This window comes from Lytechinus pictus, chromosome 8, assembly GCF_037042905.1.
Source record: "Lytechinus pictus isolate F3 Inbred chromosome 8, Lp3.0, whole genome shotgun sequence".
NCBI classification, from domain to species: Eukaryota; Metazoa; Echinodermata; class Echinoidea; order Temnopleuroida; family Toxopneustidae; genus Lytechinus; species Lytechinus pictus.
The window spans coordinates 35,316,013-35,460,191 of record NC_087252.1 but is presented as its reverse complement, the minus strand read 5'-3'; the positions used below and the strand labels follow the sequence as shown (position 1 = coordinate 35,460,191).

General features: G+C 37.1%; 4 protein-coding genes and 1 long non-coding RNA gene across 6 annotated transcripts; 3 read left to right on the top strand and 2 right to left on the bottom strand.

The window, feature by feature from the left end:
* The first annotated feature begins 56,294 nt into the window (after positions 1 to 56,294).
* On the top strand, positions 56,295 to 65,918 carry LOC135155289 (hormone-sensitive lipase-like). The gene is made up of 4 exons (XM_064104237.1): positions 56,295 to 56,417; positions 58,432 to 58,576; positions 59,617 to 60,560; positions 61,112 to 65,918. The coding sequence occupies exons 1-4, from the start codon at positions 56,295 to 56,297 to the stop codon at positions 61,337 to 61,339; spliced, it is 1,440 nt and encodes a 479-aa protein (XP_063960307.1). The 3' UTR covers positions 61,340 to 65,918.
* Positions 65,919 to 76,209: 10,291 nt separating this feature from the next.
* On the bottom strand, positions 76,210 to 88,118 carry LOC129266526 (26S proteasome regulatory subunit 6B). Its single transcript, XM_064104236.1, has 10 exons — positions 88,107 to 88,118; positions 85,246 to 85,338; positions 84,609 to 84,795; positions 83,728 to 83,874; positions 82,487 to 82,690; positions 81,515 to 81,682; positions 80,553 to 80,629; positions 79,933 to 80,101; positions 78,250 to 78,305; positions 76,210 to 77,767 (listed from the first exon to the last, which is right to left on the bottom strand). Exons 1-10 carry the CDS (start codon positions 88,116 to 88,118, stop codon positions 77,654 to 77,656), a joined length of 1,227 nt encoding a protein of 408 aa, XP_063960306.1. The 3' UTR covers positions 76,210 to 77,653.
* A 1,647-nt stretch (positions 88,119 to 89,765) lies between these two features.
* Positions 89,766 to 91,938, top strand: LOC135155165 (uncharacterized). Its single transcript, XR_010294510.1, has 2 exons — positions 89,766 to 89,949; positions 90,779 to 91,938. It is a non-coding gene; the product is annotated as an uncharacterized LOC135155165 (long non-coding RNA).
* Positions 91,939 to 99,170: 7,232 nt separating this feature from the next.
* On the bottom strand, positions 99,171 to 118,472 carry LOC135153110 (histone-lysine N-methyltransferase PRDM9-like). 2 transcript variants are annotated; one of them, XM_064103985.1, is made up of 5 exons: positions 118,192 to 118,472; positions 115,541 to 115,809; positions 107,889 to 108,526; positions 106,915 to 107,167; positions 99,171 to 102,948 (listed from the first exon to the last, which is right to left on the bottom strand). In XM_064103985.1, exons 2-5 carry the CDS (start codon positions 115,773 to 115,775, stop codon positions 101,537 to 101,539), a joined length of 2,538 nt encoding a protein of 845 aa, XP_063960055.1. In that variant the 5' UTR covers positions 115,776 to 115,809; positions 118,192 to 118,472; the 3' UTR covers positions 99,171 to 101,536. The 2 variants fall into 2 exon arrangements, with proteins under 2 accessions (XP_063960055.1, XP_063960056.1); XM_064103986.1 differs by having other exon boundaries at positions 118,101 to 118,260.
* On the top strand, positions 118,465 to 140,179 carry LOC129266523 (uncharacterized). Its single transcript, XM_064103984.1, has 5 exons — positions 118,465 to 118,643; positions 130,211 to 131,052; positions 131,614 to 132,294; positions 133,785 to 134,025; positions 134,764 to 140,179. The coding sequence occupies exons 2-5, from the start codon at positions 130,267 to 130,269 to the stop codon at positions 136,866 to 136,868; spliced, it is 3,813 nt and encodes a 1,270-aa protein (XP_063960054.1). The 5' UTR covers positions 118,465 to 118,643; positions 130,211 to 130,266; the 3' UTR covers positions 136,869 to 140,179.
* Positions 140,180 to 144,179: the final 4,000 nt, after the last annotated feature.

Genomic DNA, 144,179 nt, shown 5'->3' with positions numbered 1-144,179 from the left:
TGCAAAAATGGGTCATGGAAAATCACGGAATCCAACAACTCCAGTAAACAAATGCTTCAAAAGAAATTTACTTAGTAAAATCTGATTTGCGATAATTTTGTATAGTGAAGTGGGCAGAAGTGTGCAGGGGAAAACCTTACTGCGGATGACCTACATATACAGTACTTGTAGATCCAGATCTGTATCATCTGAAATTCAACAGAATTCTCTCAGGGGGAAAACAAGTCGGATGGGTGGGCAAAGAAATAATGCAACTTAAGGCGACCGCACACCTTACGATTGGTCTGCGACCCGATTTCAGAATAAAATGTGGTAGAATTTGATGCTAACATTGAGACTTGGAATATCTTACTGTGTAATGTTCTAAATCATCCTACGAAGACCTATGTTGAAATCTGTGACTATGCTATCATCCTTCTTAGAATAAAAGTGAATTTTAATATCTAGTCGTAATGACGTCATAGCAGTCGTACGATTGGCTACGATTTGAAACTAATTTGGCCTTTACTCCAAAATAAAGGCTTGCAATCTTTCAAAATGGTTATATTAGTATTCTTTCAATTAATCTGAACCTCAAATAAAATGACATATTATATACAATTCACATTTTTAGAAAATGAGCAAAATGCGATTTATTCCAAAATCGGATCGCGAACAGTCGTAAGGTGTGCGGTGGCCTTTAGATTGAGTTTGGAAGTCCAGGTAATGAGCTTGTGCTATAGCCTTTGCCACATGTGGTTTTGAGTCCTGGACCATTATAGTCTATAATATGTTCGCCCATCATTACTGTAGTTCATTCAGATTGTACCGCCCCCCCCCCAAAAAAAAAAAAAAAAAAATCTCTCCCTTTTGGGTGCAAATGTGAATGCATCCATGAACGTTTGCTCTATTATACTACAAACAATTTTTTTCTCCCCTCAGGTACTAATGCGATGCATCTTTAGGAGGTTTCAAACCGCCTCGATCACAAGAATCCCCGTTAAATTACGAGAACATTTTTAGGCTAAAAAATACCCATTAATTATTCCTGCATTCACACCGCCCTGAAACATACCCTTCGGGATAAATTCCTGAAGTTAGGAGCATGTGCAGTATATGGTCTAATAAGCAGGCAAGGCGCAAAATGCGCCCCACGACTATGGAACAAACTTCCCCTCGACATTAGGAATTCAACAAATTTACATAATTTCAAGTTAGAATTATTAAAAAACCTGTCTATTCCAATAGTGTGTACAGCACCTAGGAAGCACTTGCAGTACAATAGAATATATAAACAGTTTTGTGCTATATAAATGCATATTATTTATTTTTATTTATTTCATTTTACAAATGTGAATGCATCCATAAAGTTGTGCCCTATTATACTCCCCCCAAAAATTATCTCCCCTCAGGTAACAAAGTGAATGCATCCCTGAACTTCTGCTCAGTTATACTACAAAAACAAAAACATCTCTATCCTCAGGTACCAATGTGAAAGCAGCCCTGCACTTATGTTCTAAAAATTGTACTGCCAAAGAAATAACAAAATTCATCTTCTCTTCGATACCAATCTGAATGCATCCCTTACGTTCTACTCAACTATACTACCAAAGAAAATATATTTCCCCTTGGGTACCAATGTGAATGCATCCCTGAACTCTGTACTGCCAAAGAAATAAACAAAATTCATCTTCTCTTCATTACCAATCTGAATGCATCCCTGACGTTCTACTACTATACTATCAAAGAAAATATATTTCCCCTTGGGTTCAGATGGGAATGCTTCCATGAAGTTTTGCTCTGTACTGCCAAAGAAAGAACAAAATTCATCTCCTCTTCGATACCAATCTGAATGCATCCCTGACGTTCTATACTCTACTGTACTATCAAGGAAAATATCTTTCCCTTTGGGTTCCAATGTGAATGCATCCCTGAACTTTTACTCTGTACTACCAAAGAAATAACAAAATTCATCTCCTCTTCGAAACCAAACTGAATGCATCCCTGACGTTCTACTACTATATATACTATCAAAGAAAATATATTTCCCCTTGGGTTCAGATGGGAATGCTTCCATGAAGTTTTGCTCTGTACTGCCAAAGAAATACCAAAATTCATCTCCTCTTCGATACCAATCTGAATGCATCCCTGACGTTCTATACTCTACTATACTATCAAGGAAAATATCTTTCCCCTTGGGTTCCAATGTGAATGCATCCCTGAACTTTTACTCTGTACTGCCAAAGAAATAACAAAATTAATCTCCTCTTCGAAACCAAACTGAATGCATCCCTGACGTTCTACTACTATATATACTATCAAAGAAAATATCTTTCCCCTTGGGTTCCAATGTGAATGCATCCCTGAACTTTTGCTCTGTACTGCCAAAGAAATAACAAAATTCATCTCCACTTCGATACCAATCTGAATGCATCCCTGACGTTCTACTCTAGTGTAGTACCAAATAAAATTTCTCTCCCCTCAGGTACCAATGTCAAAGCAGCCCTGCACTTGTATGTTCTAAAAATTGTACTGCCAAAGTAATAACAAAATTCATCTTCTCTTCGCTATCAATCTGAATGCATCCCCTACGTTCTACTCTACTATACTACCAAAGAAAATATATTTTTCCTTGGGTACCAATGTGAATACATCCCTGAACTTCTGCTCTGTGCTGCCAAAGAAATAAACAAAACTCATCTTCTCTTAAGGTGGTTTCAAACCGCCTCGATCACAAGAATCCCCGTTAAATTACGAGAACTTTTTAAGGCTGAAAAATACCCATTAATTATTCCTGCATTCACACCGCCCTGAAACATACCCTTCGGGATAAGTTCCTGAAGTTACGAGCATGCGCAGTATGGTCTGATAAGCAGCAAGGCGCGAAATTCAAAATCACTAGCCCAGCAGCAACCCATGCACGGCGCCGCACCCAACGACACGCTGGGCTAAAAGTTCCCGTAATTTGCTTTCAGACCGCCAAAATACCCACGACCTTGGAAAAATCCCCGCGAAAGTTCTCGTAATTTCGCCAAGTACCTACTATTTATCGGGTATTTTCTTTCGGGGATATTACGTGTAGTTTGCTTTCACACCGCCAAAATACCTGGTATTTTCTGATCGGGGTAAATTTCCCGATCAGAGAATACCTGGAACTGGCGAACTTCGAGGCGGTCTGAAACCACCTTTAGATACCAATCTGACCAAAGAAAATTTCTTTCCCCTTGGGTTCCAATGTGAATGCATCCATGAACTTCTGCTCTATAAACCATACCTCCAATTCCAAAGGAAAAACAATCGATGGAACCTTTACGCCTGGGAGCATGCATTCTGGATAGAATGTGATCTTGGGAGTAATTTTACCAGGTTAGCTTCCGTGCTTTGACCCTGAATACTTCACAGAAAAACCACCTACAGTACGATACTGCCAGTGCCTCTGAGAGAAGTCCAAGTTATATATTTTTAATATATAAATCACCTATTATTGATAAAAAGGGAAACAATTACAGTAAGCCTAGGTTATCTGTTCCAGACGAAAAGTATACAGGGCAACATAAAATGAATATACATAAACTAATCATATACAGTATATACCTGGGTGCAGGACATACATATAACACAAAAAGGGGCATTAGTGTTGCGTGAAGTAATTTGCAATGTCCGCATAGCGGTAAAAATCATTAAGATTCAATAGCGGTTGATTGTGGTGCTGCTTTTACAAATAATTATCCACAATCATCTACGCAATTAATCTTATACCCCTTTCATATTGCGCTTTTCCCCGGCGAACTTCGCCGGCGAAAGTGTCCAGTATGAAAGGTACACTGGAGAACTTCGCCGGTGAAACTGCTTCCCCGGCGAAGTTCGCCGGTGAAACAGCCAGTATGAAAGCAAACCGGAGAACTTCTCCTCCTTAATGACGTCAGATGTCATTTTTTCCCTCCACGAAATCCCCTGAACCGAGATTCCGCGCGCTAGCTAGCTAGATTACGATTAAAATTCAAATAAAAAAAGCGCGCTTTCATTGACACCGCGTTTGCACTTCCGCCCGAGCAAATCACCTGTTGACTTTTGCCGGGGAAGAGATGTCAGTGCGAAAGGGTACATTTTTTTCTTCGCCGGGGAAGTGAGGAATGCGTGCCGGAGAAGTTCGCCGGGGAAAAATGAAGAGGCCAGTCTGAAAGGGGTATTAGAAGGTATCCCCACATTGTCATCAATCACAACGCTTTTTTTTCTACAGACTCAATCCTTTTTAACCCAAAACTAAAATCTGATTTTTACCCTTGAATTTGATAATTGCGGGATTAATTTAGAGCAGACCCCAATGATAATCACAGCTGGAGGAGAGACACATTACCCACCGAGCCAGACATTGATCTTCGCGCTCTTCCTCATCTATCCGTGACTATATGTTACCATGGTAACAGAATGCATACAGACAAGCTGTAACTCTATCCATTGCTGATTGGAAGATATCAGTTGAATCGATGCAATATAGTGTCTTTGTCATTGTCATTAAAAAGGCATGGCATGCAAGTGTATGTAGCACTCAGGCTCTATTTTTCATCTGTAACAATATTGGATTGAAATGGCATACATTTATTAAGTTCTTTTATTAGGCTCGGTGAACGAGTGGCTAATATAAGTGCATTCTTGCATTACAGAGAATATAGCAACCTTTACTGTTGGGCTCACATATATGTATAATCACATAAAAGGAGTGTTCGGACCGACTCAAAGTTAGAGAATACCAAGTATTCTCAGATTGTGATATTTACATAAACCCTGATCTACCTTGATAAAAAAATACCAGGTTTCTTTGCCAAATATTGTGAAAGCAATACGAATATTCCTGAAAGAAAATAGTCCTACATGCAAGTTGGCTCAGTTGGTAGAGCGTCCGTCTCACAACTGGGAGGTAGGGAGTTGAAACCCTGGCTGCGTCAGACCAAAAGACGTTAATAAATGATGGGAGTTGCTGCTACTCTGTTCGGCGTTCAACGAATAAAGGGATAGAGCCTCGTCGATCTGGCGCTGCACAGGGGCTTGCCGGGCCCACGATCAATTGAGCAAAACAAATTTTCAGAGTATTTTATTCCTGATGTCTATTTCGAACGATGAAAATAAAGATAAAAAATGTTCCTGCTTCATGTATATAGGCTACATGTAGTAGGCACTTTTTCTTAAATTGTAAACATGAACTTTCGTAGGGATTTTTCCAAGGTCACAAGTATTCTTGCAGTGTGAAAGCACGTATGGGAACTTTCTTACAGCGAGTAGTTGAGCGTGGGCGCCGTGGCCTCGCCTGCTAATGAGTCCATGCTTGTAAGTTAAAGAACTTACATACCGTACCGGTACCCTGAAACGGTTTGCTTTGGGTCGATGGGATTGCTGAAAATTATTTCTCGTAAATTTACATGTATTCTGATGATCTAGTCAGTCTGAGTATGCCGTCTCTAGGTGGTTTCAAACCGCGTCGATTACAAGAATCCCCGAGAATTACGAGAAATTTTTCAGGCTAAAAAATACCTGTTAATTATTTTTGCACACCGCCCCGAAACATACCCTTCAGGATAAGTTCCTGTAGTTACAAGCACGGGCAGTATGGCCTGATAAAGCAAGCAAGGTGCGAGACTCAAAATCACTAGCTCAGCAGCCACCCATGGCGCCCAAGCCCAACTACACGCTGGGCTAAATGTTCCCGTAATTTAATACCTACGACCTTGGAAAAATCTCCGTGAAAGTTCTCATAATATTTAGCGAGTATTTTCTTTCAGGAAGATTATGCGCAATTTGCTTTCACACTGCCACAATTACCTGGTAAATTTTCTGATCAGGGTAGATCAGGGAAAATTTCCCGATCAGAAAATTCCTGGAACTGATGAACTTTGAGGCGGTCTGAAACCACCATCTGTGTCAGAGCTAAATTTAGTCTGTGTTTGTTCAGAGGCATGCGTATTAAAATTCAGTACGATATTTGTTCTTTTTGTCCACAATCAATGAGATTAAATTTATAGAGCATGGTATGAATGTTCTTTATGTAGATTGAGATGAAAGAGCGCGAAAGAGAGAGGGGGTAGGGGATTTTTTATGAACGAAACAACTGTTTATACATATACGTGTATGTGTTAACACAGCAGCATATAAAAAAAAAATGATGGGGGCTTTGGTTGTGACCCCCCCCCCCAAAAAAAGAAAGTTTTCACAAGAAATGACTAAGGTCCTATAGCCTATAGAATTTGTTATCAGAGCAATACAGATTTTTTTTTAAATTGCTTGAAAAATCCTGATGTCATAAAAAAAAACGTGTCTGAAACTAAAAAAAACAACCTAAAAACATTTCTTAATTTCCTTCATAGTCATGTAGTGCTTGAATAATGTCTTTAGCACTCTGCAGTTTTGATTTGGCACTATACTGTATTACTATATATTACAGACAGTGTATTGTTATTATTATATAATGCCTTGATATGATGAACATTGTAAAATGCCTGTACCTGAGACATTCATAAATTTGAAGAATTCATTTGAGGTTCTTGTCCACAATGTGTGCAAACAGAAACTATTTCTCAATTTATTTTAAAACCTAGACTGTCTTTGATATGTGGAGGTATGTGGGCTGTTATGGCTCCAGACAAAATGAAAAGTAGAGAAAAATTGTTGGCAAACATTCCTCGCCCTCAAGAGGAGGGAATAATCACCATTAGTCAATAGCAGAATATTTAGGGTCATGCTGAGAGGCTTAAAGGTACACATCGTGTATTCAAGTTATTCTTATTAAAGCCAGTTCGTAGTTCCATTCTGCGCATGATCAGAAGATTCTGCGCATGATCAGAGAAAGGTCATTTGTACTAAAGTGGCATGGTGGTTTAAAATTTGATGAGATAAGCCCCAACTTTGGTGTCTTGATTATTCATATATTCTTTTCAATTGTGTTTTTCATTTGCATCCACAAAGAACAAAAATGCGTCCACGACTGGTATTTCACTGCAGTTTGCCAAGGACATTGTACAACATGCTATAATATGCATTCAAAGTAGAAATGCAACAAATACCTTCATGGAGTCTTCAATGGTGTGCTATTCTAGTCACCTGGTATAATTCAATTTCTTCATCCTGCTATGTAAGGCATGCATATGTTATATCCTGCTTTGAAATCTGCCTATCATAATGAAATAAATGAAAGGTCATTTGACCAAACTTGTCCCTGATGTAACTACGAACTGGTCTTTTGCGTTGTCATGGACTCTAATACCCCTTTCATAAACCCAATAAAACACAATTATGCGGCTAATAGCAGCATAATTTGGTCGTAAAATCAGAGGAGGACAAGAGTTATCCGCATTATTCTGATGCTGCTATTATCCGCATAATAGCGGCATCGGGACAAGATTTTGAGTTTATGAACGTATTTCCAAATAATGCGGATAATTGCCATGGTGAGGTCACAAGGTCACCCTTTTCCAACACAACCGCATTGGAGGGGGCGTGTCCAGTTGTCATGACGATTATCCGCCTTTTTCAGGACGGGCGCTCGTAAAAATATTTTATGGAGTTTGTGAACGCAATTTTTATTGAATTATCCGCATTACTCTTAGGCGGCTAATTGGAGGATATGTTTTATTGGGTTTATGAAAGGGGTATTAAAGGTATTGTTTAACTTTGTGAGCAGTCGATTTAAAAAATTCTCAAACCAAGATGAAACATGTGTACAAGTGCATGTATTAGAACTAATAAACCCTGAAAACGACCATTATTGAGAATGAAAAGCTAAAACTACAAGGCAAACCCCGATTTTGTAAATAGGCGTCTTATAGACGCCTAAATAGTACACATAAGTGTATGGGATGAAATTAAGATGGTGTTTTCGGTCACTTTATATTTCAATTTTTGAAGCACTAAATAATTATTTTCGAACGCAATTTTTTCTGGGCTTCATTTTTGTAACATATCACAGACACAGGTGACAAGTGTGACCTTCTAGCTCAGATTTTTTAAAAGTCAAACAATGTTAACCAATCACTTTAATAGTCATTATGTATACATGCAGATGTAGTTGTGAATAGGAGCATAAGATATCTAAAAAAAGAAACCTATCAAGCATTTCTTTTAGCTCCATTCCATTTCATAGATAATTGTTATAATTGCGCAGTTTCTATTTCTACAAGCGAATCAAATTGAGTGATTTCAGGATCTTTTAACTGATTACAAATTTGTAATATAGTCTCTAAGAAACGGGCCCCAGATTTGCCTTTTGAAACACACTTTACAACGTGTCCATGATCTAAATTTGAAACAATTGCATTTTGCTTATTTTTGAAAATATGAATGAAAGCATCTTTTTATAAGGATCAAATTTACTTTAAGAATAACAATTTTGAATGATGGCGAGACTTCATTTAGGAGCAAAGTCCAAATCTGTTTCAAATCGTAGCCTGATGTCCTTACGGCTAGGTTTTTTAATTTGCTTTTACTAATGTATATGGTGGTGCCCATGTCACAGATTTTAACATATATGTACAATGATTTAGAACTTTTAATACATACTATTGTTCCATGTCTGAATATTCGCATAAATATTTATGTTTTATTCCAAAATCGGGTCGCCGTCGCAGAGCAATCACGTGGTACATGTAGGACTGGTAGCCTTAAAGGGGAAGTTCACCCTGACAAAAAGTTTATTGTTAAAATAGTAGAAAAAATAATAAAAAATACTGCTGAAGGTTTGAGAAAAATTCATCAAAGAATTAAAAAGTTATTAGAATTTCAATTACTTGATTTGTGACGTCATATGCGAGCCGCATTATTACATAGCGAATGGTAAAAAATCAATGAAATGTCATTTTCTCAGAAAATTGAAAATGGTTTTCACTGTACCTTTTGTATATCAATAGACAAATCATTTCACACCCAATCATGAATAGAAAACAAAATTAAGTCATATTCAGGACCCATACAAAATTTGAAATTCATGCATTTTATATTACATAACATATGGGGCAGCTGCTCGTTTATGACGTCACAAATACAAAACTTTGAACTCTAATAACTTTCTTAAGATTTAACGGATTTTCCTCAAACCTTCACCAATATTTTTTCTGCTATTTTTACAACAAAATTTTCTTCAGGGTGAACTTCCCCTTTAACAAGCAAGTCCAATCAAAATAAAAACCACATTACCAGTTTGAAGCAGCCATGGTCACATGACGTGTCACCTGACATGAGGATTTCATCACTGGTTGTGGCATGAGGGTCCCGTAATCAAATCATTCTGGATTAATCTAATCGGCCCCATCTTATCAACTCCACAATCAATCTATATTGATTTTATTACTATGAAAGGTCAAACCACTGTCATATCAATATCAGTATGAATTTTGTTTGTTTAGGCTTGTTTAGTATGAAATTGGCGTGGTGATGTTCACACTGCTCAAAATTGTGTTTTAAAATGAAAGAAAAAAATAGGCCCTACATGTTTATTCTTTTAGGGGAGATGGATATCTGGGGCCCATCTTACATCTTGCGATTGATCTGATCAATTGCAACTATGGAAAGCCAGCTAAGTCAACATATATAATGCATGTTTGTTCAAAAAAAAATATCTAGATATGAATGCATATCCATAAATTCCTTGATTTCTTGACAATTTGGGGTGTTCTTCTTTGTTTACAAAGGACTTTTGCAAATTTCCTGTAAAAAAAATTATGACACAGATGGATTTCCACAGAGTTACGATTGATTGGATCAATCGTAACTCTTTGTAAGACAGGGCTCTGGAAGAGTGAGTATGTCTCACCTCCCCTTCTCTGTCGTAGGTATTCCTTCACTCTTTCTGCTCAAGTCAAAGTCTTCCTTGGTAGCAAGGCCTATTTGTAAAGAAGTGAAATCTAGTCATTTTTTGCCCCTCTCTTTTTTTTGGAGGGGGGGGGGGGGTGCAGTCGTAATATATATTCACTATAATGTCATAACTATGTATGTGGAGCATTGTTGCCCAGTGGATTAGTTCTCCAGACTTTGAAACAGAGGGCCGTGGGTTCAAATCCCAGCTATGGCGTAATTTCCTTTTGCAAGAAATTTAACTGCATTGTGCTGCACTCGACCCAGGTGAGGTACATGTGTATGTAAATGGGTTCCTGGTACTGTACGAATTGATTCCTTGAAATGCATGTGCTGTAAAGTAATTATGGCCACCAAGCTATTAAAAGCCGGGGTGATAATATCCAAGTCCTTTGGAAGTGCATAGAGACATCAAAGTGTGGTATGCGTTATACAAGAACTGTTCATTATTGTTATTATTATTTGGGTTTAATTCTCTGTCATTGCACCTGTTTCCTTGAGCAAGGCATTTCATCTTTTAATGCACTACATGTACATGTACTTCAATAAATGAACATACAGTAGTTTACCAAAAAAAATGTAGGTACTTATGGTACAAACATGTGCCAGTGTTATAAAAGATAAAGAAGAGAGTTTTGATTATGTCTATCAAAAAAAAAAAAGACCGGACATTTATATGTACCTGGCATGCATCGATACATCTACCAGTTTATCCACATACTGTTCATTCATTGCCATATCAGTGTGGTACTTGTAAACCAGGATCTATTATCACAAATTGCAAGACAAACATCAAGTGTTTCCATGCATGACCAGCAAAAAGCATTATTAAATGGTCAATATTGACACATGCCATTAAGCCATTTTCCACTGGTTTTGTTACAGTAATACCCCGTCCTCATTGACATCCTAAAAACTAGTGTAAGTACTAGAAACCAGTTTGGAAGATCGCTTTGCGAGCGTTAACATCTCATCACCCGAAAGTGGTTTTCAGAATAACTTCACGTAAAGTGGTCTTGTTGCTATGGGAACACTCTCAGTTTGATGACATGTTTCGCGAGTAATTTGAAACCGCAGCGTAGGCATTCTTCTCACAGTGTGTGGAGTAGCGCGCTCAAAATGTGCGAAGATCGCTTCTTGAAGAAGGGGTGTGTCCTCACTTGCGCTGAAACGGGTGTAACGAGGCAAAGCAATCTTGAAAACTGCATCGCAAGGTTAGTTTCCGATTGTGTCCTCACTTGCGATGGAACCAGTTTAATAAGGCAAAGCGATCTTGAAAACTACATCGCTAGTTGGTTTTCCGAACCAGTTTGGAAGATTGCTACTATTTAAAGACCGCTTCCAGTGTTCTCATTACACGTTTTTACTAGTTTCCACAGTTAGTTTCCGGTAAACTAGTTTTAGTAATGAGAACGGGGTCTTAAAATCCATGTAAATGATACAGCAAAACTTGGAATTTGAAGATGCTGCTTGTATGTAAATAGTCATTCATGAATTTTAAAGACACAACTTAGAATTGGAAGATGCTGCTTGTATGTAAATAGTCATTCATGAATCTTAAAGACAGACTCAAGTTGTCACATTGAGCAATAATTCAAGCGAAAGTGTGTGAAAACAAGCGTGAGTGATACCTGTTCTGAACTGAGAGGTTAAGCAACAAATTGTGTAGTATTGTTTAATGATGGGACATTACACATTTCTGTTTCTGTTTATTTATAATCCCATAGGAACTCGGCAGAACAGCTGGTATAGAACCAATTACCTAGAAAACGTTTTACGTCTAGTTTAATCAGTCATAGTGGCTGACCTTACAGACAACAGATATTACTCTCAGGCCTTTCTATCAAAGTGGACACAATGGCAGAGTGGGGAGTTGAACGCAAAACCTTGTGATTATTGTCCAGTTCTCTAAACCACTAGACCAGGCGACCTCATGTGTCATCACATTGGGTTGTCGCGTTGGGTCGGGCAATCGCAACCCAACCATTTGAGAAAATTTGCTATGATTTTTTATATTCGGGAATTTAAGGGTGCCCATTTCTCGAATTGTTTAGTAAATTGGACCTGACGTCTCATGAATTTTATAGGTGGCCCTTTTCTCGAATGTTCGGGTAAACTGGATCCAATGTTTCATGAATTTAGGCGGCCTTTTTCTCAAATTGTCGAGTAAACTAGACCCGATGTTCTATGAATTTAGGTGGTCCTTTTCTCGAATGGTTTGGTAAACCAGACCCAATGTTTCATGTATTTAGGCGGCCCTTTTCCCGAATGGTTGGGTAAACTGAACCCGATTTTTCATGAATTTAGGCGGCCCTTTCCTCGAATGGTTGGGTAAACTGGACCCGATGTTCATGAATTTAGGCGGCCCTTTTCTCCAATGGTCAGGTAAATTGGACCCAAGGTTTTGAGAATTAAGGTGTCCCTTTTCTCGAATGGTTGGGTATTCGTGATTGCCCGACCCCGACGACGTGACAACCTGATGTGATTCAACAAGCCACACATACCTACCAAGTGTTCCTAAACATTTCTATTTTGGGGAAAATAAAATTGATCATTTGAAAATTCTGTTTCTCATACTGTTGTACCATGCATTATGCTGGTTTTATCCATTGTTGTGGTCAACTGATCATCGTTGAGTTATTTATGCCTATTTTTCTTTTATTTTGAATTGTGTGGATTGGATTCCATAATGTTGTGTTTACTTTATATCCCATTGTGGTCATTAACTCTGTTTGTATTTGTTATGAATCATGTGTTTATTCACATATGATTCAGTTTAAAAAAAAAAACCAGCATCAGCCAAATTCATAAAATAGACCATTAGAGCTCCCAAGTCATGCTAATGAAACCAAGAGTAATTGAATAAGAAAAAATAGAAGAATAGATATTTTGACATATTTGATTTGTTTCTAATCCAGTGGGTTTCATGAGAGGTTATTTGATGTTATCGTATTCCTTATTGAATAAACATTGTGTGGGTTTCTTGTTATTATAAGAGACCTAGTCAGTGTTAGATCTGCTTAATTTGACAGCTGGGTGAGTCACCATGGCAACCGTGTGCATCAGTTCTGATTGTTATCCTCCGCCTCTCTGTCTGTCTGCTTGGATGTGTTCAAGCTATTTAACACATACACTGTAAAAAAATGTATGGTGTTAATAAACAGTGTTTAAATAAAATACCAGACAGTATTGTGAGAGGATTGCACCCTCATGTGTTAAAAATATACCATGAGGTGTAATACCAAATTGCATTGATTTAACAAGCAGAATGACACCAATGGGTGTTGAATCAATTCCATAAAGCCAGTGTTAAATGTTTATTTATTTATTTCATTTCCAGGCAAGAAAACATGACAGCAGTAGAAACATTACAAAAGAAATGTAAAATTGAGCACCAGTCAATGCCTGGGGATCACCTAAAAGAATTGAAAATTCTGTCGAGAGGTTCTCCACATTGGCTGGTGTCTACATGGAATAACACAAAATAGCAATGAATTCAAACATGTAATTACAATAATTCTATATAAATTAGCCTTCATCGTAATATGAATCGAAAAAAAACAAGGTTATCAAATTAATACTTAAAAAAAAAAAAAAAATGCAGATTGGGTCAAATCAGGAATTAGTCCTTTATCAAATTAGAGACAGAGATGGTAGGTCAATTTATTGAATTTTGACAGTCTGAAATGAAATGTTATTATTATTATTTGTTTGGTGTCACCTGTGCCTGGGAGGCGAAAAGTGAACTGAATCACTGAGACCCGCAGGTCTCTCCTCCCGATATATTCTTTGGGGGAGTGCAGGTGGACCACTACACCAGGGTTTGGTGTACATGTAGTCTTCTTAAACCACCTACTGGTGTAAAATAAACCATCTTATATTTTTCTCCCCTTTTTTTCAGTTTTGTGATTCATTATGGCAGCCTCTCCAAACTGTAGCAGTAGCCCTAGCGTCCTACGCCGAGGGATACCAGAAATATGAGGGACCCTTCTCCAGAGTTGCATCATCGTTCTTCCACAGGTAAAAGATTTACAATTCGCAACGTTAATAATGTAACATATTTTGCAGTGGAAGTTGTAATAAAACAATGATTTTTAAGATGTAGATGTATGTTTTTGATAACTTTGGGTGATTATGGAGTAATAATAATGGTTAATTATGATCTTGCACATATACATGTATCTATGATTTGAGTGACAAGATAACCATGGACTATTAATTAGATAGTGTAACATTGATTAATCACCATGAAAATTAAATTTTTATTGTCAGTTTTCCTTTAATATTAGCCTTAAAATGTATGTGTCCAAAATGATATTTCCTCAATTCGTGCACAAGTAAAACATTTTCAAATATTATATACACACAGATTACAGTACCTCCATATTACATTTATCATCGATTTCTCAATATCATATTTTGAGTTTCATCTATTGTATCCCAATTCACTTGTGGAAATAGAAATAACTCCTTTTTTCACCGACACCTCATGAGTGACATTTAGCCCTTTTTTAACCATATTTACATTCACAGTTATGTACCCGGTAGTGGTAACAGTGCGCATGTTACTCTTGTACATATTACGTTTCCACATTGCAGCAGTGAATGTAATATACACAGTGTATCCAGGTGAAAATCATAGTTATTTCACACCTTGTGCCAGTGAATATATCATACACTTTGTATTAGTGCTCATTTTACCATTTTAACTTGCAACATTATTTGCACATATGTTATTACACTTTGTAACAGTGCACATGCTCTTATTTACACCTTGTAATAGAGGCCGTTCTCATTACGCTTTCTAAAACTAGTTTACTGGAAACCGATTCAGGAAACCACTTTGGAAGATCGCTTTGCTAGCGTTCCCACTTGATCACACGAAAGTGGTTTTCAAAATCACTTCACGTAAAGCGCTCTTGTTGCTATGGAACGCTCTCAGTGGGGTGACACGTTTCGCGCGAAATTCGAAACTGCAGCATAGGCATTCTGCACGTGTCGTGTGGAGTAGCGCGCTCAAAATGTGCGAAGATCGCTTCCCGAAGAACGGTTGTGTCCTCACTTACGCTAAAACCAGTTTAACGAGGCAAAGCGATCTTGAAAACTACATCGCGAGGTGGTTTTCCAAACTGGTTTCGAAGATCGCTTCCAAGACCGCTTTGACCGTTCTCACTACACGTTAAACTAGTTTCCACTAAACTAGTTTCCAGTAAACTAGTTTTAGGAACGTAGTGAGAACAGCCTCATAGACTACATGTTCACTGTTAAAATATGGGTTACCTTTAATATAAAAGAGAATGTTTAATCTTACACCTTGGAAAAATATACATCCACCAACATGATACACTTTCTTATGTTCTTACCTTTTGCCTGATGAATAGATTCAGACCTGCCAACCAGTACGTTTTAGCCGTATTTAGTACGTTTTTGCAACCAAAATACGGCAGTACGTTTTTTCTTTGAAAAATATGTTTTTTGTATAAAAAACTAAATCGTAATTCATTGAGAAAAATAATCTCTATATGTCTCTATTTCATAAAACGTGCACAAATATGGTTATTAGATCAATGTAATTTAAGGTAACTTGTTTTTTTTTTCATTCATTTTGTTCAAACCAGGGTGAAGATATACACATGTTTTAATGTTTTTTATTCATCTGCAAGAGCAGTGCGCATTTTAGCTTGCATGCAGCTTGAGCGCCGCGATGAGCGAGTGCGCCAAGCATTTTATTATGAAATGCAGTTTTTTGGGGAAAAATACATTTTTTTTTATCACAGAATACAGTTTTTCATTCCCAGAGGTTGGCAGGTCTGTAGATTGTCCACAAAGGTCAAGTCCACTCCAGCAAAAAGTTCAAGTAAAAAGAGAAAAAAATTAAGCAGGCATTCTAAATATTCTTTAGATAGCCATATATTATTGAATGCCAAGTGAGCTGATAAAGTAAACCTTTAATTTTATGTATTTGTGTCACAATTGGCTTTCCATAGTTAACCACAACTTAAGACCAGAGTTCAAACCCGAGTTCAGAGTACAGTATGGGCCAAAGGGTCCAGCCAGTTTTAGCTTGTAGAAATTAGACCAAGAGGTTTCAACACCAAGTACATCTATTACAGTTAGGCAGTTTCTAGACAGAAATTAGCAAACCTCACCACAAAATGCACTCCTTCATGCTGAGTGTTGAATGTAGACAACAACACTATGATTGGAGAGCCCAGAGGAACAAACTTTGTTGTTTGTAATATTTCATCCCTTGACTTCACAATTAAATAAAATATAAAAAACCTGGCAGAACATGAAAACTTTAATTTTTTGGTGAGGTTCACTGAATTTTGAGCACCACTGTAATGTATCTACACCTAACAACAGTATACATTCACACCGTGTCAACAACATGTACATGTACAACTATTAAAAGGAAACCAAAACCCAAGAAGAGAAGCGATCTTTACAGTGTATATTGGAAAGAGTAAAATGAGAGGAACAATTTAAAACAAGTTTCATCAAAATCGGTATGAAGTAAGCAAGTTATGGACATTTAAAAAGTTTGGCTGTTTTTTCTGTGGAAATCCTCAAATTGGCAAACATGAAAAAAAATGACTGATTTTGTGGACACTGGACAACTCTCCATTTGTTTTGTTCTCAAATTTTCAGATTTTCCCCTTAATTTTGCATACTAGTATTTCACATTGTCTCCTGACCTTGACATATGACATAACATGTGTGAATTATATGTTTCCATGACACATGTTATGCTCAGAAGGAGGCAAGATGCAATTTGAATGATAATGGGGAAAATTTGTGTACAAAACAATTGGAGAGCTGTCCACAAAATCTGTGATTCTGAAGCACGGTTGCCAATTTGAGGAACCCCATTGAAAATACAACAAGACTTTAATAATAAAACCCATAACTTGCCTATTTTATAACCAATTTTGATGAAACTTGTTTTGAATTGTTCCTCTCATTTGACTCTTCTTGGGTTCATTTGACTCTTCTTGGGTTTTGGTTTCCTTTAATTTCTATTAAAGACTTGCGTTGTCATAGATACATTTAAACCATTTTACAATGGAGATATTGTATTCACATTGTATATGTATGCCTTGTTTTACCAGAATGAGACCACGAAGATCAAAAAGGTAAACCCTAAAAAAAAGATCATTGTAATGCTTATCATTTATCCAGTATTATAAAAATTATTCACTTATTATTTCGGAGGGCTCAACACTAACAACTTTTATAATCCCCTTTTTATTAACTGGGCGGAGAAAATTTGGATTCTTTTCATTTTTCTGAATGTTTGAATATTCTGAAACACACAAAGTGCGTCTGTATCAAGATGTTTGTTAATCTCAAAATGAAAAAGGGTTTGTTAATATGAACATTAGGGGCATAATATATTCTGGAGGTTCTTAATTCCAAAGATCCTTTTCTGACTCCTCATTGCAATTCTGATGGATTTCTTACATTTTATTCAGAGTTCAGTGCTGATAGGAAAACTATGCTGCCAGGCAGGAGTTGAACTTTTCCTATTTTGTAAATAGAAATTCCAAGGATGGCAAATTATGAAGCTGGGAAACTTTGAAAATTAAAAGGAATAAACAAAATGATATTGTTAAAATAGATCCAGGGAATTATTTTGCTTACCATATTTGATTAGTATTTTTGGTCATGATAGAAAAGTTTACAGCCCTACATTAAGATGTATAAATCTGCTTCACAAAGACCTTATTTTTGTAGTGATCAGCCTTTAAAAATGAGGAGGAAATTGCAATGCGATACCAGGAAAATTATTCCCTAATAATATAGAGCCCTCTATTTATTATACTTTACTTACTACATTGCACACAAATTGCATATGTATCAAGATGTTTGTTAATCTCAAAATGAAAAAGGGTTTGTTAATATGAACATTTGGGGCATAATATATTCTGGAGGTTCGTAATTCCAAAGATCCCTTTCTGACTCCTCATTGCAATTCTGATGGATTTCTTACATTTTATTCAGAGTTCAGGGCTGATAGGAAAACTATGCTGCCAGGCAGGAGTTGAACTTTTCCTATTTTGTAAATAGAAAATCCAAGGATAGCAAATTATGAAGCTGGAAAACTTTGAAAATTAAAAGGAATAAACAAAATGATTTTGTTAAAATAGATCAAGGGAATTATTTTGCTTACCAAATTTGATTAGTATTTTTGGTCATGAGAAAAAAGTTTTCAACTAAGTTGTGTACAGCCTTACATTAAAGATCTGTAAAAATCTGCTTCACAAAGACCTTTAATATTTTGTAGCAGCCTTTAAAAATGAGGAAGAAATGACAATGTGATACTAGGAAAATTATTCCCTAATATAGAGCCCTCTATTATACTTTCGTTACTAAATTGCATAGTTTGGATATTGTATTTATACTTTAGGTTTTATTATTAACCACTATATCTCTGAGACTATTATGGGATGTATTGGAAAATATTTAATGGGACAAACATAAACACTAATTGGTCACACATTTAGTTTTCTTTTCAACTTGTTAAAGCGCTTAAAGCCATACTGCACAGCACAATAATAACCCTGGAAATCAGAAGAGGCAATATTAAAGGTCAAGTCCACCTCAGAAATAAGATGATTTTAATAAATAGAGAAAAATCAAACTAGCCTAATGCTGAAAATTTCATCAAAATCGGATGTAAAATAAGAACGTTATGACATGTTTAAGTTTCGCTTATTTTTCACAAAACAGTGATATACACAACTCAGTGACATGCAAATGAGTCGATGATGTCCCTCACTCACTTTTTCTTTTGTTTTTATCGTTTGAATTATACAATATTTCATTTCTTACAGATTTGACAATAAGGACCAACTTGGCTGAACCATACAGTATTAAACAATACTAATTCCACACCACATGTTCAGAGAGGAATTAATCGTTGTTTCACTTGACAATGAGGAGAAAATTTGAATATTTCATATTTCATATAATAAAATACAATTAAGAAATAGTGAGTGGATGGCGTCATCAGTTTCCTTATTTACATACCGACTAGGATGTACATATATGATATTATACATGTATAAACTGTTTTGTGAGATCAAGCAAAACTTTAAAATATAACTTTCTTATTTTACATGCGATTTTGATGAAATTTTTAGTGTTGGGCTTGTAGGATTTTTCTCTTTTTATTCAAATAAAATTGTTGTTGGGGTGGACTTGTCCTTTAACTATGATATACCTCTGAGAGTAGTATGGGATGTACATTGTATCAGATTTATTTATATATTCAAAGTGAAACTTGGTGATACTCCCTGAGAGCAATATCCGCTAATTTGTAAAGAAACTGAAAGTATTGAATTTAATGGACAAATTTATCAGTTGCAGTTTTTTGTACATTTTTAGTTTATTTCAATTAATCCTGTATGATTTTCTGATCCACATTATGCAAAATATTATACAATGTAGAAAAACACTTGCTTTCGAAATCACATAGGCAATATAACCCACTATCCTCTATATCTCGCGAGACTATTATGGGATATAGAGGTATTAGATTATATATTTAGTCTGGAAAAATGAAAGTATTGCATCGGAGAAACTATATATCTACTGTAAATTGATCTCACGTCCAGTTTCATTTTGATCTATAATTCACAACACAAGTGTAAAACCCCAAATCCCCGAGATGCATCTCTATGGGAGTTTTGTATGAATATTTTGTTATGATTGGCCATTTTGACACATCAAAAGTTTAATATCGCCTTGATTTTCAATTAAGATGCCCTCATTAAATGAAGTCAAAGGTACTTATAACAAATTTATAATTAGTTTGTAATAAAAATAATGGTTAGCAGTTGGCCTTTTATACATGTACATGTACATGTGTAGATAAACTATGATTTTATACATTTGATCAATATTTTTAATGAATCTTGATTTCCATGAAATTCAACCTTCATGCACTAATGTTAGGTGTAATAGGATTAGTCTTTGATCATCATGATCAACATTTATTTATTAATTTTAATATTCATTTGTTCATCCATCCATTCATCCATTCATTTATTCATTCATTCATCCATACTTGTCATTTATATGTGATATTGCAATTACCTGACAAATTAATACAATATCACTCTGATTGTGCACTGTGAAAAGATATTCCTGTAATTAATATAGAAAATATGTAACTTTTCATTCTAATCTACAATTGTAAGATAGTACTCATATACCATGATGTATTTCATTCCTGCAATTAATGTTACTTTATATTTCAAATTTTCTTGTGAAGTTTTAAACCACATTCAAAATGAATACTAAAACACGTAAAAGCATGCTCTTACGTACACTCTGAATAAATATTTATTTTTGTTGATTATGTTCAATATTTGTTCGTGTTTTGACAACTAATACATGAAACCACATTATGCTGTATATTTTGCCTATTGTTTGTTCCATTAAATACTGAACTTGCACTAACTTGTTTCAACTAATAGGACAGTTTACCGTGGCTAGAGTACTATATTATTTCTTGTAATAAGTTAGGCCCTTATTGAGGGGATTGTCCCCGGGGGCTTATTGTTCCAAGTGCAGCGCGCGACACCGGCACTGGTCCGATGGTCCCAGACCAGTAAAAATTGCTGTCGGGCCAGTATCTGTCCAGAAAAAGCCAGATTTACTGGTCCGACATGACCAGTAAAAATATATCACACTGATGGAAATGATATTTCCTCCCTTTTGTAAATTATAAAAATGGCTCTCATGAATAATGTTTTGTGTGTGTGTACTGTTTCTTATTTGGGGGGGGGGGCAATAACACAAAGGTTATAGCGATTAATCTTACACTTTATTCTCACGATTTTTTTTTTAATTGTACAGCGTGTAGTTCATTCAATAAGGCACAAATCGTAAAATAAAAATGTTCTGCGATCATTGCTATTTACAGATTTGTGTGACAGGCCCCAGGGTGCCCTTATTTTAATGCTCCACTTATTGGTCATGTATATTTTTTGTGCCCCCCCCCTCATTTTGCCATGTCCCAAAGTATTTAAATTTTTATAAGCCTGTTGGTTATTGTACAAATGCATGTGAAGAGATGCACAGTTAGAATTATTTGTTATGAGCAAGCTTGATGAAACATGTACATGTGTACTTTTTATTGTTTTACTGTAGATAACAGGGTCCCGTCTTACCGTTCAAAGAGTTACGATTGATCCGATCATCCTCAATTCTATGGAAATCCACCATTGCCAACATATTTTCTACAAAAAAATTGTTTACAAAGTCCTTTATAAACAAACAGAAGCACACTGAATTTTTAAAGAAAACAATGAATGTATGAATCATAGTTGGAAAATATTTTGAACAAACATGCATTATAGAGGTTGACGTTGCTGGCTTTCCGTAGTTGTGGTTGATTGGATCAATCGCAACACTTTGTAAGACAGGGCCCAGATATTACAACTGTTCCCATTGACATCAATCCTAGATTTGCTCATGCCAGACAGAGTCGATTTCACTGACCACTATCCCTCTTCTTCTCGCAATAGCATAATTTGTACAATGGCATTTAAATCTAACACTTTACACTGGAATACACTGGCAAATTGCACATATGGAAATGTATTTCCTAACACCAATCACTAACACCCAACACTACACAATCCCCCTTCACTGTGTCAAATTGCACCACATTCTGGTGCTTATTTTTTCTGGTTTATAACGATAGTTACCTAACACCAATCACTAACACTAACACCCAACACTACACAAGCCCCCTTCACTGTGTCAAATCGCACCACTTTCTGGTGCTTATTTCTTTCTGGTTTTTAGCGGCAGGTACCTGACGAATCCCGAAGCCCGGGGGAAGCAGATCCTTGACATCACTAATAAGTCGGACATCAGATTCTGCAAAGCATTCTGGTCCATCACGGAAGGTGACGTCATTGCGGTAAGTAGAATTCATATATTCCCCAGGGTTACCAGTAAAGAATGTTGTTACTCCCCCCCCCCCTTGTTTTAAACACAGTTACTTCACATCAGCTTTAGATAGCATTGAAGATAGCCCGTTGCAGAAAGAGTCGCAATCAATTGCAACTCTAAAAATCATGCGCAACTTGATTTTCAACCAATCAACAGCGCGCATTTGGGACTTGCGATTGATTTTTTGGCTTGCGTTTAAACGCAACTCTAAAAATCACGCGCAACTTGATTTTCAACCAATCAACAGCGCGCATTTGGGACTTGCGATCGATTTTTTGGCTTGCGTTTAAACGCAACTTTTTCTGCAACGGGCCCCTGGAGACTCACTTTAAATTATATGAAAAAAATATATTAAAATAAAAACAAAAATGCCAAGATATTTGCGCACATTTCATATTTGCAATGACATTATGATGCAGAGATTAAAGGATGAATTACTAGTCAAAAGTAGAAAAATTTGTTTCAAAGGGAAGGAAAGGATTTTGATTTTGAGTCCTGGGTCCCTTTACACAAAGGATAGCAATTGATTGTACGATTGATTTTCACATAAGATTGTACATTCTGGGCCCCGTCTTACAAAGACTTACGACTGATCCAATCAATCGTAACTCTATGGAAATCCATCAGTGTCATAATTTTTTCTACAGGAAATTTGCACAATGTCCTTTGTAAACAAAGAGAAGCACACTGAATTTTCAAGAAAACAATGAATGCATGAATATACATCATAATTAGAAAATATTTTCAACAAACATGCATAATAGATGTTGACATTGCTGGCCGTCCATAGTTGTGATTGATCGGATCAATCATAACTCTTTGTAAGACGGGGCCCTGGTCAATGCAATTAATTGTATAGATATTTTTTTACTATGATTGCTAAAGCTTTGTGTTATGAGCCCCTTGACTTATTGTTTACAGTCAGTTGGACGTCAGCTTTCAAGGAGATTATTTGCGGACCCCAGACGTTATGAAAAGCATTGGAAATACCAATAACAGAGATATCCTTGGGGGACAGCAAATCGGGTCTACCGGTGTGAAATTCTTTAGCCAAGCTGAATTAGGGTCCACCTATTGTCGGGGCAGGGAAAGTGAGGTAGCGACTTTTATATCAGGCATTTTCCAGTGGCATTATGTAACGTCTGCTAGTCATAAATGTTAACTTCCGTCGTTCTACCGTGTTTTTATATCCAAATGGTGTAGACTTCCAAGTGAAAAGAGACAACTATTCCCCTTTAAGATGAAATGGCATTTTCATCTTTGAGCATTTTCATCTTTGAGATGATATGGCGTTTTCATCGTTTGAAGTAGCCTAGGAAGGGTAGTAGTGTTTGGATAGAAAATATTGTTTTTTTCCTCTGCAGTGCTCCCTGTCTATTTTAAATGCACCGAGCTTTCCAAACCAGGTCAACCAATGCGTGGAAGGGGTACGAAGGTATCTTGAGGTCACGTTCACGTTATCTATTAATCCTCAGAATCATGACAAAGCTGGGTTTCAGGTGCATACATGTACATGTATTTTGCATTGTAATGTGATAGGTGGTCACGTTCACATTGTTAATCCTCGGAAACGGAACAAAACGGCGATTCAGGTGCATATATTGCATTGTAATTTGAGAGGTGGTCGGGAGAAAGCGAGGCTTGACCGTCATTTGAAATGCGCAATTCAAATCACCATTATCTTCTATGGCTGTGTCCAAAGAGTATATAAACCCGGGATAAGGATTCGTGAAAGTTTACATGTATATAATTTGTCATTCCGGTCCAATTGCTTATCTCAAATTATAAACAGTAAGAAGCATTTCATACATTCAGATGTTAGAGAATCTGTGTTCGAAACTGCATGACAAAAACAGAATGCAAAATCAAATCTAGATTTGTTAGGTTTATTTTTACCATGAAGTCATGTCAGAGAATAATTTTCACTCAAATTTTCAATTTGAGATGTATCGTCATATGACTGCTGCACAAGATGAGCTCTGTTTTGCAGGTTTTTACGTAGGACTGTATTTAACAAGGATTCTGGAAAGTTTATGTTCAATTTGTCATTTAGGTCCGATTGCTTATCTTAAATTATAAACAATGAGAGGCATTTCATGCATTCAGATTTTTACAGAATCTGGGGCCCGTATTCTGAAGTCGGGTTTAACTTAAACTCAGGTTTAAAGTTGTGGTCTAAGTATGGGAAGCCAAGAGTATCAAAATTTTTATTAAGTTGTATGTTTCTTTTGTTTACTCTGCTCTTTCCTGATTCTTCGATGGTGAAGACAATCATCTATTTATACTTCCTACACAATTATGAATGATTTGAGAGCCAAATGAGCTGAAATATGATATCCCTACTGTTAGTGATTTATGTAACAATTGGCTGTCCATACTTAAACCACAACTTTAAACCTGAGTTTAAATTAAACCCGACTTCAGAATACGGGCATCTGTGTTTAAAACTGCATTAAACTGAATGCAAAACAAATCTAGATAACGTTTATAATGAAGACATTTCACTGGTGCCGCATTGCAATTTTAGATCTATTGTCATATGACTGCTAGACAAGATGTGTTCTGTTTTGCAGATTTTACATAGGACCATAAACAAGAAACTTTCCCAAATGATAAGAACTGCAAATCGAAGTTGAGAACAAGAGTAATTCCCTGCATATCGATCCACAGTTCCATGTTTAATACCGTTACCCATTGGAGATTGAGCCAGCAAAGGCTGAAATCCTCCTCAAAATTTGACATTTTGATCCTTATCTCGCTATCAAGATTCACACTCGTGCTTCGTCACCAATAATCGAGAGAAGGAAAACCTAATTTGATTTCACCCCGATTGACAAAATAGCTTCATTGATGTGCTGTCATTCAAAGTGCCTCACTGCCGCTGAGTCGGCTCGATGTGGTATTGGTTTGCAATGTGAAGTGGATCGAGGGAGACTTCAGGTCTATCCACATTCTACTCCTCGAGGGATGCCCATTATGTTGTAAATCATCATTGTGGTATGCAAGACGTATGTTGAAAGGCACCCGGTGTGTCCCATATACTGGATTTCATGTATGGTTCAGATTATGTTGATGCAATATGACATGACATCATGACGTGTATGAATTTGATTATTTTAGCTGCACGAATGTACACCCATAAGAGTCCAGCAGAGGAAGTAATGCAAGAAAGCGACTAGCGATTTCGCCTTCATGACGACCCAAGTTTGTCCTGACGTTCCCAAAACAGAATGCCCTAGGGCAAACGTCTTTTTGCTCTGCCACAAACAATATTCATGAACATTTAGAAAATCAATATACTACATACTGTACACCCTGTACACATTTGTTTTCACAGCGTGATTGCTCATAAAGGAAAGAGAGAGAGAAAGAGAGAAAAGCCTCTAAAATTCAGCATTTGCCCTAATTTGAAAAGAAAAGCCCCTCAAAATATAAATTATTTTATACCCAGGCAGAGACACAGAATGACACAGAGAGGGGGGGGGGGGGGTGATGAGATGAGGAAAAATAGAATTCCAGTGTATTGCAAGCTTCCCTTTAGGAACAAAATCAAATTCACTTCCAAATCTTAGTGAAGTCCTAGAATTCTTGTCATTGGGTACACTTTGAATTTGGACTTTACTCCGAACACAAAGGGAGTAGGATTTTAGTTTTTGAATCCCTACATGTACTTAAGCATTACTCCAAAAGTCAAATATAGTGTAAATTCATGTCACTTTTTTATCTTTCATATTTATGCAATATGATTTTTAAAAATAAACTTGGTTGGATTCAGATCATAAAAACACTCAAAGAGGTGAAAGTGTGGGGAGGGGTAAATCACCCTTTAAAAGAGTCAAGGTGTGACAGCATCTTTGAATAAAAGTGGAAACGTCACTCCTTGGCCTTTTTTTTGTTTTTTGTTAATAGAGTGTACTGTAGATTGCTGCTGGCTGTAGATGACTAGTCTGCATGCACAGACCCTGATTGAAACTTTGATCAACAAGTGTGTCTCTACGCAAAGACTAGCACATACAAAACTGGCTGTAAGGACCTTCAGTGTGTGTGTGTGTGTGTGTGTGTGTGTATTTGAGTTTTGTCAGACGTGTATCAATCAGATATGATTATTTACGTCTGGGACCGACCTTTAACGTCACCATCCGAAAGACGTGACCAGGGCTCGAACCTCTGCATCAATTTGTAACTTCCCCGTATAGCTTGGATTACAGGCGCACGCCACAACGCCCAGTACACAAAGCATGAGTAGGCTGCAATTCAGACCCTTTACTCGAGTGAAGGGTTTGCAAAGCAGACTAGTAGATGACACGGTTTGATTAGTGATTCTATTCTAGCTACAGTGTACAAAAGCCATACTGTATGAACCCAGTCTATCAGATCGCACAGTGTGCGGCTGACTTTCATGACAAGGTTTGATTTGTGATTCTAGCTGTACTTGTAATCAACAGAAACCATACTTTATGAACACAGTCTTTCAGAGTGTATACTATAGTGTGAGGCTTGCTTTAATGATGAGATATGATTCTAGCTATAGAAACCGCACTGTATGAACACAGCCTAGAAGTAATAAAGTGGAGGGGAGTGCGGCTGGCTTTAATGACACGGCTTAAGCCGGGGAAGTAATAACACTATCATGTTTAAGCAGGGCCCACTGGTAGAACAGTTTTTGGAACTAAAGTGGCTACCTTGGGTAAAATATGATGCTTTTATTTTTTTAAAAATTATTATTACTACTACTAGGGTTTGAATAGCGATTCTGGTTATCTTGCTACAGAAACCATACCGTATGAACGCAGCCTAGAAGTAATGAATTTGAGGAGAGTGAAAGTGATGCTGTAAATAAAGCCGTGCACCTGTTCAGCTGGTATATAAGTAGCTTCTCAGATTGATGTAATGTGAACAAACATTTAAGAGATCATCTCAAGGCAAGACTGGAAGGAGTCTTTATTTTCTCCCCCATTTTTTTAAAAATTTCATATGATGATTAAAGGAATAGGTAATAATTAATTAAAACATTTGTAAGACGCTTTATACTGGCGGGGAATAATGTTCCTGTTATTGCTCCACATTATTTTCAAGACCATGACACAAAAAGTCCTTTGTGTAACTTTTTTTTTTAAAGGAATGCACAGAACATTCATGTAGAGCTTTCTCTTTTTTTACCCAAAATTTATATAAATCGAATTTGGTATTAGAAGCACAATTATTCCCTGACTGACATTTTTAACCTCATAATTTTCTGACTATAGATGAATGGAATCACAAAAACATTTAAAAAAATAAACAAAGCAACCTGCAACTGATAGAGAGTGGGGAAAATTTAAGTATTAAAAGGTGCAAAGAACAAGCAAGATCTTTAATGTTTTTTGTTTTGTTTTCTCTTTGTTTGTTTGTTCTGGAGCTTGTTTCGACAAATGATGATTATGGAAATTTTGCCATACTGGCCAACCTCAAATTTGATTGGCTCTTGAACTCTGTTTCCATGGTAAAGTTAGCATAATTGTATGTTATGAAACCTACCCCTGAGATGGGAAGATAGCACTAGTATGATGATAAAAGTGGTAATGATATTTTGTTCAATTTCTCAAGTCCTTTTGCTATCTTTCTATTAGAAAATAATATTGTAGTTTTGCACATTAAATTAAGGAACAATTTTGTAGGCCTACAGTACATTGCCCCGGTAAAATGTAATAATAATGTAATGAAAATATAAAAAAATGTATACAGCACTTAATTCAAATGTAGGGGAGATCGGGGTTAGTTAAGTTGAAACATTGTAATTTTCTTTAACGCCTGTAAAATAAATTCATGCAATACTGCTTGCTCTCAATATATTAATAGCAATAAATTGAGGGCAGTATTGCATAAATTTATTTTACAGGCGTTAAAGAAAATTACCATACATGTTTCAACTTACCCCGCATTCCAACTAACCCCGATCTCCCCTATGTTTCTAAGCGCTGCATACTAGTATTACCCAACCTTTAGCATGGCTATCCTGATCAGACACCTGAGCATTCTAGGAATTCCTTCCTACTGGCTACCCATTTACTACACCTGGGTGGAGAGTGGCAAATGTAGATATATGCCTTGCCAAAGGACACGAGTGTTGCGGTGGGATTTGAACGCTGGACCTTGTGGTTCAATGTCTGGAGACTTATCCACTGAGCCACAACACCTCTACGTACCTAATGTACCTTAAGATGATCCCCAAGTAGTAAATCTTGAGAAAGATTTGTGGTTAAGATTATGAATAAACCATGACAGATGGCAGACAAGATTTGGTATGAGCGTATAATCTGACAGATCGTATTGCATAGCAAGTTCATGGATGGATGGAAATTCAATTGAATAAATTCATATCGGCAGGATCCCTTTCAATTTTTAACATGGTTTGGAATTTAATAAGGTAAGTCATATGGACAAGCCTCTTGCCTCATGGAATCATCTTTATATAATTTGATATTGATATAAACATTTTTATTATGGACATGATATTCATGTTAGTTAGCATCGCATGATCCTTTTTTTTTAATTTCTGTCTATTTTGGGCCAAAAATTTCCTTTTAATACCCATTATTTCTTCAATGCTTAGACAGTTTTTGAGTGGTTTAGGCCCTATAAAATGTTTTTGATATTTTTTAAATCTGTTATCATTCTTTGATAATTTTTTTTTTTTTTTTTTTTTGGGGGGGTCATATTTTGAATGCATTATGAGAGCATGGTATTCCATTATTCATTAAGATCCAAACAATATTGATAAAAACCTCTGGCCTTTTTTTCCCTCTCAGTTTGGCTCTCATAAAAAAACTTAATATGTACAAAGTGTTGATAATTTTGTCTATGATGAATAAATACCAAGGTTGCGGGCCTCGGCAGCAAATTACAATCCACATGGCATTTGAAATAAATGGTAAAACAACCATGATAGTTTTCTTCAGTGTATCACAGCCTTTGTCTGCACAAGGACATATATTCTCTATGTCGTATTGTATTTGGTATGGTATGGTATTTGGTATGGTATTCATTATGTCATGCATCGCAGTTACGAAGACTGAATTGCACATGGATATACAATATATTAAAAATGTACAGTCTCAAAACAGTGGAATTTTTTACATACCGGTATTAAAAAGTACACATATATCACAGACTGAATGCAATAAATAACATACTACTGCATATTAAACCATACATATTATTTACGATAAAAGAGTAATGTAAAACACATTTATAATGAAAACAAAGAATACAAAAATGAAGAAGAGGAGGAGGAGGAGGAAGAAGAATAAGAAAAAGAAGAAGAAAAAATAGAAGAAGAAAAAGAAGAAGAAAAGAAGAAGAAGAAGAAAAATAAGGAGAAGGTGAGAAGAAGGAGGAGGAGAAGAAGAAAAGAAGGAGAAGAAGAAGAAAAAGAAGATGGAGAAGAAGAAATGAAAAAAAAGAAAGTTAAAGAAGAATAACAAGAAAATAAAAGATCACATAATATATTGCAAAATGAGAATGCTTATTAAGCCCAAGATTAGACTGATGTATATATCTTTTGCGATGTTGAGGCTGTTGTGGGTGTGGTGGGGGCATGGCCGTTGTTTTTTAATTTGATTGGCCAAAAGAACTTCATATCTACCGAAGATGACATGCTAATTTTTTGTGTTCATATACATCGCTGCTTGGCTGATAAGTCCTTGTATTTTCAAAAAATATTTTGATAACAGCTCAGAATAAGCGAGATTTTAGAGTTATAACATGGGTAGCAACTTTCTTTTGTCTCAAAAGAGTTCATTACAGGTATCAGGAGACTGTTTTCGGACAATGTGAGATGGTCACCATTGCTATATTTGTAAAATACAGCCTTTTTTTAAAGCTGCCCTCAAATTTTGATGTGTAAAACATGGATTTTCAGCCCAAGCCACGACATGCTTCCCTAAACAAGAAATACATTGAAACGAATCAATTAATGCTTAACCTTATCTTTTTGGAGAAATAAAAAAATCATTTTAAGTCATTAATTAGGCTGTGAAGTCATGTGACCTTTGAAATCTAACGCTCTTAATTTGTAATTTTTCTGTAAATGAGACACCTTTGGGTGTGATCTATGTCAACTCAAGCTGAGCCCCGGTCACATTGATATTTTAATTTGATGAGCCAGAAGGACTTGATATCTTCCAAAGATGACATATGAGATCTTCTTATAGTTGGAAAACATGAATTTTAATCCCTTTCATGTTCTTGTTATTTAAAAAAAATTACATATTGTTGATTTTTGTACCAGAAAAAGATACATTGTGTGCCTCCCATCCTTGTCAAAAACAGTTTCCTATTTTTAAAAATTCCTTTATATGAGAAAACATTTTAACGCATTTTTGCTAGTAAAGCAGTGAAATGAAACACACAAATCTCCTATTATCAAGCGTGAAAATGGCAAATATATCACCGGTTTAGTGACTTGCATGTTCCTATTTTGAAATGGCATGACTATTAAGATTGTCTCTCTAGGTTGTGTCGTGATTGATATACATGATTTACATCCCACTTACCAAGGCATTTAATGGCTTTGAGGGAGAGAAACAAATCACTTGTGTTTTCGCGCCCATCGGAAAAGACATTCCCATTAGACACGACAGCGTAGAGCTATAAACATCAAGCATCCTTCACAGAAACAAGAATGTTTCATGAATTCAGTGATTAGACTGAAATTGGAGAAGCTACTAGACTTCTTGCAACTGTGGGCAAACTTTTTGGTAAAAATGTCTGGCAACCCATCCAATGAAATTTATCCAATGATCTCTTTAACTTGGTAGTCATCATCCCAGAAGAATTATCATGGCAATAACAATGCTATTTAAGGACGTTCCACAGTTAAAGTTAAATCCATGTCATTTTCACCAAACTTTGCACATAGATACTTTAGAACCTTAATATTCGAAATATGCAAAAATTAACATAGGTCCATGTGCTTGATTTTTTGCTATAGAGCTTCAAAGTTCACCTAAATTGATGTTCTTAAAAATTGCGCATTCAAAAGAATTTGGCATTTTTAGACCGCCCAAGATTACTACAATGAGTTTAAACCTCTATTACTCAGTCAAAATACATGAAAAAGTCATCAAATTTCGTAAGAGAGTTAATAATTGTATCGTTAGACTGGAGAATCTATTTATAGTGCTATTTGTTTGCAATTTTAAGTTTAACAGCACTGCCAGTTCTTAGAAATGGCATAAAAGATAACAAAATCCCAATCTAAAAAATGTGAAATTTCAGTAACAAATTTTAAACGTACAATAAATGCTGCACTTTATTCAAAATCCATGTCATTTTCACCAAAATTTGCAGAGTTGTAAAGGAAGGTATACCTAAGAGGTACAAACATTAAAAAATAGGGGTTCATGTGCTTGTTTTTAAACTATCAGCATTTTTATTAGGGCAAATGTGCTTTTTAAAACACCAAAAATGCGCCGAATACTTTGTATCTATGTGAAGAAAAAATCAAAACCACTCTACCATTTATTCAAACTCGGGGTAATATTCGTGATTCTTGGCAGCACTGCAGAGTAAAGTATTTTGAAATTGTAGATAATTTTTTTGTAATCGTCCATGGAATAATTCCACTTTTTAGCTTCATGAAATAACACATCGGATCTGCAGTTAAAGTGCAGAAGATGAGAAAAATCAGCTCATACCCGCAGCTAATTAATCACCTGTTCATCCATTGTGACGTCAGCGCGCAGAGTGTAAACTATGCGCAGATCATAATGCGCACAAACATAACTGTGGAACGTCCTTAAAGTATTTTATTTTATCTTGATTCAATTGAAAAAAAAAAGTTACTTTAAAAACATTTAGCTTGAAAATATATGGCCGATCAAATTGAAAAAAAACCCCAATTATTAAACAAACTTGACCAGTCGATATGAGGACTGTAATAAAGATGGACGGTTGATTGATCAATAGCTGAGACCAGGACTGGTCCAGGACCAAGACAGATAGGAGACCAAGACCTCACTGCCAAAACAGGAATGGATCTGTATTGTATAGAATGTGATATCTGGTTAGATTCGAGAATAAATCTTCATTGCCAACCGTTCCCTTTTTAGAGTATTTGTTTATCTTTTTTTGCTATGAATACACCAATACTCTTTTTGTGTGATTAGTTACTTCTTAAAAAAAAATTCCGATCATGGAGTATGTATTATACACAAAGTGTGACACTAGCGCCGGTCTCACAGTCCCAAACCGGTAAAAATCACTGTCGGGCCAGTATTAAACTTGTTGTGTGAAAAGAACTAGTTGACTAGTTAACTAGAATGGGAATGTATATATACCTTCAACATCAGACTTGCAAGGAGCAAATTGGTTGTGAAACAATGAAAATCGCTGTATAATACATATAGAACTCTACCATACAGATGAATCTCTTCATCGGTTAGAAGCACAATTTAGATTGCGTTCCCTAGCTCCAAAACCTAATCTGAGTTTATAAAAAATGACAGCTCAACTATCTAGTGAGCCTGTTTTGAGTTGGTGTTAACCTGATGTAAACATTGATGCATTAAACACGGACACGTCAAGGTCAACACCAAACCTGAATCCCTTACATGTATTTCCTTTTCCTGCCAGTCTTTCTAAAAATAGGGTCAACAAAACATGCGATGCGAAGCCAGTGGTAAGATGACGTGATTTTGCCTCAGAAAAATTAAGCATACATTCTGGAATGGCGTTTCAAAACGCTTATTCGGTCTATTCAGTGGAAGTTTAAACAAAGCCATATGTACTAGACAAGATGCATTCATTTCTGACTAGAAAGCAAACTGAAAAGATCAGACTTTAATAGTTGCACCTGGTCGATTACTGCATGTGATCTATTTAATTTGTCTACGTGTACTTTGTTTTAAAAGTCTTTAGATTCTCATCTACATTTATATCATGAATAGCCCTTCTAGGCATTCTAGCTTTGTCAAAATTTGTCAGTGAAAAAAGAAGGATAATCTATGCAGTTTTTCAGACCTTCCTTTTTGAGGAGCGCGATTGCGCCGGCGCTCCTACCGCGCTCCTAAAAAAATATGGAATAACAAAAAATCGCGCTCCAAAAAAAAAAAAAAATTGCTAAAATTTCACATTTTACATCTTTAAATCCATGAAATGGCCATCTATTTTTCATAATTCCTTGAAATTATTTTGATTTAGTTGAAAACTATCAGAGAAATGAAGAACATTCACCTCTTTCCCGACTCTGATTTGAATTTAAACTAGGTAAATATTGTCTACATGTGAGCAGGAGCGCGATATTTTGTAAACGTATTGACCCAGGCCTAGTTCCACCACAGATTAATTAATAGCTACACAGCTATTGCATATACGATGTTAAGAAAAATCTACAATTTATCATACATGTATTGTAATGAATTGATTTGAGCTCCTCAAGGAGAGCAATTCTGAGGAGCTCAATTGAGCTCCTCAAAAAAATAAGGAGAGCGATTTATTGAGCTCCACGAAATTATAAAGTGAAGGACTGTTTTTTTTTTAGCCAATTACAGTTGCGCTCAAAAGTTAGTGAACCCCAGTTACAATATTGATTCCTTCATGCTGAGTGTCCAATGTATGTAGACACCAATGCTACAATGTTCGGCAAGCAAAGAGAAACAAACTTTAAAGAATGTAATATCCTATCAACCTGACTTGACAATTGAATATCTAAAACATGGCAGAACTTAAACACCTTTATTATTCCTTTTCTGGCGGGGTTGACTTACTTTTGAGTACTGCTGTACATGGCTGCATAGTATTAAAATTTTCTTTATGGTATTATTGAAAGCGAGATCTTTACTGCTGCTTATTTATGTTTCCTTTATTATACACTTACGTAATTGCTCTTGTGTAACACTGGTGTTTGGGAAAAAATAGGCGGTTTCAGACCGCCTCGAAGTTTGTCAGTTCCAGGTATTCTCTGATCGGGAAATTTACCCCGATCAGAAAATACCAGATATTTTGGTAATGTGAAAGCAAACTACGCGTAATTTCCCCGAAAGAAAATACCCGCTAAATAGTCGGTACTTGGCGAAATTACGAGAACTTTCGTGGGGATTTTTCCAAGGTCGCAGGTATTTTGGCAATGTGAAAGCAATTTAAGGGAACTTTTAGCCCAGCGTGTCGTTGGGCGCGGGCGCCGTGGGTGGCTGCTGGGCTAGTGGTTTTGAATCTCACGCCTTGCCTGCTGATTAGACCATACTGCGCATGCTCCTATAACTTCAGGAATTTATTCCGAAGGGTATGTTTTGGGGCGGTGTGAATGCAGGAATAATTAATGGGTATTTTTTAGCCTAAAAATGTTCTCGTAATTTAACGGGGATTCTTATGATCGAGGCGGTTTGAAACCACCTAATGTTGCCAGTAACTTTTACTTTATCAGGCTTAATTGATAACATGCATGATGAAGCTGTATTGAATCGTCTTGAATCTCTGTGCTATTTTGAAATCTCTAGCTGATGAAGAGATACATACATGCCTTGGGGATGTAGGTAGAGATTTTGTTGTGATATCCGACTCCCACATACTGACATTTTAATAGTACGCCTTGGATTATGAATATTTAAAGCAGAATCTTAATAGACTGTTTCATTGTGGTGTACCTTGAATGTGGTTTACCAAAGTGTTGTTTTCAAATTGAGATGCAAACACGGGGAGACGGTGTTGAGTGGAGCTAATGTGAAGAACAACATGAGGTGTTAAAAATACACCATTGAACTTCCTCATCACACCAAATGGTGTTAAAAACAAGAGAAAGTGTTCTGACACCAATGGGTGTTGAAAGACATGCACATCTAACACCGTGAATTCAACGGTGTCTAATAATGTGTGTGATGCTCTTTAAACACTGGCGGTGTAAATTAACACTAATGTTTTGCAATGAACTTCATATTGAACGCATTATTCTGATATTGGGATCTGAACTAATGTTTGGAACAGGGAGAAAATATTGCACGGGGGCTTGGGGCTAATTCATCCCTGGAATGCTCCCAAGAGCACTGGAAAATTTATTTTAAAAAATAGCCCCTCAAATTCCTATAGGGTCCAATATAAACTGTAATGAAAAGTAGCAAATTTCGGCTGGTGAACTCAAAGAGGTACGTAGACCCAGAAAGTTTTTTAAATTCATATTTCTCTCCTGGTTTTGACTTTGGCAGCTACACGTAGGTCTATTTTGCAATACGAAGTATGAATATTTCATACTTGTTAATTATTCTGAAGGGATTTCAAATAGAGAAATCCTTGTACGGTACATGGAATTGTGGTGCAATTTTTCACTTGCAAATTTATGAAAGAAGGCACTGCACTTTGCGTATAAAGTAACAACTGATTAAAATTCCCCAATTCTTTTTTCAAAAATGTATAATCATTCAAGATTGAACAGACTATACATTGTAAGCTGGCCCTCATCAGTTATTCATGAAATTGATTAGAATCACTGAGTGGAAAGGAAATTCAGAAAAAGAAATTTGTGTTGATGGCAATTGTGAGAATTTTTTAGGATCATGACAGTCCACAAACTATGAAGGCTGTGTTCAAACTCAATTGCAGCACATATGCAATCCTTTATTAAAAGGCTGCATTCAAACTACTGTTTAGTTGAATAGTGCATGTAAATGCGATTATATCTCAGTTCACAAATAAGGCTACATTTAAGCTAATGCTAAGCTAGTGCTAGAATGTGATCATATCATCGTCCACCGATAAGGCTGCGTTCAAGCTAATGTTAGCAAGTGCATAATTGCAGTCTTGTCACAGTCCACTAAGAAGGCTGTGTTCAAACCATAATGTAGGTGATCACAATATATTTTCAACATCAAGTGCATGTAGTTAACAGAAAAGTAATTTACCCTGCAAAATCAAATCATTTATTTTGAACTGCCACCAATGGGTGTCTATTTAACATCAATAGAATTCAGCTTGGTGTTTGCCTACACTCCACATGCATGTATGTAACACCAAAGTTCTTGTAAGTTGCAGAAGAGTGTCGATCTGGAGACCGCTCATGGTTTCTGTGTAAAATGGAATTGGTAATATTAACAGAAATAAAGAAGCCATAACCACAGAGCAGATTATCCCTCTGTGTATATAGCTACCATAATGTGTTTTTGTTTCTTAAACCCACATAAACTAAAAGCACATTAAGAATAGGCTCCATTTACCACATAAAATCGACAAAACAGCCTATTCACTTTTGATAGTGGGTATAATCTTAAAGAAAGGTTTTAATTTGTTCATTTATTGTCTCAATTCCCATTAGAATGGTGGGTTTGTGGATGTTGCTATGGTGATGATGTAAGAGACCGCGGCTTTACAGTAAAAGCTGTGCATTTATTTTTCACACCCACTGCCATTATAAACCGCTAGAAATTGATGGATTGTATTGAAAACGAGATTGTGAAAAGAAAAGAGTTTGTCCTCTTAAAAGCGTGTAATTTATTATTGACTATTTTCTACAGCTCTGTTTTTACATAGAAGTCAAGATATTGACAGATAATAAGTTGCTGAGAATTATAAAGAAAAGAGTCTATAAGTATCCTTGTTCGAAGAGGATCATGTGATATCGATTGCATTGATGTTTGTTTTGTTCATTTTCTGTTTTTTTTTTAAGAAATGAAACTGCCTTTGACACACTCAATTTTGTGAAAATAGGAGTTTATCCTCTAAAAAAAGAACATTTTATACATGTATTATTGATATTTTGCCTGCAACTCATGTTAGAAAAGGGATGACTTTTATTGAAAATATTTAAGTTTTGTGAAGAAAAGAATGTATCCTCACCGTAATCATAACCACTACCAACTGTCTTCATCGTCATCATCATCTTCACCATCGCCACCATTATCTTCATCATTATCAGCAGCAGCATCATAAGCATCATCACCACCACCTCATCATCATAATCATCATCATCATCAACATCATCATCATTATCACCACCATCATCACCATCATCATCATAACCATCATCACTGTCACCATCATCATAATCATCATGATTATCATCTTCATCACCATCATCAACATCATCATCATTATCACCACCATCATCATCACCATCATCTTCATCAACATCACTAACATCATCATCTTCATCATCATCACCACCATCATCATCATCATCAACATCATCATCATTGTCATCATCATCATCATTACCATCATCATCACCATCATCGTCACCATCATCATAATCATCATAATTATCATCATCATCATTATCACCACCATCGTCATCATTACCATCATCATCATCATTATCACCATCATCATTGTCATCATCATCACCATCTCCATCATCATCACTACATTATCATCATCATCATTCATAGCATTATAATAAAATCATTTTGCTCATAGCATATTACATCGCTTTTTGTTGCTATTTGTCATCATCATCATTGTTACGTTTACATTGACAATCCTTTAATTTTTCTTTGCTTTTCCTTTTTTCTTGACAGGAGATGTGTAACCTGATGGCGGGGTCGGTAGCAGTCAATAAACTAATCCAGATTCAGCCTCATAACTTTGAGATGGAACGCAGCGACGGGGAGGGCGAGACGGCAACCATTACCCCACCCTGCGCTCATACGGGACCAGCACCGGTTCAGATCAGGTTACTGTGCTTTGTGGAGAGAGAAGGACAGGTATGTTACCCTACAAAAAATTCCCACTTTTCCACAATATGGAAAGCGAAAAGATCTTACATAATTTGCTAATAATAATGTAGTAAAAATATTAGCAATGGTATTCCAATCCAATCCAATCTAGTTATTTGATATAATCATATAGTGACTTTTCCTTTTGGTTACATCATTTTATTTTTTTTGCTTTTTTTAAATCCTTTATTCAGACACTATCACATTTTTCATACATACAAGGGTAATAAATCAAATACATGTATACAAATTAAAGTGAAGTACACGTATACAGCAATATAACAAATGAAATAATATACATTTTGATATACATGTAAATTTTTCGAACAAATATTATCATAACCCATAATACCAATAACAAAAACCTCGTAATTTTACATGTATTTACTGTATAATAATACCGTATTGTATGATGAAAAGTCAAAAGTAAAGACTTTTTTAAGTGAAGAGGTTATCCCATAAAAGAAAAAGTACTTATACATCTATATCCATGCCTCCAACTTTTGTAAGACAATACAACAAAAAAAGTCTCTATGTTTATTCTTAGAAAGTATACAATAATCTGAATAAAGATTTTATATATAAAGCACACACGAAAACAAAACAATACACAACATCAACAAAACAAAACAAACAAAACCTTTTCCACACCCCCAAACAAAATATTCTTTTTTTTTGGATCTACTCAAACATATCTTTTGCTAACCATGGAGATGGTTACATCATGCTTCACACACACACACACACACATACACACACACACACACACACACACACACACACACACACACACACACACACAACTCAATGTTTGGGCTTTTAAAGGAATAATGCAGTTCTTTTTATAGTAAAAATCACATGCTATTTAATGTCTCCTCCAAAGGGACTTGAATATCATTACCCTGGCTTTAGCCCAGCAAGCCCGTTAAACCTTACAGCACACAAGCATTTCAAGGAATAAATCGCTGGCAGAGTTCAAACTCTACCTAGGTACCCATTTACCTCTCCCGGGTTGGATAGAGTAAAATGTTGATCAATTCGTGTTGACGTGAATTACGCCATGGCTTAGATTTGAACCCACAACCCTCCAGGCAACCCTCTGTTTTAGAGGCTGATAATTCACGGGGCCACAGCTCTCCACAAAGAAAAAAGGAAAGAACGCGGAATTCTCAAAATTTCACAATTCAAACACAAAGATGTTTTTACATTTTCTGTGAAGAATCTAAGAAGTTTTACAACATTGGAGGATATCCTAGTGTCGGTGCAAGAACGCCTTAACCCCATATTTTTGCGCATCGCACCTGTGCAAAATTAATAAATTGTGCAATTAACTGTTAGTTTGGGTGAACTTCCCCTTTAACTTTGTCTGGTTAAGATGGTATTCCAAGATGATCAGGCAGAATTTTTTTTGCAAAATAGCTGGCAAGAGCAGATAATAAGCCTCAAATTTTCTCATCGGGTGAATCTAGAGTACCACCAATTATCGTTCTGATGAAGTCACCCTTATTTGAAACCAATACTTGACATCAATCACTCCCTTTGTTTGCGACTAATGACAGTTTAATTACCACTATTAATACGTCATTGCTTCGATGCAAGGATGATAATAATATATGTATGTAATTACCTTAGGTTTTAACCTTGGCTGTGGTAGCATATCTAGTTTAATTGAGCTACTTTAAAGGACAAGTCCACCCCAACCAAAAGTTGATTTGAATAAAAAGAAAAAAATCCAACAAACAAAACACTGAAAATTTCATTAAAATCGGATTTTAAAATAAGAAAGTTATAACATTTCAAAGTTTCGCTTAATTTCACAAAACTGTTATATGCACATCACGGTCGGTATGCAAATGAGGGAACTGATGACATCACTCACATTTCTTTTCTATTTTATTATATGAAATATGAAATATTCTAATTTTTTCCTTATTGTACTGTGAAACAAAGTTTTATTTCTCCCTGAGCTTTAATATGGAATTACCATTGTTTAACAGTTTATGGTGCAGTCAAGTTAGTCCTTATTGTAAAATCTGTGAAAATAGACATGTTGTATAATTCAAACAATAAAAACAAAAGAAATAGTGAGTGAGGGACATCATCGATTCTCTCATTTGCATGTGGCTAAATTGTGCATCTAACTATTTTGTGAAAAATTAGCAAAACTTTAAAATCTCATAACTTTCTTATTTTACCTCTGATTTTGATGAAATTTTGAGCATTTTGCTTGTCTGATTTTTCTCTATTGATTCAAATCAACATTTATCTGAGGTGGACTTGACCTTTAATCAAAAGATGAAGGACGGCACATTCATAAAAATTTTGTCTGTCTTTTTACATGTTTTGAGTTGCTTTTTGACAAGGATGGTGTCTGTCATGTAATGGGGTACGGGGGGGGGGGGGGGAATGGGAGATACCCATGGCTGTATGAAATCAGGGTTTTTGAAATACTGGTCGTTAATGCCTAGTCTGCAAGCACAGTCTCATATTTGGCTCTTTAACTATTAAAAGCCATGTCTAGAGTGTAGACTAGACTTCAAAGTCTGTGAGAGCCAGCCACAGCACATGTACATAGTGAACCTAGTCTTGATACTTCAGACTCTGTATTATGCACTATGCAAAATTGCAACAACAAAAAAAAACATGGGTCTGTGCCTACAGACTAGTGATTACCTAAAATACTGGTAAGTCCTGCCTCCGTCAGTTTTTTAGAGAAATGGGGAAATGGTTGGAAATATAGGGAAATACTACAAAAATATACTTCTTGAATATTTTCGGGTTTGCTGAGGTTTTCTCAAGCATATTCTAGCATTTCCTGGTACCTCCCCGTACATATCCAGTGCTTCCCAGCATTTGCAAGTTCCCTCCTTGGCAGGAATTTCCCGAGAAATATTGAAATGCAAGAAAATTCTGACAAATGTTCCATGTATAGTAACTATTAAAGCTGTGCTAAAAACAAACATACACTTAATGATAAGTTTTTGTCAACATTTTGAAGCCTACTCTTCATATTAAAGAGAGCGTCAGATACAGGCAGGAGTGCAAAAGATGTGCGTCCCCTCTTTTCTTTCCTCATTATTCATTGACTATACATGTATCTAGTTATATAGCTAAAATAAAGGAGCATTGTCGTCTGTGCCTCTATTTTTTTCCACATTCGCTCTTTGCGCCCCCTTTATTTACAAACCCTGTATCCGCCATAGGATAAGTTCACTGTCTAATGCACATCTCATGGACACGTTTCTCCTCAATCTGTTTCCACTTGAAGCTAAATCTTTCATTATTTTCACCATTTGCCTGCATTTCCTTAATAATGACTTTATATAGAATCAGTTTAAAATAGTTTCAACAATGGAGCCATTGAAGTTGATGAAATACAGGCACCCGAAAAGTAGCATCAGAGTTGGAAATCGAAGCGCATCAATCCTAGATGTCTATGCGTAAGATGCCACACGCTTTATTTCAATTAGGCAAATGAGACTCGGCGTGTGCATGCTTGGCTGGCTCTTTCCGTAATTTATTGCTGACTTGTCGCCATGGTAACCACTAACAATAACAGTCTCGGTGTACGTGCTAAATGAGCGTCAGAGCACTGGATTGTCTGGTGGTTTGAAGTTATGTACACTGTGAGAGAGATAGAGATAGAGCACATTTCTAGGACAATATTGACCATGATGGGGAAAAATAACAGTTTTATTGATAAGTTAAGAAGGAGAAGTGCTCATTCTTTTTTATCAGAAAGCATGACAAAGTAGAAAGCTCTTTATTAAATCATGGCTATCTATTTTTTTTGTTTAAAGCGGAGGTGCAAGGGAGCATTATATTTATGTATTGATAATAGTATCAATCCATGAAATCTGAAAGATGAAGTTGACCTGAATAAAACAAATGAGAATGGCTTATCAATAAATGGAAAAAGAACCCCCCTTCACCCATCATTCCTAATACAATAAAGTCATGATAATATGAAATGATGATGGTGGTGATGATGATGATGACAATGATGGTGATGATGGTGATGATGATGATGGTGATGATGATGATGATGATGGTGAGGATGATGAGGAGGAAGAGGAGGATAATCATGATGATGATGATAGTATAAATCCATGAAATCTGAAAGATGAAGTTGACCTAAATATAACAATGAGAAAAGCCGTTCTTTAAATGGAAAAAGAATCCCCTCCCCCTCCCCTTCCTTACAGGATAAAATCATAATGATGATGATGAGGAGGAGGAGGAGGATAATAATAGCAATAATAATGATGATGATGATGATGATTATGATGATGAGGAGGAGGAGGAGGATAATAATAATGATAATAATGATGATGATGGTGAGGAGGAGGAGGAGGAGGATAATAATGATGATGATGATGATGATGATGACGAGGAAGAGGAGGAGGAAAATTATAATAGTAATAGTAATAATAATGATGATGATGATGATAATGATAGAAACAAAATATTGAATAAACAGATAGAGAAGTTACGAATACATGTGTTACCAACTATTGAAATTGTTATTTTTATTACATATCTTTTTTATTGAATCCTATGATATTAATCATGAAACCCCCATTAATGTAATACAGTAATGTAGTTCTTTATGAGTGGAATATACAGTCCTCAATATGAATACCACAATTACTCTTTGCACAATATATTATTTTAAGCTGCATACGCTAGAGAAGTGTGAAGATGCAGTGATCACTGATTAGATAGACCTTCAGCGCCCTTTGGGCACAGGTGATGCCCAAACAATAACATCACACTGAATAGAGAGCCCCAAGCAAAGAAATTATCCAATTATTAACTCTAAGCCATCTGAGCAGGTCTGGTTTTAAGAGGTACTTTCTACTAGGCTTTGAAAAGGAGGCCAAATCAATCAAAAGCAAGCCATAAAAGCCTATGACTGTTTTTATATGCATGTCTACCATAGTCATAGGCTTACATGTACTTCAGACATGTGGGTGTCCTTGATTTATATAGTGAGAGAATTTCTTTTCATTACGTTCATCTTCTTTTAAGTTTAATAGTGAAGCTGGGAAACTGTGTTTTTTGTAATGATATTGACTGACCTTTAATAGAATAAGCAATAAGATATCGACCCCTCCCCCAAAAAATATATATATATTTTATTCACTATTGGCATTACTCTGGTGATTTGATATCTTTGTAAAATGGTTTTTTTTTAATGTTTTTCGAGGCAAGTATTACATTGCTCTATTCTAAATATTGAAGGGTAATAGTACAGCTAGTCAGCTACGCTGTATCATTGTATGTTAATTTTGTGCAGTGTTTAATTTCTCTTGCTCTTTCTTTCACCTCCTTTCTCTTTTCCTCTTTTCCCCATGCCTTCCTTTTTATTCTTCTCTTGCGCTCCCTTTCTTATTTCCTTCCTTCCCCCGTCTTCTTTTATTATCCTCATTCTCTTTCTCTCCCCTTTCTCCCTCTCCCCTCTGTCTTTCTATATCTCTTCCCCTCTCTCTCCTTCCTCACTGTCTGTCTCTCTCTTTTCTTTTTTCATTCCTTTCCCATTTTCTTTTATTATCCCCTTTCTATCTCCTTTCCTCATTCTCTCTCTCTCTCTTCCTTTCTATATCTCTTTCTGTACGTCTCTCTCTCTCCCTCTTTAAATATATCTTTTCCTCTCTGCTCTCTATCTCTTTATTCCTCTGTGCTTAATATCTGCCTGCCACTCTCTATCTCTCCTTCCTCTCTCTCTCTCTCTCCAGGGTTGGTTGAATGAAGCCGAAGAGATGGCATTCCAGCAGATGGGGAAGAACTCCAAGAAAACAAAACAGAAAATAGAGAAACCGCCCAGTCCAATGTCAAAGGGCCTTCTAATTCACATACATGGAGGCGGCTTCGTAGCACATACTTCAAAATCACACGAGGTATGTATTACATATAGTCTTATTTCCATTATAGTTTGTGGTGATCTGGTGGAACTATGCAGTTTCACCTTTAATCAAATATCTGGGCTCATCTTACAAAGAGTTGCGATTGATTCAATCAATCACAACTATGGAAAGCCATCTAAAATGCATGTTTGTTTAAAAAATTTAGATATGAATGTATATCCATAAACTCATTGATTTCTTGACAATATGGTGTGATCTCCTTTATTTACAAAGGACATTTTGCACATTACCTGTATAAGAAATTATGACACCATGGATTTCCATAGAGTTACGATTGATTGGATCGATCGTAACTCTTTGTAAGACAGGGCCCAGTTGTACATGTTCTGATGATGATGTTCGTCCTTCGCTAGCGAAGACGACCACAACTTCAAAAATTCCTGTGGGTTTGAAGATGGCTGGATAGACCAATCTTCGCCCCCAAAAGACTGCTGCAGTGTAGGCAAGCAAAAGGCTACAGTGGGGCAGGCACAGCAGTGGTGCTTGCTCTGTCTTTACGATGCTGGCGTGTTTGTTCTTGCTTGTCCGCAAGTCTTGACTCGTAGCCCGACACTCCAGCCCAAACCATGGTGCCTTAGGCAGAACAGAACGGTCCTCGGCTGATTCCTCCCAGGTGTTGGGGTTTATGCCACAGCACTTCACTCCGTACATAGAATAACACCAGCTCTTGCGTAAATGACTGTTGATTTTCCGAATTCTGCGATAAAGCCTTCAATGAATAATAATAATAATAATATAGGGTATTTATATTGCGCACATATCCACCTTGTTAGGTGCTCAAGACGCTCCTATATTACCCGGCTAAGCTAGGCGTTCATAGTGCACACAGCTTTTTAAGGAATTACTTCCTACTTCCTTAATGAAAGGACTTGTTGGTTGTTTTATCTGATGAGTCTGTCTTATCTGACAGTTTCTGCAGTACCAGTTCTTCTCGGCCAATGAAAATCAAGGAAAGTTGTCAAATCTGACAACTTGTCAGACAAAAATGTTGATAAAACTCTCCCCAGGTACCCTTGCTTATTTTTAGGCGGGCACCCAGGTGGGTGTTTCATAAAGCTGTTCGTAAAGTTACGAACGACTTTACGCGCGACTGGAACATGTTCTTAGGTCATAACTCAATTACATAGGGATATCACATAGCACAAGAAAGGATCACCAGTCGTGCGTAAAGTCATTCGTATCTTACGAACAGCTTTATGAAACACCCACCAGGTATCTGAAATCTATCAAATAATTATGGGCCTTTATTCAATCCACTGTTAACTGACTCACTCAAAATGAAAGATAAATACCAGTTGTGGTAACGATCTCAAAATGAGTCCCAACAGAATCCCTTGAAATTACCCTCAAAGTGTTTGCATATATATGAAAAATATATGTGCCAAATAGCTCTGGAAGAAAATGCGTAATTGCTGAGAAATGAGCAAAATAAGCACGGAATTCCATCAAATGTCAGGTATCTTACGCAGCAATATTAATACACTGTCCCACAGATGCTTTTCTGTGTTAGTGATCATCAGAATTAACAATTTTGAGCCAAGATTTCATGATTTTTACAAAGATAAGTTTACATTAATGTACAAGATCTAGATGTATGATAATATTTTGACAATTAACCTTGATTTAAAACGCTTTCTCAAGAATTAATTGTTTGCTGCAACTACAGTCTTTTACCTTTAAGCAAAAACTAGTCAGAAAGCTTCGGAATGTTTTATAGATATAAGGATACATGTATATAATAATAATAATATAGGGTATTTATATTGCGCACATATCCACCTTGTTAGGTGCTCAAGGCGCTCCTATATTACCCGCTTAGCTAGGCGTTCATAGCGCACACAGCTTTTTAAGGAATTACTTCCTACTGGTTTTCAGTGAATATCAGTGAAAAATATTGATAACTGCTTCATATTAATAACATCCCCTGGTATATTCACATCTTTAGTAGATAGTTAATTTGGGTTTACCGGTTCGTACCGGTTCTTACTGGTTGAAAGTGGTGTAAACTGGTTTTCTCTACTTCTTCAAACAGGCCAAGGATCTCATACGCCTACATGTATCCTAGATACCGTCAACTTATCAATTTATTAGGTTACTTTTAGTCAGGACGCTCCCCTTAAGCTTTAAATCCATTTATAAAATGTTCCATATTTTATCCTACAACATAAAAAAGTATAGAAACGGGTTAGATTTATATTGGGCCACTAGTTAGTATATCTCCATCCCACAAAATATAAGTGCAAAATTTTATTAATAGGAACGAAATTGACTGATCTTGGTTGTTGACTTGCATTGAGATATTATGAATACGAAATGCAACCCATAGAGTTTACAAAGAGTGTCGAATCAGATGAATAACATTCTCAAAGTGTTTGCAAATCTATATTATGCAGAATGATAAAGCCTACAATGGTTTAACCCTAAAAGGACTGGGCTAAGCTGAGGACCCCCCCCCCCCCTTCTGATTTCGGCCGCAGTTCGCGCGATCGCGCCAAAATTTGGCACGTACATTGACTACCACATAAACTACAAGCCAGTGTTAAAAAAAATTCCAAAATTATTATTTTTTTTTATTTATTATGAATAAAATATGCAAATTTATGCACATTATTTGCATATTTAACACCCAATGTCACTTATATATTTTTTTTTTTTTTCAGATGTCATCTTTTTAATCTAATTTTTAAGGTTTCCACAAAGAAAAATAGTAAAAGCCATTTTTTTCCGTATGTATTTCTTTGTTTTAGAATTTCTTATGTATTTCTTTTTTTTTTTTTATCTTTTGTTTTTCATTGTTTTTTTCATTGGAAATCATTACAGACCATTTAACAACTAAATCAAACCCAAAATTAATTAAGCAGACCAATTAGAACGAAAAATAATCACCCTTTTATGAATTTCATCTCCCATAGACTTTGCACACAAAGTATGAAAATGAGCCATTTCCGGCTTGACATTGTCTCGTAAAAAGTCACGTGGCGTTGCGATGCTATACCTGTATATAGCAAATTTGGTCTCAAAAGTTGCGCGAGACTTCAAAGAAAAAAGTCATAACATTTTGCAGTGCTATCTTCTTGCGTTTCAGAAATATCATGCGAAGTGTTGAAGGGGGGCCATGATGGCCCCCCCAGTCCTTTTAGGGTTAAGATACATACAGTATTGTGAGGGGAAAAGAGAGGGGGGGGGGGGGGGTTGCCTCGGGGAAGAGGGTGAGGGTTGCTAAGAGGACAACATGAAGTGGATGAATATGAAGACGAGCAGAAAGAAATTCTTGCAAGAATTCTTGAAGTCTATAATCCTTGTTTGTAATCCACTTGCCATTCCGCCAATGACAGGACAAGTACCTGAAACTCAAAGGGAATGTCAAATATAATTTGAACCAGTGCCATCTTTTGCCAAATCAAACTGGCTGATCCCTGTAAAAAGCCTATTGTGGCTGGTCTGATAAAACCTTGTATCTCAAATTTTGAATATTTTGATGACAGCTCAGAATAAGCTAGATTTTAGAGCTGTAACATGGGTAGCAACTTTCTTTTGCCTTGAAAGAGTTCTTCACAGGTATCAAGAGACTTTTCAGACAAAATGGTCCAATTTCGCAAAGGTGGTTTTTAAAACCATCGGTTAAACCCATGGTTTATGCAGATTTCCTGTATAAATTGTGCTTATTTACTGTGTATATTAAAAAAGTGTCCAATTCTGATGCACGCTTTTGTCACAATGCGCCAATTTGACGCTTGTTGCCATGGTTAAGTACGCTATTTTATTCATTAGTCCACTGTTTGAAGAGAGGACTCATGATAACCATGGAAACAGGCATCAATTTGGCACACTGTGACAAAAGCACGCATCAGCATTGGACATTTTTTAATATACGCGGTAAATAAGCGTTATTTATACAGGTAATCTGAATTAACCATGGGTTCAACTGAAGGATTTACAAACCACCTTTGTGAATTTGGGCCTATGAGACTGTCACCTTCACTTTATATTCAAAATACAGCCTTTTCTAAGCTTCCCTCAAAATTTTTTAATTTTGAAATACGAGGTTTTATCAGCCCAGCCTCGATATGGGAATCACAGAATTGTGTAATGAATGGGTTAGATTTCTTTGGTCTAGGATAGTCTGATTATATAGCCCCTCACCCCTTCTTCCTGTTTGATGACAGTTTCAGGAATGTTTACAGAAATTAATCCCCCGCCTCCCAGACTTCTCCCTTTAAGGCAAAGCTTCAATTTCCGTTCGAATTCAAGATTCAACCTGCCTGGCAAGATTTTTCTTTTTTCAATTATCTCCTGTGATTGCATTCCATTGCAGTTGAATTTATTTTGAATCAGAGACAAGTTGTTTTTTATAGGATCATCTTGGAAAGTTTTTTTGAATCCTTTTCCCCTTCATTTTAAAAGGGAAGGGGAGGGGGTCTGAAGGGGAAGGTTGTCATCTTTGGCTAGTCGTATTAAGGTGTGCAGTGGACTTAATGATCATATATCTCATTCTCTTTTAACATATAGGAAAACCTAATGCAGTTGAATTTACTCTTTTTACACAGGAACAAATATTCACTCTTAAATGTCTGACCATTAAAAAAAAGTTCAACAAAAAGTTGGGAATCATTTAAAATGTCCGAAGGCAGAGCGCGGAGTAATTATCAAACCCCCGCATGGAAACCAAGAAAACCTTCAAGTTTGCTTCTATTTTTATCAACTTCAAATCCCACAAAAATTCAACTAGATCTCGTTATTGATCCATTTATGTCAATATCTTAAGTTTCCATCTTGGTTTTCATCTGTTATACTCCTACACGCTGATTAAGATATAAACCATCTAATTTCTATCCTAATTCTGCATCCCACTACCCTAATATTATAAGAAAGATTTTCAAGTCCATTTCCAGTATTTAGAAAGAATATTATAGTAAAGAAATAGTTACAACTGCAAAGGATTGTTCTGCGGATTATCATCATCATCATCATCACTATCATCACCATCATTATCATCATCATAATCATCATCATCACCATCATTATCATCATCATTATCATCATCATCACCATCATCATCATCATCATCATCATCATTATTTTCATCATTATCATCATCATTATCGTCATCATCATCACCATCATCATCACCATCATTGTCATCATCACCATCATCATCGTCATCATCATCATCATCACAATCATCATCATTATTATCATCATCATCGCCATCAATGTTATCATCATCATAATCATCATCATCACGAACACTTCGCTAGGGTAGTTGTTGCATTTCTACTTTGAATGTTCATGTTGCTATATTACAATGCCTGTGCTTGACCAACTGTTTAATACCAGTCACTAATGGATGCGTTCTTGCTTTACAGTGGATCTGATGAAAAGCACAATGCAAAAGATTATATATGAAAAATAATCAAGACATAAAAAGTTGGGACTTATCTCATTGAATATTAAACCACCATGCCATTTGAGTTCAAATGACCTTCTGATCATGCACAGAATGGAACTACAAAATGATGGTATTTGGTATCACTGAAATCTTCATCATCATTATCATCGTAATTGTCTTCATCATCACCACCTCCATCATCATCATCATCACCACCATCATCATCATTATCATCATCATCACCATCATCACCATCATCATCACCATCACCAACTCATCATCATAATCATTACCATCATTATCATCATCATCACCATCATCATCATCGTCACCATTATCATCATCATCACCATCATCACCACCATCATCATGACCATGATCCTCAACATCATTATCACGTCCTTCTGATGATAATGCTCAGAACCACGAACTGCTTGTAACAATGGCATGTTAAGGGTTAACACACTCCTTGAGCCCGGAGCTATTCCGGTCCTATCATCCTCTTAAACTAGTATCATGTATCAAGACTCTTAAAGCACTTAACAACACTCTGTCAGACGTACTTAAGAGCCCTCCTCCTCCTGGGATACTCTCTGCATAATCCTGCCTGGCTGTGGTTGATGACCAGCGGAATATTGGATTGGGAGTTAACTTTAATCTTGAAAGATTTGATTGGTATTGTTTGAGATTGAAAATAAACCTTTTGGATTTAAATGACATCCAGAGTTTGGCTGGTCACTATGATACATGTATGTCCATCTGAGCCCAGGGGGCCGTTTCATAAAGCTGTTCGTAAGTTAAGAGCAACTTTAAGAACGACTGGTGATCCTTTCTTACGCACAAAACCATTGTTAATAATATACCATTTGCCATACGAAAGGATCACCAGTCGTTCGTAAAGTCGCTCTTAACTTACGAACAGCTTTATGAAACACCCTCCCGTTTTACAAAGAGCTACAATTGATCCAGTTGAGGCGGGACAGCTCCGTCGGTAGAGCGGGGTTTCGGATTTTGGTCATCCGGGTTCGATTCCCACTTGGTGCGCTAGTGCCTTTTGGTAAGGCATTAATCCTCATTACCAGATCCCTCGGAGAGGACCTTAAGCCGTCTGTCCCCTGGTTGCTTGCTAACAAGCCTTCATGCTTTCTTCGCAATCAGGTTAAATGTTACCACCATTTAACCAATCAGCAATAAGTATGGAAAGACAGCAGCATCAACATTTAAAAAGCATGTTCAATATATTTTATTGAAATGATTTACATATACATGTATATCCCCTTCATATATATACAATATTTTCTTGAAAATTCAGTGTGCTTCTCTTTGTTTACAATAGACATTGTGCAAATTTTCTGTAGACAAAATTATGACATTGATGGATTTCCATATACTTATGGTTGATCGGATCAATCATAGCCCTTTGTAAGATGAGGGCCTGGAAACCAGCAGTGGTCAGGGGTGTGAGAGTTCTGCCTTTTTTTGCTAATTTCAGCTAGTTTTTCTTTTGATTTTCAGCTGAATTTCAGCTCATTTTAACTTTCCTCTGTTCAAAATAATGGGAGCTCTTTTTATTTGTGGTCACTGACCCCCAAGTGGTGTTAAAAGTTTCCATCCGCTGTACACAGATGACTACACTAAGCATTTTACACCAGTGTTTAATTCACCCATTGGTGATATTGTAACATGCTGTGTTATTTTAAAAAAATATTTGGTGTCATATTCAAACCTAAACAGCTTCATCTGTCTCTTTCTCTCTTTTGACAAGAGATTCAACTTGATTTTACAGCAGCGACATATTTCTTCCTCTGCTGAAATGGGGTTGTTTATTCCAAATTTTGCTCTGCCGATACTTGAAAACATTTCATCCTCTGGGGCCGTTACAAGCATCACAACATCATGATGACAGCAACACTCTTTCCGGTCTTCTCCATGCTTTGCTCGAGGGCAGATTTTTTTTACTAACTTTATTTAGAATTTTAAAGGGAAAGCCTTTTATGATTTTCAGATCAAGATTAAGTCGGTTACAATGGGAGCAGGAGAGTTATCACCACTAATGGCTACTACATGAACTATTATTAAAAATAAAAATGAAAATCCTGAATTCATGTATTTTTCCTTAAGACACCGTGAATGATAATGACGATATTGAAATGTCTCGACATAAGACCTATTTGAATTATAGTGTATCTGATCAAGTAATTGAGAATGAATGCCTGAACATACTGAAAAAGAAATGATAATATTTTTTATTTCTATGTTATTTTGGCAGGTATCAATTACTAGTTCAGGCATTGAGAGAAAATCATTAATATCTCTTTTAAAGAATAGCCTTGTGGTACACCACCAGCCTAGTCTAATATTTCACACACTGTGACTTGGAATCTATAGGGGGGTTCATTCACCAATGTCTGAGTCAGATTGAAAATCACAATAACTTCCCAGGTTTGTATTATAGTGCATCACTGCATTAATTGGGGAGATCAATCTCAGAAAATGAACACTAGAGAATTATCATTCATGAGATTACACTTTAAATATGATATGCATCAATTGGTACTTAAAAACCAGAGCACACTATGCAATCAGATACGATGCGCGGGGGGGGGGGGGCACTCTCCACATGGACTGCTACCCACCTGTGTCCGACAACTTCAGAAATGCACCCAAAATGGCGTAACTACATTAACTAAATTTGCAACCCTAAATGGCGTAGCCCATGAGAAAAGCCACCCTAAGTGGCATGAACAGGGAAATCCCCTAATTTGATATCCTAAGTGGTGTAAACATCGAAATCGATTAATTTGATACGATACTGATGACTGATGTTAAATTGATGTTAAATTCAATTCTTTAATTGAATTGTTTAATTGTTATTGAAAGTAAGGCCAACATGATTACTCCTGGGACGACGCGATATTTTAATAAATCGCATTTTGCATCAAATGTGAAAATTATTATTTTATTTGAAGTTCGGCATAATATTAGGAATAATAAAATCATAATTTGACTTTGCGACAAGCCCTGTGGTCGGAGTAAAGTCTAAATAGGCTTCAAGTCGCAGCTGATGACGACGTCATTACGATTTAGAATTGATTTTGCTTTTATTCCTACAGGGAGGCTCAAACTAGAATGAATTTCGACTTCAGTAGTCCTACCACTATTCTGTTCTGAGATCGCTAAGATTTTATTGGTTGGAATGTTCATATCAAATGTTATTACAATTTCTTTGAAATTCTGATCGCAACGAATCGCATAGTGTGGGCTGGTCTTACAGACATGCCAACAGTTCCCTTCTTAGAGTATTTGTTCCTCTTTTTTGCTATAAATACACCAATACTTATTTTTAATGATTTGTTACTTTTAAAAAAAATTTCTGATCATGGAGTATGTTATATACACAGCGCGTGACACTAGCGCTGGTCCAACATTCCCAGACCGGTAAAAATCACTGTTGGGCCAGTAACTTGTTGCATAAAAAGAACAAGCAAATTCTTGCCTACGAGCACATGTTTAAAAGGGTGAAACATTTCACGTTTTTTCACCGATCTCACTACAACAGGCTGACGATTGTTACGTTGAGACAAATTTTTACAAATGCTCTTTTTTTTGTAAAAAAAACCCCTTTTTTTAGAAGGTTGGCAGGTCTGGTCTTAAGCCTGACTTTAAGTCATACTTAACTTTGTGTGAAACACCCCTTTGATAAGTACTTACACACCCCTACCTGCTCCTTGGCTACGTTAAATGGATGAGAGTGGGTGATCTACAATGCCTGAATGCCGTCTTGATGACCCAGGTTTTAAAAGGAAATTAAGATATCTTCTCGTCTCGATGCCATCTCATGATCTGTCTTCATTTCCTCCCTCTTCATCACCTCGTTGTAAGTGATGCGCGTGTTTTGTCCGTCCGAATGACCTCTCATGCTTCTAAGTGGCGCATTCACACCCATCTTCCTTTCACTCTTCTTCATCGACTTATTGTAAGTGATGCATGTGTTTTTTGGCCTCCAAATGACCTCTCATGCTTCTATTGTGGTGCATTTACACCAATTTTTATTTCAGTCCTCTTCATCAACTTATTGTAAGTGGTTTGAGCAGGACGGATTCTTGGGACGAGCGATCACTCACCCCCCGCATATTTTTTTTTTATCCGTATGTTTAATGAGTACAAGGTGCCAGGGGTGACTGCTGGGTGGGTGAGTTCAGTTGTTTTCATGACTTAGTGTCTTTATGGTTGTTGGATGAATGAGGAGCGTGGTATGAATGTGAGTGCGTTTTGTTTTGAAAGTGATTGTTTGTCGGCCCTATTAATGCATAGCTCAGGTGAAGTTAGCTGACCCTACAAAGTTCCACCTGAGCGATGGATTTGAATAACCAATTCCATTGCTCAGGTTGAATGGTGTTGTGGGATTAGCAATCCTTGGCTGGAGCTGTGCATTGGACTTGACTGCTCGCTCGTCCCCAGACACCCTCCTGTCTTTCGTTTTTGTTCCTGCTTAAAACTAAGTTTTTTATTGTTTGAATTAAGACGTTTATCAATAAGTATCCTTCCACCACCACATGTGTTTGTATTTTTTTATTACTTCATCTTTTCCTTTTAGTATACATAATATATTAAGTTGCATTATATTTTCGTCATCATTTCAAGTTTGATGTTTTTAAATCTGTACACTCTATGTATATATGCCTGTAAATTGTACGCAATTCAGCCTTTTGGCTGCAAAGTGCAATAATTTCAATAAAACCTTTTCAATTTCAATTTCAAAGTGATGCATGCGTTTTTTGCATCCGAATGACCTCCCATGCTTATAAGTGGTGCATTTACACCAATTTTTATTTCAGTCCTCTTCATCAACTTCTTGTAAGTGATGCATGTGTTTTTGGCATCCGAATGATGACCTCTCATGCTTAAGAGTGGTGATTTTACACCAATTTTTATTTCAGTTCTCTTCATCAACTTTTTATAAGTGATGCATGCGATTTTTGGCATCCAAATGACCTCTCATGCTTCTAAGTGGTGCATTTACACCAATTTTTATTTCAGTCCTCTCCATCAACTTCTTGTAAGTGATGCATGTGTTTTGGGGCCTCCAAATGACCTCTCATGTTTTTTAGTGGTGCATTTACACCAATCTTCATTTCATTTCTCTTCATCAACTTCTTGTAAGTGATGCGTGGTGTTTTTTTTGCATCCGAATGACTTCTCATGTTTTGGAGTGGTGCATTTACATCAATCTTCATTTCAGTCCTCTTAATCAACTTCTTGTAAGTGATGCGTTGGGTTTTGGGCATCCGAATGACCTCTCATGTTTTGGAGTGGTGCATTTACATCAATCTTCATTTCAGTCCTCTTAATCAACTTCTTGTAAGTGATGCGTTGGGTTTTGGGCATCCGAATGACCTCTCGTGTTTTTGAGTGGTACATTTACACCCATCTTCCTTTTAGTCTAGCACACAGAATATTTAACCCATTTTATAAGGTTGCCAAGATTGGTCTGCATGAGAGAAATATTCCTTTATGAGACTTTATCTTAATTACCATCAGTAGAAATTCATTTTGAGTTCATCTTAACATTAAAGCAAGATTTTAACACATCTTTTTAGGAATAGAAAGGCATTAGTGTTGACAACTCTAGTCTTATACTATGACTAACACTTTTTATTGGGGGGGTGGGGTTCTGAACCGAGGGGTTGATGACGGTGTTTTTCATAGGGGAGTGGCAAGATGCCTGCACAGGGGATGGAATTATTTCCTAGATAAATTAGGGTTTTGTTTTTTTTAATACTAAATTATGTATCTATCTTTGACACTCTTTCTCTCCTTGTTCTTTTGTCTGTCCTTTCTCCACAATACTTGTCTTTTTGTTTGTCCTCCTTTCTCTCCCCCATCACTTTTCTTTTTCCCCCCCTTTTTTGTCCTCCTTTCTCCTCTGCACTTTTTGTTTTGTCTATTCTCCTTTCATCACTTGTCTTATTGTCTGTTTATTTGTTCTTTCTCGCTCCTTTCACTGCATCACTTGTCCTTTTGTTTTCCCTCCTATCTCAACTTTCTCCCCATCACATTTCTTTTTGTCTTTATTTTTCCTCTCTCACTCTCCCCATCCCTTGAATCGTTGTGTAATGATTAAAATGCCACTGGCAGGATAGTAGTATGGATTACATGTACCAGTACATGTTTTGCTTTGACTGTAAGGGAACTAGTTTTTGAGTGAACTGCTTTGGTTGTCCTAGTTTCTGCTTACATATATACTGTAGCTTCCATTTTCTTGACACGCTTTCTTATGTCGGTGTCTCAATGCTACAGCCACAGCAATGAAACCAGCTCCAGATCGACCCATGATATGGTATTCAAATAACACACAGTAATAGCTTTAATTAATCTGGGGCCCCCCCGTAACATAAAGCTTAGCAACGATCGTTGAAGATTTTTGAACAATTGATTGCATCGACTACAATGGACAGTCAATCGTGGAAATCAAGTGTATGATTAATCACTAACTTTTGTGTTTAATACCGGTCGCAGGAATGCTGGAAAGAACAAGTCCTCTATTTGTCAAAACCGAAAAAGGGTCTGAATTTTAAAGCCTACCAGGAGCTACCTTGTAAATGGTGCTGTTTAATGTGCCATGCCAAACAAGCAATGTGTGACTCGTGCTTGATTTGTCTACAAAACCCCACTTGTTACTTGGAAGTGTCAATTTTGGTCTGATCGCTCAAACTAGTACATGTACTGTATGTAGAATGATATATGAAAACTATATTTTTTTAATCATTCATATAATGGTTTTGTAGTAATGGGTTTTTTCATAGATGACTCAGCAATACTGTATTTAGTTTTTGAGATTTGCTTGTTTGATTGCTGATTCTCTAAGACGATGTATGTGTTAGTATCATATTAACAATTTAATCGGTCATGTATTCTAGATGTTGGAATCACTGGCTTTCCATAGTTATGATCAACCGGGGCCCTGTCTTACAAAGAGTTATGATTAATCTAATCAATCGTAACTCTATGGAAATCCATCAGTGTCATAATTTTTTCTACAGGAAATTTGCCCAATGTCCTTTGTAAACACAGAGAAGCACAGTGACTTTTTAAGAAAACAATGAATGCATGAATATACATCATAGTTAGAAAATATTTTGAACAAACATGCTTTATAGATGTTGACATTGCTGGCCATCCATAGTTGCGATTGATCGGATCAATCGCAACTATTTGAAAGACAGGGCCTTGATCAAACAAAGTTCTTTGTGAAGTGAGGCCCAGCAAAATGAATTGTAATTCGATCTGTTATTCATCTCACTGTGTTGTAAAGTTGTAAAAAAAAAATTTAGTTTTACATTATATTACAGCTAGAAAGAAACCATTGTTTGCCTCAAGGTTGTCATGGCATTTTGATGATTGAAAATATGTTCATTGAATTACACAGGAGAATAGAGATAATACTTGTACACACTCTACTCTAGGTATCCCAAATCACCTTTTTATTAATTTAATCATTCTAATGACACAATGCATCATTTCCCATTCAGGGACACATCAATTATCAATGTCCTATATCGTAACGTGCCTCTAGGTATATTCCCTATGCACCAAGTCCCATATGGTAATGGGGTCTGTAGGGAGACACCCTATGTATGTACTTAGTGTACATGTAGTTCATTTAAATCTGCCTGAAGCGAACTCCCTCAATTACCATGTTCCAGATATTATTATCTGCCTGAAGGGACTTAACCCCTAGTTCATTGACTGGAGTCAATTTTCTTCAAGTTTTGTTCAACTCATACAGCCTAACGGTGACATCAAAAATCAATTGTGGTTGTAAAAGTAGTTGACCCCAAAAGCCACAATCTTATGATCCATGCAGTTTGAACTGAGGTGCAGATAGCATAAAAGCTCATGGTGCACAATTTGCTTAGTTCTAAAAAGGACTGCCACATGGTGGAGTTATAAAGATGATAGACTAGTCCTTTAAAGCATGTCATTGACGACGTCATATTTCACAAAAGCAGGGTGCTACATAAGCACTTGCCCGATTGCCCGGGGCAAGTAAAAGTTATAGTCGGGCAAGTGTTTTAAAGTGTAGAGTAGACCAGAAAGTACTTGCCCGAATTGGGCAAGCAAAATTCTCACAGTAGAATGACCAAAATTATGGTCGATATATGATATTGACCCTAATTTTGGTCATGGCAGGCAAGATAAAATCACTTTATAGAAAGAAATGCGTCAGTTCATGTTAAAAGAGAGAAAAAGTCAATGGTTTATAAAACCGCAGGTTTATAAAACCGCAAAACTTTCTTTTGAAGAGGTAAAACTATTTTTTCAAGGATTTTTTCGGGCAAGTGAAATAGATTTTTGGGCAAGTATATTTCAACTATTTAAAAATTTACTTGCGCGACTGGGCAAGTGCTTCTAAAAGTTATGTAGCACCCTGAAAAGATACTTTCATCTCTCTCTTTCTCGCCTTTCAATTTCTATCTCTATATCATTCCACCATCCAAGTGTCATAAATTCAGAACTAACCACTTATAAGTACTTTAGTAATTGGACATTGTAGCGTGTAACATCACAGATCTTGGTCGCATTGCCAATGGGAGAATCTCCATAGCATTAGTGATCTCAATATTCAAATGCTCACAACCTTCTTTATTATCCATTCAATCGTCTTCGAGCTTTCATTGATCACTTTCTTGGATTTTTCTCTTTTATATGAATTCAAATGGTTTCAAGGGTTCCATTCTTGAAGCTAAGTTTGAAATCTGGGCCACGTCTTACAAAGAGTTACAATTGATCCAATCAATTTGTAACTCTATAGAAATCCATCAGTGTCATAATGTTTTCTACAGGAAATGTGCACGATGTCCTTTGTAAACAAAGAGAAGCACAGTGAATTTTCAAGACAACGATGAATGCATGAATATAAATCATGCTAGAAAATATTTTGAACAAGCATGAATAATAGATGTTGACATTACTGGCCATCCACAGTTGCGATCGATCGGATCAATCGCAACTCTTTGTAAGACGGGGCCCAGGTATCTTAATTGATAGGAAATGGTTGGAAGCAATCCTGAAGTGTTTGTGTACCAGAATGCTTTATTTCGAATGAAAAAAATTAAAGTAATACAGGCTTGCTTGAAATTATATTAATTTCATTTACCATGTGCTTTTACAGGTGTAGATAACAAAAAAATAAAAAAGTTTGACCACACTATAAATGGATGGGCATTTTTTTGCAGTAACTTTTCAGACCTTCATTTTTACCCTGTAATTATGCATTTTCCTGAAAAATCGTTTGGCTGCTATCATTTACATATTTTCATATATTTTTGTATAATTCTGTGTAGGTTTTGAACATTTTATTTTTCTGTCGTAACCAGTACCAGACTTTTTCTTTAATCAAACATGTCCAAGAGGGGTGTACTCGCTTCCGTTGGATACTCTACTTTGGGGGACACGTCATTTGCTCCTGCGACATATTCTCCGTTCTTAATATCTCAGGGGGCATCGGGTTAGAGTTAGGATGTAATAGTTTTTGTTAGGTTTAATGTTATGCTTAACGTGCAGATTTTTCATCGGAGCAATTGTCGCCGGAGCAAATGTCATTGAACCGTAATTTGATGTGATTCTTTCCTGTCTTCCATAACAGATTTACCTAAGGTCATGGGCCAAGGATTTGGGTGTACCTATCGTCTCGATAGACTACTCATTGGCTCCTGAACAACCCTTCCCTCGAGCTTTTGAAGAGTGCTTCTTTGCCTACGCATGGGCGGTCAAGAACGCACCGTATCTAGGTAAGCCATTGACCAATGGTGGAAGTCGTTGAGGGTTTGTTTGTGCAAATCTTGAAGGATGCTTCCTCCCACTGGGATGGTGGTGACTATGATGATGTTGAGGATAGTAGTGGTGGTGGTGGTGATGGTAATGACGATGATGATGATGATGGGGATGATGGTGATGGTGATAATGGTGATGATGATGATGGTGATGATGATGGTGATGATGATGATGATGATGATGATGGTGATGGTGATGATGATGATGTCTGTGATGATGATGATGTTGATGATGATGGTGATGATGATGAGAATTATAACAATGTAGTTTGTGAATAAATTTGTGAATTCTATAGTAATACTGGATCTCTAGTCTTTCAGTTTCCTTGCAGAAATTCGAATCAGCTTTTTGTTATTTCCCTACATCTTTCGAAATATCCTTCTTGAGCTCTAAGAATATTGAGGGAAGGGGAGATCAGGAATACCATAGTATAATGCAAAAATATTAATGTTTGAGCAGGAATGTACCATGAAGCCTATTGTTCTTATTTTGGATGTATCACAGCTTTTAATCACAATTACTTTTTAATATAGGATCAACATGAGAGCAAAATGCATTGTACAAATTAAGCTTTATAAATCATCTTTCTAAGGAAAAACACAAACAGCCAATAAGCATTCACCACCTGTGCTGTGGTTTAAAAAAAAAATGACTACATCCAAACTTCACTTTCTGTCACAACTATCATTGTTATTCAAACCTTAAATCTGTGAAATTGAATGAAGCAAGATTTAAATGCTAGAATTCTTGATCAAGCATCCTTGTAGATGAAAACAGGTACATGTACCACTTCAATTGTAAGTTGTCCTCATCAAAGAGCACCCTTCATTGGTAAAATAATCCCATTGCAAAGCCTTACTTATTTCTCGAAGAGACCTTGTAAATACAAATTTATTCCAGTTGGGCTGCAGTTATGTTGATTAAAATAAGATTTATGGAGCAAGGCTCATACCTCGGATTAAATAAGTCTGCATCTCATACTACTTTTTGTTCATAGGATCCACAGGAGAGCATATCTGTCTAGCTGGGGACAGTTCTGGAGGTAACCTTTGTACAGCCGTAGCCATGAGAGCAGCATCCTACGGCATCCAGGTCCCTGACGGAATCGTCACCATGTATACACCTTTTGTTATTCATCACTCCCCTTCCCCTTCTAGACTACTGTGCCTTTTTGATCCGCTTTTGCCGTTTGGAGTCTTGATGCGATGTCTCTCCGCCTACGTCGGTCTTAAGGAGGAGTTCATGTCAGAAGAGAAGGTGTCGACCGTGGTTGACACCGCCAATGATCGCATCCTCGGTTCCCCTAAGAGGTCTTCCATCAAGTCAGAAGAAGGTTCACCTGTTGATGGAGAGATGGAGAAGAAACTTGAAGAGGAGGAAGAGGAGAATGGTAACAGTACTAAAGTGACCACACCAACGTCGAAGGAAGGCATCAACGGGGATATCATCGTTCCACCACCAACGGACACTGTCTCTTCGTTCATGGAGGAAGTCCCTCCAACAGACATTGAGAAGTTAGAGCAAGTCAGTGATGCCATTGACAACGCAACGATAGGTCAAGGTGACGGACAAACGGAAACCAATGGTGACCAGTCCAGCACCGAAGCCATCGCAATCTTTGACCCTTCTCACCCTCCAAACTCGGAGGATCTTTCAATCAGTCTTCCAGCGGATGTCGATGCCATCTCCTTGGACTCCAAACCTGAGGCAGACCGTGAGTCAGAGGACACCGTGCCGTTATCACCAAAGAGCAGAGAAGATCTTCACCTTGATTTGAAGGAGGAAGGACTAGTAACGGATGAAGACGTCCAGACTCCTACATCCTTTGTGAATTCACCCATCAGGGTTTTCAGGGATGCACCTATCATGAGGAATCCTTACGTCTCGCCTCTCTTCTCGGACGAAGAGCTTCTCAAGGGCCTTCCTCCTGTTCATATTATTGTAAGTTGATTGCTTTCCTGAAACATGTCACCTTCCTTCTTCTCTTCTCCCTGCTCCTCCATCATTTTCCTTCCTCCAACCAACCTATTCTATCCTCCTCTGGCTTCTAATAGTTATTGTGTATTCATGAGAGTGAGAAACATAAGCATAAAACTGCATTAAATTTGTATTATACAAATACTTTGGACGTACATGCATGTAGTTGTTCACTTATAAAAGTGTCTCTTCTAAATCTTTAATTTGATCGTAACAAGTATGCACTGTAGGAATTCTCTTATATTTAAAATAGCTAGTATTTGGTATTGTTGATATTTAATCACAGAAAATTATCACTTTTCTTAGATGTTTGTGGGGATTATATACAAAAGCACATTTCAACATATGTTCTTTATTGAAATCGAACAATAATGATATCTTGTTTGAATACAAAAGCATTTTCTTTTCCATATATTTTTGACCATTTGAAAAATAAGAACATTTTTCTGTTCTTACAAATGGAGTATTAGTTTGTTGTATTAATTCCTGTTTCTTTTATTTTGTGTGTTCCACAGGGTTGTGCGTTAGACCCATTATTGGATGACTCAATCAGCTTTGCTAGGAAGCTTCGTGGCATGGGTAAGCCCGTCTTCTTGGAGATAGTCGATCACCTTCCCCACGGCTTTCTAAACTTCTCAACGGTCGGCAAGGAATGTAAAGAGGCGTCCATGGTGTGTGTACGCCACATTATGCATGTGCTCTATGGTTTCCATGACGATGAGTTTGAAACGCTATCAGATTGAGCTGAATCCAACCCAGCGATAAACTGTCATCTAGTCATTTTAAGATGTTTGTTCATGTTGTGTCAACCTGTCAACTACTGAATACTCTTTATGTCCGTAGGCTTGATACATGGGCCACTAGGCTTCAGTCTGTTCAAAGTGTGGCGTTATCATCAGGTATGTGTATAGAAATTGACAAAACCTTGCTTATGATATCCAGAGTGTGGAATTACCAACACAGATATGCCCAAATGGGGCCATGTATTCTAATCCCAGGCACAAGTGAACAGAGTCACCCATCTTTCTTTGCTTATTATTCATTGATTCCTAGAAATACGATTAATTTATTTAATGGACTGATAAGAGATTTAAACTTGGCTCTACTGTGAGCATAGCTGTCGGTAAAATGGATGAAACTTGCTGTTTTTGTATCCTTTTCATGTACTGAAACCCTATGGATAAATCTTAATGGGCACAACTCACTGTTGTTTTTCAGTAGGGCTACAAAATGGCTCCAAAGCAGCTATAAAAAGGGGTGAAAACGGCTACAAAGCAAGTTGCTCAATGTGATCCATGCCTATCTCAGACCTGCCAACCAGTACGTTTTAGCCGTATTTAGTACGTTTTTGCAACCAAAATACGGCAGTACATTTTTTCTTTTAAAAATACGTTTTTTTTTTTTTTTTTTTTTTTAATCGTAATTTATTGAGAAAAATCATCTCTATATGTCTCTATATCATAAAACGTACACAAATATGGTTATTAGATCAATGTAATTTCAGGTAACTTTTTTTTTTTCAATCATTTTGTAAAAACCAGGGTGAGATATACACAAGTTTCAATGGGTTTTTTTTTTCATCTGCAAGAGCAGTGCGCATTTTAGCTTGCATGCAGCTTGAGCGCCGTGATGGGCGAGTGCGCCAAGCATTTTATTATGAAATACAGTTTTTTGTATCACAGAATACAGTTTTTCATTCCCAGAGGTTGGCAGGTCTGCTATCTATACTGTAAGAGTCTCAGAAATTTCTACATTGATGGGTTAAATACTTGAAAGTTAGTCAATATACACTGTATCCCAAATTTTGCCAAGCTTTCCTTCTCATTTGTCTTAAATATGCATATCTGATAATGTACTGTTGTTTGAACTTGAAAGTAAAATAGTGTTAGTAAAATCAAGGAGGGCATTCACAACTCCTAAAGATCGACTGAAATTGCCATAACCGTGGCAGGACAATGTTTGCTGTCACCATTTTTCACTTACGGATATCTTAGTCACAAATCTAGATATTTATATTTTTGTATTTTTCCAAAGAATAATAAGAAAGAGGATGAAGGAGTAGAGAAAGAACGGAAGAAGGGGTGAAAATAGAGGAGGGGAAGAGAAGAAAGAACAGAAAGAGAGAGAGAGGGAGACATTCTGGTTAGCCAATCATAACAATGCTTGCATTTGGTGTACATGATGAGTGTAACCAACCAGTGGCAATGGAGGTTTCATTAGAGATTGAATTTGTATTTTGATTTGATAAAATACATCCCATGCTATTTGTTTTCTCTTTACAGTATACAAAGAATGTATGTTGGAATCTTGTGGTTTCATATTATAAACATTTTACCAAGCCATGATGACTCAAGAGAACTTGATGAAGTGATTGAATGTCAATTTATTTCACATTTACAGCTGCCTTCATTATTATTTAATCTCAAATAAAGATGAATATTTTATATATTTATGCATGCATGGAAAATATATCAGAGTAGTACAATCTCATAAAATGTCATAATATATTCATACTTTTACATGATATTTTCTGTATAATTTGGTCTGTGATATTGAAGGAGTTTATTAATTATATTTGGTTTTGTAAATTTCATTTTCATTTATATTTAAAAGATGCAATCATCGTGTGTATTCTGTTGTAAATCTCTGGGGATAATTTGGAGCACGCTGCAATCTTGTGTCTTGCAAACGATTAAAATAAGCTCGCAGTCACGCCGACGAAAACGACTCTAGGGTCCCGTAACACAAAGTTTAGCGATTAAGGTGACAGGTGCCCTAATTTTTTTTTATTTTAATGATTTTATTTTTTTTGTCTCCTTTGCTAGTTTCATGTGTGTACTTCATCATGCAACTTGTTTTATCTCAATATTCTACCTCTTTTTTTAATAAGAGGGGGGTTAAAACATATTTTCATAAAATTCTCAAACCGGAAGTAGTATTTTACACACCGGAAGTGATTAAATCTGTCCCCAAAACCTTTGATACTGCCTTAAAAAAAATCAGAAAATCCCCAGATTTTTTTTGGCTGAAGCCCCAGATATTCCATGTAGCAAAGTGGACTACCACCCTCTGTTGGCCAAATAGGGAGAGCTACTGTATTGCACAATATGGCAGCGACTACAAGTTACATACACTATGTGACAGACATGGCGCGTTACAAATGTCCGTTATTATTAGTATTATAGCCCTTTCTTTATCGTGATATTATACAAAATTGAGGGTTTTTTAATGAAAAATGTAATAACTCGAGTTCTAATCATTGGATTTGCATAAAATTTTGTAGAATTGTGTATCTTGAAGAGTACAACAAAATAATGATAGTTTTTGTGCATGGTACCCCCACAGGTGGAGTTGTGTATAAAAGTCCTTTCTGAATTTCTCATTATCTGACTGCTAGTTTAATCCATAATTTTTACAATTCTACTCTGAATATTTCTTAAAGCCATCATAAATTCATCACAAAGAAGTCAGAGAATTAAATTAATCCATCAAAACTTAAATTACACTCTTTGTTGTGAAGTTATAACCATAGAAAGTTCATATAGAGAAAAATCATGATTTTTAAAGTCATGACTTTGAATGACCATATTTTGCTTATGCATAAAGCTAATATGCCACAGTGCAAATTTTTGTGTAGATCAGCTCATAAGCTTTCCAAAAATATATAGTTTGTTGGGGTACAGGTACTTAGTAAGAATCCTATGCTTGATTATATACCCGTAGTCGTTTCCGCACGGTAATAGGGCACCTGTCACCTTAATCGTACGCTTGATTTTTATGATCAATTGTACATGGTAGTCAGTGCAATCAATTGTAAAAAAAATATGTTCTACGATGATTGCTAAACTTTGTGTTACGGGCCCCACACCGATTAAAACTATTACATCATTTCAATTTGGTGGATTCACAATATGTTGCGCCACCTATTGGTTGCAGCGGACAGGCCGAAATTCGTGATGCCTCATGGGAAAAAGTCGACATCTGCTGAGCGCGCTAGTACATTATGCTGTATGACTCGGACGGTTTGCATAAAATTATTCTGTTATACCAGGGTCTAGGAGCTGGGAGAGAAATTCGCTGCAAATTTCTTTAGGAAATTTAGACCATTTTCGGTGAATTCTTCCTCCGTTTATCATATGGTTTTCATATTTGAAGCATCTTTACACCAGCGCTATTCGCTGGTTGGCCTGGCCTGCGCGTGATGTCGACCCAAAAGTTAGAAATTGGCCTGTCCGCTGCCTACCGATAGATGGCGCACCGTATTGTGAATCCCCCGAATTGTCACATCATTGGTCGGTTGGGAGTCGGGTTTCATCAGTGTGACTGTGACGTCATATTGTGTTCTATTTTCGAGATTTTCTTATTTATTGCCTTAAACTATGAGCATTTCTTGATGTACATATTTATAATTTTTATAAGCAGGTTTGTTTATTTTTCTCGAATGTTTGATTTTTATACTAGCAATATGATTGAATGTAAGAGGTGGATGGCCAATAGTCAGAATGTATTCAAACTGAAAGTTAGTGTGGCAAGATAAAACCAGTAGATTTCCCATACTCAAGAGCTTGCAGTATGAAGGGTTAGGATGAATTTGCTTGCCTGATACAGCACCTATAGGGCATGCAGATATCTTTTACTTCCATTTACATCTACATGTACTGTATTAAGTTATATATAGTTTCGCCATTCCAAATATTCTGAATGTCTGGATTTGCTATAATTATTAAAGATATTTTTTCTATTTACACAGGCCATGTTTGGAGCGTATTCCAATGACATGTATTAATGGTAACTCATTAGATTGATAGTAAATCATTTAAACATTACAATTATTCATTAAGTCCATGACAAATGCTTAAAAAACAAATTATTTATTGAAGAGACAAAACCCAGGGTTTCCTAGCATATTTAAAATACTCAATTCATTGAAATCAACCCATGCTTTGTGGAATGTAGATTATCGGTTTTCTGTAAATATTTCATGCACAACTACTAATTTAGATTGAACTCATCCTGAACATCAGGTGTTTATTATGATTTGTAATTTCTCACCCTATTTTTGTATATTATGTATTTTCTATTGGACACAGTTAATGCGGGAGAGGACAGTTGAGATATAAGTGATTGATCAGGGGGGGGGGGTTCATGTGATTCATGATGAACATTTTTTTTCATTTTGATTTTGTGTGTTGGTTGATTACTTTGTTGTATATTTTAAAGCACCTGTAATTTTGTTCTTGTGAAGAAATTACCATCAAGTATTCAGGAAACAAGCATTTAAGATGGTGTATTGATTTATTCTTTATTTTTTACTCTATTGAAGTGAATGATTAATCGCGAGTTTTATGTGACATAAACTTGGTTGAGAGGTTTTTTGTCTCACCTGCATAGCAGAGTGAGACTATAGGCGCCGCTTTTCCGACGGCGACGGCGGCGGCGTCAACACCAAATCTTAACCTGAGGTTAAGTTTTTGAAATGACAGCATAACTTAGAAAGTATATGGACCTAGTTCATGAAACTTGGCCATAAGGTTAATCAAGTATTACTGAACATCCTGCCTGAGTTTCATGTCACATGACCAAGGTCAAAGGTCATTTAGGGTCAATGAACTTAGACCATGTTGGGGGAATCAACATCAAAATCTTAACCTAAGGTTAAGTTTTTGAAATGTCATCATAACTTAGAAAATATATGGACCTAGTTCATGAAACTTATACATAAGGTTAATCAAGTATCAATGAACATCCTGCTTGAGTTTCACATCACATGACCAAGGTCAAAGGTCATTTAGGGTCAATGAACTTTGGCCGAATTGGGGGTATCTGTTGAATTACCATCATAACTTTGAAAGTTTATGGATCTGATTCATGAAACTTGGACATAATAGTAATCAAGTATTACTGAACATCCTGTGCAAGTTTCAGGTCACATGATCAAGGTCAAAGGTCATTTAGGGTCAATGAACTTTGGCCAAATTGGGGTATTTGTTGAATTACAGCCATAAATTTGAAAGTGTGTTGGTCTAGTTCATAAAACTTGGACATAATAGTAATCAAGTATCACTGAACATCCTGTGCAAGTTTCAGGTCACATGATCAAGGTCAAAGGTCATGTTAAGGTCAAAGAACTTTGGCCACGTTGGGGGTATTTGTTGAATTGCCATCATATCTCTATAAGTGTATTGGTCTAGTTCATAAAACGTGGAAATACAGTAAGAGTAACCAAGTATCACTGAACATCTTGTGCGAGTTATAGTAGTTTTCAAAATCAGCACTGCTGCTATATTGAATCGCGTGATGCAGGTGAGACGGCCAGAGGCATTCCACTTGTTTTTACTGACATCCTCCCAACTCTATCACAGACGATGTAATGCTCAAACAAACCACCTCGTCTCAAATCTATGTCCTAATAATAATAATAATAATAATAATAATAATATACAGCATTTATGAGCGCCATTTATCTAGTTTCTTATTCAATAGTGCACTATATGGCACCCCACCTGAAGCTCCAGCTGCTAAAGGCGCTTGATGCAAGGAATTAATCCTACCGGGTACCCATTCACCTCACCTGGGTTGAGTGCAGCACAATGTGGGTAAATATCTTGCTGAAGGGAAACATGCCATGGCTGAGATTTGAACCAACGTACCTCTGATTGAAAGACGAGATTCGTAACCACTAGACCACGACGCCCCACACCTAAATCCCTTTGCTATGAATTTGACCCCTCTCTTCTGTCAGATTTGATTGGAGTCTATCAGACATATGAACCGTGGTTGCAAGTATCAGTTATCAAAATTTTACTGTTAAATGCTGCCATGTTCCTGTTGCATAAAAGTACAAGTAACTAATACTTACTTTTCCATCCAATTACAACTACTGTAGTAACACTGCTCAGTATCCAATCAAAAGCAAGGATTTTGTGGACGAATGGCTAATTTACTCTGGTAGTTTCGTTTAATAATATGCAATTGGCCAGGTCAGTATCCAACAGGATACTTTTCGGTCAGGAAATCTGTTTCTTTTTTCCTTGAATTCTGTCCATTCCTAAAGTGTAAATTTATATCACAAGATTGGATTGCTGTGGGGTTTCACAAGAACCATTATAATTACAAGTTTGCCAAAAATAAAATTATATTGTGTAATAAGATATCAGAGAAGACAGTTATGAGACAAAAATAGTTCAATTCCATTTAATTCTCATACATTATTTATCAAATGTAAATGGCATACCTTGTATATGTACATGAATACATGATACATATTCAGACCTGCCAACCAGTACGTTTTAGCCGTATTTAGTACGTTTTTGCAACCAAAAAACGGCAGTACGTTTTTTCTTTGAATAATACGTTTTTTGTAAAAAAAAATTAAATAAAATAATTTTTTCTTTTCTTTTTTAACTGAATCGTAATTTATTGAGAAAAGTAATCTCTATATGTCTCTATTTCATAAAACGTGCACAAATATGGTTATTAGATCAATGTACTTTCAGGTAACTTGTTTTTTTTTCCAATCATTTTGTTCAAACCAGGGTGAAGATATACACATGTTTTAATGTTTTTTTTTCATCTGCAAGAGCAGTGCGCATTTTAGCTTGCATGCAGCTTGAGCGCCGCGATGAGCGAGTGCGCCAAGCATTTTATTATGAAATACACTTTTTTGGGGGGAAAAATACAGTTTTTTTAATCACAGAATACAGTTTTTCATTCCCAGAGGTTGGCAGGTCTGCATATACCAGGTAAGACCAAATATATTCCCTCAGATAGGACGTTCAATCGAGGTCCTTTGCACTTTAAGAAGCCACTGCACTATTCTTATAAGAGTAGGGGGAAACCATGGTGTAGTGGACCACCTGTACTCCCCCGATCAGTTATATCGGGAGGAGAGACCTGCGGGTCACAGCGATTCAGTTCGCTTATAGCCTTCCAGGCACAGGCGATGCCAAACAAATAATAATAATAATAATGATAATAAATGTATTCTCATGTGATGATGGCAAACTTGTCCTCGTTATGGTTTTGTGAAACCACTCCCTGGTGATAATCTCTTTGGTATTGAATATTTGGTTATTGAAAGTGTGGTGTGTTCATTGTGGTTCCTCTGTAAGTTGCAATTATGAATAATGATTCTCTCATGATTGTTGTTCATGAGAGTGTGAAACTGTCGTAAGCACTTCATCAATGGGCCGTTGAAACTACAAAATGCAGGTATTTGAGGACACACCTGGGCCCTGTTGCATAAATCTTATTGATTGATCTTAGGGCAGATTTCTGCGATTGATTGCATTGACTATAAGCCAGTTCGTAGTTCCTTTCTGCACATGATCAAAATATTCTACGCATGATCAGAGGAAGGTCATTTGTACTGAAGTGACATGGTGGTTTAAAATCTAATGAGATAAGCACCAACTTTGATGTCTTGATTATTCATATATTGTTTTGAATTGTGCTTTTCATTTACATCCACAAAAAAAAAAACTGCGTCCACGAGCGACTGGTATTTCACAGTTTGCCAAGTACATTGTGCAACACTCTATGATATGCATTCAAAGTAGGAATGCAACAAATACCTTCATAAAGTGTTCATTGGTGTGCTATTCTAGTCACCTGGTCTATTCAATTTCTTCATCCTGCTATGTAAGGCAAGCTTACGTAATATCTTGCTTTGAAATCTGCCTATCATATTGAAAGAAATGAAAGGTCATTTGACCAAAATTGTCCATAAGTAACTACGAACTGGTCTATAGTACATGATCAGTTTTAGATAGCAACCCCATGGTCGATCGCTAACCTTTGTGTTACAAAGCCCAGGTCACCGATTACTAGTAATATTTAATTATGTACAGTGTATATACCCATTTGTCTTTCTCTGATTGTGTTGTGATTTGCACACAAAGTAGGGTGATTCACCTACTTGTTCTTAATGAAATGCTCAATGTGAATGGGGCTTTAATTTGCTGAGCCACAAATGAGTGGGCTGTGTTCCCACTGGATGTAATGTAAGTGATTTGCGTCTGTCGATGATGTATCCATGGTGTTTATTATTATTTTATTTATTTTTTGTAAGAGTTACATTTTCTCTTATTTTGAATGAGTTATTTATTTTCTTACTCTCCATGTGTCATAAGAATGTCTGCATCTTTATAGCATTATCATTTTCATGCTGGGAATTATCTTTTTGAAGGATTTGATTGATTTGCTTGCAGTGGGAACACACCATTATTAATCAAGAAATACAAGCAAGCATAATCCTACTCTCCCTGCTTAAGATTATCATTGTGATAATTGAAACGTGTTTGTCATTTGATAGGGCCTGTTTCCATTGCTCCATGATTTTGATTCATTCAATTTGGTGGCAGTGCACAACTTCATGTTCAAGTACAGAGCAGCTTTGTAGTCTGTAAGCACAGACTCAAATTTAATACTTTAACCAATTATCCCTTTCTACAGTGAAGGCTAGATAGACTCCAGACTAACTGTGGGTATCACATGCCTAAATAATTTCCCATAGACCTGTGTGTTAAAGTGGCACTTTAAAAAAATTCATAAAAAATAAGGAAGAAATTTGATGGTTGAATGTTTACTACCAGTGGATAGGATATATATCTGACATTCCATATCTGACCAAAAAAGGGTACCTCGACCAGCTCATTTTAAAAATAAATCGGCATTTATGGAGACTACACCTGACAGGATCAAATTCATCACTTGAGAGAGTAAAATGGCCCTAATTCTTCCGCCAGTAAAAATATAGTTCCATAGTGGTGATATATCTTTCCAATTTTGAAAAAGGAAGTTCAGTAGGTACCTTCCCTAGAATCAGTGTTAGATTATCAATCATATTCATTCATTTTTGTCAATCAGCAATATCAAATTTAAAGATTGAGAATGGGTTGGCTTGAATGAATATCTTTTGCCTGCCAGTTGTAATTAGGCCCGTGTAACCTGTGTGTGTCAAGTAAGACTAGTAGAGGCAGGTCAAGTACATAGTGAATCTAGTCTTAGTTTTTCAGACTCTGCATTATGCACCATGCAAATTGCAAAAACCAAAGGTCTGTGCCTGCAGACTAGCAGCTTAGCACACTGGCAGGGCCAATTTCATTACAAAGTGAACACCATGTACATCCATGGATTATAAGCCAGTTCATAGTTCCTTTCTGCGCATGATCAAAAGATTCTACGCATGATCAGAGGAAGGTCATTTGTACTAAAGTGACATGATGGTTTAAAATCTAATGAGATAAGCACCAACTTTGATGTCTTGATTATTCATATATTCTTTTGAATTTTGGTTTACATTTACATCCACAAAAAACAACAATGCGTCCACGAATGACTGGTATTTCACAGTTTGCCAAGTACATTGTGCAACATGCTATGATATGCATTCAAATTAGGAATGCAACAAATACCTTCATAAGGTGTTCATTGGTGTGCTATTTTAGTCACCTGGTCTATTCAATTTCTTCATCCTGCTATGTAAGGCAAGCTTACGTAATATCTTGCTTTGAAATCTGCCTATCACAATGAAAGAAATGAAAGGTCATTTGACCAAAATTGTCCATGAAGTAACTACGAACTGGTCTATTATAAAAGGACCCCACAGATATCCATGCTCCGATGACAGAGTATACTGCAAACAAGTATTATGTCCCATTTTCCCACCTAAACAATGCCTCAAATATTAGATTTTCTTTTTGACGTGATCACCCTTTTCACTGATTCGATGGTGAAAAATTACCTTTTTATGTCCTTTTGTTGATGAACTCTGTGTCCACCTAGTCTGCTGTGTGAACCCCTGGCTTGAGTTAGGGGTCTGAATGCAAAGACTACAATGTCTTGTGTACTGAAGGCCCTCTTGCTGAGGCAAGTTTTACATGTGCTAGTCTTTGTGTGAAGACCCACTTGTTGATAGAAGTTTCAATCAGGGTCTGTGCATGCAGACTAGTGTCCATCTTGTACAGACTACAATCAGGGAGAGTAGTATAGCTTCATCTTATAGGGAAGTGGGGTTTTTGTTTTCACTTTTTGTTTTTATTTTCAATCCAGATGGAAATTATTGTCACTTGAATAAAAAGTCACTGAATAATTGAGATCCGTCTTTGTGTTTATTTTCATTGTCTTGTCTACTTTATATGTTTAAAATAAATTATAAGATATTGTGTGTAAAGCACAATAAGATTTTAAACAGATATTCATATTTATGGATAGTATTTATATTATTCATGTTGCTGATTGAAATTTTGTTGGAGAGGAAAATTTGGTTCTTATTTTGTTTAATAACCAAGTTGTTTTGATATAAAGTGCATATGATGGTGAATGAGTTAGGATGCGATAATATTTAGCTCAAAAGAAAGCGGCTTTGCTTGCCGTTTTATGGAAGGCAAGGACCGTGTTTGTATGAGAGTAGCGCCATGTTGTTATAGCTGCCTTACCTTTCCTCAGGCAATCGATAAACAGCAGAAAGAGAGAGAAATGGAGGAGATTTGTATTTTGAGGGATAGAGAAGAGAGAGGGTTAGCAATCAATAAACACCAGAAAGAGAGAGTGAGATGAAGGGAAGGGTTTATTTGAGGGAGAGAGAGGATAGATTTCTTTAAAGGTCAAGTCCACCCCAGGAAAATGTTGACTTGAATCAATAGAGAAAAATCAAACAAGCCTAACACTGAAAATTTCATCAAAATCGGATGCAAAATAAGAAAGTTATGACATTTTAAATTTTTGCTTATTTTTCACAAGACAGTTATATGCACAACTCAGTAATATGCAAATGAGAGTCAATGACGTATCTCACTCACTTTTTCTTTTGTTTTTTATTGTTTGCATTAAACAATATTTCATTTTTCACAGATTTGACAACCAACTTGACTGAACCACAAAATGTTAAAACGGTGATAATAGTGAGTGAGGGACATCATCGACTCTCACATTTGCATACAACTGAGTTGTGCATATAACTTACTTTTTTTGTGGAAAATAAGCGAAACTTTTAAAAGTAAACTTTCTTATTTTACATCCGATTAAAATGTAATTTTCAGTGTTTTGCTTGATTGATTTTTCTCTATTGATTCAAACCAGCATTTTCCCGGGGTGGACTTGACCTTTAAAGAAATCCATCCTCTCTCTCTCTCTATTCTGGGGTGGACTTGACCTTTAAGGGAAAGAGGGTGTGAGATTTATTATAGGAAAGAGAGTATGTGTGAGAGGGGGATTTGTTTAAGAGAGATAGAGAGGGTGAATTTGTTAGAAGGAAAGAGTGAGAAAGAGAGAGAGGGGGGAGGGAGAGGATTTGTTTGAGTGATAGAGAGCAAGAGACAAGGGGGTAGAGAGATAGATTTGTTTGATGGATAAAGAGCACAACACTTGGGAGTGTCCCATTCTTGTGCTCTTTATCCATCAACAAGTGAGAGATAATGAGGACGATTTGGTCGAGTGATAAAGAATAAGAGATAGAGGCAGTAATTGAGGGGTGAAGTGAGGGGTGAAGTGAGAGGGGATAGAGGGTGAGGGAGGCAGATGTAAAAGAGAAAATTGCATTAGAGGAAGGAGGGTGTGAGGGATGGAGAGAGAGAAATAGGAGAGGCCATGAGAGAGAGAGGGAGTGGTTATATGAAGGGGGAACAAGAGTGTCGCTAAGGCGAGCACATAATACACCCGCCTGTAAAGCGGAAGATGGAGCTATTGGTCAAGCAAGAAAAATGGAAGGTGGCGACTTCACCTTTGACTGTCTTGACCTCAAATCAATAGAATTCCTGGGAACTATGCTAGTATCATACACACCAAATTATATGAGCCTATAGGTTAAGTAAAACTTAAGTTATTGCTTTAACAAGGACTTCAGAAGGGTAAGATGAAAACATGTCACTGTGACCTTGACCTTTGAGTTCTAAATCAATAGGCCTCCTGGGATCCATGCTAGTATCATACACACCAAATTATATGAGCCTAGGTTAAGTAAAACTTAAGTTATCGCATTTACAAGGACTGCAGAAGGGTAAGATGAAAACATGTCACTGTGACCTTGACCTTTTGACCTCAAAATCAAAAGGCTTCCTGGGATCCATGCTGGTATCATACACACCTAATTATATGAGCCTAGGTTAAGTTAAACTGAAGTTATCGCATTTACAAGGACTGCAGAAGGGTAAGATGAAAACATGTCACTGTGACCTTGACCTTTGGACCTCAAAATCAACAGGCTTCCTGGGATCCATGCTAGTATCATACACATCTAATTATATGAGCCTAGGTTAAGTAAAACTGAAGTTATCGCATTTACAAGGACTGCAGAAGGGTAAGATGAAAACATGTCACTGTGACCTTGACCTTAAAATCGATAGGCTTCCTAGGATCCATGCTAGTATCATACACACCAAATTATGAGAGCCTGGGTGAAGTTATTGCGTTTAAAAGGAAAAGTTAACGGATGGACACCGAGCGTGATACCATAATGCGTCCCGTCAAACGGGCGTATAAAAAGATAAAGCTAATTGGGGGTAGAGAGAAAAAAGAGCGGCGGGGAGAGAAAAGAAGTGTATGCATAAAGGAGAGAGAGGGAAGAAAAGGGGAGTGTGTGAAGGGAATAGAGACAGAGTGAGTAGAAAGAAGTGTTTTCTGAGAGAGAGGGGGTGAGAAAAATGAGAGCTAGAGAGAGAAGTGGGAAAGAAAAAGAGAGTTGAGGAAGGAAAGAAGGTAACAAGTGGAACGCCTCTGGCAGTCTCGCCTGCATTACGCAATTTAATATAGCAGCAGTGCTAACTTTGAAAACTACTATAAAATAATCATTCACAAAAACATAATTCATATAATGACATAATACCACGTTCATTGACCATAAATGACATTTGAACGGAGACTTAAGACTGTCAACTACACCCATGTCCACATTTCATTCACTCTATCCATAAACTTTCAAAGTTATGATGGCACTTCAACAATTACCCCAACATGGCCTAAGTTTATTGACCTTAACTGACCTTTGACTTGGTTTTGTGACCTGAAACTCACAGGGGATGTTCAGTGATGCTTGATTACTCTTATATCCCAAGTTTTATGAACTAGATCCATAAACTTTCAGAGTTAGGATGGTAATTAAACAAATACCCCCAACACGGCCAAAGTTCATTGACCTTAAATGACCATTGACCATGGTCATGTGACCTGAAACTCGCACAGGATATTCAGTGGTACTTGATTAACCTAATGTCCAAGTTTCATAAACTAGATCCATAAATTTTCAAAGTTATGATGGTAATTCAACAAATACCCCCAACTTGGCCAAAGTTCATTGACCCTAAATGACCTTTGACCTTGGTCATGTGACCTGAAACTCAAGCAGGATGTTTACTAATACTTGATTAACCTTATGTCCAAGTTTCATGGACTAGATCCATATATTTTCAAAGTAATGATAGTAATTCAACAAATACCCCCAACTTGACCAAAGTTCATTGACCCTAAATGACCTTTGACCTTGGTCACGTGACCTGAAACTCGAGCAGGATGTTCAGTAATACTTGATTAAAGAGAAATTCCAGTAGTTGCAGTAAACACTGATTTCATGAGAAAGTCTGTAAAACAAGGCTTAATTGGCAGTATATCATCGAGGATCTAGATCTGGTACAGTTACATAAACTGAACTTTGTGAAATCCTGAAATCTACGCTGAAAAATGTTCACACTGAAGATCACCAACACAGATAGGCACACGTGGGACAGTGTATTATTATTGCTGGAATAAAGACCCGACGGAAGTGACCGAATCCGCGCTTATTTTGCTTATTTCTCAGCAATTACACAATTTCTTCCAGAATCCTTTGGCACATATTTTTTATTCATACAAACAAACACTTGGGTGGTCATTATATTAGATTCTGTAAAAAGTCATTTTGAGATCGTTACCAAAACTGGAATTTATCTTTAACCTTATGCCCAAGTTTCATGAACTAGGTCCATATACTTTCTAAGTTACGATGTCATTTCAAAAACTTAACCTTCGGTTAAGATTTTAAAAATAATTTTCCCAACATGGTCTAAGTTCATTGACCCTAAATGACCTTTGACCTTGGTCATGTGACCTGAAACTCAGGCAGGATGTTCAGTAATAATTGATTAACCTTATGTCCAAGTTTCATGATCTAGGTCCATATACTTTTTAAGTTATGATGTCATTTCAAAAACTTAACCTTAGGTTAAGATTTGATGTTGACGCCGCCGCCGCCGCCACCGTCGGAAAAGCGGCGCCTATAGTCTCGCTTTGCTATGCAGGCGAGACAAAAATGAGATTTGCATTCCACTGACCTTCATCACCATCACAACCATTATCACCATCAAGACCATGATCATCACCATCATCACCATCATCACTATCATCACCATCATCATCATCACCAGCACAATCACCATCATCATCACCATCATCACCAGCACAATCACCATCATCATCACCATCATCACCAGCACAATCACCATCGTCAAATAAAAAACATAAACATCATTTATTTGATTCTTGCAACATTTCTGTTTCATCTCTCTTTCCACTTCATCAGTGCCGATTTCAACCATACAAGCACACCACATATTAAATAAAAATATCACAGATAGTTCAAACATTCTTTTTTTTTTAACTTTAATACATCTTTACCTACTGAAAATTATCAATACACAATGAAACATAATACAAAATAAAGGAATTAATTACACGTTTTAAACATATCTAAAACTAATAATTCAATCTTGAAGCTCTTATGAGAGAAAAATAAGAAGACACCCTTCAATCCTTGGACATTAAGAGCTGCTCTTTTCTCCCGGGTGGAGAGTGGTAATTACTGATAAATGGCACGATAAACGACATTCTACTCAACCTGTAACCTTGAATAACTATGGGTGTGTTTATTCTTCGTTTGCTAAGGCAAAATGATCATTTTGTAACGTTCATTGCAAACACATTTTTCCAAGATGTCTTGAATGCTACTTTGACCCGATTTTGGATGCCCGCTTTTTCGAAAAGAGCAGGGACGTTAATTTCAATCAACCTTGCGTGTGTTTATAATGGTGTCATTTTAAACAAATTTAGAATTGATATCATGTTTATGTTTCTGCAAAAATGCTGATAGCCCACTTGTTTTCTGAGTTTACAATCAGCTTTTATAATCAGCGTTTCTATGATCACAGCTAATACCCCTTTCATAAACCCAATAAAACACAATTATGCGGCTAATAGCAGCATAATTTGGTCGTAAAATCAGAGGACAAGAGTTATCCGCATTATTCTGATGCTGCTATTATCCGCATAATAGCGGCATCGGGACAAGATTTTGAGTTTATGAACGTATTTCCAAATAATGCGGATAATTGCCATGGTGCGGTCACAAGGTCACCCTTTTCCAACACAACCACATTGGAGGGGGCGTGTCCAGTTGTCATGACGATTATCCGCCTTTTTCAGGACGGGCGCTCGTAAAAATAATTTATGGAGTTTGTGAACGCAATTTTTATTGAATTATCCGCACTACTCTAAGGCGGCTAATTGGAGGATATGTTTTATTGGGTTTATGAAAGGGGTATTAGACTATGGGGGTGAGGGTCTCAGTCTGGTCAGAGAAGTGTTAAACTAGCCAAGTATGGTAAGGAGTTAGGGTTAATCCTTTCAAGTCTAGACCACATGTGGACACAAAGGCCGTATTCTCAAAAGAGATTTCAATTGAAACATAGCACATGACCATGGTTTATGCAGATTTCTTGTACTATTGCGATTCATTCAAGCATGAATTTAGCGCCTTTTGCCAAAAGCGTACATTGATTTATCAGACTTTATTCATACAAAATCCGCATATACCATGGTACAATTGAAACCGCCTTGGTGAATATGAGCCTTAGGGAGTCTGCACATAGTTATTATGCTTAAATTAATCTCTGCCTAGGCCTTGTTCCACAAAACTGAACAATTGATTGTAGAACCATTTCTTTACAACTGATCGCATTGATGACTATGTACAATCAATCATAAGATGAATTGTTAAGTTTTGTGATATGGGGCCCCTATTCATTGATGGTTTATTTGTAGAATTCATGTTCAGTCTCGTCCTTCTTGATGTTGTTCCGGTAGCCTTTCTCGAAGTCCTTTGCCAGGATTACATACCGATTCTCACGCACAGCTTGCATGCCAGCCTGTGGATTAGACACACAAATATAATAAGAGAGAGTGTTGAATGAAGGCTAAGAGAGACAGATTGCAGGCTTTATATTTTTACTAAGACCATACATTTTACTGGGAATTTCATGCCATTTAGACTAATTATTTATGAAGCCATTGAGCAAAACAGTGTATACCTGTTACATGTACACAGTGTCCATGTTGCATCGGGATATTTACATTTGGTCTTAAAAGTCAAATTATGGCAATTAGGTTGAACCAAAACTTTAAACAATATGCACATTTACTTGTCAAGTCAGATAGCTAAATACCACAGATTTCCTATGCATGGATCTTATTTGAAAAGAAAATTTTAAAATTGTCACTTTGCTACTGTGTCCACCAAATGTCATAATTTGTGCCCCAATTTCACAGAAAGACCCTACTGAAAGCTAAAAAGAAAAAAAAAAGATAAAATCTGTTTATTAGATGAACTTGATGAATGAAGAATGCTTACCTCTTGGCAGATAGCATTGATATCAGCTCCTGATATCTTGTCCGGTCTTGCTACGTCTGATCAGAGAAACAACAGTCAAGGAAATAAATCATAAAATAATCTCGGCTAGAAACCTCATTTGCATCGGATTTGTACATAAAATCATATTTTTGGGTCTGTTGTGCACTTACAAAGTATTTGGTTATTTCGGAACCGCCAACTGGGGCCTTGCAAATTTGGTCTCAAATGTTGCTTGACACTTAAAAGGAAATATAGTCACAGAATAATGCAGTACAAGTGATATTGCAATTGCATATATTCATCGTCAAAAAATGTGTGTCGTATGGGACATTTTTAGAACAATTTCTAGTCTTTTAGCTGAATGCTTGAGCAATAGAACTTTCTTTTCTGTCAATGATAAAGAAATACTAGTAGTGGGTAGTGATGTGAAAAATAATAACCAACAAAAATGTTTGATTATTGGTGAATCAAAGGTTTTCGTGTTGTGTCGTACGGGACTAAAATATGTCCCATATGACATACAACATTTTCACCTCTAATTCACCCATGGACAACATATTTTTGTTGGTTGTCATTCTTTACACGTCTACCAAGTAGTACTTTATTATTTAAACAAGTGGAATGCCTCTGGCCGTCTCACCTGCATCACGCGATTCAATATAGCAGCAGTGCTGATTTTGAAAACTACTATAACTCGCACAAGATGTTCAGTGATACTTGGTTACTCTTATTTCCACATTTTATGAACTAGACCAATACACTTATAGAGATATGATGGCAATTCAACAAATACCCCCAACGTGGCCAAAGTTCTTTGACCTTACATGACCTTTGACCTTGATCATGTGACCTGAAACTCGCACAGGATGTTCAGTGATACTTGATTACTATTATGTCTAAGTTTTATGAACTAGACCAACACACTTTCAAATTTATGGCTGTAATTCAACAGATACCCCAATTTGGCCAAAGTTCATTGACCCTAAATGACCTTTGACCTTGATCATGTGACCTGAAACTTGCACAGGATGTTCAGTAATACTTGATTACTATTATGTCCAAGTTTCATGAATCAGATCCATAAACTTTCAAAGTTATGATGGTAATTCAACAGATACCCCCAATTCGGTCAAAGTTCATTGACCCTAAATGACCTTTGACCTTGGTCATGTGACGTGAAACTCATGCAGGATGTTCAGTGATACTTGATTAACCTTATGTATAAGTTTCATGAACTAGGTCCATATATTTTCTAAGTTATGATGACATTTCAAAAACTTAACCTTAGGTTAAGATTTTGATGTTGATTCCCCCAACATGGTCTAAGTTCATTGACCCTAAATGACCTTTGACCTTGGTCATGTGACATGAAACTCAGGCAGGATGTTCAGTAATACTTGATTAACCTTATGGCCAAGTTTCATGAACTAGGTCCATATACTTTCTAAGTTATGCTGTCATTTCAAAAACTTAACCTCAGGTTAAGATTTGGTGTTGACGCCGTCGCCGCCGCCGTCACCGTCGGAAAAGCGGCGCCTATAGTCTCACTCTGCTATGCAGGTGAGACAACAAAACAAATTGGAGTTCCTCGTTTGTTTGGACAGCAGGTTAGAAAATGTTGTGAAAATGGCAGATTTTTCTAGCATAGAATCGCCCAGGGTTATTAGGGTTTAAAAAGGATACAATCTTCTAGATCGACTTCATCGGATAGATTCATCTTAGCACAGATGGTACTGAAGATAAGACGCTTCTGACGTCTGTCCGGCAGTGGAAATTCAATCTTACGATCTAGACGGCCCGGTCTCAATAGGGCGGGGTCAAGGGTGTCGGCTCGATTCGTTGCCATGATAACCTGGAATCAAATGGACAAAATAAAATTAATGGTGATGCTAAGACTCCCGCATGTTTATGTTCAACTTCAATTAAAACTAAAAAAAACCTAAAATAACAAACATATTGGTTGTCTTATAAAGTGAATAGAATATATACTTTAGTGAATAGCATCTACGCTCTATAAATCTATATTATCATTATTATTATTAAAAACATATATGATAAGGTTGAAACAGCCTCCTAGGTTTGTAAAAATGTATGATAATACATTATGCTGAAAAATATTTGCTATACGTTAATAGAAAAAAAAAGGCCACATTTTACAATCTCAAAACTGTTAAAAGATGAACATACAGATTGAGCTCACTCAACTGTAAAATGTGATAAGTGTCATGACAGGTGTAAGGGGGTCAAATGATATTGAACTGAAGTATGTTTTAATTCAAACAAATGCTTTAAGAATACGATACCTTAACATTGACATTCTGATCAAAGCCATCCATCTGATTGAGTAACTCTAGAAGAATTCTTTGAACCTCTCGATCAGCTGAAGATGGAAAACATGAAAGAATTGAAAGAATGGAACGTTAAAGACTTGCTGGGGATGTTAGATCATTTGAACATATTGCTGACTTGCAACCAATGAATTAGATTGCACATTTGATTTTTAAAAAGGTCGGAAAAAATGGGAACCAGCAGGATTTGAACCTGATTGCCGGTCACAAACTATACCACAAAACCATCACTGATTCATTAATGGTTATGTGAATGACATGAAAGGAGGGACCAAGTTGGCAATTTTGACATATCGACAATTGCGTAGTCTTTTTATTGGATTCTGTTTGAACTAATTTTTAGATCATTATCATATCTGGAATCAATGTCATTAATTTTATTTTTACTTTATTTGGTTTAATTTCAGAGGAGCATTTCATGAAGCATCTCGTCTGTGATTTTCATTGCCTAATTTGATCTGAGCCAATCAGATGCAAGGATTTCAGTAGCTTATAACCATTATCAGTGACAAACACTGAGATAAAAAAAATCACCGAAAACATTACTGCCCAACATTGGCAAAAGGAAGCAAGTGACACATCAGTCAAATCTGAGATATTGTTGTTTCTGAAACACCCTTTGTATGTTGCATGTTCAGGCAAAGTTTTTGGGAAGAAATGATCGTTCTAGAAGGAGGATATTGAGGAAAATATGCTGTTGAATTGCATTGACGCCTATGTAAATGACAAACACACATTGCTCATTTACAACAAATTATACTTTTGTAACTTGCTTCCTTTAGCCAAAGTACGGCAGTTTTCTGGAAGTGTTTCGTGAAGCATCTTGCCAGTGACTAACTTGCTCTGAGCCAATCAGATGCAAGAATTTTAGTAGCTTATAACAGAGTGTTTATTTCATGAAATGCTCCCGTTCTCACCTCCGGTCTGAGCATCAAATCTCTTTGTAGCAATGGCATCAATCTCATCAATGAAGATGATTGCCGGGGCGTTCTCTTTAGCGAGTCTGAACACATCCCTCACCATACGAGGTCCTTCACCAAGGTACTTCTGAACAAACTCTGAACCAACAACTCGAATGAAAGCAGCTGAAATAGGAACCAAGTTGACCAAAATACAGTACAATATGCATTATAAACTTGTCCTTTTGATCATCAATTCTTCATCAAGAATCTTTTTGCATAAAAAGAACAAGGTAATTCCTTTATCTACTATCAGTGTCCATTTCATAACGACTAGCTAGAATTTAAAAAATGCACAATTTCTATAATAAGTTTACTATCAGCCAATCAGATTGAAGGATTTCAGTAATTTTTAACTGTTCTTGAAAATTTATTAACAAGTTTTATTAAACTGACTATTAATAAAATGTATTCATTATCATCTTTATCATCATTTGTATCATCATCATTACACCATATTTGATATATAAATCATGACAGCCTTAGCTCAAATGGTTTTACTGCACCCTACTTACATATGGAGCAATGTATGCATGATATAATTTTTATTGTATTAATGACCTTAATACCTCAGTCACATTTGCTGACCGGCGGCCATATGGCAATTGAAAGCAGCCGTTTTAACATTTATTGTACCAGCTACATAAAGGAGGTTTGAATAAAATTGAATAAAGCGGCTGATTTTGACTCGCCATGCGGCCGCCGGAGGGGGGGAATTGTGACTGTAGCATTAAAAGGGCTTTTGGGTCAAGATGTGTGGTTTAAGAGGGGACGGCCATAAACATGGAAGAAGCAAGGAGAGGAGATTTTGGTTAAGGATGGACAACGAACTGCATTGTGTCAAGCGGAAGGAGGGGGATTATTGATTAACAATGGATAATTGGACAAAACATGATCTTTAATCTCTTGACTACTGACTGGCAGACCTACCTGTTGTATGGTGTGCTACAGCCTTAGCTAACATGGTTTTACCGCAGCCCGGAGGACCGAACATAAGCACACCCCTCGGAGGATCAATACCAATCTGTTGGTAGAGGTCAAAGTGCGTTAGAGGGAGCTCGACGGCTTCACGTATCTCTTGCTTCTGCATGTCCATACCACCGATGTCTGAATACACCACGTCAGGCTTCTCATCTGCAAAGATTAAACATCTTGAATATGGTATTCCAATTTAAAGCAAAAATCAATTTAAGAAAAGGCTTGAAAATTAGGAGTACACAATCTGCAAAATTATGATGAGATGAATAAGTATACAAACTGGTATGCACTACTTCTAAATAAATGTTGGTGCTAATGTACTGGAGGTGATCACAGTGGAGACAGTGATTTTGATGGGGATGATGATGGTGATGATGACGAAAGTGATGATGGTGATGATTATGATGGGGATGATGGTGATGATGGTGATGATGGTGGTGATGATGAAGATGATGGTGATGATGATAATGATAATAATGATGATGATGATGATGGTAATGATGATGATGATTGATGATGATGATGACAATGATGATGATGACAATGATGATGATGTTAATGATGACAGTGATGATGATGATGATAGTGATGATGATGATGTGATGATGATGATGATTGATGATGATGATGATGATGATGACAATGATGATGATGTTAATGATGACAATGATGATGATGATGATAGTGATGATGATGATGTGATGATGATGATGATGATGGTAATGATGATGATGACAATGATGATGATGATGATAGTGATGATGATGATGTGATGATGATGATTATGATGTTAATGATGACAATGATGATGATGTTAATGATGACAATGATGATGATGTTAATGATGACAATGATGATGATGATGATAGTGGTAATGATGATGATGATGATGATGTGATGATGATAATGATGATGATAATAATGATAATGATGATGGTGATGATGATAATGATGATGATAATAATGATGATGATGATGATGGTAATGATGATGATGATGATGATGACAATGATGTTGGTGATGATGATGATGACAATGATGATGATGATTGATGATGGTCATAATATTGATGGTGATGATGATGGTGATGATGATGGTGGTGATGATGATAAATATGACTGGGACTCTGGTAATGATGATAGTGATCATGATAGTGACGATGATGATGACAATGATGTAGACAGTATACTAACCTGTACCCAGCATCATAATACTACTATCAGCCTCTGGTGGTAAGACGTCTACCAATGCATTACTGTGCTTGTGTAGGGCAACACTGGCACTTGGCTTCAACAACTCACGATCTATCGTACTCAGGATACGTACATAGGAGTTAGAACCTATACGAAATGAACAAGATAGTTGAAATAAAAAATGGAGAGTGTGTGGGCCGTTGTTAAAAAAACGATTTAAATGTGACTTAAAAATCATGATAATTGATATATCATTATCGCAGATGGACACACAGTATCACTGCTTCCTTGCATTGGTGACTGCACAGTTGCAAACATTCAAAGTTTATTCAAATGCCGTGATTTGTTAGGTAATGCGACTTTGGGTCACACTACATTATTAATGATCAGCTAAACGTTTAGAAGAATTTACAACTGGTAGTTACAAGAGCATTAATTATGTATGAAAGCTTCACTAAGTACCAGCTTTGCAGTTCAATCTGTCCGAATTTTACATCTAAAATTATCAATATCACGCACTAAACAAAGAGGAGATATTTGCTCTTTAGATTTTGGACAATAAAAACATTTTTACATTTAGCCTTGGGAAGTTGCCTGAATAAACTTTTCAAACAACTATTAGGAGAACATCATCATTCATCTCCTGCAACGATCTTTATTGGAAGTGTTACTGAAATGGAAGATATCAAGTTCAGTGTTTGATCTTTTTGTGTTAGTGACAACACTGTTTAGCCGGTTTTCTCATTAGCACAGCACCCGAATACAGATACAAATGGTCTTGGGTTGACCCTACAATAACGAGTTTGTTGGTCAACAGCTTCACAGAACTGACCGATAAAAAGCAAAACTAGAATTGACCACTAGCATTCCCTGTCACTCACCTGTTGTTGACCCTACAATACCAGTGTGCTGGTCAACAGCTTCTAGGAACTGACCGATGACAAGAGGAACGCTCTGAATACGTTTGACCTCTTCTTGGGCATGAAGGAATTCTTTCTTGAGATTTCTCTGTTCATCTTTGATGTATTCTTCTTGTACTTCTAGGAATTCCAGCTGCTGTTGTAATTTCTGCAGTGAAATCAGAGAAGAAAATGATCAATGTTATTATTTTCCATTTTAACAAGATACTATCATCACCACCACACTCTTTGTGCATCATCATTGACATAACTTTCATCACTCACATTACCATCATCATTCCCATCATTATTATTTATCATCATCTTCATCATCATCATCATCATCATCATTATCGTGATCATCATCATCACCATCATCATGATCATGATCATAATCATCATCATCGTGATCATCATCATCATCACCATCTAGTGATCATCATCATCATCGTGATCATCATCATAATCATCATCATCACCATCGTGATCATCATCGTCGTCATCATCATCATCATCATCATCACCATCATCGTGATCATCATCATCACTACGAACACCCAATCATCCTCATCGTCGTCGTTGTCATCATCATCATCATCACTATCATCACCATACATACCTTGTATCTCGAATAGAGATCATCTGTGGCTATGTTCTCCAATCCAGACCCTGTTGATGTTGGTCTTGATTCACTCGGTGATGCTACCTCTTCCTACAAACAAACAAAAATAAAGAAAAGGAATATTTTAGCTATCACATCGCCTGAGGAAATGAAGCCTAGGTAGAGTGGTGCAACACAACTCACTGGTCAGTGCTGGTGTAGTGCAGCTGCAGGACGCTTGTGCTTTATCATATTTAAACCCTATGTTGTATTATGTCTTACAAAGAGTTGCGATTGATCCAATCAATCACATCTATGGACGGCCAGCAACGTCAACATCCATTATGCATGTTTGTTCAAAATATTTTCTAACTATGATGTATGTTCATGCATTTTCTTGAAAATTCACTGTGCTTGTCTTTGTTTACAAAGGACATTGTGCAAATTTCCTGTAGAAAAAATTATGACACGGGTGGATTTCCATAGAGTTACAGTTGATTGGATAAATCGTAACTCTTTGTAAGACGGGGCCCTGGTGTAGAAGGGCTATTACACCGGGAAGAGTAGGAGGAATGAGAAAAGAAACACAAGGATTTAGAGAAACACACCCTAAATTTGACACGTACCGAGATTAGACAGGTCAAACTTCTTTCACAGGCAAGCATAATCAATCATCATAACTACAACAAACACATTGCTATATAGCCTAGGGGCATTTTCACGGTAACTGACATTACACGGCACAATGTTTTCACACCTTTCATTGTGTGTATCTCTAAAACAACAAATGATGGGAGTTTGCTTTTGATAGAGTTAATAAAGTGAACCTTGCTGTATACTCTGATACTAAGTTTTCCTATGTAACCACATTTTTTTACGCATCAGCAAGCAAAAATGTGTCGGTAACTGACATTACGCAAAAGGACATGCAATTTCAGGGGGTTCATTAAAATTGAAATATCTCATGTCCCTGAGTAGATAGAGTAATAATTTGAATATGTAAATATACCTCCGTTACTAGGTTAAGATGTGTCAAAATATTAAAAAATTTGTTTTTGTCTTTTGGGGACTATGATAATTTTTCCACAACCATGCTGGTAACTGACATTACGGTAACTGACATTACACTTAATTTGCCATAGAGATAACACATGGAAGTCAAATGTGTGGAATCATTGCATTGTATCTTCTGTGCAGGGCTTCACATGAAAGTGAGCTTGATGTGGAAGTATACCCGAGTTTTTAGGAACATTTCAATGAAAAACTTTTTTCTTTTTCTTAATTCCTTTCTTTGATTTGAACATTTTTATCATTACTTGTCGGTAACTGACAATACACATTAACATTTACCAGTGCTATATGATTTTCAAAGGCATAATTTTCTTGGTACTTATATGTAAGGCTTTTTAAAATCATAAAAGTTTCATAATACTTCACATTTTTAATTATCAAAAGATAAGAAATGTATGTTTTACTTACTCGGGGGGGGGGGGGGGGGTGGGGTCATAGCAGCTACATGTTTTCCTATAGTAATTTAATATTGCATTGACTGTACACATGGATTTTTCTGACTATACACCCATAACATATTCATCAGTTTTATATTGACTTTTTAAACCTTTTCCTTCTCCAACCTCCCCCTCCCCTCAAAAAAGGCAAAAATGAATAAGGGTCTCCTCCCCTAGGCTACATGTACCCCTCCCCCGAATCTCATGCAGCCATGTAGTTTTATTGATTTCTATTCTGGTCAGTGCAAGCAATGCTTGTTCATATCTGTAGGATTTCAATTCTCTTCATAATTTGTTTAATCATTTTCTTTGCTAATTTCTTTTATAAGCTGTCAACAAAAAATAAACTCCAGCTTCTAAACTGAAACTGAACTATTTGTAAATTAGAAAAAAACACCACAGTTTTAGTAGATCCATGCAACATTGATCAGAACTGTCAAATTTCACTTTTCATCTATACTTGTAAACCAAAAACAAAATTGTATCACACATCCACACTACTAACAGGTATAAAAACCAGGAATTTACTTTTAGCAAGGCAATGCTCAAAAGAATCCTAGAAACTAAAAAAGGGACCCTGGAAATCCCCTTCATCACAATGTTAAGCTTTAAAAATGTTGCAGATTTAGGCAATAGGTTGGGAAAAGTACCCCCTACCCCCCCCCCCCCCCCCGAAAACCAAACAAAAAATTGTCTGATACAAACAATTAGGTACTTGGTAAGTGCATGTACAAAACAATTTCATAGTAATTTTTTTTTGCACGATGGGAATGCAACTTCCTTCATAATATCATATAGTATTCCTTGTGAACTATACCTTTTAAAAGTCAATAGCAAGCTCCTTCTGGTGTGACTTGACTTAAATAACAAGTATACAATATTTCTTCACCATAAAATTGACCACATATTTGCATTTCAATATTGGTAACCAACGTTTTATCATGGTAACTGACATTACATCTCGGTAACTGACATTACATTTTCCACTTGGTAACTGACATTACATATATTTAATGGTACCCTATGGCTTCATTGTTAATTGGTAATCTTTAATTTTGGTGTAGAAGGGAGGGGTGTTACCTAGAGAGGAAATCTACCAAGTTTCATATAATATATCCTCTTTTCCAGGAAATGAGAAAAAAAAGTTCATGTTTTCGGTAACTGACATTACATACCATATCACATACTTCATCAATGTTTTTTTATCAGATGAATGAATTACTGGTGTTTCTTTCTGTGGGATTTTAAAAAGTGTTATAATAGCAAGCTAAATCACAGGCGAAAACATCATGATCAAACGTGTTCTTTAAAAATCTGTCAAAACAAAATATGTATCAATATACTATTTTCAACACTAATTTGTATCCATACTTTGGCAGCCATTTTGAAATAAAAAATGGCTGCCAGAGTCAGAAAAATTTTTGTCTCAGAAACTTCAGGTCTTGTTTTATTAAAAAACATAAAGCATTTTACATGAATATCAACTTGATTTTTTTGCCTCTGTGTCCATCTGTGGTGAAAATGCCCCTAGGCACTAGATCTATCACTCACAACAGGAAAGTCACGATTTCAATAAATCTCTTCTGAAATGGCAAAATTGCCATAAAAAATACATAGTCTGCACCATATTTCCAAAAGCCCGCAGAGGCTTAGCTCAGATTTAAGAGATGGGTCACAAAAAAAGGTGCGAGAAACATAGAAATTGGTGGTTTTGTTCCAAGTAAAAAATAACTAAAATATAAGAACTTTCTTGCAAATTTAGGGTCATCATGGTCATATCGTAGTTTAAAAAGAATAGGTAGGGGGGTCTAGTGTATTCCAATAAAATGACAAATTAAAAATAAAAATAGCAAAAGTAAACGCAATGAATTTTGCAGTCTGTGTAGGAGGACTGCAAAACATCAGATTTTTTTTTAAAACTCCTCCAAAACAGTGGGTATCTTAAGATCTACTGTTTTCACTTGCGGGTTACAACATTAAGATCTAGGACTCTAAGTTATATTTTCTTATAACGTTAAGTTTAGCTTCTGGTTTTTTTTTCGACAGGGCGAAATGTGAAGTCTGAAGACAAGCAAGCTTCTCTCCATCTATCTCACATCCCTCTCGACTCGGGCTCTCTCTAACAGTAACAATAATCATATTGGCATTGCAATTCACTAAAATGATGCCACAGTTACAGAACATGCTCTTTCTCAATTTAAGTCTTGATTCCCCATTTGTAGGGACAGTGATTTTCCGTTTCTAAAAATTGCCTTTTCCGTTTCATAAAATCTCAAATTCCGTTTCAGCATGTCTGAAAACGGAAATTCCGTTTCCCCATACGCCATAGACTTTGTGTACATGAAAATGTGATGATTCCGTTTACATAGAAAACCAATACACAATGATGTCAAAATGCTAGCGCTGTCAAAATCGCGGTGGCAAAATATTTTGACTCTTCCAAATCAGTTTTATGATGTCAACATGCTAAATCATCGTCTCACTACTTCCACTACGAGCACCGGCACATGATTCCACGATTGATGATGGATATTTGTTCTAAAGCCATTTCTTATCAGAAACGGGGCGAGTTCGGGTCTTGTCAAAACAATTTTGATAAATTCTACTAAATTTTTGCCCTTTCCCCTTCTTTTTCTCTCGTAAAATCAGTTTTTACCGTTCCTATGGACACTGCGCCTACTCTCCCGCGCGTATCGTTTATAATACGCAATAATTTTAATGCGGGCAAGGTGGTCGGTTTCAAGAGGTGGTCGATATGTGGGTTCTCACTATATGCTTGCAGGAATTGGACTAGACCAAAAGCTTCGGTCTCCGTTATGTTGGTTGTTCAGCTGAACTCCGTTGGCTTCACTCACTTAATAATACAGTCAGAAACCGAAGTTCTAGCGCGATCTGTACACAAAGAAGAATTGTACAGGAAACCCGCGCATGCGCAGTACGCTCGTTCGATCGCCAGCGTAGTGCGTGACGTCATGTTTCATTCACAAATCTTGAGCTGTGATCTCATTGGGTGTTTTGGCTCTCATTTGCATATTTTCCCATAATACAAAACCTATGTAGTGCGAGAATTTTCTCTGCGAACCACCGATCAACCTCATACTAAACACGACGTATTTCCTTCAAGATTTCGAGTTGAAAATCTAATTTTCTTCATACGGTGTAGCTACATTACCTCGGAAAATCTGATGATATTTTGCGGACTTCTCGTCATTTGGTAAGTCATATTTTTGAAGATATTTACCGTCGAGAAGTGAAAATCGCACGACTGTGTTCGTTGTTTACTGTGTGTCAATGTGTGCAAAGTGTATGTGAGCGACATGTATTGGTACAGAGCGACATACGGAAAACCGTCTACACCGAGGTTTATTTTGTGAACTGTTTTGCGGTGGTGTTTGTGCTTAGTCCGCAATGGTGTATATAAAGCATGGCGTACGTTGTGTTGTGATCGGGCTTCGCTCGGTTGTTCGTGCATGGTTCGTGAATGGCTGTGGAATGTGTGTGAGCTCGGCCATGCGGCCTTGGGGCGTGTATGTAATGAATGGCAGCTGCACCTGTTGTTGTGTATGGCTCTGAAATTGAAGCTCTGCTTGTATTAATGGAATGGCGAATATCATACTCGTAGTATTTTAGGAATATAAGTTTGGGCATTTTATTTGTTGGAACTTTCGCGATACTGATTTAACTTCTAAAACTGGACACTGTTTTTATTTTTTTCGGTAAGGCCAGGGACAGTCAATCGTCAATGGAATTTTTGAGACATGATGATATCAATAATTAGACCCTAAAATACAGGAAATTGAATTGAAAAATAATGCAAATTATAATCACTGAAGTGCAGAAGTGTACCAAATTGATATGGATGGAGATTGATTTTGATTTTGTTTCCTTCAGTATTTGTTTTGCAAAAATCATAAATATTTTCCTGCCCTGTTCTTTTTCTTATCTATTTTCTTTTTAAATATTTGAATGACCAATTATGACATTAGCAATAAATCAAACTCAAAAGTTAAAACTATGGTCTATTTTCATTGTATAATTTACAGCATATAATCCGAAGATGACTGACTGACACTGCTTGAAAGACTGTTGTTCACAAGACCCAAACGGAGCAAAGGTCGAGAGCTACAAGTTCATATCGCATTTTACAACTGCTCAAGAAGGTGAAGGATTGGGGATCACTAAATCAAGACGATATAAAAACAATTGTATTGTCTTATGAGATAATCTTTCAACTTTATTTTTACTTAAAATTGAATAAGTGAATAATTTAAAAAAGTTATGAATATGATGCTGAGAAGGGTCGAAAAACAGTTTCTGTTAACAATGATGCACTGTAAAATGCTATTTATATGTATGGTCATAATATTCTTGTGATTTATTTGTAATTAATTTATGTATTATGTTGTTTCATTGTTAAAATATAATTCAAACAACGTTGTTTAATATGTGAATTGCATAGTAGTTGTTTAAACATTTTAAGTGTTTAACAACTTTATAAACAACAAAGTTTTATAAACTCTAATATTTAATTATCAATAAATAAAGCATGATTGTTTCAGATTTTAAACACTTTATTAAACTGTTTAAACTACTATGGGATTCATGTAGTAAACAGCATTGTTTGAATTATTATCATATGCTCAATAAATTCTTATGCATTAAATTTGCCTTTAATAAGAGTTTCCAGTTCAGTATGAATTATTAAAAACATGGAATTCTGGAAGGACATTCACTTTCACGGAATATAGTAAAACGCTGTTTTAACTAAAAATTATCATGAAAAGAATAATGAAAATCATCAAGATAAATCAAAGCCAAACTGTAAAGTGTAAGCAAACCCTATATCATGATTTCTTTTAATAAAGATTTTAACAATTTGCAACTGCATCAACTTTACTATTTTAATGTCAGTTTATTACACCAGTCACATTTCCCCTATACGGCGGCCGTACGGCAAGTCGAAAACTGCAGTTTAACATTATTTTGTACCAGTGTTGTATACATAGTTTGAAAGAAATGAATAAAACGGCTGTTTTCGACTCGCTGTACGACCGCCGTAGAGCAAATGTGACTACTAAGGACGTCAAATTTTATAGAACATATTTTAATAGAAAACTGGAAAGGATTGATATTAAGTCCAACGAAATTACTTAAAGCCAGATTTATTCTCAAATTGATCAATAAATTTACCCCATACTTTCTACATCTTTTGAAATTGTGATTTAATTTTCTGAATGCGTGTTTGGTTCTGTCAACCATTGTTTTTCATGTCGATGACAGACTCGTACCTCGGTCACATTTGCCGCACGGCTAGTCGAAAACAGTATTTTTTAATTCATTTTTATATTGTACATAATCTTACATGTACAAATTAAATCTTAAATGTATAATGTAGCTGGTACAAAAACAATATTAAAACGACTGTTTCGACTCGCCGTACGGCCGCCGTAGAGCAAATGTGACCGAGGTGTAAGGACCATAGCCCCTCGGTCCGTGAAATCCCAAGATGAATTGTTTGCAGGCCTTCAAATAATTAATGGACATCTGCATTCATTAGACGGGGTCCCAAACTTCTCTGTAATACATTAAATGTTTTTCAATTTCGGATAAAATATAACTTTCATAATTAATAGCTTCCTGTTAAAGTTTATGATTCGTATCCAATTATTTTCTTTTTAATATGAATTAAAAGTATTTACATTCGTATCAGGAGCGGATCCAGGATTTTTCGAAGGGGGGAGGGCACGTTTTCCCCGAGGAAAAAATTGACAAGCAAAACAAAAAAAATAGAAAAGGGTTTCAACCAAAAATAATTAAGGGGATTTTGGTCTTCACTATCGGAGGGGGGGGGGGGGGCGCACGCTTCTGTTTACCACTATTTTTACATTACAAATTTTACTTGTGCCTCTGAATGGTGGGGGGGGGGGTGCGCACGGGCCGGCTGTGCCCCCCCCCCCCCCCGATCCACCGGTGATTTTTATTGTTCTTTGTTCACCCATGATCACGAATGTTTTAATAATGCATACATAATTTTTAAAATATACGATTATAAATGTCTTGTAAGTAGTTTGACAGGCCTAATTCTTTTTGCATACCACACTTATGGAGCTACTGTTGCTACTCTACATCAGCGTGTAGTGTACGAGAGAGAGAAGGGGGGGGGGGGTAGGAGCTCGGGTCGCAAAGAGCGATCGAGCGAAAGAGGAAGGGGTCCAGAAATGAAGAGGGGATGTTGAGATCATGTGTGTGTGTTGGGGGGGGGGGTGTTCGAGGCGAATGTTGTCACTGCTGATCACGATGATGGTTGATAAATCTTCACATCTTAATTTTGGCGATTTGGGAAATGTTTTCTTATACCATGGGTGTGGAGAGGTGAGTGATTCAGTAAATTTCAATAGAAGTTCAGTTTTAAAGTTACAGAAGAGAATTTCACCCTATGACGGGAATTCGGGAAACATCATTTTCAAGCAATACTAATTCGATCACGTGCCATCGGCTTTAGGGCCGAGTGTTCTCGTTCACATTTAAACTTTCATTTCATAAATAGGTACTCTTACAAATTAGGCCGATGCCGTTGTAAAGATAACTATTTGAAGCGTTATTCAAATATAAAATGACAATTGAAATTGAAAAATAATTCATCGAAATTCCCACCGATATTCAAATAAAAATATCAACTTGTGTAGATCTATAGGGATGAACAGACGAAATACAAGCTTTAACGTTTAGACAAATCAATTAACTTGAAATCCATATCATTCGATGAATTGTTCAATTCCATCATATGCTTCATGGAGTCTAATTGTCATACTGTTGAATATGAATTCTTTTGGGATCTATTGAATCACGTACCCCTCCCGATACAAGGTATAGGTTTCCCAATCACCACAGATAACATTACATAACCCATGTGGTATCTTATTTACATTGTTAGGTACTGACGACATCTTCATAAATACATTCACAATTATTTCATGAAATGTCACCATTGCCGTGGCTGTGACATGTTAAAGCCTGAAAGCTATTACATAAAATATTTTGTGCACTTTGATATATTATAGAGGTCAGATATTCTTGTCAACTAATATATACATTCCATATTATGCAACGTGTTTCAAAATGTGTAAGAAAATTACATTACCATCAGCATTCAGATTATTAGTCCATGATTAGAGCAGGGAGATCGGAGTCTACCCTTTTTTGGAATTTCTATTTTTTCAGCACATCGAAGTGAGGAAAAAAACACCAAAACAATGACATCACGTGAGACCCTATACAATATTGGTATTAATGATAACCAATTATTGTAAATTTAGGACTGAGGGTATTGGGAGAGATCGAGAGTATTTCATTTTCCAATAAAATACAAAAGTAGAATATTTTCATGAACATGAACGAAATAAACAAAAAGTTAAAAGCTCAATATTTTTATAGAATTGTTCAGTAGAACAATAATACTAGCTGTAATAATGTTGAAAACCTTTCAGTCAATGTTTACATGTGTTTCATCAATCTCAATATATTGACAATGAAAATAAGTTTTTAATACAGAAATATATTTTATATGACTATAGTGAATTTTGAATAATCATTTAGATCGTTGATTAAACCACCTTCCTGAAAACAATCACTTTGATATCTCCTGTAAAATACATTTTAGATAAAAAATATTTTCTGTTAAAATTGATTGCTAAGATTCCTGTCTGAAAAATGATGACACACCCTAGCTCAAGTAAAAGTGCATAATACAAATATATTGAATACTCATGACATTGTCCAGCAAAAAGAAAATTGTCAAATAGTTCATGAAAAATGATTGAATTATAAACCAACAATCAAGTCAAATAAAATATGAAAATTATAACACACAATCAGGTCACATTCGTTCTCACTCTCGTAGTTGTGGGGGGGGGGGGTTGGGCGTCCGGACACTATTTTTTAAGGCTTCTTTTTCGTCTTTGCATTACACTGTAAGTATGAATTCAATGGTTGCATGTACTCATCTTGTTCTCTATAATATTTCCTAATATCTTGTACTAAAAATTGAAGAAACTTCGCTTGTAAATTTTTCTATATGACTTTCTAAAAGTGATCGTCCGGACACACAACCTGTCCAGACATACACAGGGTAGACTCATGCTAGTCTAGAAGCACTCCCACACTCCAGACAAAGTGTCACATGAATTCTCGTGAGCACACAAAAAATACAAAATATATGCTCTTATAGAATGTACTGCCTTTTATAGTTCAAACATCCTACAATTACACCCTTTTTGAACATCAAATGATTCTATTAAAAAACAAAGTTAATTTGTAGGACATTAATATACATGCATGAAGTCTGCGCCGAGCATCTAATCAAAAGGCAGTCTATCAGGAAATTCATTTATCGCGGAGGCAACGCAGAATTCAGTACAGACAAGTATACATGTACATTATATATACGCTGTGCACTGTACTCTATGCAAATACAATTTATGCAAGCGGCCTTCGGCCTTGCGTAACCCGATGAAAACCACATGTTTTGCTTAGACTTCGGACCCTGCCTGCCGAAGTGCCGATATCATCCGAACATGTGCCCGAAATCTACACGCTGGCATCTTTACCCGACAGAGTGTAGTGCTCCGTGAGTCAGCCGATCGCGCGGTGTAAAGATTCTCACACACAGCGCTGGGCGAGGAAGGGAAGAGGGTCGCGCGATCAGCCAATCAGCGTGCAGGGAATCCGTCTACTGTGTGCCTATGAGGAAAGTTCTATGTGCTGTACAGGGGACTCAATCATAAATGACCATATGTTTATGTGTATTAAGTTCGGATAAAACAGGGAGATGAAGTTGCGTGACAGCCGAGGTAAGTCACTGTTTTTGTTCCTTTTAACTTGATTTTCCCCATTTTTTTTGGCAATTAATGTCAAGCAAGAGCCGAGGGAATATTAATTTGCATTTCGGTCGCGTTAATTTTCAAAAGTTTGATTCGATAAAGACAAAAATTGAAGAGCCCGGACGGGGGATTTTGCATTGTAAGTCCCCTAATGGTGGCTGCACGATAGCGAGCCGTCTGTGTACGAGGAGAAATTAAAAAAATCGAAAAACTCCTCGAAACAGACGGCTGCCAGCTGTCTAGAATTAGACAGACACCATCAAAGATAGGTGGGACCGAAGAGAAGAGGAATATTGCTTTGTCATGCATTCGTAAGTGGGAGAATTCCTCTCGAAATTCTGCTTCCAATTCGTTGTATTGAATTTCATAATCAACTTGATACATTAATTACATATGTAGTACTGTAAAATAAAGCTACATACCTTTTTAGGAGTGACAGCAATGCCAATTTCTTCCATAATTCAGCGAAGAGTTTCCTGAATAATAAGTCAAAAATCAAGAAAGGCAGAAATTAAATAATTTTCGTTGTAAGATGGCGCTATTTACCTAAACGAAAAAATGAGCTTGAGAATACTTTACGAGAAAATGTCATGCGTACACATTTTAGTCACAAAGTCACAAACATCCGGCACAAACAACATTTAATTTTCTTTAATTGGTGCATACTTTTTTTTCTTAATCCTATATATTTTGTATTTATCCTATATTTGTCAGTAAAATGGTCCAAAAATATGGCTAAAAAAAAATCACTTATTGATTCTTGTTAGACCTTTACTCTGGTATGAAAACAAATTTATTGGATTTAGTGGCAAAAATTTCACAGTTCAGGATAATAGGTCTTAATAAAAGTAGAAAAAAAATAAATAAGAATATAGGTCTATTGGTCAAGATTTGATGAATATACAATGGATTTATCAAGTTTTATCTCTGTTGACGTCACATGCGAGCAGGTAAATCATGTAATATAATAATTCCGAATATTTTATTACATGGGGCATCATGGCATTTTTGTGATACAAGGGGTATAAAATAATTGAGAATTCTTTAATAAAAAAACCAAGTGCATACACTGTTCATCTTTGACGCCATAAATTCAAAATTTAAAAACTCTCTCACCCTCAATCAATTGTTCTCCCCACTCCCTCTCCTCCTCCGTCTCAGCTAGAGCTCCTGGACCCCCTGGACCCGCCAATTCTTCCTCCTCATATCCTGCTCTCTCCCTCAGTATTATTTCCCATACCATCATTCAGTCCCTCTCCATTCTTTCGTCTTTCTGTCACCCTCTCTCCCCCATAATCTCCCCTCATCCTCTTTAATTTGCCTCTTTCGCACCTCTCATTCCCTCACATCCCCCTCATTAACACCGGACCCTCACATCTTTCCTCCCTCCCTCATTTTCGCCTCTTTCTACACCTTTTCTCCCATCTCCCTCTATACTCCTGCCCCACTACATCCACCTCTTTCTCATCTCTCGATCACCTCACCAATCTCTAATTTTTGCCTCATTATCCATCCATATTTACACGTACGTCTATCTCCTTCCAGTTTAGCTATCTTCCTTTCTCTCATTTCTTCCCTTCCTGATCCCATTCTCTCTCTCATCTCTTCCCCTCCCTCCCTCCCATTCTCTCTATCATCTCTTCCCCTCCCTCCCATACTCTCTCTCATCTCTTCCCCTCCCTCCCATTCCTTCTCTCATCTCTTCCCCTCCCTCCCATTCCTTCTCTCATCTCTTCCCCTCCCTCCCATTCCCTCTCTCATCTCTTCCCCTCCCATTCCTTCTCTCACTGGCTCTTCCCCTCCCTCCCATTCCCTCTCACATCTCTTCCCCTCCCATTCCTTCTCTCACTGGCTCTTCCCCTCCCTCCCATTCCCTCTCTCATCTCTTCCCCTCCCTCCCATTCCCTCTCTCATCTCTTCCCCTCCCATTCCTTCTCTCATCTCTTCCCCTCCCTCCCATTCCCTCTCTCATCTCTTCCCCTCCCATTCCTTCTCTCACTGGCTCTTCCCCTCCCTCGCATACTCTCTCTCATCTCTTCCCCTCCCTCCCATTCCCTCTCTCATCTCTTCCCCTCCCTCCCATTCCCTCTCTCATCTCTTCCCCTCCCATTCCTTCTCTCATCTCTTCCCCTCCCTCCCATTCCCTCTCTCATCTCTTCCCCTCCCATTCCTTCTCTCACTGGCTCTTCCCCTCCCTCCCATTCCCTCTCTCATCTCTTCCCCTCCATCCCATTCCCTCTCTCATCTCTTCCCTCCCTCCCATTCTCATCTCTTCTCCTTCCTCCCCTTCTTTCTCATTTATCTCTCATTCATCCTCTCTCTAATCAGTAACCGGTGTGTTGGCTCAGTTGCTAGAGCGTCCGTCTCACAACTGGGAGGTGGTGAGTTGAAACCCCGGGCGTGTCGGACCAAAAGCTTCATCGATCTGGCGCTGAACAGTGGCTGCCGGGCCCACAATCAATTGGGCAGAAGTATTTCCATTTTCAGACTTGCATTTTGAACAACAAAATATAGATTTTTTTTTTCATTTTGTAGTCCCCCTTCTCTGTAATTTATCACTCACTCTTTCTCCCTCTCTCATTCTCTCTGCTCCTCTCTCTCGTATCTCACCATCTCCATCTGTGAACAAGATAAAATTGTCATGGAAACCCACTACACTCTTCTTCTTTGCCATGGAAACCTTAAAGATCAAGTCCACTCCAATAAAAAGTTAATTTGAATAAAAAGAGAAAAATCCAACAAACATAACACTGAAAATCTCATCAAAATCTGATCTAAAATAAGAAAGTTGTGACAATTTTAATTTTCGCTTAATTTCACAAAACAGTTATATGCACAACCCGGTCAGTATGCAAATGAGGGAACTGATGACATCACTCACTCACTATTTCTTTTGTATTTTATTATATGAAATATGCAATATTCTAATTTTCTCCTCATTGTCCTGTGAAACAAAGTTTTATTTATTTCTCCCTGAACTTGTGGAATTATCATTGTTTAACATTTTATGGTTCAGTCAAGTTGGTCCTAATCATAAAATCTGTAAAAATATAAATATTGTATAATTCAAACAATAAAAAACAAAAGAAATAGTGAGGGACATCATCGATTCTCTCTTTTGTGTGTGACTAAATTGTGCATATAACTTTTTTTCTAAAAATAAGCAAAACTTTAAAATGTCATAACTTTCTTATTTTACATCCAATTTTGATGAAATTTTCAGTGTTATGCTTGTTTGATTTTTCTCTATTTATTTTAATCAACATTTTTCTGGGGTGGACTTGACCTTTAAGATGTTACAAGATAAAATCAACATTCACATACGGTGACACGACATTTACTCCAGCGACAATTGCTCCAGGCTTTATTCTGTCTATGATATAGGGTTAGGATTAGGGTTGGAATAGGGTTTTATGTTAGGTTTATTAGGTTTAGGATGGGTATAGTGTTAAATCAAGGATCGAAGTTGGGAATTCTGTTAGTGTGTGGAATTTGCTGCTGGAGCAATTGTCCTGGAACCTTCACATACATACATTGAAAACCTACTAATTGTATTACATACATGTAGAAATTTTATTCAAGAGGACATAAATGTACATCTAGACTGATCACGAGACTATCTTAAATATGAAAACACATTACAATGATATCTTCTAAAAAGCTCAATGATATCAATCTACTCAGTGAATGAATACATTTCATTGTAATTTTCTTAAATTAGCATTTAGCATTAAATTAACATTTAAAAGGTCAAGGATGAAGCAAATGCATCAGCACCAATGATATTACAATCCTTCTAATTAGCAAAATCAAATTTGCTTTGAATACACATTACAGGACACTTAAGAAAAGGTTCTTTATTACACAGTCACAAAGATTTACCCGTTTTGGGTAAGCTTTTGCCCCGGCGGGGCCAGTCAAATAAATTTCTGTACACACGCGTGGCCAAATTATTTCCAAACACCCCCTAAACGAGTTTTTCTCTGTGTGCAAAATAACCCCCTAAACAAGTTTTTCGCGGGCTTTATTTACACATTTTTGCCCCTAAACAAGCTGTCGCCAAAATATGACCCCGGGGGAAAAGCTTGGGGGGAAAAAAACATACCCTAAATACGTTTGACCCTGCGACTGACCATTGACCAGTTTTACCCTTTTTTGAAAATCTGTGTTTTTGATACCCTTTACAAGTGCGCGCGTGGCCCGCGTTGAAAACTGAAAAAAACACTCCTTTAAACGTGTTTTATTGGTCACGCGTGTGTACTGCAATATATTTGACTGCCCCCCCCCCCAAGCTTTTGCTTGCTAGGCTGCAAGCTTAATCAGACCTTTGTCCGACGGAAAAAAAACAGGTATGTGATTTTAAAATCCAGAACTTTTTCTCATGTCTACACACCAATCAGATGAACCTTTTTAGTATTAAATACAGGATACTGTCTTGTAATAAATAGAGCCGTCATTTGCACAATTACTGCAGTCCAATGAAAATAGGGTAAGATTAAAAAATATATATTTAAAAAATGCAATTTAACAGATATCAGAATCATTTAAAAACAAATGGAATATTAATCATTAATTTAATCTGCCTAAACAAATTCAAGCAAGATGGGCTCGTAGCAAGGATATTTTTCATCTTAAAACTACACAATGACAAAAGGACATAATGCTTTTTCAATATGAGACTATAAAAGAAATATATTGCATTATCGATTTAGCCAGTGAAAAAAAAAGGTGAGTTTTACATGTAAATTTGGCACATGAAATATTTGGATCTAAATATGTGGCAAGAAAAGCAATCTATAAACTTTGATACAGTAAAACGTCTTTTTGAAGAAAATGAAATGACAATACAGGAGGAAGGGGGGGGGGAACTCTCCCATTATTTTCTTTGATTCACATTTGTAAACATTGATAATACCAGTAGCTATAACAAAGATCCTTTCATAACTAACAGCTTGTGCTGATGTGCTTTACAGAATCCATACACATGGTCAAATGGATCATTACATAATAGAAACACCAAAATATAATAGAGGACCAAATGTATTTAGCCCTATGGTGTTCTGGAAATTACATCAACTAATTCAAATTGGGTGGCTAAAATAGTAAATTTTTGTCTTATAACAATTTCATGAAAAGATTTCAATCTGTATTTTCTATTATCAATTTTTTTTGTTTGTTCAAGCTCCATGAGTTGTTTAAATGAATTCGCATTACGAGGTTACTCAAAGCATTAGTTAAATTCTCAATTAACATGATTTGTTAAATTGCAAACTGTATACCATACAGATAAATACATAGTATGTAAAAAAAATATTTCTTGTACTTTTAAAATTGCATTTTTTACAATTTATATCAATACACAACGAGGAAGCACTCACTACCTATTCAAAAATACAAATTGCTTTGGGGGGGCAACAAATGACAGATATTAGAATTTACGGATAAATCATGGATTTGCACATTTGTAAACAGAGATGCTGAATTGATGTGACTAAAAATATCATACACTAGATACTAGAAGTTTGATTATTATCATTTACAATAATTAGAATGTATGAATGGCAAGGTTGTCTAGGATCTGTCAAACCTGGGTCGCGTATTACAAAGGGTTACGATTGATCCAATCAATCTCAACTCTATGGAAATCCAAATGTCATAACATTTCCAACATCGAATTTGCGCACTGTTATTCATAAACAAAGAGAAGCACACAGAATTTTTCAAGTAAACAATGATTGATGAATATACATCAGAGTTAGAAAATATTTTGAACATTCATAATAGATGTTGACGTTGCTGCCTTTCCATAGATGTGATTGACCAGATAACTCGCAACTCTTTGTTAAGACGAAGCCCTGGGGTATGTTGCAGAAAGAGTTGCATTTGAATTTCTCTGACAATACCACTCAAAGGAGGAGCTATTCAATTCTCCTGCTCTTCCTGGGCTGAGGCTAATCCAGGAATATCTTCTCCTTGTGCTCTATGTTTAAATATATGAGTCACGTAGTGTTGGTTCAATGAAAACTTCTTACCGCACACTTCACATTCATACTTCTTCTCCTCGGCGTGTACACTCTGCATGTGGACCTCAAGAACATACTTCACTCCAAACCCCTTACCACATATCATACAGACAAACGGTCGGATACCCTTATGACGTAGCTCGTGCTTCTGGAGCGGACCTTTGTCCGTGAAGCCTTTGTTGCAGAAGGAGCAGAAGAAGCGCAGCTCTCTCGTCTGATGCATCCTGCGTTTATGAGCACACACCCACTTGCGGATCCGGAATCCCTTTCCGCAAATCTCGCATTTGAACGGTTTGAGGCCTGTGTGTTCCCCTTGATGGTTGGCGAGGGCACTATCTGATGCAAAGGCACGCGGACAGAGTGAACAGCGGTAGAGACGGTTCTGCTCGTGACTCTGGTAGTGTTGAAAGAAATTGCTCTCTTTCACGAAGACACGAGGGCACAGGTTACACTTATAAGTTCCTTTGTTTTCATGGACTTCCCTCTCATGCTCCAAGACTGCGGTCTTGGACCTGTATCGCCGTGGACAATGCCTACACTTGAAAGGTCTAGGTCTATTGTAGTATGTTACTGTCTTTCCCAGCATATCTTTAGGTTCTTCAGGAGTTGGTTTAGCCTTTGGAACTCTCTTTCTTGGAGCAGCCTTTGTACCTGGATTACTGTCATTGGTAACCTTAGTCTCTCCCGGAACCTCGGCTGGCAAACCAGGATTGGGTTCTGTCTTTGGAGTTTTCCTGTATTTCTTCTTCTTCCATACAGTATCTGCATCTTTGTTGTATTCCTTGTGGGTTTGTTCGTCTTTCAAACTCCCCTTCTCCTGCTTCCGACCCAGGACATGGGCCTCCCGGTTGTGACGGAGCAAGCTGTTTCTGCACTTGTACGACTTGTCACACTTGCGGCACTTATGGACGACCGTCTCGTGCTTGGCCATATGTTTGGTGAGAGCCCTGGAGTTGCGTTGCTTCTCTCCGCAGATGATGCACGTGTGCTCTTCACTGAATTCATGAAACATGGAATGAGCTTCAAGACGGCCTTCCGTAGGAAACTTCTTGCCACAGATCGTACAGATGAACTGACCTGGGGAATAAACCTGTGACGATCCCTCCGCGGGTTCCGTCTCAATATCCTTAAATCCTGAAGAAGGTAACTCCTCTGACTTTGTGCATTCTGTCTTACATTTGACCTTCCATGTAATCACGGGTCGTAGGTCATCACTAGAGTCTTGTTCATGATCAAACTTCATGTGACGGAACATTCGTTTGGCTGTCGGGAATTGGCTCTCACAGGAGTTACACTGAAAATAGTCATCTTCTGCAACGAAAACAACAGAAAATGACAGAGAGTAATGAGTGAAAATCTCATATTAAGTTATTCATGAGACCTTAAAAGAGTCTTAGATAATCTATACTTGATGTCCTATCCCAGTTCTCGAAAATAAAGTCACCATGCCCTGACAAGTGGGTTTTTTTTTTTTTTTTTTACAATTAAAGGTAAATGCTAGTTTTGGTAACGATATCAAAATGAGTTCATACAGAATCCAATGAAATGACCACCAAAGTGTCTGTTTGTATAAATAAAACGCATGTGCCAAAGGATTCTGGAAGAAATTGTGTAATTGCTGAGAAATCAGCAAATAAGCACAGGATTCGGGTAGAGCGTCGGGCCCGACGCTCAAAGCAATAATTATACACTGTCCCACGTGCGCTTATCTGTGTTGGGGAAGTTCAGTCTGAACATTTTTCAGCGTAGATTTCAAGATTTCACAAAGTTCAGTTTATGTAACTGTACCAGATCTAGATCCTCGATGATATACTGACAATTAAGCCTGGTTTTACAGACTTTCTCATGAAATCAGTGTTTACTGCAACTACTGGAATTTCTCTTTAAAGTTCATAACATTTAATGACTCATACCTCATGAGACAATTCACATCTTATCAACATTGTGGCAAACTCCTTCATAAAACAGGATAATCATATAAACATATAAAACAGGTTTGGGAATGGAGGAGGCTGCTAAAATAGTAGAGCTTGTAGGGTGCAGCCTCCTAATACTACAATTGAGAGTATCTCTAGCATGACCCTAAATAAATTCAGTTAATTGCTACAATAAAATTGGTATAAGAATGCCACAATAATGACAATAACTTAGCTGTGATGATAATAACTTAGGTGCTCTCATTTTTTTTTTTTGAGACATGAGACAGAGATGCTCTTTCTACATTTGAACCCCTTTTAACCATCAACTGCAACTGTTTCAGATCTGTGAACACTTTTCAGTAATTTCAAACAAAGTCATAGAGGAGATGCAACAGCCACTACGTGAAAGAGTCTGGTCAGATAATTCAGCTCGACAGTGGAGTTACAAAACAAGAAAACTTACCTACTTTGACGAAGGAAAGCAGGGAACAGAATTTCCTGTTAAAACGTCTCTCATTTACATACGTAGATACCAATATATTATGCATTAAGGTTAACCAACCATAAAGTACCGAAGTGATGACATCTGTTGCCATGGTGTCATGGAGGCCTGGTTCTAAACAAATGAACCCGCTGAATGAAGGCGTGTTTCTCATAGGAGATAATGGCTGCTATCGAAATTTGATCGCTTGCAACCGATTTTTCAGACGAGCCAAAGTCATTTTCAAATACAAATGTGTACAGACGATTGTCAGCTGCAACTCTGTTTAGAACCAGCCCGCCATGACACCATGGCAACTGACGTCACACTTCGGTACTGGGGAGGGGGGGCACGGAAGAAGAAAGCAATTTGTAAACTATAAACATAATAATATCCCAACCTGGGTTAATATGCTACTTGCTTCCTTTAGCCTATTAAAGTAGGGCAGAATAGTCCTGGGGGGTGTTTCACAAAGATTTAAGTATGACTTAGAGTCACACTTAAATACCGAGTTGCGTACGTTATGAAAGGCTTGACCACATTGGTCAGATCGTGTCATGAGGACACGCACTACTGCGCGTTGCATATCATGTATGCGTCAACATTAAGTGCGACTCAAGTCATACTTCAATCTTTGTGAAACACCCCCCTGGGGCCCATTTCATAAAGGTACAGCGTCAGCGTCAAGTCCCAAAACAGCGTCAAATTTTCACTTGCAGCGTCAAATTTAATATTTGACGCTGCAGCGCATTTCATAAAAAGTTGACGCTCCAGTGGGAGCGTCAACTTTTTACTGGAGCGTCAAGTATGGTTACTGGAGCGTCAAATAGGGTTAAATATTTGACGCTGGTCATGGGGGAGCGTCAAGTTGACACTGTAAAAGGTTTTCATTGTGAAGAATGGCATACGTTGTGCTCAGGCATGCCCAAAGGGCTCTTACAAGAGAACGGATATCTAGAGCAATGTCTATGATAATAATGCTAATGAAGAATATATTAAGGTAATGCTTTCTAGTAGAAATGCCGTTTCTTTTTTTTTGTTCTACCTATCCCCCCCAACAAAAAAAATGTTTAAAAATTCCTCCGAAACAGCAAATTTTTCAGTCTTCCCAGGGCAGGCAAAGGGAAAAAAAGGGAGGTTATAGACAGACTTAAAAAAAAAAAAAAATGGAGAGGATTTTTTTTCTTGTGGGAAAAAATAGAGGAAGGTAGATCTATTATGTGGAAGTGTTTAATTCAAGGCCTAAATTAAAAAAGCCCTAGGCCATAAACAAGGTTACACTTCGGAATTCCGAAGGTTCTTTATTCCGAAGGTCCGTAATTCCGAAACACGTAAAGTGCCTATACCTCGACGTTCGTTAATCTGAAAACGTAAAAGGGTTCGTTAATCCGAACATTTGTGGCGTTATTTCTAAGGTTCGACAATCCGAAAACGAAATAAGGTTTGATGTTCCGAAGGTTCGTTAATCCAAGAACGAAATAAGGTTCGTTGTTCCGAAGGTTCGTCAATCCGAAAACGAAATAAAGTTTGTTAGTCCGAAAACGAAATAACGTTCGTTAATCATTTCGTTTTCGGACTAACGAACCTTCGGAATTACGAAACTCATTTCGTTTTCGGATTAACGAACCTTCGGAATTACGAACCTCACTTCGTTTTCGGACCAACGATCCTTCAGAATAATGAAGCTTTGGAATTACGAATGTATGCGATAAAAAAATGATTGCTTTTTTTTTCTGTTTCTGACTTTCTCAAAAAAAAAAGTTGTGGCCATGGCATTGTTGAATCCATTTACTGAATGGTTATTCACTGTTGAAACCGATAACTTAAAAATCATTTCCATTTTGAACAAAAATAATCTTTTAAGGTCATTTTCGATGTTTCATGCATAATTAGAGCCTACAAATTTACTTGATTCAGGGTGATTTTTAACAGCACTGCACCAGCAGTGGCCTGTGCCTGCCTTGTTGTTGATACAACCTTGCATTACCGACACAAATAGTCAAGTGTGGGACTGGGATTAAACTTGTACGGTAGAAACTTTGTTGAAGGTGAAATTTCGACCGGCAATAATGATGCCTTTTCCTTTTTTTCAAAATAATTTTTTCCATGGCATAGGGCTAAAATATATCAATTCTCTGAAAACTTACACAATGGAGAATAATGCTATGCCATCCCAGGAAAAATTAGTATTTTCTTCTTACTCTCTTCTAGAATTGCAAGCCAGGCATCACCATAGAGCCATCACTCTGTATCAACGGCTAGTCTTATGCTGCAGACCCTGTTTGCAGCTGCTAAATAACAATTTTGCTCCCAAAAAAATTTACAAGCAAAAAAAAATATATATTCTCCTTCAATTTTGTTTCTTCTAATTTTGCTTCTCAAAGGTGGGGGGGGGGGGGGGGGCCACAGGCCGGCTGTGCCCCCCCCCCCCCCGGATCCGCCAGTACTTTCTACCTAAACTTATGACTTGAATTGAAAACAAAAAAACTGGAGAGAAAGGGGATTTCCCCCTAATCAGCCTCGTACATGACTATTCAAATAATTCGCTGGGAAGTCAAGCTGACTTTCCAGCGAATGTGCTTTTATGAAATGCAAAGTTGCTAGCATAGCAAGTTGCTAGCATAGCAAGTAAAAGCTGCTATTCTACCAGAGTTGCTATCATAGCAACTTGCTATGATAGCAACTCTTTATGAAATAGGCCCCTGGTCTCCTAGAGAGTGTTTCATGAAGCAGATATCCAGCAATTTTCACTGTCTTATTTGCTCTGAGCCAATCGGATGGAAGGATGTATTGGCCTAGCTAAAACAGCCTTCAGTTAAAATCACGAACTTATGTTTCATGAAACACTCCCCTGTTCGTGCTTTCAAATTTGCTTACCCTCGTGATAATCTAAGTCTTTGAGAGCGGTCTTAAACCCGATGGACTCTGAATACTCTTTACTGTAGAACACTCTAAGTTCACTTCCTGGTTCAATGCACTTTGTAGTTCTGAAGTAGATCTGTCCGTAGTATTGGCACGCTTCTAGGTTCTGTTCCTGTTCGTTACGAGCGCTCTGAACGTAGGACATCCAGATTAGTTGGTCCTTCTTCTTACCATCCATGTAGAGGAAGACTTTTCCCCCAGTGCAGAGCTAGAGAAAGAGAAAGAAGAAATTTTTTAATAGAACAAAATTATCATCATCTTCTTCTGCCATTAGAGAACATCCCTGCTGTAAGGTATTGCCGTACTTGTATAATGGATTATGTACATGTAGTTAATTGAATAACTATTTCGGAGATTATGTAGTTGATTGCAGATGAAGGACTGTTTTTAACATGGTGAACATTTCATTAACTGATTGATTTTAAGGCTTGGTCCCACTGCACCTACGGATGCAGGGAGGATGTAAAACGGAAAAGAATCTTGCCATCTGTTTGACAACGTTAGGTATCCGTCGTGTACTCTTTGCATACGTGTTTCATATGCTCTATATCCGTCAAGCATCCATCTACTGTAATTTCATTGTTCGCCCATTTTTTCCATTGTCTGGAGAGGATGAAAACGGATGGAGCCACCTCAAAACTTTGCATGTCTGCTGTACCCGTTATGACTACCTTTTGCGCCCGTTGGCCAGTGGGACCAGGCCTTTAGGAAATAATACTGGCACTTCCAGATGACATTTGTTTTTTGTTAGCAAAGAGCTTAGGTGATTTAACTTTTAAAGCAGAGGGACAACAGCAGGGCACTATAAAACACAAAGTTGTGCAATCAAGCAATAAATGCCGATGGCCGATCAAGATATCTGTTACATGTGCATTCTTTTCAAAACACTGACCAGGAGCCAATCAGAATGCAGGACTGATATTCCCTACCTCCCACGTTGATTCTTTAGTAGACCCTATCTCTTCATCCAGGAAATTGCCATTGTACGGTCCAAACTCCATGTCTTCATCAACATTATCTTTGGCCACAACTCCAACTATATTCTCCTTCTCGTTACGAAGATACTTGAAGGCGAGGAACTCTGGAAGCTGACCGCCCGACCTGGGTTGAACCCTGTCCCTTCTCCGGAGAGGTGGCAAGAGGCTTTTGGGTTGGGGCGTAGGAATGAGGTTAAGATGCTTCGGTTGGAGGATGGGGTTGGGAGGCTTCGGTGGGGCTACACCCTTGTCTTTCATGAGAGTCTTTGACGAGGTGTCCTGGTGTTGTCTGGGAGTGGACAACTCCAAGGGTTCGTTCAAGGTAGCATCGAGGGAGTCTCGGGAAGTCTCCGGTCTCTCGATACCAGGGTCGATATGCTGTGCGACGGTCGCATCAACGGCAAGGTTGGGGCCGGCTAGGTGAGTTGTGCTGGGAGGAATGAAGTGGGGCCGAGTTGTTGGTTGCAGGCGGTTGAGTTGCTGTTGGTGATGCTGGTGTTGCGGGTGTTGAGGATGCTGGTTGTTGGATGATGCGAAGTGGTTGGTTGATTGCAGGAGAATGTTAGGGCTTGGTAGTACTGACCCTGAACCTAAGAAACAAAAGGAGAGTGATAGAGAAAGAGCAAGAGATAGATAGATAGTGAGAGAGAGAGAGAGAGAGAGCAGAAACACAATAAAAAGCAAGAAAGAGCATTTAAAACACTGGTCAATCCCGGGGGGGGGGGGGCACTCAGTATATAATGCATAGTGGGTATGTGCCGCGGAGGGGACCCCCATTTTTACACTCAAATTTCCGTTCCAAGGCATAGCATTTTTGTCTTTTTGAGAAAAAGAACAAAGAAAGCCGCTCCAAGGCATAGCATTTCCTTCTTATCGAGAAAAAAGAAGAAAGAAATCCGTTCCAAAGCTTCGCATATTTTTCGTTACGCCGTTCCGGTCGCATTGATTTGCTACAAGGAGCTGCAATTTGGTGAAAAGCGGCCGTAGAGCGCTTTTCGACCATCGCCTAAGCGAGAGCGCACCCGACGGAGGCCGCGCTAACTGCGTCATGCACGATTGCCCGTTCCATAGGGATGCATACGCACTCACAGAGATACGGAGATCCGTTCCGAGGACCCCCGTTTTCACAAACATTTATAGTTCCGAAGCCCGTTCCGAGGACCCTCCTTTTTACAATAAGCCCGCTCCAAGGCCCCCGTTTTTTGCCTCGCCCGCGGCACACCCCTACCACTTTTTTGGTCGAGTGCCCCCCCCCGGGGGTCAATCACACAAAAGTGTTAGCACTTTCCTCTGCGTTAGACAGCGCTAATGGGAAAGAGAATACAAAATGAGGGCTGACAGGAATTAAGTATAATTTACATTTATTATCTCATTAAGTGTTATCATCATCATGATCATGATCTCCATCATCATCATCATCATCATCATCATCAGCATCATCATCAGCACAATAGTCATCATCTCTTTTATCATGACCACAGCTTACTGCGGCAGCCCGAACACGTACTGTGTTCGGGCTGCGTTGTGATTCACCCCGGCTCACCAGATCAAACCAGATGAGCATCGGGAATCAATCAAAAATACATAAAATTGCACAAAACTGTTACAAAGGAATCAATACATACTTACAACTTAAGGCGCAATATGGGCGGCCCTCAAAACTTCGAAATAATTCCCCAAAACGAAGCAAAAACGTCGGAAAATTTTGCCGGTGTGCATTAAAAGTCGTTTGTACAGGAAGCAATGGAGGATCGATATAGCCTTTTGACGAGGCAACGAGATAAATTGATTTTTATCTTCGTGCTAGCAGAAAACAAAAACAAAAGATAAATAATAGCCTAATCCTTATAAAAACAAAAAATAAAATAATAATCGATTATAATACGTTTATAATACGCTCTTCCTATTAATTTCACCCTGTTTATTCACTGAGTATCCTATAGAAATATACTAGAAGTCTTTGACAAAAGGCTATCGTATGAGGCATGCGAGAAAGGGTAATATGAATATTCATAAGTCTAACTTAGTGGCGTAATTTCTTTTTCGATGGTTTGTGGCAGCCAGTGAATAAATCACTATTTTAACGGCCTTTTGTTTTTATTCGATTAGCTTCTTTTCATGTAATTTTTTTCTTCATTCTTTTCTCGTGTTCTAATATTATTTCTTAGTTCTCCCTCGTGATTTCTTTTCACTTTCTTTATTTTTTATCCCCTTTTCCGTTTTGTTTTTATTATTTTCATATTTTGTTCATCTACTTTTCGTTTCGTAGTTGATTTTCTTTTCCTTTCTTTACTGTTTCATTCTTTTCTTTTTTACTTTTGCTCTTTTTTCTTCGTTTCTTTTCCCTTTCGTTTTCTTTTTTATTCTTTTTTCTTTACTTTTCTACCTATTGTCTCTATATTTAAATTAGTTTCTTTATCATCTTTTTTTTTTTCGAGAGAGATTATGCACGTGGTGTCGCACATTTTTTTTAATATGCATAATTGAAAACAATTGATACACCTTGTGAGTAAAAAGATAATTTGATAGCCTATTTTATGTGGTTTGTATTGACGCTTGAAATGATGAAGCCTATTCTTTGCAAATAATTTATTTCCTTGTATTATATTAAGAAGTACTAGTAATTTGATATCATTTCATGTTTGTATTTGAGTATTATTCTATTGTTGTAAATTGTTGTAAATTGTTGTACAAAATAATTATTCAGCCTTTGGCTGCGAGGCATGTTTTTAACAAACCATTATTGAATTGATTTTAGCCATATATATGGCTGCTATTTTTTCAAGCATTCAGCTTACGGTAGCCGCCGGTCTCTGCATTTGAATTCATTTGTTATTGTTTACATGAATTATGTCTATATCTTCTTATAACCATAGGCGGCGGAAGTGGGGGCGGGGGGAGTATCCCCCCTAAATTTTAGGTGGGGTTACGAACCCCCCTAAATTTTTTGTTGATAACCTTTTTTTTTTTTGCTTCAATTTTTTTTGCTTGTCATTTTTTTTTGCTTTTCAAAAAAAATGTGGTGCCCCCTAAAATTGTTGGCTTCCACCGCCAACTACATTGTCACCGTTGTAATTTGATCATTATGTATGTTTGATTTTAAATAATTGTTATAAATTTGCAATTTTGAATAAATGCAGAAATACCTGCTTTAAAAAGAAAGAGAAATGCTCGCATATATGACGTCACAAATAAATAGAAATAAAACTCTATTATTATTTAACGAGATATATAATCCTGTACCCCCCCCCCCTGTTATCAAGTCAATATACACCAAACATATTTCCTCGCACTTCGGGTTATTATTGTTTTATTTAGTGACACATGCTTCTTTTTCATGACCACTTTAAGTGATTTCCCCATGTTATGGTCTTAATATAAAACAGTTCCTATCCGTGATTTTCATTATTGGATTGTTGAGATCTGTCTACTCTCCATGAAGTCCTAAAATCAGTCCTTAAAATGTCCCCTTTTCTGATCTGAATATAAAAAATTTTCAGCTCGCGCTTTTCGCTCGCCACATTTGGTCAGTGAAATACGTATGGTCTTAATGAATTCCTACAAACAAGCCTGAGAATGCCCCATTTCAGGTCTGAATTATCTAAATTTTGAGCTCGCGCTTCGTGCTCATAATATTTGATTAGTGAGATGCATATGATAATCATGATTACAATGACTACAAAAAGTGTTTCATGTGTTCAGATGTAATTATAACAAAATCAGCAAGCACTTGGCACTCGCATTAGATGACTATGATGAGATTTATACCCATCATAGATTCCTAAAATATAGTCTTTAAAATCTCCCTCTTTTAGGTCTGAATATAACAAATTTTCCGCTCAGTAGCGTTGTCCTTAAAATGTCTTTATTAGGTCAGTATACCTGCGCGCACACTAACTGACTAAACAAAAATTGCTGGTGACCCCCCCCCCCAATGCCGTGACCCACGGTACGCCACTGAGTGTGACATCAATTCCCATTGTTTGTATGTTTACAAGCATTTTTCATACCATGTGTATTTTGGTAGAGCACGATGAAATCCCTCTGAAACACTAATTTGGTGGGAATTGGTCCATGGTGCCTTGTCGTTTATTTTCACTTGGACTGGTCTACTAGCCATTTCGTCCAGTTACCAAATCGTCTACTATCATTGGTATGCCATACCCACATGGCCTAATTGCCATTTCGTCCACTCACCATTTTGTCTAACAACCAGTTGGTCCAATAACCATTTAGTCCTAACCATTTGGTCTAATTGGACTAAGTGTTAATCGGTTAAAATTATTGGAACTAAAATGGATATTAGACCAAAAGGTTATGAGAGGAAATTGTCATAAACGAACAGGTGATAAGACGAAGTGATGATTGGAATAAACGGTTGGAGCGAAATTTAGATGGAATGTTAATTAGACTAAATTAAGGTAGACCATGTGGGAAGTGAACGAGTTGGCAGTAGACGAATTGGAAATTTACCTTAGATATGACCTCATGAAATATGAATACATGATTTGCCCCTTTGTAATCTAGGAACCAGTCCAATGATTTATTGACTTCAATGGGGCTAATTATGTATACCTAATTTTATGGCCTAATGTAACAGGATTCATTAGGTCTTAAAGCCCCTATCAGCCAATATGCCTACGGACCGATTCCCACCATGTTTGGATGTGGAGGTATTTCATCATGCCCTACCAAACTAGGCCTATAAATCACTCAAATTCGAAGAAGACAAATTTCGTGACGTCATCACTTTGGTACTCTATAATTTTATTTTATCTAGTAGACTCCAGTAGATTTATAAATTGGGCCACTTGATTTTCAACTGGACCAGTACTAACAAAATTGGATGGTGCTGTTTACGTGGTTTAGTTATTTGCATTTTTTTAAAGCAATAAATCATACTTTAGAGTGACAATGCAAAAGATTCTGAAGAAGTATGTGTAGAGACTTAGAATAGGCCCTATATTTCAAATTAGAGCAGAAAGATTAATTTATGAACCATCTATTCCATCTCATTTAGAATTAGCTTCACGGTACCGTACGCCATGACGTATTTTTCTTTACTTGGGCAAGTGTTGGTCCTGAAAAGGACCACCCAATCTCTTTAAAAAATAAAAAAAAAAGACGTGTTGCATTTTGACCAAGAAAGATCAGTATGGAATCCAGTTGAGTACTACTAGATTAGGACACAAGTAATAATATTGTGACCAGTAACAAACTCCAGTAGACTAATATTATATTAAGACCACTTTAATTTCGAGTTAGTAATTCAAGATCAGTTTGACAAGTGGAATTTCAACTTGTAACTTTTTAAATTGACTGGTCTAGCTTAGTTGATCCAGTCTAATTTCATATGGACAAATATACGCGCAGCACTGAACCAGTAAGACAAGTAACCAATGTTGCAATTTCCAGATCGAGTTACCAGTTGAAATTCTACTGGTCAGACTGGTCCAGTTTAAACTGGTTCTTTGTGATTTATTACTTTCTCCATTAGTTTGTGATGGAGGGCAAAGCACGTGCTCTTTCCGTAACCCGTTGGGAGAATCACGAGACTGTCATTTCCTCTCTGGGCCTCTTCCAGGGCCTGTTTTTGAGGCACCTTTAATTTTATTGCAAATTCTTCTTCAAGTTCCTCCATATTTGCAACGCGAACTACGTTTCTGACGTCAATGTCGACTCAATATTGACCTTGATTCTAACTTATTACATCTCTAATTTAAAAAAAAAAGTATTTTGTAAACGCAGTCATGTTTGTTCATAATATACAGATTGAGATAAATATAATTTTAATGAAATGAATTCTTTAAATAATGTTTTTTTTTTCTATGTTAAATGCAAGCAAGATTGATATCCATTACTGAAATACCTAAATCGCGATTTACTGTACAAGCTGTTATTTTCGCGTACAGAATTTTTCGCGAATCGCGGGGTCCCGACATTTTCGCGGGTTGTTAAATTCGCGATGGGAAGATGTACAAAACATTTCCACAGCATTCCTAAGAAGCAAAACTAGTGGAAATTACGTGCAAATTCATACTCTTCAAAGTCCTCATGCTGATGTGTCTCTTGTACATAAATATGTCCCTGTAAAAACAGTTACAAACTGTGGAAAAAGGTGGCTTGAATTTCACCTTTTTTTACCTTTAGTTCTGAAAATTCATCATGCCACAATTTGATCTGTAATCTACAGGGTTTAGCAATCTTTGGAATTTGTGATTTGTTCGATTCATTTTTCAAAAAGTTGGTAAAAGTGCAAAAATTTGGAATTTTGTGAACAGAATCTTCACCTCTAAAAGCTCTGGTCATGTGACTTATGAATATTAATGAGTATGCAAATAGCTGCCAATACGTGTGTATAGAGTCAATTAGATGAAAATAAAATCAAATTATTTCATGAAAAATACATTTTGATATTACAGGGAGTGTATGAATATTGATAAAATGATATTAGAAAATAGTTTAGGCTCTGATTTTGTTTGAGAAATTTAAAAAAGTGAAATTCTAGCTAACTTTTTGAATCACTAACTGTACTTTCTAAGCCTTATTTTTTGTACATATACAGGTGCATATCTCCAATTTCTCACTACACAGGATGTTTTCTACAGTAAAGCTTTGCTGTTACGGACATTGGCACTGACTAAGAAATGTGTCTATATTTTCGCGTGTTGTTAAATTCGCGGCCGATCGGCAATTCGCGAAATCCGCGAAAATAACAGCTTCTACAGTATTTGAAAAGCAAGTTCGTGATTCGACCGAAGTTTTCTTATCTCTTCTTGTAATGCATATTCATTAATCTTAACAGTGACGACATCTTATAAATATTCATGTTGCGCATGCGCATACATGTTTTTCATTTAATTCAACATGGCGATTCGTACGAAATCCGAAAATTGATCCTTTATTGTACGATTCCATCGAATTTTCGTAATTTTAAGGAGAACGTATCTTGAACTCAGTTTGTTTAGGTAAGGTCAGTCCTAACTGTCGTATTTTTGGTTTCGTTTTATCATCCATGTTTTTGTAATTTAGCGATTAATCTAGTGCATCAGTGCACTCCGGTGAGAACGAGTGGGAGCGTTCAGGACCTCGACACTGTCTAAAGACGTCGTGTCGAGGTTCCCGGGGCAAGACCACAGCCAAAATCATCATTGGGATATGGATCACCATCATTGCCACTACCAACAACAGGGCTTGAATTAACCCAAGGAAAGCCGAGGCCTCCAATGCCCTAAGAATGGCCTTGATGCTCTTCCAAATATTTATACACTTAGGCCAAAATACATGTATGTGCCCTTTTAGCAAGATGCCTTGCTGACCTGTGGTAATCCAGTGCAAGTGGAACATTGAGAAGTACATTTTACTATTGATGCCCCTTCTTAATATCCTTGGATGCACTTAAAGTGAGTACCACCTTCCCTTTCCCTTAAGTTCCCTATTAAAATTTGGTCATGCCCTTCTTAATTTGAGCCCTGCACCATAATCCTTGGTACCATAACAGGCGGAAATAAACATATCATCAATTCACTGTCATTATTATTTTTAATTTTGGGGAATCTACAGTAGTCATGGATCAACTTGAAACTCAAACTGAAGATACTAACCTGAGTATATGGATCTAAGCATGGAAGGGTTGGCATGGCTACCAGAGAACTCTTCCCTGTTCCTCTGAACATCCGACTGCTCCAAGACAATTGCTTGTTGCTGCAGCGAAGAGACAAGGTTCGAGTGATAGGGCAGCTGGTGCGTGAAGTGTGGCATCTGATGCTGTCTTGTATCATCTCGCTCTCCTCCAGTGAAGTATCCCTCGCGACAACTCTCTCTGTAGTTAGGATCCATTTCTCTTCCCTCACCTCAACATGTACACCAAGCTCTGAAATGAATGAATGAATACAAATTAATATTAATAAATAAATACATGAAAAACAAGTAAAATAGATAGAGGCCTAGACCCGCTATATTACTTAAAGGACAAGTCCACCCCAACAAAAAGTTGATTGGAATAAAAAGAGAAAAATCCAACAAGCCTAACACTGAAAATTTCATCAAAATCGGATGTAAAATAGGAAATCAATCTTTTAAGATAAAAATCACGTAAATGGTGGTGATTTTATTTATTTTTACACCTTCTTACGTCTAATGCATATGAAGGTTTCAAAAATTGGTTAATAAAAATGTTAAAAATTGAAGGTTTCTTACCAGACTGATCTCGTGTATTATTATAATAATTATTATTATCATAATAATTATCTATAATCACGTATTAAATGTTAGTATTTGTTAAATAATGATTTTTATATATAAATTATTCTTCAAAACAGCATTTTGTAACATCGCTAATCGTAGCTACGTCATAACGAAGCGGTTCAAGGGTACAGAAAAAAACAGTCTAACTTAGTCTGAGTGTTACTGTTACTACCACTTAGATCGTATGGCCGCTAATGCCATAGCTAATGCCATAGCATATAGTATATAAATATACAATGACACTCGAGGATCTGGCTAAAACTATTCGCATCGAAGGAACATCATATAGTACTACAATTCTCCCGAGGGCCATCGGCCCGAGGGAGAATAGTATGATGGTGGGCCCTAAGTCTGCGCACCTAACAATTTGAGTTAAGATTTCACATGAATTTCTTCTTATTTCACAAAATCTTTCAGTTAATAAGGTTCCTTATATTATCATGAGTAAGTGTACCAAATTTCTCATTGAAAAATGAAAGAAAATATAGGATTTTCTTGAAAAAACCTCGGGCAGTCATTTTCAGATTGAAAAAAAAAAATGGTACCCCATGTCTGCGCACTCATTCACTTTGCACACGATTCGGGGAGTTTGATGAGAAAGGCTGCATTTTGAGGCCGTCACATGAAATGCCCAAATTTCATTATTTTTCCACCATTTTGAGTCAGATTTTTAAATGAATACCTGTCTATGTATTGCATGTGTAAAGTCTGTGTTCGTTGCGTATCTTCTTTTACTAGAATCGCGCAAATACGCGTGTGCGCAGACAAGGGGAACTGCGCAGACTTGGGGGAACTTGCCATACTATGTGATGTTCCTGAGTGGAAATAGTTTTAGCCAGTTCCGAGAATGGGTCATTGTATATTTGTTTTATATCCCTTCCACTCATACAATATTCTTCGTTGATACCCGACTTTTACAGCAAAACGATTTTTAATAATTCGATGATGGAATAATCGTTGAGAAGTTGAGAAAACAATAAGCCTTGCCGTATTGATCGTCTGTTCAGCGAGCGCACCTGGTTAGTGTAGCTCGCCCAAAGTTTCCCGTGGCATGCAGTAGAGAGTACCGTTTTGCTGAGCAGCGCTCTGCTCGCATCGCGCCGCACAGCTCACGAATCGAGTAGGGGGCGGGGTAAAAAAACGTATAGGCCTAGTTCACTTTTTCCCTAGGGAAAAAATGGACTAACTTTTTAATTTTATCAGTAGAGGCGCTGGTCCAAAAACTGGGATTGTCCCAGAAAACAAGGATATCCTCATAAACCAAGACAAATCATGTCTTGATAAATTGAGACTGTCCTTGTTTATGGGGACGTTTTTTTTTCACTTCTCCCTACGGGACAAAGCCAGCAATTACGGAAATTGAGAGTGCTAAAAATAGATTCAGTGACCTCAATTCCCCCCAGTTCGCCGTCTATTTTTCATGACTTACCGTCTTCCAATGTTATGAAACCTGATATGTTTACATTGACTAGCACACTTGATTGGTGTCGGCACTTGACAGGTGAATGAACTTTCCTAGATTTCTAGTGTGAAGAAATCCTTATAAACTGAGACAGTCCCTGTATTCTGGGACGATCCCAATTTTCTGACCAGCGCCTCTACTGTTTATGCGTGACGTCAGCAAGGAAAATGAACTATTTCATGGCAAACGTTTTTCGTAGTAAAACTAAAACTATTCTTTTTCTCCTTGTGTACACTCTCAATGCAACAATCTTAAGTAAGGGATATAACATAGCCTATTTATGGCTATGCATTATTGCATGCTATGGCTGCCTATGGCAAAGCCAATGCAATTGCAAGTTTGTCACACAATTCACAAACACAATTTTACACATGTGGGAACATTCAAATCCAATCTGACTGCGCCCAACTCAATTTCTGCAGTTTAAAATAGCCTTGCATAGGATTTCAACTCACAAAAAATGATCACAATTATACTAATGTCTATTTCTGCAGAGATTCTTGAAATTACGACCATTTTCAGCAGCAAATATTGTATAAACTTAACTATTTCTCTTCACTTGACAGTGTCCTTTCTCTCTCGGTTAAGCAGCTTGCACTGCGCATGCGTTGCTACAGAAAAAAAGGACAGTGTTGTTAATTCAGTGTGTTGGATCAGCATTTTTTCTTTGTTTTGGACATCTCACGCAAATCAAAGAAGAGATAAGGTAAGTACGTGAAAATTTCAGTCATTTGTTATCCAATGAAAAAAAATATAATAAGCTTGATTGCCTGCGAACTTGAGAACGGAGCGAAATGAGTTTGTTGTTGTGTTGTGACTGAGTGAGTGAGCCCTCAGGCTCAATCAATGCATGCGCGACTCCGACCTCTCCCCGACGCGCGACGCCTACCTGTGGGATCGCACTGACTGGGCAGGGCGAGGGCCGCCTCGCCGCTGCTGGATCGAAACTTGATTAGCCTTGAAGGCTTGAGCAAGTTGAGGACTCCGTGGTGATATTTGTAAATATTTTTACATATATGATGGGGTGACCATAATTTGCGCACATTTTAAAAATCATGAAGTTGATTTTTAATCAAAAAATTCTCAGTCACACTCACAGCTCACAAAAAATTAATCAAAATTATGAATACCAAACGGAAGGCAAGATTCGATCGATCCAATCCTAAAGTCAAATTCGCTTGACGGAATTATAAAGTATGTCAAGGGTTTCGCTGGTATCGCGATCTAAAAATTCCACGGCGATCGACTAGTGCGCGCTCGGCTGAAACAGTCATAAAAAAGTGTGACCTTAATTTGCGCACGATCGTTTTGCAAGGGCTAAGGCTTTAGAAAAGAAATCAAGCAGACAAAGGTAACATTGTCACTAACATAATTCTTCTTCTTCAGTTGAGTACAGTCCTCTTTACGGAGTATAGTCGTACTTGGCTGAGGCCGCAATCACAAAAACACATGACATTTGGTGCAGTTGAACAAAACTAAACTGTATGCTATAGTCATGATAGTATACTATAGTATAGTGCAAGTAAAAAGATGCATCTCAACTGGAGAGCTAACGGAGGGTGAGTGGTTTCAGGTGGCTCCTGAAAGACTCAGTTGAAGGAGCCAAAACAACTGTTGTAGGCAGGACATTCTAAAAGCAGATGGTACCGTACTTGGGAAAAAGATGTGTTGGTAGGAGAGGATTCTACAATGCTGTTGTTTGAATTGTAGGCGATGTCCTCTGGTTGGTTCAGACGAGGCATACAGGAAAGGTGGTGCAGCTGGGATGGCGATTAGACCATTGACGATTCTGTACATCATGATGACTTTGTTGTGAGCTCGTTGTTCATGAAGAGACTGCCACCGTAGTTCTTTCATCATCTGAGTGACACTGCTCTGTCGGTCATAATCTCCTTTTACAAATCTAGCTGCACGCCGCTGAACCATTTCAGTCTTAGAGATAAGCTCTTTGGTATGAGGGTCCCAAATTGAAGAAGAGTACTCAACAATTGGACGAACTTAGGTCTTATACGCTCTCTCCTTTATGCTAGCTGGGCATTTCCTCAAGTTGCGTCGAAGGAAGCCAAGAGTGCTGATTACTCTTTTTACAGATGGCGTTAATATGGGGTTTCCAGCTGAGGTTTCGTTGAAGTATAACTCCAAGATACTTCGCTTCATCAAGGGTGCGGAGAGCAGTTCCATGGATGGAGTAAGGAGATGCTCCAATGATGAGATTTCTTTTGTTTGAAATCCTCAGCACCTCACACTTGTCAGCATTAAACGACATGAGCCATTTCCTCTCCCATTCCTGAACATTGGCTAGATCTCTGTGCAGGGACTCTGGGAGTTTATTGATCTGTATAGGAGGGCGTCATCAGCATATAGCCTGATTGAAGAAGAGACACAATCAGGGAGGTCATTGATGAAAATCAAGAACAGAAGCGGACCGAGAACTGTACCTTGGGGCATGCCTGATGTGACAGAAGTGGTGTTGCTCATCTTTCCATCAAGTATAACTTGCGGTGTACGCCCTTTAAGAAAGTCCTTTATCCATGAGAGTAAGTGACCTCGATCTCCATAGTGGTTCAGTTTAAGAAGGAGACGCTCATGAGGTACTCGGTCGAAGGCCTTTGAAAAGTAAAAAAGAATGGCATTGATATGTTGCTTGTCTCCGAGTCCTGTCGCAAGGTCATGAACAGTTAATAACAGTTGCGACTCACAAGATCGTCTCTTTCTAAAGCCAAACCGACAGTCTTAGGAGGTTGCATGTATCCAGGTGATGCATGATTTGGCTGTGTACGATATGCTCTGCAACCTTACAGATGATAGAGGTAAGGGAGATAGGTCTATAGTTATCTGCCTTGTGTTTATCGCCCTTCTTGAAGGTGGGTACAACGTTGGCTGCTTTCCGTGCATGAGGTATCGTTCCCTCCTTTAACGATATGTTAAACAAAAGAGAGAGAGCTGGAGCTATCTCATTTGAGACTTCCTTGAGCAGGTAAGCAGGTAGGTCGTCAGGACCACTGGCTGTATGTGGTTTCAGGATGGCAAGAAGTTTCCTTACACCTTCACTGTCAATAACAAAGGCAGGAACTGAAGGATGTGGACTTTCTCCAAGGTCTGGTAAATGTGATGAGTCCTCCTTGGTGAAGACCGAGGTGAATTGGTCATTCAGTAAGTAATTGTATCAGATGGAGGTTAAAATGCCATAAATTCGGTTGGTATCACATTTTACTTACTTATTTGGAGACTTCCGCTTGCAAACTGGCAATTTCTTGATGCTTGTCGAGAAGGTCGGATTTTCTCGGAGCGGACGCAAATGGTAACAAAATTTGCTGATGTTTTGCCAATATTTTCATTAATAGAGACCTTACCTTCAAGAAAATTGCTATACTGAGTAATTCTAAGTCGCTCTCTCTCTTGGTGATATATCAGTATTTCAAAATATTAATTAGATATTGAGGTATTCGCCCGTGCGCAAAATTAGGTAACGCGCGAATTAAGGTCACACTACCATACTTTTCATCACGGAGCCTTGAAAACCTTCCCATAGACGCATAAGCGAGACCTACTTGTATACACCCGGATGGATTTCCCTAGGAAATGAGGGTGAAATCTGTTTGTATCTCTGTCCTATGAGTATGAGTAGCTATCACAGCCGGTTGGACTTTCAGACATTCTCGTATCTGTCACCGTGTGATAAATTGGCGAGATCAATAACATAATTTCTACAATCACTCAAACTTTTTATGAAATAAAAAAGACATGCACAGGAAAATAATATTGTGCTATACCAAGGCTCGACATTAGCGGTGGCCCGGTGGCCCAGGGCCACCAGAAATTCACCTCGGGCAACCATTATTGAAAAAATATTAAGTTTTGGTGGCCCGAATCGGGCAACCAATAATTTTCAGAATAGCGCAATTTTTCTCCCCATTTTGCACGCATTTATCAACTTTCTACAGTTCAAATTGCAAGCCAGTTCGTCATGCGCCCTTTTTGTTGATCTACACACAAACACATACACAAAATTGGCCTACCGCTATAGCATTAAGTAGCTTTTATCCAGCCGGCCGCGCCGGTGTAGCGGCGGATTTGGTTCCACCGGCGGATACCGTATCCGCCGGCAGATATGGTTCTAAATGGCCGATATCGTTTTTAATCGGAACCATATCCGCCGGGTTTGACGCGGCTTGATGTTTGCAGATTTGGTTCCTCGGCGGATTTGGTTCTATTGACTATACGTTTAATGTTGATTTGGACAGACAACCTCGGCAGCGCGCGCATGCGCGGCTCTGCAGCTCGATCGCAATGGGGGGGGGGGGTTTCGTCCGCCTTTAGTGAATTCTTATTCAGGGGCGGATCCATACAGCTTTTGACAAAGGGCTCGATGGGGATGAGGATTAATAGGAGAAATGATGTCTCGATATTTCATGTATTACATAGACCTGGCACATGCGCCAAAACTATGCTATTTATTATAAGATTTTGATGAAATTTTCATCATTCTATTTTGTGAATTTTTATACTTTTTTCAGTCCGCAGTATGCATCGACCTCTTTAACTGTGCTTTTTCACACCATGTTTAGTGTCAGTTTGCCAGACTGTTTGGCGAAAATTTGCACCCCATATAGGCCTATAGGTTTTTTAAACTACAAATGTTTAGAAAAAATTCAACAAGTTAAAACTTCATATTTCAAAATAAATGATGCAAATTATGTATGAAAATAATTATGTTTTGCTGTTTGCTCATAATATTATTGCTTGTAGAATGCTAATTTTTGGTAAAAACATAAATTTGATATTTCTAACAAACATCAAAAAAGAATGTCAAAACGTGATCAACTTCTTATGTAGTTAATTGTAAGCATATTTTCAATTTTTCATGTATTTAAAAAAAAGAATAAAAAAAAAACATTTTTTTTTTTCAATGTTAAGGAATCTGAATTAATTAAAGGGGACCGGAAGTTCACCCGGACAAAAGTTAGATACGCCAAGTACCGTTTGGTGCTCCCTAATTTACCTCTCAGTCATCTAATTTTAAGATCAATATGGGATCTTTAGTGAAATATAATTTCTCCTTTATATCTTTTGTTTCTCACTATACCCCTCCTGGTTTTCATTTCTTTATTTGTTTTGCCTTTCTTTCTATCCCTGCTCATTTCGCCCCTTTTGCCTCTTTTCCAGTTTCGTAACCTTTCTGGCACATTATGAATAATATATCTGGGGCGTATACGCGTGGGTAATATAGCACCAAAAAGAAGAAACAGAAAGAGGAAGGGGAGGGAGAGAAAATAAAAAAAAATTTACGAGAAAATGTGGAGGAAATAATAGTAATACATTGGAATTTCGTAAATCAAGAATTTCATTTGCAGTGATCATTATTTATACTTCCCTTTAGAAAGCTTAAAGGGATGGTCCGGGCTGAAAGTATTTATAGCTTAACAAATAGAGTAGAATTCACTGAGCAAAATGCCGAAAATTTCATCAAAATCGGATAACAAATAACAAAGTTATTGAATTTTAAAGTTTAGCAATATTTTGTGAAAACAGTCGTCCTGAATATTCATTAGGTGGGCTGATGATGTCACATCTCCACTTGTTCTTTTGTATTTTATTATATGAAATTAGGTTTATTCAAATTTTTTCCTCTAAGAACTAGAAAAATTGAATTGACAATTGATTTAGTGCATTAGATATTTATTGCTGCAACTTATTTCATTATAAAAGAGACATATTATTCACACAAGTATGAAATAATGAAAAAAATATGATTTTATGTAATAACATAAGAAAACGGAAAGTGGAGATGTGACATCATCAGCCCATCTAATGAATATTCATGACGACTGTTTTCACAAAATATTGCTAAACTTTAAACTTCAATAACTTTATTATTTGTTATCCGATTTTGATGAAATTTTCAGCATTTTGCTCAGTGAATTCTACTCTATGTATTAAGATATGAATATTTTCAGCCCGGACCATCCCTTTAATACAAAATACTGATTTTAATTATCGAAACTGCCATTGTTTGCCTTCATTTAATACTCTGTATTAATCGATGCATATTGTGCCCAATTTATCCCTAAAATTGTGATAAGAAGGATTTTTCATACTGCAATAAATTAATAGGTATGAAATGAATTAACAAATGCATGTTATTTGAATACAAGCATTATCTTGGGGGAAAATTCTTTGTATACTAGTAGTGCAGCAGACATTGACAGTTGAATGAAGACTAAGTGTGGACTATTTAAAGACCCAGACCAGACCCCAAAATTTAATTTACAAATCAGACAAATCGAAAGCTATTAATTTAAACTAAAAACAGAAATGCAAGTTTCATGCAGTCATCGCTTACAGCTGAATATATCGGGTTTCGAAAATGCTTTCACCGGCCTCGCAATGTTAGAAGTGGTGTAATTCCATAGAGTTGTAACAAGAAAATGCGTTATTTTCCCCTTTCAGATTACGCATTTTATTTTTTCACTCATATCACATAGAGATAACATAAATCAGGGGCGGATCCAGCTTTCGCCAATAGGGGGGGCCGAAAAAAATTTTCATCAACATTTTTCTCGATTGGCCGCTATAATCTGTTTTTTTTTGGGGGGGGTTCAGGGGGTAGTCCTAACTAGAGACTGAAGTTTTAAGTATATGTTAGTTTTTATTGTCATAAACAAGATAAGGTATCTCATGTGGTCTTAATATATAATGCGAGCGCGAAGCGCGAGCTCAAATTCTTTGATATTTTATGTCCTTAGACCTAAAGATTCTGAGGAGATTTTATAATCATGAAAAAGATAAGTATCCAACTAAACAATGCGAGCGCGAACCGAAATTTTATCATAGTAACGTGAAAAGGGACTCAATTAGGACTGTTTTTAGTGATTAATGAAGAGGATACAAGTATCACCAATTAAATAATAAGAGTGCGAAGCGCGAGCTCAAAATTTTTGATATTCCGACCTGAAAACTGGACAGTCTAAGCGCGTTCTTTTTAATTTAAATACAGAAAAAGCTGTGTGTCTCAAACAATTAAATGCGAGCGCGAAGCACAAGCTCAATTTTTTTATATACTGACATGATAAAGGAGCATATTGACAAATTTTGGTAAGAATTTCCAAAGAGGATAGGTAACTCACAAATCAAACAATGCGAGCGCGCAGCGCGAGCTGAAAATTTTGATATAAACAATTTGTGTAAAACAAACAAAATAATTAAAGCTTGATGTGCGAGCTAAAATATTGTGTGCAAATTGATTTCAGATCTGGATATATAAGTGTCATTTATTAATCCTCTTGAATGGGATTCATTGGCACAGGCAATGCGAGCGCGAAGCTCTTTTTCCAATTCTTCCCCTCACCCTTTTCTTGTTTCCTTTCGGGGTCGGGCCGGCCGTTACGAGGTTGTAAATTACACATCCTGGATATGATACCTCTTTCCTACTTTTCTTTAGTGTTTTTCCTATAGTACACTTTTTCTGCAGGTTGTCAAAAAATAGGGGGGGCCGGGGCCGGCTCGGCCCCCTCCTGGATCCGCGCTTGTAAATATCTTTTTCTGCAAGCTTTAATTGATGAAATCTACCGCTTTTGACTAGTTTTCTCGTACCACGTGACGTATGTGAATGAAGGATATCGCGATAGCGCAAGAACGATATCTTCCGAAGAGAGTGGTACTGAATCCGCCAGAGAAGAACACGATCCGCCGGCGGATTTGGTGCCTAGAACAGTATCTGCCAGGCGCAGGATCCGCCGGTACACCGGCCGGCTGGCGAGAGCTTTGCATGCTTCAAGCAGCTAGCTGTGAGTCAGCAGCCTATTCAGACTCAGGGAGCTGCAATACGAAATGTTGCTGCTGAGAAATCTTCCACAGAACTGTGAAAATCCAAGTCAAAGTCACATTTTACACCAATGAAATGCCCTTCTACAGACCTTTTTGCTAAAATCTGGTGTATCCTGATTATTTGCAAGCATTAAAAAGAGGAATCATGACCTCTCTTTTGACTCAAAAAGACCGATTTCCAAATGAAAATAATACACATAAAAACACATAGGTGAGTACATCACAGTCCCACGTGTGCATTTGTATGTATGTTGTTACTTGGTTTCTTTCGAAGCTGTGTCTTTTCCGGTCTTTTCTAGCCAAAAATAAACAGACAGTTACTTTATTTCTTGTTTTGATTATAAATGACTTCTTAAACAACTCTTGAGAAAGTAAATACTTTGGGAAGGCATTTCAATATGAAATGTGAATTTTCCAACATTTTGGAAAATATAGGGAAGGAATTTTCTCACACTTTTTTTTTGCCGTTTTATTATTTTCTTTCATTTTTTTGACAGTGGTTAAACCATTTATACCCATTTATTAATTTTTAATGTTTTTCTTTATATTTTTCGGGCCACCAAACTTTAATATCGGGCCACCAAAAAAAATTATTTGAAGGTTTTGGTGGCCCGAACGGGCCACCACCAAAAAAAGTTAATGTGGAGCCTTGGCTATACAAAATTATTACATTTCAAACTTACATCGTGTACTTTGAGGTCCATAATAATCCATTTTACAGAGACGATCTTGTCACTCTTACATCCCCGAAAAAGTTGCCATCTTGAAATCAAGTTTCGCGGGATTTGACTTCCGGGTTTTATTTTCTCTCTCATATCATCGCCATTCGATGAAACATCAAATTTCTTTCTTTGCTAACATGATTTCGAGTTCGAAAAGTTGTTTTGATGCTGGAAATATGAAACGGGTAAGCAAAATTGTGTTTTTTGAAGTGATTTTTTTTGCATAATTCATGAATATTTTCAATTTTTGTTCGGCCTTTATTTATCTTTTATTTCTCAGGCGACGTTTTCTTGACGCCGATGTATGAACTATAAAAGGTTTTTTCTTCGGGCGATGGTTATTTTCCAACTTCACAAATGTGTTGCATATCGCCCTCAAATCTAAAACGCAAGGCGATGTCGGACTAATGAGTCATAATTTTTCTTGAGTTTGAGCGAGGATGAACTGGCATTAATAATGACCCTTTTGAAATGTTTTTTTTATATTTTTTAAATAACAATTCGTACCTCTAATGAATAACAAATGTCGCATTGAACTTGTGCAGTGATGAGGTGAATTGAAATGAATGGACCGAGCGAATTGCGATAGAGCTCTGTGACTGTGTGTCGCTAGCTAGTGCATATGGGCAGCCAAAAGGGCCAAAATTAATAATCTAAAAAATTAAGAAACTCTCAGAAATAAATGTAGTATCCCAGTCTTTCAGAAATAAATGCAGTCTCTCAGACTCTCTCAGAAATGAATTATTTTTGTGATAACATCATTATATCCCCGCAAAACTGTGATTGTGTTATTTCCAAGAATAATGCAATAAACTGCAATAAAGAAAAAAATTCTGATTTGGTTTTTTATTGGTAATTTTGAAGATACAATCATAAATTAGCGAGAAAATAAATTATGCAACTTATTTCAAAAAGTTGTAAGATACTTTGGCAAGAGAGATGGAATAAAACTAACTCAGCACTGAAAGAACTGCAACCATCAGGGCTATCCACATATAAATGTAATCTCGGAAGGCATGAAACTGTACTCCATCGTCTCCGTTTTGGAGTCACTGGTCTTAACCAAGATCTACCGGTACTAAGATTAGGGATCCATCAAACAGGGTTTTGTGATAGATGTACTGAGGTAGAAACTGTCAGACATTGGGTCGTATGCATAAAGACAAGCAATTGCTTATAAGCAAATGCTTTAAGCAAAAGCAAGAGCTGGTCAAGCAAAAGGGCAAGTTCAAGCAAAAGGGCAAGTTCAAGCAATTGCTTAAATTCGTATGCACAAGCTTTTGCTTGTGCTGAAACCTTTTGCTTGCACTGCCTAAGCAATTGCTTATGTGTTGGACAAAGGATCGTTACGGTTGTGCGAACATCGCACAGTAGGACAACGACGCTTCGTGCCCGACCTGGCAGAAGTATTTTTTATTACGCAAATAGGGAGAAAACAGCGCAGAGCATCAGGGGGGTTTCTGTGTAGATCGATGGACAAAAATTGCCGTAAAAAGTCTAAAATAACAGGAATTTGATTAGATATGAAATCACAACATAACCTCTGGAATATGGAGCTTGAAACGGTATGAAAATTTAATCCTTAAACGAGAATGCCATGAGTAAGCAAGAGCTCAAGCTGGTCTGGAGGTGCTTGAAAAAACGCAAGCAATTGCTTATCAAGACAAGTAAAAGGTTAGTTTTATGCATACGGTTTTAAGCAATTGCTTGTTTGGTAAGCATTTGCTTACGAATGTAAGCAAAAGCTTTTGCTTATGAGCAATTGCTTGTTTGTGTGCATACCGATTCAAGCAAAAGGCTAGCACAAGCAATTGCTTGTTTTTATGCATACGGCCCATTATCTTTTACATTGTCCAAAATATTGAACGATCAATGCTCCTTGCAGAATTGAATGAATCACAGCCAGGACAAATAATGGGGTATTTAAAAAAAGATGACCCAGGGATGCAGAAAGCATTTTTACATTTCGTTTCAAGAACGAAACGTTTTAGTAAGGAGTGATGTACTATTATTATATTGTATTGTTTATAAGAAATCTGAAAGGATATGCTTGTATAAGTCTAATGTGGAAAAAAAATATACATAATATGTGTGATATAATATATAAATTATAATATGTTCTGCACATGTAACTAACCAAGCCCACAAGTGTTTTCGCCTTGTTGTTGTTGTTTAAAAGAAAAAAAAACAAATTATTTTAATGTTTAACCCATCTGTAAGCACAGGTACACTAGCGCCCCCTCGTCTATGCATGGGTGACCTAGGCATTTATGTTAAAAAAATCGGCACAATGTACCATGCTGACCGGTATGATTGCATCTTTGAAAGGGCAGGGCAAGCGCAACTAGTTGGAACTGAGCTGAAGATAGCGGCTTGTTTTTGGTGAAGATTTGGTTTATATGCCATTTTGACAAGAGTTACGACAAACTTTTGTATATACAATAATTATCTTTTTCATATTAGAAGGATGCACAATAAAAATATTTCATATATGTATACATCATATTATTGGTAATGATATCATTATGTGAGAAGTGAGATTTTATAGAAAGAGTCAATGGCGACAATAGTCAAATATGACTAATCGCCACTCAAACCAACATAAAGAAGATTAAAGAAGTTTGCAAATTCGAAAAAAATAACAGATTTCTTCATTTTTAGTGCATTTTCGGGAACCCTGCTTCCTAAATCTGAAATAATCCATCGCGGGTTTTGGAAATTTGGCACAGATAAATCAATATTAAGGATGTAATTTGTATTTCAGCGGGAGTGATAGTGCCTGTACTTCGGAGTGTGTTGCGGTGATTGACTGTGCTTGTGACTGTGTTGGGTGTGCATGTGTGCTGCGGTGATGTGAATAATTTTCTGGCGAGTTTTATAACGTTATCTATCCAGCGGCAATGCTTTGAATATTAAGAAAGATATTTTCAAATGAGATATTTTCAAATGAGATATTTCTTATCAAGAAAATGAAAATTATGAAAAGGATTCCGGCAAGTATCAACTCTGTTCAAATTTGATAAACTTCATCCTTCCTTTAGCTATTCAATTTGATGGACAATTTTAAGTTAGTGAATAGATCTAACAGTTACAAATATTGAAAAAATAAGCATTAAGTGAACAATTAACAATGAATTCAATAATCATTTAACAATTGATATCAATAAAGAAAATGAATAGCAATTGAATATACAATATTACACATCATTTAAACGAATATGCACGCAGGACAAACTGCGATGCGAAACCATGCCCTGAAAAAAAAAAGCGATTAACTGGAAAACTGAACATGTCTCCATGGTAATAAAAATGGCTCTCAATTCTTTTTATCTAAATGCCCCCTCCCCCAAGTATTTTTACCCTTACAATGTAGAATAATGTTTAAATCATTCACTTGACATGAACATTTTGTTTTCCAACAACAGTACCAGTATACATCAGTAATACATCAATGAATTTTTATTGCATCATACATTTTCCATAGATATCCAATTCATTGAATATAGAATCTAGATATATTTATTTATACGATACGGTATATGCATATATATGTTTCCAATCATTTATTACTAATATTGGGCATGCATTGATCACCTAAATCAAGCCTGACATGGCCTGACAATCATTTGATTAAAAAATAGAAAAAAAAAAGTAAATAGTAAGGACCTCCCTCATCACCGATGTCAAAAAACGGGCCGAGAAAATGTCACCTTGTTTTTAAAAAAAATAGTAAGATAGCAAATAGTAAAGGACCTCCCTCATCACTGCTCTCGAAAAACCCGGACGATCAACTACTTTCTTTTTTTACTTGGCCTTATAATAATAATAATTATTCATAATCACATATTAAATTTTATTATTTGTTAAATAATAATTTTTATCTATAAATATAAAATCCCATTCAGGCATCGTTCCTTTGCTAAATTTTCCCCTTAAGAGTACAGGATTATAATATGAAATCATGTATTAGTAAACTACTTGTATTTACAGCCTTTAAAATATACTTTTACTTTCAGATGAATGAGGTGTTTGGAACTTCCAGAGACTCACTGAGGAAGACTTCGAGCAATCCATGACTTCCAAGCTATTGGTTATTCTCTGCTCAGAATCTTCACCCACAATCATGGCTGAGCAAATAGTGCCTCACCAGAAACTGTCTGCTGATCATTCATCCAATGAACTACTACCTGTTGTCATCAAGCAAGAATTGCCTGACAATGATCACCCTTGCTCCAGCACGACTGAGGGATCACCAGGTTGGTCTAGCCAGGGTTGCTCAGGCCAGATACTCAAGCAAATGCTCCTTGCCCCTCCTGGGTTAGGACAGCAAGGTTCAGCTCCAGGTACTACCCATAGTGGTCTTCCAGGACAATCTTCAAGACAGCACGACTCTGTAGCATCGGTGGTAGACCCAGGTCAAACTGATCCCAGTAGCAAAGAAACTTTTTTCATTCTTTCATCAGGTGGTATTGATGATATTAGTAAACATCTTGGGAAAGGAGTTGATACCCCTGTAGTTGGAGTCATGGGCTCAACCGAAAATGCATCAACAAAAGTAGTGTCCAGTGGACCAGCTGTGCTTCCTCAGAGGGAGCCCAAGACACAGTGCGAGTACGGACAATTACAGTCCCATCATCAAGAATCACATAATGAGGGTGTGATGAAAATTGTCCCAGTAGTCAGTCGTTTTGGAACTTCCCTGCTTACAAATAGGACAGTTGGCCTGCCGGAGCCCACGCTGCTATTCGTTACTCCGGACGCCACAATGGAAGGAATGAAAAAGAATAGTACCGGAGGAGCTGTGAATAGTCAGAGTCATGTTGAACCTGTCAAGAGAGAAGGAGATGATCAAAACATGGTGAGACTATGAAGAATTAAACCAATAGCATTAATAATTAGCAGCAAACACCTTACCAGGCGTGGGCATCGTTGCAGAGGATTATCTTTCGTGTTTGGGGCTGGGGGACGCAACGATAGATGCCCCCCACCCAGGAACATACATGTAGGACAATCCTCTGTGCTGAGGCCCATGAACTATGAAAAACTGCAAAATAAATGACTGGAAATTCAGTTTAAAGACTGAAAAAAACCCACATTCCAGTGTAGTTACAACATGAATTCAGTTTAATACTGCAAGTGATCTTATGATTATGAAGAGTTTAAAAGTACAACTCACTAGTTGCAACATTTTGGCAATCATCAATTGATATGATTGATTCATAGCAGTCATCTATTCATCTAAGTCTGATTGAAATGGAAAGCAGAGACTGCTCTATCTATTTTTTTTTTCAAGTCTTGATTCAAGCTTTCGAATCATTTCAAATTTTAAAATATTCCGTTCATTTTATGTCTCTGAACTTTGGATTTTTCCTTGTTGTCATTATGATAATTGTTCTATTCTTCATTCATGTTAAAACAGGAAACTGAAGCTGACTGGCCTTGGTACAATTCATCGCAGCAAGAAGAAGGAGGAGGATGGCTGGAGGATGAAGAGGACAAGGAGGAGGAGGAGGAGGAGGTGGAAAAGAAGGTGAAGAAGAAGAGGGATAAAAAGGGAAATAACAATGCCAAACTTGACAGTATTAATGATAATGAAGATGACGAAAGCATGGAGTTTACGATAGGGGATTTAGAAACGGATGATGAAGATGATTATGAGATAGATGATTATGATGATGATGAGGAGGAAATCGATGACTTCGATGAAGATGAAGAAGAGGAAGAAGAGAACCAAATCGATGATGATGATAGCTACCAAGATTGGGAACTGGATGAGATAGAGACGGATGATGATGACGATGAAGACAGAGACATGGATGTTCCTCCATTGCCTCAAGGCTTCTGGTATAAGTTCTCCTCCGGCGATGGTGATGATGAATCAGCACCCCACGAGAAATTGATCGATGGCCAGTCGGATCAGGGTAGAGCTATCGTTGGAGTGACGGCCGAAGACAAGCCGATTGTGGCGTCAGCTTCGAAGCAGAAGATCGTCTTCGGAGTGACCGCAGAGGAGAAGATCCCAGCGGAGAAGACCTTTGGACCCCTGGATGGTTGTCTGGTAGCAGAGGATGAGGGATGTTTATCACCGTCATCTTGGGAGGTGAGATTTGGGGGCAGTGATACAGAGATGAGCGATTGATCGTACACTTGATTTCCTTGGTGGAATAAAAATGTCTTCTGTGATCAATTGTTGAGCTTTTGTGTTACAGATCATTTAGAAAAATATGAATAGATTGTCTCCAAAAAGGAATTAATGATAATAATAATGATTAGACTTATATCGCGCCAAATCCACTCTGTAGAGTACTCAAGGCGCATTTTAGGAAATTATAAGGAAAATAAGAAGAATTGAAGAGAAATGTTTTAAGGTATTGTTTGAAAGTTTCAGAGGTCAAGCACTGTTTAATATTTTCAGGGAGGCTATTCCATAACTTGGAGGATGAGTGAATCCCCAGGTTTTGGAAACTTTGGGGGTAACGAGAGAACTGGAAGAGGAGGAACTTAAGGATCTTGAAGGGGTATAACTTTTGATCAATGAAATGAGTTACTGGGGAGAAGAGCCATGGACACAGTGGAAAGTTAAATACATGGAATTGACTCCCATCTCGATGGAAAAACTTGATATAGTAATGAATTATGTTGACCATACTTTCGTAAAAGGAACTAAGTGGCAACCTGTCAGAACACCTTAAAGATAGAAAATGTGATATTTAATGGGTAGAATAAATAATCACATTGTTATTGATTATTGCTTATTTATTTATTGTTTTATAAAGATCATCAGCTGCACAGGCTGAAAGGTTAAATTCACAATCAAATTATGAGATGCATTGTTATGTTAGGGGTGTTCCCGAGGATTTCCATAAAAAAACAAGTAAATTTAGTTAAATGGCAAAGAAATACATGAGAAATATAAAACAATAAAATACATATTCCTAAGGGAATTAAAGCGCAAGTCAACCCCAGCAAAAATGTTGAATTGAATTGAAAGAGAAAATTAAAGCTAGTATATCACCAAAAAATTCATCTGAATCTCTTTGGAACTCTCTTGGCAAATTAACATGAAAATGTAATTAAGGACGAGTCCGCCCGAACAAAAAGGGGATTTGAATAACAGAAAAAATATCAAACAAGCAAACTGCTATAAAACAAATTTCGGATTTATTATAAAGTTTTGACATTTTAAAGTTTCCCTTACTTTTTCACAAATCAGTTGTATGCTCGATACGTTGATATGCAAATGAGAGAGTAACATGTATGTCATGTTTATCTTAACGTGGAGCGTTGTGGCCCAGTGGATTAGTCTCCGGACTTTGAAACAGAGAGGCGTGGGTTCGAATCCCAGCCATGGCGTAATTTCCTTCGGCAAGAAATTTATCCACATTGTGCTGCACTCGACCCAGGTGAGGTGAATGGGTACCCGGTAGGAAGAAATTCCTCGAGTGCTCGAGCGCCCGATCAAGGTAGCAGTGCTAAAGCCGGGGTAAAAATAATAGCAGGGCGACTGGGAGAACAGATTTCGGAACTGAAGTGGCTACCCTGGGTAAATATGCCGTTATTATTATTATTATTATTATCTTTTGACCATAGCTCTGCATCAAAGGAAGTGCTCTGCTTTACATTGATGGGGGCTCCGACTGGCTGTCTCACATTCGATGCACACGAAGCCCATCTGATCAGAACATCGAAGCTCTACAACTCTATGGAGAGATCTACTTCAGAACTACAAAGTGCATTGAACCAGGAAGTGAGCTGAGGGTGTTCTACAGCGAGGAGTATTCGAAGCGTCTGGGGTTCAACACTAAACTCAAAGATCTCACATTTCACACAGGTTTGTCATGTTGAGTGTTTGGTGGAAACCGCCCTGATGATTGAATGACAGTAGGATGAGGGAAACAGGACCTGGTTTCATAGAACTAGATACCAATCATAAAGCGATGCCATTCTGTGAGAATGAAGTACTATAAGTGTTGGCTCTATGAAACTGAAGGAATCAACCTTCTAATAGATGGAATTTCATTAACCTATGACAGTAGCTTGTAACCTCCTATATTGATAATATTTTTGTTCTTTGCTTGTTGATTATTAATTTATTATTTATTCTTTCAAAGGATATGAGTGATATTATTAATATTATTGAGTATTGCTTAAAAAATTAATGCTATGTTTTTTCGTGTTAAATCATCCATTCATTATGTCAGATTTTCATTCATTTATTCTTTTCTTCATCCACAAATTTGTTCATTTAATGAGGAGATTACATGTATATCTTCATGTCATTCATTTTAATATTCATTCATTCATCCATTGATTATTTATTCTTTGTTCAACTATTCATTTATTCACCATTTTTTCATTCATTCAATCTTTCATTTGTTCATTCAGACATTCATTAATTCACTCATTCATCTATTCACCTACCCACTCACTCTCTCATCCAGTCACTCATTCAGTCGCTCATTCATTCATTCATTCATTCTTTATTGCATGCATGTGCATCAGTTTGAGCTTTGTCCTACATATAGATGTACTTTTTCTCATCTTTTCAAACGTTATCACTCCTTTACAGATTTGAATGCATATTCCTGCCCCAAGTGTGAGATTCACTACACCAATCCCAAACTGATGCTCCGGCACATCAAATTATCTCACCAAACCAAGCAATCATCGACCGACCTTCGACCCCTCATTACTTTGGAGACCAGAAGTAAAGCGACCAATCAGAAGCCTTTGGAGAAAGCTCTGTTAAATGAAGGAAAGATGTACCGTGTATATAGAGATCAGGAGATGAATTTACAGGTGAACCAAAAGAATCCGAACGATAGAACGTCTACCAGGAATCGACCTCCTAAGGGAAACCATGAAAGGAACACAGATGGGGGGCCTAACCCCAAACCAGCGAAAGAGTTCCTTTGCAAAATTTGTTCTAAGACATTTCCCACGGAAGGCAGGCTTAGAGCTCACAAGGCGTTTCATGATCTTACGGATGACTGCGAGGAAACGAATACCCCTGAGAGTAACCACGAAAGGAATGATGAGGATCATCAAAAAGCTGTGTACCAGTGCGAGCTTTGTAATAAGATATACCGATCACAGGCCTCACTGGATACCCACAAGACGATTAAGCACATCAAGAAAGGCAAGTACCACTCCTGCAATGTGTGCAGGGTGAGGTTCAGGTACAAAAAACAGCTGAAAGATCACAAAGCCGAGCATTATAGAGAAAAAGTAAGAAGTCAATTGCAGTCTTTATATCGAAATCGTTTGATTGCGGATCCTAGTCACCCACAGAAGGACAAAGCGAATAGAGTCGTAGAGGTCGATGCGGGTGAAGGTAAAAGAGCAGGGCGGTTAATAGGAAATAAGGATGGTAATAGCAACTCTGGTAGAGGTCAAAAGACAGCACTTCAGGGAGAAAAGACAATGAATAATATCTTTGACTCAGTCAGGGGAGAAAGGGAGGACGGAAAGCCGAGTAAAATTGGTAAATCAAAGAATGCTGTCGATGTTTTTGAGGAAGGGAGTCAACGGAACAATCAGGTGACAGATCGTGCAGCAGAACTTGAGAGTGATCATGTGAGAAGAACTCAACCGAAAGCGCAAGAGAGAGATCTCTCAGCGAATGAGATTGTTGATTCCGTGATGAGGAATGCTCATGAACGTAAAGTTGACCATCTGAAAAGAAGAAGGGAAGAGGGACGGGTGGAAATACCGAGAAAGGGAGGAGATGATGTGGTTGTTGTCAGTGATGATAGTGGAGATCAAGAAAGATTGCAGACGAGAAAATATGGAAAGGAACTAGATAAAAATCATGTTAGAACTCAACAGAGGGCGCTGCAGAGGAATAACGCGATGAAAGGTATAGGAGAGTCTGCTGGTGGAAGCAAGAAACAGTGTACAAGGGATTTGTCCAGAGCAGTGGACAAGAGTACTTCGCAGGAAGATAGAGTGGGTGCTGCTAACAATGACATGCTCGGGAAGAGACCAGACTACTTTGAGAACTCGGAGATGAAATACAAATGCAGACATTGTTCGAGTATGTACTCCTCTTTTTCTATGATGCGTGTTCACGAAAAGGAGATGCATGGGGGCGAGTGTCGGTACAAGTGCCAGCATTGTCCAAAGCAGTTCATGGAGCGTTCCCGCTACGAGAGCCACCTGCAGAAACATAACACAGACAAAATCTTCAAGTGTACAGAGTGTCCCCGTTCCTTCGCGTCTGAAAGTGCGTTGAGGAATCACCAGGGGGAGCACACGGGCCTGAAGCCGTTCAAATGCCCTCTCTGCGGGAAGGGCTTCGCGAGGCACGAGTTTGTGAACGCTCACATACGGCGACTTCACCAGGTCGTGGAACTCAAGCACCCGTGTAAGCAGTGCAACAAGCGCTTTGCAACGAGCTGGGACTTGAAGAAGCACGAACGCCGACATGCCGGGTACCGCCCATTCAAGTGTGAGATCTGTGGGAATGCTTTCACCGCCAAGCATTCGCTGCAGTGTCACATGCAAGCCGTCCATGAGAAGTTGAAACCCTACCGTTGTGATATATGTGGGAAGTGCTCTAGTCTCAGTCACCATCACAATGCTCATCTACTACAACATAAGAAAAAGGGTGAATATAAACCTGAAGATGTGTTGGATAGAGAATCCGTGCATCATACCACCAAAGATACTTGATTAAAAACTGTTACACACACACACCATTGAGGTGAAAGAGGAGATTCTAAGCTTTACAATGATAGTCATTTGTCTATTGTATTTGTGATCGAGGTATGATAAATCACCTCTAATTCTCGCTTTTTTTTCTTGGACGCACTGTATACATAAGAAACCAAATCAATTATGTAACAAAGACTCTTAATGAATAAATTGCAGGTAATTAAAACTGAAATTAACAACGAGAAGGCATCAGATAGGTGTTTCATAAAGCTGTTTGTAAGTAACAAGTGACTATATGCGCTATATCAACACCTATGAAAATACGGTGGGTATCATTTACCAAAAGAAAGGATCACCAGTTATTCGTAGAGTTGCTCGTAAGTCACCAACCGCTTTCTGAAACATCTACCAATTCACATTAAACCCTAATGAGCTGATAGAGAATAGTTTACAAAATATTGCAGGGGTCAAAGTTTTAATTGTATTTATGTTGCATATTTTGATCTGAAATATGCTTCGATCTTCGAGCGATTATTCCACTTATGCAGTAGTGAGCAATAATTTCAATTGAAAGGTCTCAAAATCATTCCAAGTAGCAAGACCTAGTATTAGATTTTGCATTGTTTTTGTAAGCTGAATAATTGTATTTTTTAAAGTTTAGACTGATCATGCTGAAATATTTTTTGACTTATGTTTCTCTCAGGTCCTGTGTGATTTTGTTTGATTTTCATGTATTCTTTGTTTACAGATTTATTTTCATGTGATCTTGTGATATATTGGAGTATTGTTTAGGTTAAAAACTACATATTTTGTATGTATTCTTCTGAAGAACATGTACTATAAAATGCTTGATATTGCTTTATTGAAATGCAGTATACCAGAATGTCTATAGTGTGTAAATCAGTATTAAGTATTGGAGTTTTGGTTAAATAGGTCAGGCTGAAATATTATTATAAAAAAAAGTGAAATTAAATTACAAAAACAGATTTCATTAAAATATGAAAAATTGTTATTTGAATTTCTATATTAAATTTCAATTTTTGCATCATTTTTGTGAAACATTTGTTTGCATGGCATTATGAATATGTATTGAGGGAGCTAATGACATGTCCCCATAAAAAAAATCTTCATATTAAAATTATTGCAACCAAATGAGTTGCAAATATTATGATCTTACATTTAAATAATAATAATGGTCTAGTGGTTATGATTCTCGTCTTTCAATCAGAGGGACGTGGGTTCGAATCCCAGCCATGACATGTTTTCCTTTACCCACAATGTGCTGCACTTACCCAGGTGGGGTGAATGGGTAAACGGTAGGATTTATTCCTTGACACTTTAGCGCCGATATGGCGGCTCAGCTACTGCCAGGGTAATAATATGATGCCATGTATCAAAGAGCAGTTGAGTATATGCACATAGTAACTGCGTATCAATCCTGCCAAGTACGCATTCACCCGATTCGGTAATCAATACTATTTTCACATTCTTCGGACAGTAACATGGAGTAATTCATTCAAAACACTGTAATTTCATATTTTCTTGATAAACAATCGCAAAAGAAATATTGGGCAATGACATCAGCTTGCTCATTTTATATTCACGATGATGTGTAGACCGTTTCAGCAAAATAATGCACAAATTTAAATTGCCAGATGAACGCAATCTCTAAATTGTGGTTTCCACGTAATAACATGGCAGATATTGGACAAAAGATTAATCTTTTCTTTGATGTAGTTAGAACACATCAGAATACTGGTTTTATTTGAATTCCAAGACCACAGGTCAGAGGTCACATCGTTTTTGTATGCTAGCTATATATGAACTAAGTACCGTAGGTATACATGTACTATATCTGTGTCTTAATAGGCTCTGTCACATTGGTCAGTGCAAGCCTTTTGGGTGAATTGCGGGAAATCACCCGCAACTCCCCCACAACAAAGATTTAGCACGTTCGAACTTTTCTGAGTGCAAATTAGACTTGCGTGCGCTTCTGCGCGTAACTGTGTGAGATACAGTCAATGCGGGCGTAGATACCCACAGGTCACATGCATACATGGGCGGAAATCCCAGGGGGGACACGTCCCCCTTCCCAAAATAGTAGGGGGACACAATATCAAATGTCCCCCCCTACTACTTTCGGTCTTTTATGATGGAAAGAAATACATAATTCAAAATCGAAGTAAAACATGCATTTTGTACGAGATGACCTTACTTTTGGGGTGATTTCCTTTTTTTTTGGGGGGGGGGGGGGTTTTGCTTGTCTAATTTTCCAGCCCCTGGTCCCCCTACCTTTGGGGAGAGATTTCTGCTCTTGCATGCATAGCTTGCAGGGAACGATGTGACGGGGCCTTTAAGACACAGAATGCCTATTTGATAAAGATCCAGATCATGGGAGATTAGATTGACATCAGATGAAAATACTGTAAGTGGCATAATATAAGTAAAATAAGGTCTACATGTATGATACAATACTTATGATTTTTTGTACTTATGTGTATGTATGTATGTATAGGCCTATATGTATGTGACATTCTATGTATTTTGTACCTTGTAGTTCTTGCTTTGCCATTTGTATGATATATGTACCCACCTCTGAATAGGAAACGAGATAGAAGGCACATTCTAAATGCTATATATTATTATTATTATATTTTTTTACTTTGAACAATTCTTGTCGTTGCTCCTCGTGTAATATCATTTTGTAAAGTTTGCAAAGCAATCATATCCTTTAATTAGACAAACATTCTTTGTTGGTGGTGTTATGTTTGTAGTGTCAAGCGTTAATCGCCTGCCTATTAAAACTACTCAAAGCTCTAAAACTGAATTGGAATTTGAATATGATAGCAATCACACTATTGATAACACTAGTCCCAACACCAAACTCACTTGAGGTTTGGTGTTATGTTTGGTGTTAAACTAGTCCCAGCAGCAACACGGGTGTGTACGCCAATCTCAACACAGGTTTTGGTGCTACAAGTATGGCTGGTGACGAAATATCAACACGGGTGTCTACACGTACACCAAACCCATTTCACGTTTGGTGCTGTGGATACTGTAAAAATAGGTCCATCGTCAATACCAAACTCACTTCGGGTTTGGTGTTGTCTGGTGTTAAAAATAGGCCCAGCATCAATACAGGTGTCTATACACCAATCCCATATTAAGTTTGGTGCTGTGGATAGTATATATCGTAAGTAGCTTCCTCATCTTCTCATACCATGACAGGTAGTTTTGCAATTTGCCAAATTTGAATATAGTAACAAAATTATTATAATACTTGTATTCATATTGGATGACTCATTGTTATTAAACTCAGCTGAATATAAGTTTCATGAAAGTGCATGGTCTGTTGAATGAAATACGCGATTAAAGGGCTTATCAGATCTTATTTGCCATCCTCCCAATGAAATTGACACTCAAGTTGTATTTGTTAAGGGGATCAACCCAAATAAAAAGCCGTTTAGAGGAGAAAGGAAAATCAAAAAAGTAGATAGGTGAACATTTGAACAAGATCAGAAGAAAAATATGAAAGATAGAATCCATGCCATTTTATAAGTTTTAATAAGTTGAAATCACCTATAGAGATTTCAAATTGTCCTTGTTTCGTTTTCAATGTTCACCATAGTTTATTTTTTATTTTTGTTCTCATGTCAAAAACCATTTTATAAACAAGGTTGGATTCCCCTTTAATTATAAAGATTCATATAGATTTAGTTTGAAAGATCTGGGCCCCATTTCATAAAACTTCTTATAACAAATTTGTAATAACAGTTAAAAGCTATTGAAATCCTTCAATCTGATTGGCTGATGATAGAATTGTAATAGAAATTGTGCATTTATCATTATAACAAATTTTAGTGAAACTGGACCCTGGGGCCCATTTCACAAAGAGTTGTATTTAAAAAAAAAATCATATTAATGGTGTTTAAAAAAGCTGGTGTGAAGTTATGCACGATTTTATGAACGACTGGTGATCCTTTCCTGAATCTTGGGTAGTAAATTAGATTCTTGGTCAATGTCGTTCCCGAAAGCTATACCTATAATCCAATCTTGTTGATCAAACTTATTTTGAACAATTTGAATAAAACTTCAGTATTTTCAAGGTTTAAAAAGCATTATAGGAAATGCCCTCACATTATCACAATTATGTTCAAAGGGGGATATTTGTGGGTATCTGATTTTGGAAAAGACACGATAATCCGCCATTACATGCGCAATACAAAGAGCTTTATGAAACGGTCCCCTGGTCTGTACAAATGTGTGTGCGTGCACTTGTGGATAAAGAGTGGAAAATAAAAGGGGAAATAGCAAATCAAGGAAAGATAGAGAGAAAGGCCAAAAGAAGTTGGATAAGATTGATAAAGGAGGTCCAGGCAACAACAAAAAAATGGCAAAAGTCAGAGAAGGCCTAGAAGCCCGAATTTACAAAGGTGGTTTTGAAAATCAAGGAAAGATAGAGAGAAAGGCCAAAAGAAGTTGGATGAGATTGAGAAAGAAGGTCCAGGCAACAACAAAAAAATGGCAAGTCAGAGAAGGCCTAGAAGCCCAAATTCACAAAGGTGGTTTTGAAAACCCACGGTTGAGTCCATGATTTTAGATTTCCTGTATAAATTACGCTTAATTTAGCGCGCATCGGGTGCGTGGATAACAAATGTCCAATGCTGGTGCGTGCTTTTGTCACAATGTGCCAAATTGACGCCTGTTACCATGGTTAGATACGCTATTTTATTCACGAGTCCATTGTTTTGAGTAACTCTTCAAACAGTGGACTCATGAATAATTTTTTTTATACACGCGCCCGATACGCGCTAAATTAAGCGTAATTTATACAGGAAATCTACATAAACCATGGACTCAACCATGGATTTTTAAAACCACCTTGGTGAATTCGTGCCAGAGGGTTCCAATGTGATGTCAAAATGGATGACAACAGGGAAACCTGAGTATTAGACCATAAGCAATAATTGATCACAATTTATTGCACAGCCTTTCATTGTTTGTCCTCAAATTTGACTTATTGTGGGAACCCTCTGTATAAAGCGTGCCCCACAAAAAACTAAACCAAGATTCATTGATTTATCATAACTTAATCACAAATATAGAAGGAAAATGACCTATCATTGTTAAGCTTTAATAGAGCCTCCTCTTTCCTCTGGTATAGCTCAAATGATTCTTCAATTCATGTTTGAGTACAAACAATTTGAAGAAAATTTGCAGATGGTATCTGAATTCAAAAAGAAAATCACATGTACAGAAAGTTCATTATTTGCTCTTCAATTAGATAACACAATCACAGAACATGTGTGAAAGAAGAATCATTCGAGTTATACAAGATGAAAGAGGAGATTCTAAGCTTTACAATGATAGGTATTTGCCTATTGTAATTTTTAGTTTTGATAAATCATTGAGAATAATTGAGCATTGTGGCCCAGTGGATTAGTCTCCGGACTTTGAAACCAAGGGTCGTGGGTTCGAATCCCAGCCATGGCATACATGTAGTTTCCTTCAGCAAGAAATTTATCCACATTGTGCTGCACTCAACCCAGGTGAGGTGAATGGGTACCTGGCAGGAATTTATTCCTTGAAATGCCGAGCGCTGGAAAGCTGCTTGAGCTACAGCCTGGGTAATAATATCCAAGTCCTTTGGAAGCGCATAGAGACGTTATTCATGTGTTATGCGCTAATCAAGAACTATTATTATTATTCTTGGTTTTTTTTTCTGAGATGCACTGTACAGTGTATGTTAATAGGGGAGAAGAGAAAAGGAAAGAGGATGAAGGTCTCTTTACCTCTTGTCAAAAATTAAATCTTGGAATTCACTCATTGATTTATTCAAAAATATTGGTATAGGTTCCAAAGATGACTAAGAAATGAATTTTCAATGCATAAATGTATGCTGATTAATTCGGCCAAAAGATAGGATGAGAATTTGCTTAAGACTTAGTTTTTGGATTTGAGTTGAGCATTCATGTATGATGATGAAGAGGGGAAAATAACATTGCTTGTTCTGGGAATCCAAGAAGACTCCTATTTCATGCAATTTCAAGGACAAGTTTTGACAAATCTACTTTTTGCAGGAAAAAACATGCAAAATAAGGATTATCACAGCTCAAAGATGTTGGTAGCTTGTTGAAGTATATCCCAGTTTCATTTTTTAACACAATGTCCTCTGACCCCCCCCCCCCCCCCATTCTAAGTTTTGTGGACACTGAATGTTTGCAAACAGGGTGGGATAATGGCCACTTTCCTTGAAATTTAGAACAAGCATGCATACACATTTGCAATGGCAAGTGACCCTACTGGGATCAGAGGTTAATGAAGATAGAGAAGATTAAAGGCTTTACACACGACACATGAACCATAGACCTTGATTTATAAAAAAAAAATTACATGAGTGTAAGGGCCAAACCTTACATTTAATTTATTCATTTCACACTGTTTAAAAAAGCAGCTTTAAATATGAGTAGAATGTACTATTGCAAATCTACATACACAAGACTATATTCACATACATGTATAAATAAAGGGACAGTGATTGCCTGTTTACCAGTAAATCCAGCAGGAAATTTGTTTTGGTTCTTTACATTTTATGTCAAAATGTGTACATAATTTACCTTTGGCAAATGGAATTCCTGTTTTGGTTGTGTACATTTTCTAAGACGTAACCCGAGTTTCTATTTTGGATCAAGTTTGACATGGAATAACACGTTTTCCAAAACGGTAGACCGTTTTTAAAATGGAAAATCACTAGTCCTTCCAATCAGATACAATCTTTGAACCGATTCATGTACAATGTCACCCTAGTTAAAGGAGAATGAAACTCTTGGAGCAAGTTAGCTTTTGTGAAAGCAGAAAAATCATAGAATAAGATCAACAAAAGTTTGAGTAAAATAGGACTAGCAATAGAAGAGTTATGAGCGTTTGAATGTCGAGATCACTAATGCTATGGAGATCCTCCCATTGACAATGCGACCAAGATCTATGATGTCACAGAATAACAACTCTCCCCTTTTGGACACTGAAAATATACCCCAAAACATCTCTTTTTGCTCATTCTAATCATATGACAAACGATTCATCAATGATATAATGTTGTGAAACCTCTGTACTTGTCCTCTCATAAAGAGAACATCTCACCTTGTGATAGACTCTATAAAAGTGAGAATATAAGTGAAATAAGTACTAAAGTAATGAGGGAGTTGTACGTGTGTGACATCACAGATCTTGGTCGCATTGCCAATGGGAGGATCTACATGGCATTAGTGATCTCAATATTCAAATGCTCATAACTTTCTTATTATTCATAATTCAATCTTCCTCAAACTT

Excerpts from the sequence above, each read along its gene's own strand:
- LOC129266523 (XM_064103984.1), top strand. The coding sequence starts at position 130,267 with ATGACTTCCAAGCTATTGGTTATTCTCTGCTCAGAATCTTCACCCACA. Across the intron at positions 132,295-133,784 it reads TATCACCGTCATCTTGGGAG|CTCTGCATCAAAGGAAGTGC; the intron begins GTGAGATTTGGG and ends TTTTGACCATAG. Across the intron at positions 134,026-134,763 it reads AGATCTCACATTTCACACAG|ATTTGAATGCATATTCCTGC; the intron begins GTTTGTCATGTT and ends ACTCCTTTACAG.
- LOC135153110 (XM_064103985.1), bottom strand. The coding sequence starts at position 115,775 with ATGGATCCTAACTACAGAGAGAGTTGTCGCGAGGGATACTTCACTGGA. Across the intron at positions 107,168-107,888 it reads CTAAAGAATCAACGTGGGAG|CTCTGCACTGGGGGAAAAGT; the intron begins GTAGGGAATATC and ends CTCTTTCTCTAG. Across the intron at positions 102,949-106,914 it reads AGACTTAGATTATCACGAGG|AAGATGACTATTTTCAGTGT; the intron begins GTAAGCAAATTT and ends TTTTCGTTGCAG.
- LOC135155289 (XM_064104237.1), top strand. The coding sequence starts at position 56,295 with ATGCATCATTTCCCATTCAGGGACACATCAATTATCAATGTCCTATAT. Across the intron at positions 58,577-59,616 it reads CAAGAACGCACCGTATCTAG|GATCCACAGGAGAGCATATC; the intron begins GTAAGCCATTGA and ends TTTTGTTCATAG. Across the intron at positions 60,561-61,111 it reads TTCCTCCTGTTCATATTATT|GGTTGTGCGTTAGACCCATT; the intron begins GTAAGTTGATTG and ends TGTGTTCCACAG.
- LOC129266526 (XM_064104236.1), bottom strand. Across the intron at positions 84,796-85,245 it reads ATCTCTATTCGAGATACAAG|AAATTACAACAGCAGCTGGA; the intron begins GTATGTATGGTG and ends ATTTCACTGCAG. Across the intron at positions 83,875-84,608 it reads TATTGTAGGGTCAACAACAG|GTTCTAACTCCTATGTACGT; the intron begins GTGAGTGACAGG and ends CATTTCGTATAG.